The sequence below is a fragment of the Semicossyphus pulcher genome, unplaced genomic scaffold, assembly GCF_022749685.1.
Source record: "Semicossyphus pulcher isolate SPU_LCO1_2020_fin unplaced genomic scaffold, fSemPul1.0.p SCAF_22, whole genome shotgun sequence".
Lineage (NCBI taxonomy): Eukaryota > Metazoa > Chordata > Actinopteri > Labriformes > Labridae > Semicossyphus > Semicossyphus pulcher.
In genome coordinates this window covers 12,449,058-12,550,878 of record NW_027211696.1, presented here as the reverse complement: position 1 = coordinate 12,550,878, position 101,821 = coordinate 12,449,058, and the positions used below count along the sequence as shown (strand labels likewise).

Below are 101,821 nucleotides of genomic sequence, written 5' to 3'. Positions count from 1 at the left end.
TATTTTTTATATATAGCTGGAAGTAAAAAGCTCTCATAACTACTGTGGTTTTTAGTGTTGCCAGGTCAACCTGCCCACTCTACACTCAACAGCTCTGGGATGGGATGGGTTGAGCCGGGGAAGAGGTGAGAGAGGAGAAGAGGGAATGATGGAAAGGATTTTGGGAGGGGGAAATGATGGCAGGCAGGTGGTGTAAAGGAGGAGGAGAGTGGGAGAGTAAGAGGGTGGAGGGGTTGGGGGTAAGAGGAAGAGATGGGGATGTTGGGCCACATTAGAATGATGATGAGAATTTCTGCTCCTTTGGCTTTTTAACCCTGCGCTCTGACTGTCAGACGGCGCTGTCCCGGCATACCCTCTATCCACTTACGTTACATGAGATAAATTTGTTCATGCATGTGCGTGTGTGCACGTGTGCATCTGTGTGTGTGTGTGTGTTTGCAGTGCCCCGGCCTGCCAGCTGCCAGTGTGGAGCGCTCAATCCAGCAAAAAAGGCGAAGCCTAATTACAGACGCACGGCTACAGATTTAGCCGGCATGCTAACCAGAACGGAGGAGGCAGCAGGGAGGGGATCGCTTGGAAAAGTCACGGCTGGACGGGAGCTTCACAAGAGCGGACCACAGGGACAAGGGAGGGGGGGTACTCTATTTCAGGATCTCTCATTATTTATCATGGTGGAAGTCTCGGCAAAGAAGACGCAACCTATTATTGACTGCGCTTAACGACACAAATGGGAAGTTTAGGAAACCCCCACCCCTTCCACGCCCTCCCTGTTTGAGTCATGCATGTTGCAATCTGCAAATATCAAACAAAACAAGCACGCTGCAACTTTTCCCAAATTTTGTACGCACTAACATAACCACCACTGCAGTTATAAGGCACTTGTCTCCATGAATCTAACGCCAAGAACGAGCAGGTTGAGAAAGCGTACCGCTCATTACAGAGACAGATTCCTCCCGAGATGGAAAGTTTTTCCAGGTTTGTCGAGCTAAAACTCCGCATGCAACTAAGCATGTATGTATGTGTACGACTGTGTGTGTGTGTGCATGCAAGTGTTGGTGTGTGTGTGACGGACAGTTTGTGAAAGCAGGGAGGGTTGGCAGTTAAACTCTGAGCTCACCCACGACTCTACCACTTCCACCCACAGTGTCCTCTATACAGCTGCTCTCACTGAGCCAAACTCACACTTCATCCTCATCCCTCTCTCTCTTTTTTCTCTTTGTGCTTCTCTCCATCGCTCCCTACATCCATCTATCCATCCATGTCTTCTTAATTTACTTCCCTGCATCTAATATTTCCTTCTCCCTCCCTCCATCTGTCTCTATTTTTCTCCGTTCTACCCACCTCTTTTCAGCACATTCAATTTTATGCAATCGCTCACCATTGGCAAGTCTTCCGCTTACTATTTCAAACTTTTGGACTTTTGACACAGCTTCTCCTCGCGCACGGCCTCAGCGTAGGAAGAAACATCGCACATGTGGATGAGGCATCAATTTGAGGGTCTACTTGTGTCTACTTAAACACGCCAGCTTTTATTGAGACGGTCAGACACAGTTGGAAGAAGTAGAAGAAACATTCAGAACCTATTTTCTTACTCAAAAAATGATAAGCTACAGTGTCAGGAAGACAAAAACTCCCTTAAATGCATATTTAGTGTCCTCTCTCGCTTTAACACTTCTTGTTTCATTCAATTACTGTATAAATAATCCATCAGCCATTTGTACGAAACGATGACTCAGCGCTGAAAAAGAAAAAGTCATCCACAAGAACAGAGGAGTTGACTCACACAACAACAGCTCATAAGCAGCTCGGTGTTTGTGTTTATCAGGGATTAGTTAACCACCAGTCGCACGATCGTGATCAGCCGTTCATTCACGAAAAAGATGAACTTTGCTCCTACAGACGGTTCGCTGACGCGGCTTTCGACACGTCCCATCATCTTTATAATAAACGTCCGGGAAGAAGCGGCTGTCCTCCTGAAGCCGCCAAACAAAATTGACAAAATTGCCTCTTTTTTGGATATGGCAAGAACAATTGTGGTGATCGTGGTGGAGGCCAATTTTGTTGTGTGCCCTTAAAGCAATTTTCGTCATTTAAAAATAGGCTCCGCTCCCCTTCAACCTGCACACACAGGTACACACACACACACGGATCCACACACCCACAGACACACATGCAGAAACATGGAGAGCGATTAAAGGTGTACACGGTGTCTAATGGTTTTGTGCTTTGCACTCAGTGAACTGAAAATGTAGTCCCACTCAAAGTGTGGAAGGGTTGGGTGCATTTAAAACAGCACAATGTAGGTCTGCCCTTGCTTTAAAAGAATGCCTTTGTTTTCTATCTTTATGAAAGCAGAATTAAAGCTGATGGTGATCAGACAATAATCGTATATTCTCGTCATTTCTGATTCTGTCCCGCTCTGAGCCATTGCCTGCAGCATAAAAGGTAGTATTTCACTCCAGCGTCTCTTGCTGGGCCGTTCCTTTCAGAGGGAGGGGCGCAATGCACGCTGGGTGTTGTAGGAATGTAGAATGGGCAAAACCACAAGCTGTTTTCACAACTTTCTCCACAGCTACGGTGCCAATTTCAAATATTATTGCTTCTATCGATTACAGAGAACACCAGCTTTGACTGACAGTGGCCTTTTTTCCAGGGGAGAACTGCTCCTTTAAATATTCAAGTAGTAGAGGATTTAAAACTTTTAAGCAGGTCTTATATTAGTTATTTAATCATGTGGTGATACACTTAATGCCTAATACTCTAAAAAAGCTCTGCATCTATGCTTTTTTATGAGTTCATCTTAAAGTAAAAAGAACTGCAAAATATTCTGTTCAGTGTGTGCCCATAAACCCAGACAGCCACACAAGCCTTGTTCTAGACACCACTGTCTGTGGAGCTAGGTGTTGCTGACACATTAACACAGCATGAAAAATACACACTTATATCTATACGTGTATATAAAACTGAAAGTGATAAGTTGCAGATCATGAAGATATGCCTTAACCCCAAACATTACCTAGAAAATCAACGCCTACCACTGGTGTGAGCTCTACAGTGTCAGCAGTGCAGTATGGGAAATGAGGAGTGGGTGGGTGTGTGACCTGACGACCTATCAACAACTCGCTCAGGGCCGCGCCGTGCACCATCAACATCTCCCTGCGCTCGGCTCCAGCTCGATCGATCGCCCTCATTTTCACATATACAGAAGGAAGTTGCAAGACGTGTGTGAACTGGGGGAGGTGGAGAGGAAACTGCAGCGCAGATGGTTGTTGTGTTTCTTCAACGCTCAACAGTTTACTCACCTTCTGGGCTTGTTATCAGTTTTACATGGTTAATTTATGAGAGAGAGGACATGAGCTTATGGCTCGTTAGTGTACATCTTATTTAACCTTATGCTTGACGTGATTGATGGCGCCTGAATTGCACATTTATGCATTTAAATCGTGCAGCAGTTTGTTGCTTTTCTACCTAGTGGGCTTCACATTAGAATTCAGATTTAACATTCAGCAGCTTATTACTGAAAGTGTGTGTGTGTTGCCCACACATTATCCAAATTGAGTGACTCTTGAGATAAAGGATGGTAATAATAGTGTAGCTTTATGACTTACTGACTTCAAATCTATCATGTTCTCTGTCTTAATATTAGAATTAGACATTTATTATGAAGTAAAACCTCAACTGTGCATCAAGGTTAAACTAAAACTCCCCAACAGGTCAACGAAACGATCCTCCGTCTTTCTCTCTTCAAGGTCACAAGGAGCCAGACCCTGTCCCAGCATGCACTGGGCAAGAAGCAGTAAATCCCCCCTCCCCCCTGCACAGGTCATGGGTCGAGCAAGCGCGTAATCGGCAGCGTTTTGGTCCGAGATTGCCCGAGGATGTCGGTCCCACCATCGCAGACGTCATGTGCTGTCAGGTAACTCGCCGGTTGGACAGATGGTGCTGCCATTTCACTCGTGCTAATCACAAAACTCGCACTCAGCAGGGCGGCTCGGTGTCCGCAGAGATCATGCTTCAACCGGAGACGAGGCGCCTCACATTCAGTCAGATGAAAAAGTGTACGTGTACTATGAAGGAACTCTTAATTTGGAAAGCTACAGAGGTCCTGCTGAGCAGATATGTCCTCTGTGACTCATCCGTACATGTTAGCTCAGTAACAGCAAAGTAAGAGTTTTTCTTCACCTTTGACGTGATGCACACATGGATAAGAAATTCTCAGAAATGTCACCTATGAGTCATGTTGGACGGATGAGACTCTGCAGGTGTCTTTCACACCTTCTCTTAACTTATTTTAGAAGTTATTTGAAAAAAATCCAACTTTGGTTTCCACATCTGATCATTTACAACCATTTGAGATTGTGTTGTACCTAACCTTTAAGTCTTTTATGTAACGGCTGCAGTCAGAAATGGAGATATTTTTGCACAAACCGACCATTATCTGCAGAAATCTCCATACTGAGTGGAACGAGGACTTTCCCCGTAGAAGCTGAGGTCGGGCCTCGCTCATATCAGGTGTCAGCATCTTAATTAAACAGATGAGAAAAACAGAGAACGTGCAAGGGTGTGTTTTTCCTGACCTCGGACATACTGTCGTTATCACAGCGGGCGAGACCATATGAGCGCAGAGAGCATGACACAGGCGAGGGGTGACTGATGACTGACTCTGATTAGGTCTCAAGTATTGTGTTGTGCTCCTGTTTCATTGTACATTTGTTGTTTTAGATGACGAGATAAAGCCGATACACTGACATGGATTGTTTAGCTTTAATAAGTTAGTAACAAGCATCAATGCACAGTCCCACAGACACTTTAAGAATCAGGGCTCTTGTTTTTATAAGAAAAGCAACCAGCTAACGCTCCAACACAAAGGAGATACTTTGATATGTTGCCTCAGATTGCCTTTTAAATGCAGGATTTCAAGTGTAAGTACAAGTAGAAAACAATGAAGTTATTATTGACAAATTCATGGACAAAGTCATTGCAAAATTTATTGATAGAATACGGCATCTGTGAGACATTACAAAAAGTAGGGATGCACGATATTGGATTTTGAGTGCCGATTTCAATACCGATATATTAGGCACATGTTTTTTTCCACCTAATTGCAGAGAACATCACGTCTCCCCTGTAATGGAACTGATATCATGCCCACTCTTATTGTAGCGGCCCGCTGGCAGATTCTTGAGATGGACGATTACGTTTGTAGTGTTGAATGAATGAGATTCGGCCCCTCCTCGCGTGACCGATGCTGAGCACGACCTTTCTGTCCGTTTCGGAAACATCTTGCATCCTTCTTCACGCTTGACGGAAGAGGCGTGGTGCAGGCAGTTAATGTCGTAGCATTACACCGTGTCCCAAAAGTTCTTGCACCACAGAAAAAGTCAACTCAGATTGTGAATATTCAACAGAATGTCTCTTTCCCTTGGCCTTGTGGATGAGGTCCTAGGCCCTCGAACTCAGGACTGAGGGGCGACCTGCACGGCGCTTGTCTTCAAGGTAGTCACAACTCTGGAGTCTCTGCCACCACTTCTTCACCCATCGTATGCTTCTGCCAAGGTCCTGAGCTACCTCCCTGCAAGTTTTCCCTGCCCTGCGCAAGGCAATGGCTTGAGCACGGACCTGAGGCTCTGAAAGAGCAGCCTTTCCAGATTTTTGTTTGGCCATCGTGGCAGCACTACCAAAAAGGTTCTCTCAGTGACATGCTCCATGGTCAACCAAGAAATGTATAGGCCTATCACAAACAGATGACTAATTAAACAACCTTACAACACCTGGCTGACCAGGTGCAACCCATTTTGGAGACAAGCAGACAAAAATTTTGCCCATTGGGGTGCATACACTTTTGGGACACGGTGTACATCAAGCTTTTTTAGGGAATCATCGAGCATTTACGCAAAATGAAAGCGTTATTGGCGGAAAATATCAGCAGAAAAATTACACATCTGTTGATGCCGATATGTAATTTTCAAGCCATAATCTGCAGATAATAACTTGCATCCAGAACAAAAAGTATTCCTCTGGAGTTTGCAGGTACTCCAGTTTAAAGAATTATAGTGAATCATCCACAGTTGTGTTTTAAAATGTAACTTTACTTACGCTAAGAAGGGAAATTTCTTATAACTATTCCATTCTTGGTGGAAGCCTTGGTGTACATGGAGGAGCTCGGACTGATCTTTGAAAAACTGAAGGAGGAAGAACAGGAAGAATCTGAGGACAAAGGAAAGGAGGAAGGTGGATTCATAAGAAAGAAATGCGGCCACAGCTGAGCGGCTGCTTTCTGTGTCATACAAAAACAAGAACATGGGGAAAACTAGAGTCGTGGTTGAAACAATGAGCTGGAATATGAGTGCAGGCAGCACCGGTGGAGGACGGTGACTGTGGATGGAGGCTGGAGTTTGTTCAAGCTGTTTTAAATGCACCTCTGTTCCATCCTGATTAACTGAGCATTTAATCCCCTTTTTATTCACTTTAATCAGTCTTATAGTGCAGGTGGAACTGCATATAGATGACATTTATACATACAGTGCTCTGCATAATGACTTATACATGTGATGCTTTTCTCTGACAAATGTCACACCATAGGTAGCTTTATAAAAAGACCACATTCTCCCGCCTTCCCACTCAGCCAGTACTCATGAGTGACAGGTGTGAGGGGAGGTAAGGTGAGGTCAACTTAAACAGAACAAGTAAATGAGCTCTTTGCGTCACCCATTCACAATGTCAGCGAGCCACCATTAGTTTATGCTAAGTACAGTACACTAAAACTTTCCTGTGTGTTTAACCAGTAGTCCATACATTTAACTGGTAAACACATCTCTGTGCCTGCTCTGGCCATAGCTGCTGTGTGTTGTGCAGTGCAAATAGGCTCTAATCAGCTCACTTCCTTGGGCATCAGCCTCTAGCCGATGGCGCAAAAAGCCACACTGGGACCCCCAGAACCCTTCCTGGGCCTCTCGCCACCCCATTAAATACCACAAACACATCAGCAGACACACAGAAATGCATGCCCACACACACACACACACACAAACACCTTCATACAGGCAGACACATTTTGGGAAAGCATGCTGCTTCACCTTGATTTCCACTGTTTCACAGGTCAAACTGTTAGCTATACTCGTCGCTCCGTCGCACGCACACTTGAATGGAAGAGCGAGCGGCGGCAGATGAAGAAAACAAACCAGGTTTACAAAAAAAAACAGACTTCAATTCATAAAATGAATCAATGTATGATAAACACTGAATGAGCTAACAAGCCAGCTATAGTGAGTGCGCACACGGATACGTGCTAATTAGAGATAGACCGATATGTTTTTTTCAGGGCCGATACCGATACCGATTATTAGTAGTCAAGGAGGCCGATAACCGATATTTGAAGCCGATATTCATTTGCAGTAAAAGTGAAAATATTGGCATCAAAATTTTGAATAATACAAACTCCAACACTTAACTTTGTTTAAATGCCTTTAAGCATATGCATCAGAGCCAAAATAACCCAGTTTTAAATTGATCTCTTATCGGCCGTCGGATTAAAAAAAAAAAAAAAAAAAGGCCGATATGCCTCAAAATGCCAAATATCGGCGCCAATAATCGGCCCAGCCGACAATCGGTCTATCCCTAGTGCTAATTAGTGCTAATATTAGATTATTCTTATTTTCCACTCACTAATAAAAATGGGGAAAATTGTCTAGTACAATTAACCCCTTAGTCTGCCATATGAGCCATATTAGCATTAAAAAAACTCAACAAGGCACCAAAAACACAAACACGGCTATGGCACCTAGCAAACAGCTAGCAGCACAACAAAACGCCCCTAATCATTATAACTCATTGCTACAGTTGTCATGAATGGGGAAAATGAGTTATAAAGACCAAAACAGTTTTTTGTTCCAGGCTGTTTATTGCTGCTGTAAAGTTAGGGACGTTAAAGTGGGCCTCTATAGGGATTGACTCACTTTTGGAGCCAGCCTCTAGTGGCCATTAGAGGAACTGCAGAACTGCTACGTATAGCATTCGTTTTTTAAAGCCCTGGAGGTTGGCGCTTGGTAAAGAAGCGTGATAGGCATCATCACCAGACTCAAGAGTCTCCCCTTGAATTTGACATTGTAACAGATGAAGCAAAATTATTGTTGGGAACACAAATACACGGTCTAACAGGTATAGCATCTTCTTTTTCACGCTAGCTGCTGAAGCTTTCATCAGGAAGTGCATTAACCACCTGCACAAAACTGCGATAGCGTTTCTTCTCTCACTCGAAAAGATCAGAAGAATCCACAGTGAGACTTCTGTTATCTTCTGCGTTCTTCTAGACGAATAGTAAAGAGCTAAGGTTTCTGGGTCAGTACTGCGTCAGGCCCTCATGAGGTGGGCCTTTCCACTTTGTGTCACACGCTGATGGTAAAGATGAGGAGGATGTGTACATGATGACCCCTTTAGATAAGAAAAGATCCAGCATGCACTTTGCTTATTGCTTGATTCTTTAATTGTTGAAGAGGACCTGTAATGTTGGACCTGTTAGAGTGTGTATTAACTTGGAAATTGCAATTACCAAAAGGAGACATATAAATTTATTTTCAAGGAACAGGTGGGCTGCATGAGGTCAGTGCAGGCCTATGATCTAATCCAGTTAGCACACCCCAGCTAACTAGAAACACCAACTCAAATGTAAGTCAACTGCTGCGAAAGGAAATGCCCACCCAGAGGCCTGAGGCTCACAAACTGTTTCCACAATGGTGTTGATGAACTTAATATGCACAATATCTGCAGTTTTTACCCACTCAAAAACTGAGAATCAGAATCAGTTCAGCTGCAAAGCCTCTAAAAATGTAGCTTCAACTATTAATAATGTATATTTGGTATCAAAGTTGAGTCTTATTAAAGGAGAAGTTCGGTATTTTGAAACCTGGGCCCTATTTTTACAAATTTGTGTGTTGAAATGACTCATCAGAACAAATACTTTTGGAATCGGTCCAGTAGATGTCCTCCACTGTAGCCGCGATACAGCCGCAATGGCTGCAACATATTCCAGAGGCAACTGCACTCGATCAAAGTCCACTAAAAGTGCTTGTTTTTGCCACTAACAGGCTCAGATTGTTACTCCAGGTGTCAGACAACATTATTAAGATCGTCCTTTCTTTAAAGCGTAAGATCCTTTTTGTGTAACCAGAAACAGAAGTCTCGCTCTGAAATCTCGCAGGTGATGCGATTGAGTTCATGACATTTGAGCCAGAGTATACTGACGAAGAGAAGAGAGAACAAGGAGAGAGAGAGAGAGAGGGACAACAGGCAGAGGAGGATAAAACAAATACACTAACCTACGCTTTCTGGACACCAGAACAACAATCTCTACAAAATCCTCTCTCTAACTCGTTTTCACCGTCCTGTTCAGGTAACATCTCATCACCCGCGAGATTTCAGAGTGAGACTTCTGTTTCTGGTTACACAAAAAGGATCTTACTCTTTAAAAAAAGGACAATCTTTGTAGGGATCATTTCCGTAATGTTGTCGGACACCTGGACTAACAATCTGAGTCTGTCAGTTGCACTTTTAGTGGATGTACTTTGATTGTGTGCAATTGCCCCAGGGGATTATGTTGCAGTCATTGCGGCCGTTCTACTGGACTGATTCCAAATGTTTTTCTTCCGATGAGTCATTTCAACACACAAATGTGTTAAAGTCGAGCCCAGGTTTAAAAATACCGAACTTCTCCTTTAAGTGTCCCTCAAGACTGTGTGGGCGGGGCTAATCATTGTTTTGATTGACATACAACTATCAATGTAGTGCAGACAATAAACTTTAAGTTTAATTTGTCAAAGCCCTGGTCACTGAACATGCTTTGCTATCCATATCGTTGTTAGCAGTTAGCATGCCCCCATGTGTTCTCAAAGCTAGGAATGCTAAATGATGCCTGTGTAGTGTTAGCTAGTGCTATATACAGAGCTACATTCCCCTCAGTTGACGTACAACTCCCGTTTCCAGGGGCTTTAAAAGTTTTGTCTGCTGTAGCTACAACAGATATCTTACACCACTCTGAGTACCATTACACAGGCCTGCTTGCAGTAAATGATTAATAATGTCTGATTGGCTGTTGGACATTTCACCGGTTACCATGGTGCACATGAAACTAAAATTGGGGTTATCTCTATGGTGACGCTTCCCCTTGGTGTCCTGTGGGGTGAAACTTCACAGTAGCATGTGTGTACGTGCCAGTTAGTGTGTGTCTTCACCCAGGTGTATCAGACCGTGTGTGTGTGTGCACATCAGCCATCACTCTCACACACTCTCACAATTTCCCTTTCCATGTCCTCATCCCCTCCACCCCGGCCATCCACCCCTCCCCTTCCTCTGCTTTTCCTGCCCGCCTGAGAAGCAGCAGAGGCTCGGTGTTGACCTCACCCTCGGACCCCCAGGAGACGATGACCATTACTGCGCTTCCCGGCTGTCTCACAGTCCAGCCAGTTAGCCCTGCTCGGACTAAAATAGCATCGGCTACTCACCCTCACATCCGCTGCCTATTAGCAGTCACATATGCCCTCACTGTCACTGGTTTATAGGGGGCTGTAGGGTGCTAATGGTATAGCACAGGCCTTTAAAAAGCATTCAGTAAAAAGCAAACAGAAGATTAAGTGTGATGGCACAAAACTTTTTTTGGTTTTAAGCTTGTTTTAATACCCATGAAACATTTCAGGTCAAAACCTTGTGAGAGATTTTCCAAATGGACAACAAAGAACATCAACTTTTACCAGTGGGGGGAGAAGTACTCAGATCCTTACAACAACGTTGAAATACACCAGGAGAGGTAAGTGTTAAGTGCTGAGAACAAAACATACTTAAAGTATCACAAATTCTGCAGAAACATGTCCTCTGTAGTGATACACTCTGAGCTTGGAAAGTCAAAGCTCAAAAGCTTTCCTGAAATTTTACTTAAAGGAGTAGTTTGCCCCAGAAAAGGCCGCTGTCAGTCAAAGCTGGTGTTCTCTGTAATCGATAGAAGCAATAATATTTGAAATTGGCGCCATAGCTGTGGAGAAAGTTGTACAAACAGCTCGTGTTTTCGCCCATTCTACATTCCTACAACACCCAGTGTGCATTGCGCCCCTCCCTCTGAAAGGAACGGCCCAGCGAGAGACGCTGGAGTGAAATACAACCGTTTTCGCTGCAGGCAATGGCTCAGAGCGGGACAGAATCTGACATATGACGAGAATATACCGGTGGATCGCCTAAAAAAACGTCAGGTCTGCAGTCTACATTTCAAACCTGACGATTTTGAATGAGACATGACATCGGAGGCGGGCGTCCTAGATTAAGGAAGTGTAGTTTAGCAAGATGATGAGGTTTTGGAGAAGGCCCATTGGAGAAGCGGATAGCATCATCCAAAGGCACCTACCATAATGGCATTAGCTCCCCATGATAGCATGATAGGACTGAGGTTGAAAATCGGTGAACTGGCCCTTTAAGTACAGAACTTGTGCAGCAGCTTGTGCAGATCTTGTATCACTTTAGTAAGGATGCACTGGAATAAAGTTAACAGAGTCCGAGTTCAGCCGATCCATCGCCATTGGTCTATGTTTTGACATACCGGACGGTTGAGGTGATGGAGTGACATTGGAAGAGAAAGGGGAGGTGGCACAAAAGAAAGTTGGGAAACATCATGTAAGTCGTTGGTCTAATGGGTCCAAGTATTTCAGACAGATACCTTTTTGTTTTTTTACCTGCTATGTAGCGGGTAGCAGGCAACAAGAAACCCTTTGGGGGGGGAGCCTCACGCCCAATATGCAAAGGCTGAGTCCTTGCCGTGCTGGCCTCGGGTTAGACAACACTACCAACTGTCTTTCCCCTATATTTCCCTTCTATCTTCTTTGTCCTAGAGAGTGGTACGTGCTTGATGTGCAACAGCAGTGTCAGCTGGTCGTCTCCGGATTGATCCAGTTTACACTCTTAACACAAAATGACAGCATCATGCAGAGCTGGGTGTTATATGGAAGACACAGGTGGTTAAGATGCAGCTATATGAGCCTGACACGGAGGAGGGGTGTCCAGAGTGTCATTATCAATTACAGAGGAGAGTATTTATAAGGGAATCAGAGAAGCTCCACTTACTGATGGACAAGAAAAGTCCGTAAATTGAAGAAGTTAAGTGTACAAAAGGCGAGTAAAGTTCAGTAGATAGATCAAAGGAAATTGACTTTCACTTGTATGAGTAGTAGAACCCTTTGTTTCATAAGAAACAGGTGAGAGGTCATGAAAAATGAGCTAGTCTGTGTTTCATTGACCCACCTTACTTTTTACTAAATGGCACAACTTTTGTAAAACAGGTTTTTACTTCCAGATGGCCATTTTGGCAGAGAAACTCTCTGTTACCGGTTTAATAACTGACTAGACTACCTGCCTGAGCAGGCCGACCGGCTTCCCCGTGTATAAACTCTAACAAACACCTACTGAGACCATTTAAAACTGAGCCATTAAAAACTCAACGGGCCTAATGGCAAATGCAGGAGGAGAGTTTTGCTGCAGTTAACGGGCCGCCTGAATCATTCACCGAGCGCCAACACACACACCCAAAACCCTCCGAAAAAAAAAAAAGAAATTGAACCAAAACTGTTTATGCATTCACTGCGCTCTCTCTGTGGCACATTACATTCTGCATTGCAAATAGAGGGGGTGCAGGTAATGAAGCTTATGCAGTGTGAAAAGGCCAATTACTCCTGTGTGTGGTGGCTGGGACTACAGTGTGCTCGGGCTCCCTCCAGGCTAGAGACTGAACCCAGTAAACACCTCATCAGCTGATGAGACACACACACACACACACGCACGCACGCATACACACACGGAGCTGAAGATCCTCGCAGTGTGACTATTGTGAGGCACGCAAAAACACATGTCAAAAAAGTAAGGATGTTCAGGCATGCATGAATGCACATGAAGACGTGTGCATGTAAACATAAATGTGCATCAGAGAGGTGCATGCATGCACAGGTCGGCATTAAAACACTGTGTACACAAATGACAAAGAAACGACTATCTGCATATTCACAACAGTAACCTTGCCGGTGGAGGAGTCGGGAGGAGAATTAAAAAAGAGGCGGAGGAAGACATGAGCCGAAGATCCCGTCTTTGTGTCTTCTAATACTTTGAATGTTTGCTTCCCGTTTGTCGTTTTGCTTTGCCATCCTGGATTAGGACTTGTTGCGTCTTGTTTTATGTACACACTCATTAAAGTTCAGGTTTTGTTTGAGATATGATCAAATCTATAGCTGCTGAAAGTAAAGGATGGCAGACATGAGAGAAAATTGAGGAGGCAGGAACAGGGGGCAGACGGGTGAGGAGAAAAACAGGAGCGACGTGCAGCAGGAGGCCTCTTGTGTCACCCGTTGCAGAGGGTCATGGTGGGGGAGGTGAAAATTAAAGCACGCAGGCGGCGTCTTGCACCTCGACCCAGACTGAACCCCCTCCTTTGCCCTCGCAGGTGATGGTGGCCTTTTCTTTGTAAGTGTGTGTGTACGTGTGTGTGGGATGGGTGAGGGGAGGAGGGGTGAGGGATATCTCAGAGGTGAGGACGTGCACAGGTGAGTCACAGGTGCAGCCGCTGTCACACGCGCTGCATATTTGAGGAGTATGATCACGGGGGAGGAGGGGCGCCTGAGCGCAGGGGAGCGCCATGTGCCTCCCTGCCCGTCAGACAAATGATTGTGATGTCTCATTGTGTTGAGGAGGGAGTGTGGACGACTGGAATTAAGCGCAGACGTGAGACCTGTTGGTTGTGTTCAGAGACGTGTGTGCAAAAGAAATGTTTCATTATGGAGGTTTAAAAAGGAGAAGGCCGGCCTGTTCATCAGCAGGAAAACTAACATCCACATGAAAGTGATGCTAATAGGCCTTCGTTCTTACAGGCCCAGCTCGTGGGCTGCAATTAAGGTAAAGAAAAGATTACAGGTGACAAGTTTGTAGTCTGTGTATGCAGAAACAAGCCTTGCTACAGGCAAGCTAGCAGCTCTAAGCTAACTGCATCATCATAACATCATCATGCTAAAACACTCTCATTGTCACTGCCAATCCGTAGATATTTAAGGCACCATGTTTAGCATGACACCATTAACGCTATTTGCACTGGCAGTGCCAACGACCTCAATTTCAGAGCATTCTCACCAGCGCTTACCGTTGCTAGGTTACAAAATTTGTCTGGCGGCACTTCCACTTCCCTTGGTCTTTTTTAAATCGCTCTGCATGCTTAATATTTGCTTTTATTCAATTACAATGAAAACGTAAAAACAGTGTAAAGGAATCGTATCCAATACGCTTCTCCTCCGCTGAAGTCTGAAGTCCCGCCCCTTCTTGTCTTTATTGGTCAGTGAGGCAGAAGTGACATCGACGTTTGCGGTGGTGTTCCAAAAGTTGAACCATTTTCAATTGAGAGTGCAGCAACAGAAACAAGCTGACGCCGAGGGTGTTTTTGCATTTAGGACGCTGAACTGCATTGGTTTTGTATAGAAAAAAATGCTATTAGTGGACACAGGCCCTTCCCAGCTGGAATTTTTTTGTTTCAAAATTGTTCTGAGTATGTTACGTGTGATGTTTTTAATAGTAGGAGAAAGTTCTCTGAAAACATTTTCAGAAAGTTGCAGTGAGAATGTTCAAATCACATTTCAGGAATATTTCATGAATCACATTCTGATAGTTCAGGCCGTACTAACTTCCTGAAAAGATCCTCAGAATACAGTGAGCATGTTCCACCTTAGTTTTTATGTAACATTGAGCAAATGTTTTATAAAAGGCGTTCTGACGTCCCAGGCCTCAATAACATCCTGAACATATCTTCAGAATGTCGCAGTTAAAACTTTTTGTCTTACTTTAATTTTCAATGTTACAAGAACTTTATTTGAAATGATAAACATCCTTAAAACGTTCATTGAATATGAGATTTTTTTTCAAACCTAATTAGAACTCGTAGGTAATGTTAGCCAATGTTATGGGAACGTTCCCTGCTAGCTGGGTTAGCTTAGCTTGTCAGCATGCTAACATTTGCTAATTAGCACTAATCGCAAATTTAATCTAATTTCAATTCAGATTATTTTAATGAAAGAAATGTAACCTAATTATGTTTAACATAAATTGGTTGCATTACATTTTAATATCTATCATAGACTAGAAGAGTAAAGATTACTCCTATAATACGTTTCTTTATAAGGCAGTTTAGTGTAACTTAGGTAGTATGTTTCATAAGCAGGCACATCTCTAGTATATACTGTATAAAATGTGCAGCATAATGTTGTACAGTGTGATTTCTAGTTTATTTTTTATACGAGTAAGCAGGTTGTATTTGAGATGAGCTCTACAATATACATATTTATTCCTAATTAAAGCTCGACCTGAACAGGGATAAACTTTCCCAACTCCAGTCTGTCATCACAATTAGTCGACAAATTGTCTTGGCTGAAATGTTCCCGTTCCTCCCAGCAAACAGCTCAAACACAGGCTGATAAATGAAGTAAATCATGACAAAGTAACAGACTCACACGTTCATGTGATAAAATTAACACTGAGAATGTTTCCCTCTGCCCTCCAGCAGTGTGTGTGTGTTTGTTTCATTCACATCCTATGTTGACCTATGTGACTCAGTTTGGGTTTCTGCGGTCACATAATCGGGATGCCCCAGCACATAAACCATAATCATCTCCTTTTCCATCTCTCTACATTAAAGGCTGCTCATTTTTCTACCATGTAATAATAGGGAACTTCCAATTCATGTCTTACAACGGCTTGTAACTTTGTACAAATCACATGCCCATCAAAAACTGGCGCTTCCCCGCTGCTGCTTAGCTCACTGTCTGTGGAGAATACAAGAATTTGAACATAAAATTGGTGAAGGTGGTCTATAGGTTTGGTTTGTTTAGTCGTCGAGTTGGCACGAGGAAAGCGAAAAAAGAGAGAGGGATGAAGAGGCGGAGCGGGGGATGGAGGAGAGGGACAGATAAAAACAGATGATGAAGGTCAGAGTGCTGCAGACACAGAGGAGTGACAGGACACGAATCTCTGAGAAACACTCCAAATAAAGCAGCGAGAGGGGAGGGAGGAGGGAGTAATCTCTGCCTCACCCGAGGAGAGGAGGGTGGGGAGAGCTTGGACCTCACTGCACACACACACACACACACACACATACAGACGCGTTTCCATGCAAACAAGTTGGCCATGGCGGGCGGTTAGGTGGGAGGATGTAAGGCAGAGGGCTACACCCTTGTGCAGAGCTTTGTTGTGTGACACACAGACAGCCCACCCTAACATTCCCACCCCTATATTTGGCCTTGAATACAATTGCAGGTTTGCGAGTGACAAATCGGACCAGGGCAGGCGGGCACACTCGGCTGAGGACAAGGGCAGAATTACACAAGGAGGAGAGGAAGTCGCGGCTGTTCTGCAGAAATATAAAGATAAGAAAGAGACTGTGAAGCACACAGAGTGGAAACTCATTTTCAGGTGATTTATTAAAACGGATCACTCTTAACAATACGTGTGAACGGAGGAGAGGGTTCACCTGGTGACAGATTCTTTTCTTCTGTCTATTCTGTTAACCAGCTATCCACCCAGTGCATGCTGGGAAAGACGACAGATGGCTAAAAAAGAGGGGGCAAAAAGTCTTTCATGAAAAAGTAGCAGATTAAAATAGCGTGAGTTATTATGATTATTATTCAGAATATGTGTCAATACATTGAGTAGATCAGTGGTTCTCAAAATGGGGTCCTAGGACCCCTGGGGGTCCGCGAACCACAGCCTGGGGGTCCGCAAATTAATTATGATAAATTTATATTCTAAAATTGTGCTGTATCATTAAAAACTGCATGTCTACAGATGAGGACCATTTGCGCCAATGAAACAAGCTTATTGTGTCCATTCCTCCCGCCCACGTCAGCTTTGGACCAATAGAAACTGATTGTGACACATCACATCAATCTGTCATGACTCACTCCACTCACTCAGGTCGAACCGTTCCTGCAGCCGTCATGCTGCTGTTCATTTTCTGAACGTTTTTAAGATCAGTTACTTGTAAAGTAATTGTGAGTCCACAAACAGTTTGAATAAAATGAGACTCTGTGTTAAGTTTTAACATGATTTAGATTTAAATGTTTATCACTATGAAACAGGTCCAAGTCCAATGGCATCTAAGAGTGCAAATGTTAGTAAGCATATGCTTAATCGGAGTTACGATTATGAGGCGGTCCTTAGAAAATGTTCTCCCCTGTGAGGGGTCCCTGGCCCCAAAGAGTTTGAGAACCCCTGATCTATGTCGATGATAAAAAATTTTCACACCAATTATCTTTGTTGTCCTTGTTCTATGAATACATGCTTTTTTCTGCGTCCTTGGTACCCCAGGTGTTCAAGTTCATCTTAATTTTGGTATCTACATTTGACATATCCAGTACGAGACACTTATTATTTGGCCTGATTTGAATTTTACTTCTGAACACAAATGATTTTAAGAAATTTTTTATGGAAGAATGTAGAAAAAATCTAAATCAAGAATAAGGTAAAATAGTTGCACTTTCAGTATTTGCAGAAGTTTCATAAAACACAAATCAGAGGAGAAGTTTTTATTGAATCAGAGGAGGATGATACTTTTACATTTGGACTGTAGTTGAAATTTTTCCAGTTTATTTTTAAAATGCAAAAAAAGAAAACAAAATCCGCATGCTATCTCTTTTTTTGCCTATGCCAGGCCCTCATACTCAAAGTTTTAACTTGAATTCTACGTCTTTAAACACGTCCTCCGTCATATTTTTTCCCTTGAGCTGGGCCCTAATACTGGTCTGTAAGTTTCCTACGCAACCCCAAATTCCATCTATTGATTATTTATATCGCTTATCCTGTTCAGAGAATGATTATCTGGAAATTAAACATTTGGGAAGTTCATATGAATTCAGATAGCAATAAAAGTTCCTGTGCTATAAATTAAATTGTACGTTTCACCATTTCCCTCCTAAGTATTCAGTTTGATCTGAGATGATAACCTCGTGGCCTTTCTTTGCTTTAAACTTCACTGACTCATCTCATCCCATTTCCACTTACTCTTATTTTATGGGAAATTATTTTTGCATTCTAACTAAGAAATTAAATATGATGTAATTAAATTAAATGATGTATTTTTTTAGGGATCTGGCAGCCATTTACTGAATACATGGAAACATTACATCGAGCAACTTTAAACTAGATTCTTCTATTTATTGATTTTTCTCTTTTTGCATTTTTTTTGTGTTTTATTTTATTAATATTATTATTATTATTTTATCATTATTGTATCATTGACAAAGGGAATAAGTTGTACTGCTTTTTTTCCACATTAAAAAAAATTCAAAAATAAAATATTAAAAAATAAATAAATAAATAAATGAAATGTGATTTGTGTCAGTGAAGCGGCCGTGTTTGTCCACGCTGGGTGTTCTGTTTATTTTTCTCCCCATGTGTTACACGTTTAATCCATGTGTGTACATGAGTGAGCAGAATAAGTGCGTGCCTTTGCTGTGTGACGGTGTGTGTAATTACGTGTGTGTTTTTCTGTGCCTATATGTGTGTGTGTGTGTGTGTGTGCAGGGTAATTATACAGTAGTGGACTGGTGGTGGGACAGTAAATCAACTGTAGAATGACTTGGATTGGTCCGCTTTGCCGGCAGCACTCCTTACCCTAACCGGTCATCAGGGAGGGATACACTCTGAGAATAAATACTGTGCGTGTGTCGACAGTGTGTGTGTGTGTGTGTGTGCATATATGTGTGTGTTTGGGTGCGGGCATTCATGCGTGTCTGTATACATCCATGCATTGACTTCACTGTATGTTTTTGTGCACATTTACACACATGTCTTCTCAGTATGAAGTGGTGAGCTCGTGTGTATGTGTGTGTGTCTTTCTGTGTGCATATGTGCACATGCAGCATGGGCGTGTCCGTGCATGAGTGTATTTGTACGTGCATAACTGTCGGTTGTGTGTCAGCAGAGCTCCTCACCCAAACAGGTCATGAAAAAGGGACTCTTGACTGCTGCCTTGCCACCGCAGCGGCCACTCGGCCTGCAGCCGCACGGTGAACTGCGAATTAAAAACACTCTCCACAAACCCCGAGTGAAAGAAATATTTCAGTGCGTCACTCACAATCTAAAAGCATTTCTCAGGTTTTATGAGGCGGCCCTGCCTACACAAGTGTGACCAGTTACTGTAGATCTTTTTATGTTGTTTTAATCTTGAAGGATCGGTTCACCAAAATGACAAAAATAACGACACATTTCTTTACTTACCTCATATGCAGCGCTGTTTGTTGTTTGTCCAGGTTTAGGATATCTGTGTCCACGAGGGAAGAATTAAAGTCCTTCAGCATCATGTAAAAAAAATAATTACTGTATTAATAATCATAGATCATCTTCAGCACATATTTAAGGAATTAAAAATGACCCCCAAGAGTATTTTCTTATTACTGAGGGTCATGTATTTACTGTAGTCTTTGGTAGAGAGAAGTCATTTTAACAGTTTACAGTTATAGTTTGTTGATTTTTCCTGTGTAAATTTGTACTACATCATATTATACAAACAGGGTGCTGGTTTAGCTCAGTGGGTAGAGCAGGTGCACCGTCAACAGAGGCTACAGTCCTCGACGCAGCGGTAGCAGGCTCGACACCCGCCCTCGGCCCTTTGCTGCATGTCATCCCCCACTTTTCTCCCAGTATGTCTCGTCTCTTTTCAGCAGTCCTGTCAATAAAGACAAGATAAGATAATGTTATACAAAGTTACTTGTGACTAAAGCTTTGAAATATATGTAGAGGTAAAAGGTTCCATATTTCCTATATCTGAAATGTAGTAAAATGTTAGTCTAAAGTATTAGTAACTGAAATAAAGTACACGTACCCTCAAGCTTATACTAAAGTACAGACTTAATTAAATTTCATGTAGTTCATTCTACTACTGTCTGTGTAGCTGTGATTAGTTTCTCCACACTCTAGGATTTATGGACTCCTGCTTCGTGCTGTCCCACTGTTAAATCACCAAGTGCATGAGGGCTCTGATGTGGACTTTTCAGCATCAAATTGTGCACTTGAGTCCTGTGGGAATTACCCAGAGCTCATTGCAAACTTGGTGACGTGAAGAACGTGATCGTCAAAGGCCCTCACTAAAAGTAAACGCATGTTTGTATAATTTAATTAGCAATGCACGATATTGGATTTTTTACCAATATCGGATATGCCGATATTTTCCAACCCCTTTTTGCCGATTTTAATACCGATACATGAGGCACATCTCCACACATTTCCACCTAATTGCAGTGAACATCAAGTCTCCCCTGTAGTGGAACTAATAACATGCCTACTCTTGTTGTAGTGGCCCACTGGTAGATGCAGAAATAACATAATACAGAGCTTTTTGAAATGCACACATTCAGTGGTGCACGCAGTGCGCATGCACACTCGTGCCGAGTTAATGTCGTAGCATTACGTCAAGCTTTTTTATGGAATCATCGAGCATTTAGGCAGAATTAAAGCGTTTTATCGGCGGAAAATATTAGCAGAAAATTGACATATCTGCCGATGCCGATATGTCATTTTTAGGCCATAATCTGCAGATACCGATAACGTGCCGATAACATCGTGCATCCCTCGTCCATATATGAAGAAGAAGAATTTATGGACGGCGACAGGAAAAAACGCTAATAATTTTTCTGTAGGTGACAACATGTCGTTATCACTGTTGTTATTTTTAAAATGTTTGTGTCAAATATTGGCAAAGGATTTAAATTAATGGCTTGCTAGCTTGCTTAAATATATAAACACTCTCATGTAAGACACAATTACACAGTGGAAGTCAGCTTTTTTTCCTATTATTTAATTTTCTTTGCAGCCAGCATGTGAGGTCATGTTAGTGTGTCCCATTCCTCATTTTCATACCATCTCAAGCCCTCACTCGCTGCTCGCCCGATGTCAGTACAGTCCGTGAAGGTTCAGTGCTCAGGCTTTAGGTAGGAGATTGGAATCTGTCGCTGTGTGAAGTGCAGGCAAGAAGTTAGGAGCCAAGTGCAGATGGTTAGAGGCAGACTTGTTGCATTATGAACAGGTGTCTTACAGGCAGGTTTGGTTAGATAGGCAGGCAGGGGAGAGGGATTGGTTGATTAGAACTCTAGTGGAGAGGTGGAGAGCAGCAGAGGGCCTTCTTCAGGGTCAACTAAGAAAGAACAGTGACAATGTCTTTTAAAGAAAGTACTCGCAATGAAATCAGAATCTTGAATGATGTGGACGTGGAGAAATATGTACAGAATGTGGCCTAATTCAAACCTAATGACTGTGAGAGTGTGAGTGGACTCATTATGACGATGGAACGGACACTTCTGCCAATAAAAAGAACGTGACTGGCTACAAAAATCTGAAACGCGGGCAGGTTCCAGCATGAGTCACACACACAAAGACACACACACACACACACAGACTGTCCAAATGATTGGGACCAGCGATTATTGGCAATAAGCACCAATCAGCCTGCTCGCACGTCGTGTCAGTGTGCGTTTACATCTTCCTTTACAAAGCAGAAATGATAACACTATGATGTCTCTGATTCTGACTCTCCCTCTATGTTGTGTGTCTTTTTGAACCGTTTGTTCATGATGAAGAGAAACCCACACCCCGTCTCCTGCGCGCACACACGACCCACAAAGAACCACGCGTTGTTGTACGGGGGTGGAGCACACAGCCACACACACACGAGCACACAAACACTTCTTGATCACATTCTTTAGCCACAGTGCAGCCCCCAACCTCCCCTCACCGTGGCCAACCGCACTTACACACACTTACACGTGCACACTTCTCCTGTCTCACAGGGCTGTTATTAGGCTCTGGATGTGGGTTCACGCCCTGCAGGTGCTTCAGTACTTCATTCAGGCTTTAGCCAACTAATGTTTATTTAATAATTGAACACTTTGGTGCCTTATAAAATAAATGATGTCTGAAAATATTGTTTTTGAGAACGTAAATGTACCAATCATATTACTCAGCTTATCTAGTCCTGTTTCCTGCAGCTAAGTAATCTCTATGTATAATCTGTAGGCAGGGACTAAATTATAGGGATGGCAAGTGTTCTGGTTTCCGTTTGTATTATGCTTGTAGTCCGAGTAATATTGACCAATCACGTATCAGCAGGCTGCAGTGTGTGCAGGAAAAACAGTCTGTGTGGAGAGCAAAAGCAGGCGGAACATCTGGCGATGATTTAGCTTCTTATTAATCTCTGTAAACAGACATCTGCATGCTAACAGCTAACAATCCGTTCTAGATCATAAAATTCAAATTGAGATAAATTCCTTAGACGCTGTCAGGTTTCCCGACTTCCTCGAATGCATCAGAATCGATTGATCCGACCTCCATTCAACAAACCATCATTTTGAAAGTAGTTTTCTCCTCCTCTTGACGACAGGCCAGAAAAGATGAATTTTTACTTTTTTTTCTGCATCATGATGTTGAAATTTTGGCAAACTTACGATCCGTTAATTAAAGTAAATCACAAGAAAAACGGTTTCTTTTTCTGTAAACAATGCAGCACGTGGAAAAGAAGGTATCCGCAGAGGCTATATCGTCGTCAGACTATAGCCTAAATCGTCTACAGTTTGTTCAAAATGCAGCTAGCAGATAATTAAAGGGGAGTATTATGCTAATTTCAAGCTTGATATTTCACTCAGTGATACCTGTTGAGTAGCTTAGCATAATTAACAGTTAAAAAACTCCTCACTTTTCTCCCACTGGTGCTCTGTGAAGGCCCTCATACAGCCTCTGCCTGAAGCGACTCAGTCAGCTCTGTCCCTTTAAGAGACCCCGCCCCTACAAGCTCACTCTCTTCTGATTGGCCAGCTCTCTTATGCTGCATTCAGGCAGACAGTAGACGGCAAACAGGACATCAGTTTAGTGGACGAGAGCAGGACGGTAAAATGTGGTGAGGTAACGGTACAAGGCATTGCTGTCCAAAGGACCGGATGTTAAGTAACTCCCTCACACAACAAGAAAACATGGGCGATCTGGACAACGAGAGGCTTATCACTTTGGTATCATTTTGAGACATCACAATGAATGACCTTACATTTCAAGGGAAATCTAACAATAATTTCATGTTTGCAATAGAATATCAAGAGAAAGCTGCATGTATAGCTACGAATATTAGAATAATTACATACAATGGTGACACAGAACAAATGTATTGAGTATATAGTTTATTCACCATCACCATAGGAACATATCATCATGTGTGTTTCGCTTTGCCGTCCTGCCGTTCCGTTGGAGTGTTTCCAATGCCGTCCAAAAGGTGTTGTCTTTCTGCCTGAACCCATGTGAGCGCAGCATGAAGCCTGCTGTGACGACACAAAGTGAAACCTGGCGTTCACAGCAGCCTGCAGAAGCCTCAAATACCTACAGACCTGAAACTTCACCAACGTTTAGTCTGGACATCCAACATTGTAACATTATATATATGACTTAAAATGTGAAACAGCATAATACCCCCTCTTTAACTAGAACCAGGCGTTGATCCCATGTCTTCCCTGTTCTTGCGTCCCTCCATTGGCTTCCTGTAAAATTCAGAATAAACTACAAGATCCTGTTACTTACATCTAAAGCACTGCATGACCTCGCCCCCAGTTACATTTCAGACCTGCTTGTTCCATATTCTACTTTTGGTCCACGCCGATCATCTTATCTCGGCCTTCTATCAATCCCACGCTCAAATTCATAAACAAAAGGTGATCATGCCTTTGCTCTATAAATGAAGCTTTACTTACTTACTTATTTATTTACATAGGGTGGACAAGAACACCTTTTAATATAATGCAGTTATAATGTAATGAAAGTAATACAGTATAAAGTAACTTAATAAGACAACCTCAGTAATAAAGATAAAGTTAAAGTCGACTGAAAGTGTCAAATAAAAAGCTTCTTTCTTGCATTGGATCACATTACACTGCGCAGGTGTACCTGACTGTGAGCTTGTGTGTCTTACATTGACGCAGGGACCGTTGTAAAAATAACAGAAACTAAAGATAGTTGTTATACGCGAGTGAAAACCATAGCAACTCTCAGCTTTAAGAGCTCACCTGAGCGAGTTCAACGTGCGAGTGAACCTGCTGGTGGCAGCGCTTGATCTGGAACTTTGATTTGCGTTATTTAAAGTGCTCAGCCCACAATGCAATATCAAGTGTTATGAAACAGGTGACGGCTGCTGTTACAGAGAGAGGGATGGAGACAATGAAGTGCAATGTGGTCCCCCTTCTTTTCTTATGTTAAGCGGTTGTGTTTCCCTGCGGTCCTAGAGGACATGTATGTATACATGTGCGTATGTATATTAATATGTGAATGTGTTTGTTTTTTAACTCAATCCTCACTGGACAGAGGCAAGGTCATTTTATTCCTGTTGATGTCAGATGTCTGGCATGTGTACGGCATTTAAGGTTTTAAGGACTGTACAATCTGATCTGGTTGACCTGTAAACAATTACATTTTTATATTATTGCTTTGTTTTTGTTGTTTTTCTCAATATATTTGTTGTATCACAGTTTCTTTCTTGTGTAAGGGTGCCCCCCTCTTTATGGTTTGTTTTTCTTTACTTCTTTTGTGGCACTAGATGTAAAGTTTTCTGCTTGACAATTTACTATTTTTGTAAATATTTTTAAAAGTATTTAAAAAAAGATTGTGTGATATTTAATGAAAATAGCAGAATTCTGAAGACGCAAAATAAATGTAAAAAATATATTTAAAACATATTTTATGATATTTAATGAAAAATAACAGAATTCTAAAGACGCAAAATAAATGTAAAAAAAATATTTAAAACATATTTTATGATATTTAATGAAAAATAGCAAAATTCTAAAGACGCAAAATAAATGTAAAAAAAATATTTAAAACATATTTTATGATATTTAATGAAAAATAGCAAAATTCTAAAGACGCAAAATAAATGTAAAAAAAATATTTAAAACGTATTTTATGATATTTAATGAAAAATAGCAAAATTCTAAAGACGCAAAATAAATGTAAAAAAAATCATTTGTGATATGAATCTATAATTAAATATGTAAATTTATTACAATTTAATATTTCTTGTAATTTTTTGTAGAGGTCTTTCTTTATATGATATGATATATTTTTGATATATATATATATTTTTTAATAATGATCAACAAAAAATGGCAACAAACTAAGCACAGATAAAGTATTTTATAGTCTTCTATCTATTTATACTTTTATTAAAAATTAAAAGATTTTAATTTGTTACGGTAAAAGCCACACTCACATGCCTGTATAAGACTGCAAAATAAATCTATTTCTCATCCATGAGAACTGAATACATTACAATAATTACAGCCATGACACATACACACACGCATGCCAACACACGCACACACACACACACACACACACACATGGAGAAGAAAGTGAGGAGTTTTAATTAAAAAAAGGTCCAGAGGAGCCCACAGTCTCTCAGCCTTGTGTGGGATGCAGTTTGGCTGCTCCTGAACGCAGCATAACCAGACACACTTCCTTCATTTCCCCCTTCTAGACAAGACGCAAACAAGCGCGCACACACATTTACACACACAGATGTTCTGTTGGGTAATTTTAACACCCTTCTCTGACCTGAAGGCACCTCATGCTATCACTGTGTGCGCTGTACAGTTCAGACAAGGTCAGTCAGTGGGCTGAGATTTCTGTTTTAACACCCCTAGTTGGATTCCTCAACACGCACTTGCACACTTATCTGTCCTTGCATGGAAACACACACCAATACACACTAGAGGAAAGGAGTGAATGTGAAACCATGTAGCTACATCATGCAAAGAAAATATGCATGGGAAAGTAAGTTAGAGCAAAAACACCAAAAGCTACTTTTTAACAAAATAAAAGATAAAAAAATTATTTATATCAGGAAGAAAAGACAAAAAAAGAATACTGCTGAAATATTTCCCCAACATTTTGGGAACTCATTAGGTTTAAAGCAATCAAAAAATATCATAACATTCTTTCCAAAAGGAGGTCAAACACACATGTAACTTTAAGTATTGTAACATGAGGCTGTAAATGTAATTCCACACATTGTTTTAACTTTCCTTTGTCACCGAGTGGCTGAAATGACTCCAGCAATTACTCACGTCCAGACAGCATAAAGCCCACTACATCGCCCATAAATGAGTGAGACTAGACTGGATTGAGCTGCCAGCATGTTGACACGGGGGAGAGGGGATAATGAAAAACCCCCGGGACTGACGTAAACGGACAGGAAGCGTGTCATCGGCATGTGTCACAAATGTTCAGACGAACAAGTTGGTTTATTAGATTTAAACAAACACATGACACGGTGTTGGGTAGTGTCTGTTTCTGAACAGTGGTAACATGAGAAACAGATCTGGAAGGTTTTTATGGTTCAGTATTGTAAATGTGTTTGTTAATTGTTTCTTCACGTGGATTATTGAGCTTCACTCTGCAGGATGATGAATTTGTAGAGTTTAGCCTCTTTGTGTTAGCTCGACATGTTCGACATGTGTACGAACAAGTGTGATTTTGTGTTACAACAAATTTTGTAGCTATTAATGATGTCCAAAATCAGTTTACAAAAATCCTTTAACTGTGAGCAAAAACCACAGCAGCAATGACTAGAGCTAAATATGGTACAGAAGCTTCATCTTACATTCCTATGAAAAAAGCACAACACAACTCCTGCTAGCTAGCAGCTGTCTGCTACGTGTAGCTAACATTAGCTCAAGATGCACAGCACATAACAAAAGCTAGCTTACCTTAATATTAAAAATTGGTCTCACAATCATCTTCTTCATCCTGCTAATCATCCACTTTATCCTCCATCTCTTGCAACACAATGTCTCCACCATGTTAGCCATTAGCATCCTCAGCGCTGGAATTAGCAGTCTGTGATCGTCGTGACCGACATCTTCCGCTCTTCCTCGTCTCCTTGCCACAACACAAGTAATGATGTGCATTTGTAGCTGATTAGCATGAACTTATTGTATTTCACTGAAACGATTAGACTCTTGTAGTAACTTCTAGACCAGTGGTTCTCAACTGGTCAAGCCTCAGGACCAAACACCACGTCTTTAATGACGAATCGCGACCCAAATTTTTTAACCGCTAAAATGTATTTAATTAAAATCTGTGCAGTTTGCAGAAGAAGAACATATTCCCTCTACATTCAATTAACAGCCTTTTTTCAAGCACAGCTCCGCGACCCACTTTTGGGTCCCGACCCACCAGCTGAGAACCACGGTTCAAGACTGTGTTTATGTTGTACAACACATTCAATCACACGCAAAGGTCAAAGGTCATCATCACTCCGGTTGCAGAAACATCATTATGTATACAAAAAAAACATGATTATATTTTCATGAATATTACGCATATATAATCATTGATTATAGATAGAATCAGATTTTTGACTTTTCAATAAGGGAGAGGGATGATACACAGTTTTTCTTTTTTTTTTGCTGAAAAAAAACAAACAATTATTATTACAAGCAAGTGTCTATGTGCTCGTGTTCATGTGTTTTTATATTTTTATGTTTTAAAACACGACTGAAGGGAGTCTATGACTAACTTAACTGCATTTATTATAGCCTAATCCCAACTATATTATACCGACACTTTTTTCAGCAAATTTCAATAAGTCCTTTAATGGCGAGATGAATTTAACTTTAACCGATCCTGATCAAACCTTTACGCTGTTGAACTTTAAATAACAGATTACATGCTTTTAAAAATACAAGTTTATTGCATCAACTGGAGACACCACAGAATAATTCATAGACGAGTGTTGCCCATTTCTGCATAAATGTGTCTATTGTATATAATTACTTTTTCATCTCTCTCCTTACAGTATTCGGAGGCTTTGTGTTTAGCCGGGGGACATTTTTCAGCCATGAAAAGCAAAAACCTTAACAGATAATGTCAGTGATTGCTTTGTTTGTTCTCGTGTGGGATACCAAGAGTAAAAAGTGCCAATTAATTAGGACCACAAACCAACTTAATCTCATTTTAAGATGAAAAACAAACTGTTTTGTTGGGAGAATATTCCCATTAAACATTCCTGCTCACGTCCCACTATCAAACTTTAGTTGAAGGTCACAGAAGAACGTCTCCCCCTCCCTCCTGTCCTCCCACCATCCACCCATCCCAGAACCCTCCTGCACCTGATATCATTATCACCCCCCAAAGCCCGACTCCTCCACCCTCCACCCCTACCTGTCACCCTCCCTCCTCCACCCCCCTGCTGCTCCTCACCTCTCCCCTCTGGTACCTGACACATCTCTCACCTCTCCTTCTCTCTCTCCATCCTTTACTCTCCCTCATTCCCTCCACCTTTCTCCGTCCCTGTGTGCCTCCCTCTCCGTCCCTCTCCACTTTCTGACACACTATACGTGTCGCTGGTGAACTTCCTTCTGTGTTCCATCTGCCCCTTTCCCACCTCTCCCACTCCCTTCCAGCAGACCCACCTACTCAACGGGTGCTCAGCCTCCACGCAGGCGGGCGCACACACGGCCCGGAGCTGTCAACGCGCTCCTCAGACGCTCCTGAGCTGTACCGCGGATCAACAGCAGGGGGAGCAGCAGGGCGAGGGGGGAAAGGAGGAGAGCGGGCCTTCTGCTCCTGGAGGACAAAGTAAACAGCGAATATATCAAGTTACTTCTCATTTATGTTAGTTTGATAAAAAACAATTGTCTTATAAGGTGAATGAACAATGTGTTTAAGTTTAATACAGGATGAACTCACTCTTCTTTTCCTTTGTTCTTTAAAGCACCCCCTCTGCTGCGCACAAGCCTCATACTGACAACCCAAGAAAAATCTTTTAGTTCTTAAATAAGTTTTGATTACATTTAAGAAGAGCTGCAAAAAATGTGTCAATTAATTAATTTTACAAATTTTATTTGAATAGTGACAATTTTGTAGTGTGTACGCTAATGCCACACACACCACAATCTAATTTGCAAAGCCGTAATTCCCTAAATTAGGACTTAAAATACATAAAACTCTACAGAAATACACAACAGACAGTTAAAATCACAAACTTATTTGTAATTAATTAATTCAAGATAAAAAAACAAATCTATTGATGATTTTTTAAAGCAAAAATACCAAAATTTTGACAGTCGCAAGTTCAAATTCGCAAGTTTTCTGCTCTTCTTTATTAACATTAGAGTAAATTGCATATATTATATATATTATTTAGTTTTGGACTGTTGTCAGCTTGTTCTAAAGGATTTTATCGCCCTGTCCACTCTCTTCTGGCATTTTATAAACCGACTATTATTGATTAATGAGGACATTTACATACAAATTAATCAGTTATGATAACAATTGTATATTGCCATCCTGTGAAAGACTCATTCCCCCAAGATGCACCGCAGAACACTACAGGAAGTCATTCCTGCCTCCCCAGCTAGAAATTTTCTGTTCTAAAAATGTTCTGAGAATGTTACGAGCGATGTTTTTAATAGCAGGAGAACGTTGTCTGAAAACATTTTCAGAACCTTGCAGTGAGAATGTTCAAATCACATTTCAGGAATGTTTTATAAATCACGTTCTAACATCCTGAAAAGATCCTCAGAATGTTGCAGTCAGCATCTTCTTCCTTTGTTTTTATGTAACATTGAGCAAATGTTTTATAAAAGGCGTTCTGACGTCCCAGGCCTCAATAACATCCTGAACATATCTTCAGAATGTTTTGTCTTAGTTTAAGTTTTAACGTTACAAGAACTTTATTTGAAATGACAAACATCCTTAAAACGTTCTTTGAATATCAGATTAAAATGATTTCTTTCAAACGTAATTAAAACTTGTAGGTAATGTTAGACAATGTTATGATCAAAATCAAATACTGCATTTATACTTTTCATATCAGCAATGTTCTTATTTAACTCTTATTTGTACAAATCTGGCATTTATATCTAAACCGCATAATAGATCCTATTTCTCAGCATTTTTATCTGTTATTTTAATCTATCATTTATTACACCGTGGCCATATAAGTATAACACTTATATAATATATCCTTATACTGGATGCACCTTTTGTTCTTTTTGCTTAAATATTTTTTTATTCCTATTTCTCTATATATGGGCCTTTTTCACAGCGGACAGGAGGAAAAGCGCAGGTGTTTATCGTCGCATTAATGATGGCTGTGTTCCATTTAGCTGCTTTGATCTCACGGTCCTGGTCGTGTGCACCCTGACTGCCTGTCATGGCTTTCTCAGACACCTGAGTAGCACAGAACCATTGTTACAGTTATTATTAACACCTGTGCTTCTTTCTGTATTGTAGACTTATATTGTTTATATCTTACTTTTATTTGTACTTACCTTTATATATATTGATAAGATAAGATTTTTTTCATCCCCTATGTGGGGAAATTCACTTGTTACAACAGGTCAGAGTAAAGGGTAAAACAAGTGATGGATAAAAAAAAACAGTCAAGACAAAAAGACAATAAAATACAATAATAATATTATTAATAAATATATACACTATATACAGCTTTCACTTATTGTGGATGGTTGCTTTATTTCTTCATGCTTGCGTCTGTGAAAGAGCAACTGCAACACTGGAATTCACCCCCGGGACACATAAACTATTTCAGATTCAGATTCTGATACATTTATGATTGAGTCTTATTTATTCGGGGCGGCTGTGGCTCAGTGAGAGAGTCAGTCGTCTCTTAACCGGACGATTGGGGGTTCAATCCCTGACTGTCAAAGAGTCATTGGGCAAGACACCGAACCCCAAATTGCTCCTGAAGGAAGGAATGTGCGTGAATGATTAGATCCTGATAACTTTTTTTGGCTTTATTTTTGGCACTTTAAGCACAGGCTGCTGCTGTGGACATTTTATTACTGTTACTTTAATTGACAATAAAGTTTGATTTGATTGGAGATTGACACTTTGCATGGCATCAGTGTATGAATGAGTGTGTGAATGTGTAGTGTAAAAGTCCGACTAGAAAAGCACTATATAAGTACAGTCCGTTTAGTATAATACTAGAATATAACAGTGAACCAAATTTGCACAGGCGTTGCAGGAAATAAGCAACCGTCGTCACTGTGATATTAGGATCTTAAAATGATGAACACAAATAGACTTTTGAGGCGTTATGCTTTCAAATGATGTATAAATTACAAGTTAAATTAAGTATTATTTGTAAGTTTGTGTGTAAAACATGAAATAAGCTGTTAATGTTTTATTATTTCTACCACCGAATTGAACAAATCCACCTCCGACACTCTCAACAAAAATATAATCAGTTGCACAACAGCACAACTTATTCCAGTGATACTGTGTTAAAATAGCTTCAGATTGTTAAGTATTTCATGATTCTCCATCCACCCCCTGTTTATGTAGGATACATTATAATAGCGCTGCTCCGTGTACAGCGGTCCTATGATCTGTCTGCTGCCCCCACCTGCTGGTTAGAACACTGTCATGTTTTTGTTACTCAACAAATTGAACCCCGTCCAATCTCTGTGTGTTTGTTTGTCTGCGTGTTAATGTGTGTGTGAGTGTGTGTGAGTGTGTGTTTGCACAAAGAGATGTTCAGTCACTTCCACCCACTTACTTTCTCTCTATCTAGTTCACAGTGATCTCTCTCCCACACCTTTCTCCTGCACCCGTTCCACCTAACAATAAAAGAGCAGAGCGGCATCAGACCTCTGCATCACCTAATGAACTTCGCACAGTGACGCGCACAAGTAATCGGCCACCAGCAGTTTCCCTGGCCGGTGTTGTTTATATCGCACCGCAGCTCCTACAGCCGCAGGAGGGGAGAGTCTGTGACCTTAAGAGCGGCGGGGCCTGTTCTGTCTAATTCCATGTTTATGGTTTTGCCTTTTATAACGCACAGACGGAGCAGCCCAGGCCACAAGCACACGGAAATATCATCATGCGCCCTCTCCACTTCTAATTGGTGCCTTGGTACCATCCCTCTGGTGGGGACTCGGCTTTGTGAAGGGCGACCTGAGGAGCGACGCCAGTTTCTGCCTCTGCTGCTCTTTCATTTCTCTCCCTGCTGCTCAGAATTTACTGTAGCAGCGACATTAACTGCAAAGTTCACTTAAAAGAGAAGAAATGTGACAACTTGTTACATGATTTATGTTTATGTGTGAACTCAGATGTATTTATAGAGCTCTGGTGCTGCTTTAAAATTAAGTTTGTAGACTTTAAGATTGATCTGACCTTTCTTGTTGCATGCTGGAGGCCAGGCAAAGCCAATTACCTTTTTTAAAAGGGACAGATTTGAAAACAAGTGATGGGACAAAGAGCCCAACATTTACACATTTATTTTCTTCCTGTTAGACCTTCAAAGCTAGGAATTCAAATGTGTTAACGGTAGACATATTTAGACTACAAAGAGAAGCAGGCTGTTGTTTTATTAAACACAATGCTGCATTAAACCTCTCTTTATTCACTTTGTCTCTCCTAAATACCTACCTACTGCTTATTCAGGGTCGTGGGGGGCTGGAGCCTATCCCAGCTCTCATTGGGCGAGAGGCGGGGAACACCCTGGACTGACTGAATGTCAATCACAGGGCTGACACTAAAGCCGCTTTCCCACTGGTCAAAAAACCTGCTAACACTCGGCTTTTTTGCTTAGTGGGAAAGGCTACAATCGGCATTCAGACCCGGGTCAAATGACTGCAGTAGACCCGGGTAATTATTGCCTCGGCTCCGATCGGCACGCTAATCTCCGCCCCCTTTCCGGCGTGATGCTATGCTCCTCGGTAACTTCTGCGACTCCTTGTCATCTCAGCTACAAATTCTGTCTCTGTCCAAGCAGCGCTCGAACATCGTTCCAAATTTGTCGGCGCTGAGTTTGATACACAGACTGAATGAGTAATTGATACAATAAAGACCTAACCACCGTAACATCTTCACTGTTTACTAACCCTGTTTGGGGCGTGTTTGTGACGTCAGACAGTGACACAGCAGAAAAGAGACCGACAGGAGTATACTCCACTGGCAATGAGAAAAGAGACAATCAGCACCAATAAGCAGGTCTTCCCCCGCGTTAGCGCCTTAATTTCAGTGGGAAAGGGGTATAAGAGACAGACAACCTCTCACACTCACACCTACGATCATTAGAGTAACCTGTGAACCTAATGAGCATGTCTTTGGGCGTGGATGCGTGGATCCGTATGGAAACCAAGCATGCAAACGGGGAAGGCCGTGCAAACTCCACACAGAAAGGCCCTCTTTGTCCGAAACAAATAAATGGGCTAAATGGCCAACTGATAAATGAATTACTTATTTCATTATAAACAATGTACTGAGGAATGAACTGATGTTAGCTCTGTATGGCTGTGTCAAGAGTGTGAGAGGTCAAATCGGTTATGGGAAGATTTTTTATCCTTTTTTCATGTTTAAATTTTTTTAAAAATAAAAAATAAAGGGGCACAATTGGGGTAATTAAAGCGCCGCATTGGGCAAACAATCTGCCAATTAAATAGGTCTGCTTGAGGCCTAAATAGCTGTCCAAATACATTAGAAAATATAATTTCCATTACTTATTTAATCTCATTAAAAACACAATATGCTAAGAAAAGCGACAAAGTTTTACCTGCACTGAAACAACTGTTGACATTTTTAGCACATTGAAAGTATATACACAGTTTCCTTGGCAACAATGCAAATTACTTTCACTCTCAACTTTTTACACCTCAGTTTCGCACAAGTCTGAAATCATTGCAGCTCCACAGCCTCATCGATTTCAAACAGAGAAAACATGCCTGAGACAGAAGTTCATTTTACTGTGGAAGCTAACTTAAGTGCAGATTTAAAAGAACAGATACGTACCAAAAGAATAAAAACTAAAGGTGAGTTCACATGAGAAGACGTGTCGGGAATGGAAGCATGTGCACAGCAGTATGGGAGGGGAATGGAGGGACTGGCTCAGTGCTGCGGCTGATGTGGAGAGGACAACAAAGTAATTATGGGACGACTAAGGATAGACATAAAACAGGGCGGGGTGGTTGAGAGTAGAGGGAGACTGAGAATAGGATGAAGATGGGGGTGGGGGGTGTAGTAACCTGCTGGAGTCTCCATCACACCATGCTAGTTAATTAGCCTCTGACTGTGTTGGTGGACATATTCTGTAGCCATCTGGAGCCGGGAGGGATGTTTTTTTCACTCGGCTGTCTGTCACTTAGACGTATTTACCTGCCTTTTAATCCAGATTTTAGTTCATCTGTTTATATTTAACTGTTTTATGTGTGTTTAACTGACAAGGTGCCATGTTTATATGCAGGCCTATCTGTCAGTCAGTCTGTATGAGCTATATCTGCCAGCTGTCTGACATATTGAAACAAGACATTGATAAATCCCTGTAGTATGCATATTCATAATATATACACATACGCACTAACATTTGAAAAGAGAGTGTGGTACTCCAACTGCGCTTTTCTCATCATCCACAAGGGGTCAGTATGACATTTTAAAGATTCTTCAGCAGGTTTATACTGCTGTCTACAGTCGTGTGTGTTTGTTTGGGGGTGTAACAAGACTCTGTGGGCTTCATTTTAATCATAATTGTTAGTATTCCCTGGTTTAGATGTGTAAGTGTGTAATTCTGTGAGAGGCACTGGGCCAGGATTATAGGTTGAAAATTATGAATGAAACAACAAACCCTCTGCCAAGGAGGACCTATTTTAAGCACTGCAAAGAAGTTACAAATAAAGGAAAGTAGTTTTTTGCCAAATGTTGTCTTTTTTGTTACATAAGTGGCTGCCAACTTGGATATTCTCCTCAGGTTTTATATATTTAGTTTTAAAAAATATATGTCAAGACTTTAGGCTATGGCCAAAAATAAAATAAAAAATAGTCCAAAAATTTTGCAGATAAAAAAAAAGAGAAAAATATTCAGTTTTTGGTGATGCACCTTAATTAAGGCTTTTCAATTAAAACATGTTAGATTTTTGATTGAGCTAAGATTTATGATAAATAAAATCAAAAGAATTTAAATCAAGTCTTTTCCCTTTCCAAATTAAATAAAAGTAGATATAATGTTGTTTTCATGCTTTCTTTCATTTATATAGCTAATTTAAGTTCTTCACACGTGTTGCTGTATCAAAACTGTCCGCCCAGCAAGTAGTGAGGCAACGATAGTGGATGTTGTGACAAGTAAAACCAGTTATTACTCAACTGTCTTCCCATGCAATACTTACATTGATATTGAACCACGTTTCCCACAATGCTTCACTTGTGAGTGCACGTGTCAACGCGGCCAGCAAACCGGACCGAACGTCACATTCCTGCATTCCCTTTTTCCTCTGCCTGGGACGTCGGAGTTAGCCGCCACAAGATACCTAATCCTCTCCCCCACTTTTCGTGTGGAAAAACACACCCATGACACGGCGGATTTGATCCCGGGAGGTGAACCCAGGTTCCCCAGGAGTCACAAGCTCACTTCGGGTAAGGATGTATCCCATTATCAACCGGTGAAGGGGTCTGTCGGTTGTATGCTATTGCTGTGGTAACCATAACAGTTTCAGTTAGACGACGTTGGCGCTGTGAGTGACCTGGTTTTGCTTTGTCCTCAACTGGCAGACCTGTTGATACAGGCACAGTTGTCTGGGGTTGGGTTTAATTCGTAAAGTAGGGACTGTTGTTTACTGTTGTACTCAAGAGCTAGCTAACGTTAGCCGAATTGTTAGCCGCAAAGCTTGCGTCACCATTGTTACCGGTGATAAGCGGGCGGACACGCGAGGGTGTGGAGGCGCCTCCAGATGTGGCTTTGTTACTTTGACAGGGTCGGTATGGGGCGTTCATGAGGTAACCGTAAATACCTGTAAACATGCACCCATTGGCTAACGGATACATACAATGCTAGCATCCCAGACAGCATGGGCGTGGTTTTGGGAGTGCAACAGAAAGAAAAACTACAGCTGAGGTTGTGATTGAATGATAACGGGTCAGTTGTTAGGGCCTCCTTTGTGATCAGATTGGTTTCAATAATATAATGTGATACTATCAGGACAGGAAATACAGGAATAGCCATTCAAAATGTTACAGGATGTCAGTGTGCCCTGAAAAGGAGCTGAGCTTGCTGCAGATCAGCAGCTTGTCAGCTGTTGACCCAACAACAAAGACTGGATCACAGCTGCTGTTGGTCTGTGGCAGGACAGAGGGAAATCAATAACATACCTTGGACTCATATTTGACACAAGATCTGTCACCCCATTATAAGTCTGAAGCAGATACAAACAGTTGGTTTGGTAGTCTGACTACATACATACAAATCTAAGCCATGTTGAATGTGTGTTGGAATTAACTGGCCAAGGCCGCTTAAAATCAATACAATTACATAGATTTTCTAAGCTTACAAACTTCCAAAACTTAATGCTTTGTCTTGTCGGAGTCCTGACTGTTGTTTTTAACTTATATTGAAGTCAAGTTTGCTCATAACATTCCCGGGATTCTTGCTGTTCACAGTCTGATTGGATCAGAGTGACTTTACTGAGGTTAAGGAATGTTTGCGTGCCACCACAAGACACACAACAGAGACCCTCCTGACTTCTATAAGACAGGATATGCCACGCTATTGCGACTTAACTCAGACAGCTTATTTAGTGGAGAATGTGTGAGTGTGAGTGTAATCAAATTTAGCCGCCCCCTTGAGAAGTCAATGTGTTCCTGAATGAAGGATACCTTTTTTACTCTGTGTGATCCTTTCCAAAGTTGCTGATATTTCGGTGGTGCCTCATCTTGAGGCATATGCTAATTCATCAGTCTGCCTAGTTGCAAGTCAGGTTCAGCCAGTGTCTTCTTCATCCTGTACCCTGTATTCATTGTGCTATTTAACTTGGTGTGGCTGTCATATAAAGTCTGCCAAGACTGCAGAAGTCACTTTTGTGAGCATGGCACAGGAAAGCTTGTGTAGATTTATTAAAATTCTATTTTTGTTTATAAAATGTCACCACCCTTTTTTGATTTGACATGGGCCCAGAAAACCTTGGCCAAAGTCAGTTAAACGTTACATGCAATGGCATGTTTGTTGCCAATAAGGTGCAAAGATAGTCCTACGTTTGCAGGAACTTAAAGGGTAGGTCTTAAAGGGACAGTTGGCTGATTTTCAACCTCAGTCCTATCGTGCTATTATGGTAGAGAAAAAAAGCAATTTGGCTCTGTGCTTTTGGGGGATGCTATTCGCTTCTCCAATGGGCCCTGGAAAAGGTAGCCAGGTAGCTTGCTAAATTACACTTCCTCAGTCTTGGACGGCCGCCTCTGATGTCATGTCTTGTTCAAAATCGTCAAATGTAGACTGCAGACCCCAAGAAAACAGTTGTATTTCACTCCAGCGTCTCTCGCTGGGCCGTTCCTTTCAGAGGTAGGGGCGCAATGCATGCTGGGTGTTGCAGGAATGTAGAATGGGCGAAACCACGAGCTGTTTGTAGAACTTTCTCCACAGCTATGGCGCCAATTTCAAATAGTTTCGCCTCTTTCAAGAGACAGAGAACACCAGCTTTGACTGACAGTGGCTTTTTTCCAGGGGCGAACTGCTCCTTTAAAGCGTATGCAAACATGTAACTTTGTTAGAAACAACTAATCAAAATCGTATTGTGAGAGAGCTTAATAGCCATTAGCTTGTTTGTGAGACTGTAATAAATTAACTGACGGATCTATCACACTATACTTCCAGTAATTGACCCTAATGTTGCATTATGTTGCATGATATAACAGTGGCATGATGTATCGTTACAGTGAGGAAATATGCTAAGCAAAAACAATATAATCCTCTGTCTCACATTCAGAACCTTCTTTCAGAGACAGCACTTTATCCCGACTTTCTAATGATTAATATAGATTGCTCTTGGGGCTGCACGGCATATGGGACTAATACGCACATACATTTCATCCAAACCCTATAATTACTCATTGGTGTGTGCTTGATGATTGAAATCACATCATTGCAGAGGTGGCAAGCGAAATTAGAGTAGCATTTTGTGAATGCTTCTCTTCCATTAAATGGATCTAATCTGTCATCTTATCTCTGAAATGGCTAGTAGTGGTTGATCAATAAGTGCACCCTTATTATCTTGATTGCATCGCAGCAAGCGTCCAATTTTATCTTGAAAGTAACCAATCAGGCAATGGAATCCTAAAACTCTCATGGCCTTGTTACTGTTATAGAAAATGAGCATTGCTGGTGTTTAAGCTTGGCTTGAAATACAGCTTCATTTAGGAGGTGATCTGCAGGCCCAGCACATGAGTGATTGATGTGATTATAAAGTTTATTATCTCCGCCCTCAGAGGGCAAACAAGGGCAGGAAGTAAAAGAATGATCCCATATTAGCAGGAAAAGCAGGGTTCATTTCAGTAGCAGCATGTAGCTTTTACCTCTTATACATCACGTCTAAGAAATGGGTTAATTCTTTTGGTGTCGCATACCAAGTAATACGCAATGCATGCATTGTTTGAATGTGGAGGAGGCTCGTATACAGCTTCATGTTATGGAGAGAGTGGGAGTAGCCTGCAGAGAAACTGGAACAGCCTGACTCAGCCTGCACAGCAGAAATGTAGCCTCATTTCAGTGGGAACTGCTACGCATTACGGTGCCTGAAGCGTATGGATGAGTGAGTGGGAAACGAGAAAATGAGGAGAGGGAGTCGTGATTGAGAAAAACATACAGGAGCTCTGTGAGAGGAAGGATATCAGGAGGTGGCAAAAGGCAGGGGAAATAAGATATGTTCTCTAGCAAATGACATGGCCTCTATTTTGTGGAAGCAAAGCTATTCCAGGACTTTCTCTGGCCTTCCTTTTGTTCACACAACTACTTGTTTTGTCATCATCCCATGCGTTCATCCCTAACCAACAATAATGGCCACCACAGCTCTGCAGCACACTGACCTTTGGTGCCTCTCTTTTCACCTTTGTTCTGCTTTGAGGCCTCACAACTTCTACCTGCACTCCATACATGTTGAGCATGTGAGCTTTTCACACACACTCACTTTTGCGCAAGGATTTCTGTATTTGTGTGTGTGCGGACAGAAAAGCATTGTTGGGCTATTGTCCCCGACAGTTCCACAATACTGTGAATGCCCAATCCGCTCCCATTAGGTCACTACAGGGGCATAGGGGCACAATAGGGCTATTGTTTTAAGTATTCATGCACATGCTCTTGGACCCCCTCTGTGGCATGAGTAGGCTATCTTCTACTGTTCTGGGCCTCTAGATTCAGGCCATTCAGCTCACACTGTATGAGTAAACACAGTTACTCACAACAGCTTGTTACAGTGAATGAGAAGGAGGCGCTACAGCCGACTCCTTTGAAGTTGGTTTGTAAATTTAACCCTATAAAAACACATCTCCTTGTTTTAGTGCAGGGATTGACCTAGTGCTCGTTACAACTTGCTGTTGACGTCCTTTGGAGTTTATGGCTATCATTGCTCTCCCTGCAGATTAGGTTTTATGTGTGTTTTTCATGTATTTCATTGACTTTGTGGATGTGTTCAGTTTGTTATTATACATGCTGAACAGGAGAGGCTTCCAGTATCCTGTCTATCACCACATGAGTTCAACAGTTCAATTATAGTTTGGATTTCCTGAGGCTTTGTGCAGGAGTAGAGCTGGGGTGGACAATTTAAGAGAGAGAGTAGGCTACATTTTGAAACGATCAAACTCGAAAAATGTCAAAGCAACAGTCCTCAAACACATAAACATATGTACTGCTTTACTTATACCCCTTTCCAACTGAAATTACCGCGTTGACGTAGGTTTTTCAGACCCGGGAAGACCCGCTTATAGATGCCGATTGTCTCTTTTCCCATTGCCAGTGGAGTATACTCCTGTCGGTCTCTTTTCTGCTGCGTTATTGTCTGACGTCACAAACGCGCACGAAACAGGGTTAGTAAACAGTGAAGATGTTACGGTGGTTAGGTCTTTATTGTATCTTTTACTCATTCAGTCTGTTTATAAAACATGGCGCCGATAAATTTGGAACGATGTTGGAGCGCTGCTCGGACGGAGACGGGCGGAATTTGTAGCTGAGATGACAAGGAGTTGCAGAAGTAACCGATGGAGCATAGCATCGTGCTAGAAGCCGAGGCGATAATAACCCGGGTCTACTGCAGAGTCATTTGACCCGGGTCTGAATGCCGATTGTAACCTTTCTCACTAAGCAAAAAAGCCGGGTGTTAGCAGGTTTTGTGACCAGTGGAAAAGGGGCTTCATAGTACAGGACAGGTCCATAAGAGTGCATAGAGGAGAACAAAGCATTGTCACCATCGTTAACCATATCAAACTACCTTTCTCTACTATTCTTGTGCAACTTCCTTACTATATTTAGCTTGTGGAAGACTCGGCACGTGAGCACTGACTGCATGGGCACAGTGTGTGCTGGTGCGCAGGTTGGTATGCATCATTTGACCAACATATTTTAGGAGCACCTTCTGTCTAAAGTGATGCTGAAAATTGCAAGTATTTGGTCATGCTATGGAACAAAACCATCTGACCAGAGCTCACTGTGTAACCTGTCTAAATACTAAAGGACAAACAACAGTTTAGTTTGTTTGATGCTCGCACAGTATGTGCAATGAACTGAACCTAGCTGAACCTAGCATGCTAGATGGGGCAACTTTTAACACAGCAGGCCCTCATGCATCCATAACCGCTGCTCTCATATATAGATTACTCCATATTATATTTAAACCCGAGTGTGAGTTTGCTAAGCCCGCCAGTCTGTAGACCAGATTAGCAGCATTAGCAGCTCTAGCTGCATGGGGTGAGAACATTGACTTGGCCTCCAACTGGGGGGGACCGGGTCTCATGTTCTCTCTGTTTGGGTTGTCTGGATTATGCTTCTTAACTCTTTGGTTGTTGTGTAACTACATCAAAGGCAGTTTATCAGTGACAGCAGACTGTGTTGTGTTTTACTACGCCATAATTATGTGGAGACTTTTAAGTGTCTACTGTAGGGGCATTGTTTCTTTAAACACTTGGACGAAATGGTTTGAGTTGCTCTAATGTTTTGTGTTGCAGTTTCAAGTGCTGGGCTTTGCTGTACCTTGGTCTGACACTATGTGATTAGTATTTAAAACGCAGGCTACCTACTGTTTGCCATGCATATAGTGTATCTCCAAAATACAAGGGAACATAAGGACAGTATTTGTATTTTTCCTTTGCATGCATGCATCAGACTGCCTCATGAATCCTGATCATACGTATTTCTGTTAATCAATATACTCTGTGTTCTCCAATGATTTATCCCCTCATGACGTATGGATGGTATAGATTGGGGTTTGTCTCGGCCTCTCAAACAAAGACACAGTGTGCTGTCCGGTGCCACACTGTGTCTGTCTGGCCAGTTCAGTATCTGCTGCCTGGATGGTGCTGGGCTCAGACACAGTCTCCAGCTTGGTTATACTGTAGTACGTGTTGCTTTGACTTTAACAGTCAGTAGCGTCCCTGGCTGTCACATATATTCCAGCACCTAGTTGTTGTCAGTGACCTCCTCTGTATATCCTTGGGTCTTTCAAAGACGTTGGTAGCAATGTGTTACGTATTAGTAGATGGTCAAACAATGGTTGTTAAGCTTAAACAAACTGGCCCTTCAGTATGGGACTCGGGCTAACTATTTACAAGAACATACAAGTGTTTGACACTTATGTGCCAGTTCTTCAGCTACAGCACCACAGTGAAGCTAAAAGTGCAGCAGGCGGGTCTTTGTACGAACAGCTGGTAGAAGTGAGGGAGGGGCAGTAATGGGGTGGAGACAGGAAGGAGGCGGATATGTGGGATGGGGGGACTGAAAGATGTAGCTTGAGAAGGGAAGGAGAGTGGGACAGACAGACAAAGGCCAGTACTTCAACCAGCAAACGTCCCACAGGGAAATGTTCACAGTGTGATGACCACTGCAACTCGGTGCTTCATTATTAGACTCGACTTTTGTCTGTGTGATCGACTTTTTCTTTCTTCTCAACATGTTTAAAGCATTGTTTCTGACTCGTTCTTAAAGTTCTTGAAGACGTTTCAACGTCATCAAGACAACTTGCCTTTTGGATTAAGCTTAGAATTACCACGAGCTGGATCACTGAGAACCTTCACAGACTTGTATCTGACTCGTTGCAATTAGCCAATAAAATGAATAGTTGATTGACAGAAAATTAACCAGTAACTCTTCTGATAATCACTTTTTTGGTTTGGTTTTAAAGCTGACAAACATTTCAGCTGGTTCCTGCTTCTTAGTGGTGAACATTGTTGAGCAGTTTTTTTGTCTTTTGTTTTGCATTGATGGCAGAATAAAACAAGGATCTTTTTGTTAGAGATAGACCGATTATCGGCCGGGCCGATTATCGGCGCCAATATTCGGCATTTTGACGTATATCGGCATCTGCCTTTTTTTTTTTTTTTTTTATAAATCTGACGGCCGATAAGAGTTCATTTCTTTGCTAATTTTATTTAACTTTGTTTTATTTACTTAATAAAACTTCAGGAAGTTATTTATTTATTTATTTAAATTTTCAGTTAACTTTATAAGAGATGCTGCTGACCCTGGGAACTCCCTGCGCTTTTTGTTTGTTTGTTTAATAAACATATGCTTAAAGGCATTTAAACAAAGTTAAGTGTTGGAGTTTGTATTATTCAAAATTTTGATGCCAATATTTTAACTTTTATTGCAAATGAATATCGGCTCCAAATATCGGTTATCGGCCTCCTTGACTACTAATAATCGGTATTGGTATCGGCCCTGAAAAAAACATATCGGTCTATTTCTACTTTTTGTTCCAGCATTAAGAAAAAGGCTGAAGCGTCATCATCATCACTACTAAGTTAGAACAGTTGTTATCAATGCTTCTGCTTTCCCTCATCATTTGCATCAGCATCTTCTTGTCATGTGAGGAACCATATCATTGCATTGTCTTAAAGTGTATTGGCAAAACAAGACTTGAGTTTGGTGAGATGCTGTGCAGTGCTGTTTGTGCTGAGACTGTTTCTCTGTTTAGTCAAAGATCAGAGGTATCACCAGCCTGCTGTTCTTGTTTGTGTTAGTTTTTCTCATGTACACTTAATACCGCCAGCAGCCTTTTCTCTGTCTGGGTCAGATGAAATCCTTTTTTTTTTCCCCCAACCACAACATCCGCCTCTCTGTGGCGTCCTACAGGGGTGACGGTGGTTTGCGTTGTGGTCTCTCACGAGGTCATTTGTGCCTCTCTGGAACATGAAACTGAAATTTTCTGTTAATAGGAAAGCAAACTAGTTTCTCCTCCACCAGATGAAGACTGATGTTAAGTGTTAGTAAGCTGAAACAGAAACCCACCAAAGCGAAGCAAAATTGACAACCACACAGCTTATTTGAAAGAGCAGGTTTGCAGAGATGGAGACACAGAAGCAGTATTTACTGTGGATACTGATGATGTTATTTTGGGTGTGCATAATGCTGCTGCTGAATTGTTGGTTGTGCACGATCATTGATACTAAGACCAAAAGACAGAGATTTAAATGAGAGCTGTATTAATGGATGGATCAATAGCCATTGGCAGCAGTTTCCCCTCAGGCAGTAATTCTATACTACATGTCAAGGACAGGAGAAGGACATCTGACTGAGCTGCAAGCGCTTCCAATATGCACCACTGTGTTCAGATATCCAGACTGCTGTCATTGAAAGCTTCTGAATTCATTTATACTGTGTGAAAATTAAAGGAGCTCTCCTGTGTTTCATCCCTGCTCCCACAACCGCACACATGTAAATGGAGCTTGATATTAAAAACCACAATTCAAAACAGGTCGACCACTGACTGCTGCGTCTTTGACCTTTTGAGGTGAATCATCATTATGGCACTATGACGATCAAATTAAATGCTTCCTTTGTAAGGAAAGATTTTTATTATTTTCTTATTGTGCATCTCACAATACAGATAACATTTCACAATACCGACACAAAAAGAGAGAATCTGAGTTAAAGGAGCAATTCGCCGGGAAAAAGCCCACTGTCAGTCAAAGCTGGTGTTCTCTGGAATCGATAGAGGCAATAATATTTCAAATTGGCGCCATAGCTGTGGAGAAAGTTGTACAAACAGCTTGTGGTTTCGCCCATTCTACATTCCTACAACACCCAGCGTGCATTGTGCCGCTCCCACTGAAAGGAACAGCCCAGCGAGAGACGCTGGAGTGAAATACTACTGTTTTCACTGCAGGCGACGGCTCAGAGCGGTTCAGAATCCGACATACGACGAGAATATACCGGTGGATCGTCTAAAAAATCTGCAGGTCTGCAGTTCACATTTTAAATCTGACGATTTTGAACAAGACATGACATCGGAGGCGGGCGTCCTAGATTGAGGAAGTGTAGTTTAGCGAGCTCCCTGGCCTCTGCCAGACTACGTAAAATGCGTCATCAGGTGGAGGTTATCCAGGGCCCATTGGAGAGCGGATAACGTCCTCCAAAGGCACAGAGAGAAATTTCATTATAATGGCATCAGCTTCCCATAAAAGCATGATAGGACTGAGGTTGAAAATCAGCGAACTGGCCCTTTAAGAACAACAGAGACAGCAGCAACAACTAAAACATATACAAAACATGTAACAATAGAGCGTGGTGTTAGTGCTATTTTGTGCAGGGCTTTTGCTTATAATTGCATTGCATTGTATATGAATACTTGTATAAATATACTGTATGGTTACATAAAGTCTGACACTGCACACTATAACAGGACATGGTCAAGTGATAAAAGTTGATTGACTTAGTCAAGCTGTTAAGATACTGAGTGTTAGCATTTGGGGGTATGTTTTTTGGCTGCCCTGTGTAAACAGTTTTGCCAGGAGGCAGTCTGTACTGGTTGAGACTGGTGTGGAAGTAGTATTTCATTCTGGTAATCAGCCAGACAAACTGGAGAGCAGGCTGACTGAAAGTCTTTTTCAAGATGAACTGAGACGTAGCCACACTCAATTTTGCAAAGTTTAAGTTAGTGCATGTATGCCTGTGTATGTGTGTGCAGAAACATGTACAGTATGATGCTTGTACATGTGCATTATATGCAGCAGCTCACGTCACATGTGCTGTTTGTTGTTGTAGCGTTGCAGCCAGTCCGGGCGCTAAAGCCTCTGTGGCCTGCTGACAGTAACAAGGCTAATCAGCGCGGCTGCATCAATGTATGGACAGATTATACTAGTGTCACTACAGTAGGTCAGATTAGGCCATGTTGACCCTGCTTCATACTATGCAGAGATTAAAGTATTAGTCCTATTTGTAGATCAATAAACGCAGCAGGGTTTTGATTCATAAGGAGATTTTGAAGTGCTTAAATATTCAGGTTCAGGTTCCAGGTCTTTGCTCAGCAGGGGGGGCTGTCCTATAGCTGACCCTGGTGTCTGATCTTCTAACGGAGCGTTTCCCTTTTGGTAACTCAGCACTAGTTTGTAATTCTTTGATGTTATTGTTCTCAAAGGGTGTATACAGATGTTTTTCTTGTGTTAAAGAAGTAAGTTAGATTTTTCTTTTCTTAGTTGTGATGTTTTTGTTGTTTTTTGTCTATAGTCTACATAGCACACCAGTAAAAGACCTCATGTATAAAATAATAGACTAAAGAGTTTGCAGGATTTAGCCCTCCTCATGACCATGGCATTAGAAACCCCAGTGGCCCAACCCAAAACAAAGGGTTTAAACTCGTGTGCGGCCGACTTGTTGGCTGCAAACGCACCGGGCTCCCCCCGGGCGAGTCCCCAGGGCTCAGCAGATACCATTCTGCGTGCTCCAGGGCCATAAATCCTCTTTGCATGGCTGGTGATCAAGCCATGATGTAAAGGAGCTTAGTCGCAATAGACAGGCAGGCAGGAAGGAAGCTGCTCTCCTGTTGGCCAGGGGTCAGGTGATCACACACATACAGGAGAGCGAGAGAGAGATAGCAGGGAAGAGGTGGAAAAAACAAGGAATGAAATGGACATGCGGAGGTGTATGAATGGCGACACCAGAGGGAGTTTGGGGAGAGGGATTAGCAGAGATGAGTCAGAGGTTTGTCTAAAGATGGATTTGATGTAATCTGGGTGAAAGCACAAGCTGGGTCTGCCGTAGCGCCGCACCACGGCAGTCTACCTGGAAGCAAGGATTGCATATGGATGTGTGTTGACAGCAGAGAGATCATGTGCCTTATTTGAGTGTTGGGAAATTGAGGGGGACCAAGGTGAGAGAAATGCCTGTAATTATTTTTAGTATTTACGTCTGCAGCTAAATATTATTCTCACATAGAAAGTGAACCCTCTAGCATAAAAGCTCGTAGTCATGCTGATGTGTTAACTAACTCCTTCCCCTGTATCTCTTTCTTCCTTCCCACACAGGTCACTTTCCTCCCTCCCTCCCTTCCCCCCCCTCCTCCCCGTCCATCCGTCACAGCGCCGGTTGCCATGGAGAACTCCTCTGTGGCGTCTGCATCCTCCGAGGCAGGGAGCACACGCTCGCAGGAGATAGAGGAGCTGGAGCGCTTCATCGACAGCTACGTGCTGGAGTATCAGGTGCAGGGGCTTCTGGGAGACAAGGCAGACGGAGAGCTGGAGTTGGACAATAGTGGCAAGGTGCCGCAGGTCAGAGCCTCATTACTTAAAAGGATGACATGCTCTCATATATCTGTTGAAAGCATGGGCTATATTTAGAGCAGTCTGGGTTGTGCTTTTCAGCCCGCATCAAAACAGCTGCTCATGCTGCTGTAATGTTTATGTAAACCTAAACAAAGGAGGAGGTACATCCACCAACACTGCAGTTCTTTACATTTTTATAAAAGAATAAAGTGTGTTTGTTACTTTGCTCTTCTTCTTTAGTGTTTGTTTACATGTAAACAACCCCCCCTTTCAGAAATAATAGCAACCTCTCCCCCTGTTTCTCTGCAGTGGACTGATGACTGTAACAACAAGAAAGATGGCAGCTGGACGTCTTCACGGGGGAGAGGCTCATTCAAGCCAGTAAGTGTGTGTGTGTGTGTCTATTCAACAGCTTTGAAGTTTTACCTTTGATGAACGAAATGAATAATCCTTCATGGTCTAGTTATGCACAGCGGAGCTCTGATTCTACCACAGGACTGTAATGACAAAGATAACCACACCCTTCCATCAAGAGGGCTTTATCTTCTTATTAGTAGATCAGTGTTTGGACAGGGAGTAAACAAAGCGACTATTGGGGAATTTAATTGTGTGCATTAAGTGAACCATTGTTTCTCAGTTGATCACACCTCAAACTTAAATGGCTTTAATGGTTTGTTTACAAACATTGATGTGAGCGACCCTTAAACGACATAGAAAATCAGAAAACACAAATGCAAGGTTTTAGGTTTCCCTGTGTTAAAGATAAGTCACACAATGTCACTAAGGTACGGCAATATATGTTTTAAACTAGGGATGCACCGATACCGATACCGTTATCGGGCGGATACTGAGCTTAAGCTTAAGTACTCGTAAAACTACGCCGATACAACCGCACCCGATACCACTTTACGGCTTGACGATACCCTCCCGTTAGTTGAGCAGGTAGGCGGAGTAGGAGCATGTCGGCGATGATGATGAAAGGAGGGTGGACTGCAAAGTATGCGCTGCTAAACTGTCGAGAGGAGGGGTAAAAAAAAGCTCCCACAGCACAAGTATTTCAATCAAATCCTTTTAACCACAGAGCGTTAGGAGACGAGCAGATATGACACAGCTTTTATCATGTGATGTTTTCAATCGAATAATTGCTGTCAAAGCTTAATTTGAAGCCCAGAAAAATGTATTTGGGACAGCCCTGGTACTCATATCAGTACTCGGTATTAGAGATAGACCGATATGGTTTTTTCAGGGCCGATACCGATACCGATTATTAGTTGTCAAGGAGGCCGATAACCGATATTTGAAGCCGATACTCATTTGCAGTAAAAGTGAAAATATTGGCGTCAAAATTTTGAATAATACAAACTCCAACACTTAACTTTGTTTAAATGCCTTTAAGCATATGCATCAGAGCCAAAATAACCCGGTTTTTAAAAAAAAAGGCCGATGCCGATATGCGTCAAAATGCCAAATATCGGCCCGGCCGATAATCGGTCTATGCCTACTCGGTATCGGCAAGTAGCGAAATATAAGTCCTTCTACTTGTACTTGGTCTGAAAAAAAGTGTGTATGAAAACGTGTATACAAGTTATTTCAACACTATTTCAATTTATTTTCATTTGGCAAATTACAGCCTACCATCTGTGTTGAGTTTGCAATCCTGCTAGATACCAGTGCGGTAGTTGAGCTCAGCCTACGGTAGCGTTGATTGTTGTGAGGGTGGCGGCTGCGCTGGTGATCATGATGGTGCACGTCTGTGACGAAGCTTTAGCAAGATTATAGTGCCATCGTTTGGGCAAAATACTGTAACACAATAATATACCTCTCTCTGCATTACTAGTATATTGGTCACACCGGTATATAGGACGCACCCCACTTTTTAGAAGAAAAAAAAAAGGTTTAAAAACTGCGTCTTATACACTCAATCTTACGGCAAGGAAGAACCTAGATGTGCTGGACGTGTTACAAAAGCACAAATGACCCAAAAACCCCTGAAATTTGTAGGTGACACTTGAGTGCTCATAGCTAGCTCTGTTCTTCCTGGTCTTTTGAGTTGTTGATGTTTGATGCAGCACATTTCAGATATTGTCATATGTCCATCTACTGAAGTCTGATACAATCATAGGAGCCATACAGCAGCTTAGCTTTAGCACAAAGTGTTTGTTGTTTTTAATGAGCATTTTACAAGGTGGTGTTGTCCCTGGTCTGCAGACCAGGCCTTCACAGAGTACGTCCACCCTCCACTACAGCCCTGATTCTACTGCCCCGTCTCATTCTGCGCTCATGTAGATCGTCCTGTAAATGGAGCATCACAAGCGTTATATTGCTCTGCTCTGATTTCTTTATGTTCTGGTGAGTCTCTCTCCCTCTCTCTCCGTCAGCTGTTGAACTGTATGATTAGAAGAGACTGTAACAGAAGCCTTAAGCGACTCGCAGCTTGTCGGCTTGCTTGTGAGTGCTGTAGACAAAGTGTGTTGTTAATGAGAAACATGGGATGAAGTGAGGCGGTAACTGAATAATCCTTAATAAATTATCAGTCTGTTAGCTAAACATCAGTGTGTGTGTGTGTGTGTGTGTGTGTGTGTGTGTGCTACATTTCTCTGTTTGACTCTTCAGTCTGCAGTGACTATTATTGCTCCCCAGAGATTCAGTGGTATGATTCAACAGGAAGTGAGTGGTGAGGGAGAAACAGCAGGGGTGAGAGGCTCATAGAGACCAGAGGGATCCACAATCTGAGGGAGGTGAAGAGAGAGACTAGAATTGAAATGTTATTATTAATATATATACATCAAATTATTTTTCAGGGCAGGAAAATAAGCGAGTTTATTTGAACATTTATGTTCACAAAGTATACTGGCAGCCAAAGTAGAGTTATAACAACCCTTGTGTTGTGTCTTCCCTCAAAGTGTTTGGTGAAACACCAATCACAAACAAGTCAGCTATAACAGAAACAAACATGTGGTGCTACAATTTTATCTCTGGGACTAGATGTGGTGTCCCCACTGGGAGTAACTAAGACAGAAAATAAGACACTAATCAAACAGACAACTTGTTCTTGCTCTTCATTCTCTCTCTTAACTCTTCACAGGACGAGTGGGAACACAGCAGTAACGGCAGTACAGGCTCCAGACCCAGTTCAGGGTCCAGACCAGGATCCGGCTCCCGCTCCGGCAGCAGAGGAAGAAACAACCAGTTCAAAGGCCCCGCCAAGGTACAGATGCATACACGTGTGTGTCTGTGTTGGTTTGTCTGCTCACCTCTGAATGAAATGAAAGGGAACAATTATGGAGAGACTTTGAGGGGCTTATACTGTGGATACATCATGTGAGTCTCCCTGTGCTCATTGTAGTCTGCCGCCATCTTTGACCACAAACACGTCACCACTAATCAAGTCTTTACCAGCATTATTATTTGTGTATTTTTTTAAAGATTATTTGTTTGGGCCTTTTATGCCTTTATTTGCTGCTGCTGCATTGAGGACTGTGGCCTCTGTGCATGAGTCGCCGATTTAACCGCTGAGCTAAACCGACGCCCCGTTATCCGTGTATTTTTTAAGATGTGGGTATTAACTAGTCAAGGAATGTGGGACTATTTCACCCAAGACGGCGTCGACAATGTTACTTGTAAATTACACAATGCAGTACTTAAATACAGCGGAGCTAGAAGCACAATGCAATACCACATGCAAAGCAGCAACAAGTGGTGGGTCTAGCGCAAGTTTCACCTAGGGAGAGAGAAGCCCCTAAAGACAAATTTGAGGAACTCTCTGCTGCTTTGAACGATTCATGTTTTCGTTTATTTAATATGTTTTTGTTCTAATTTTTATCTTGATGGTTTACCAGTTATTAACTGTTAAAAATGTTGTTTAACCGGTCAAAAAAAAACAACTAAATGCACATCCCTATGATCCAATGTTTTTGGAGTTTGACCTCTACTATGGACAAAAAACCCAGGATATTTTTCTTCTATTTTGACCTTTCTCTTTGCATATTAGACTCTTGCAAGTCCACCCACTTTTATTTAAGTGCACTACTGTTGAAACATCTCTTTAATTGACAAAACACATCCACTGAAAGTTAATTGTAGGTGCAGAGATACAACCCAGGGTGCTTCTTATCACAATTAAAAATAATGACAAAGGCTAACTCACCTTTTTCAGATTTAAAAGAAAATAAATAAACTGATCAACCTGTTGTGCAGCAAGAGTGATTCTTGTGCCTGTTTCTAAATGTTGCATACAAGCTTAATGAGCTCGGGATGTGATACCTTGATAAAAAGTGTTTTGTACTCATGCACAAAATATCATCTTTTTTTTCTTTGCATGTAGAACGGGAACAGAGAAGGCTCCTTTGACATCCTGGGGACGGACATATGGGCTGCCAACACAATGGACTCACACGGGTAGGTGCTCAGCTATATCACAAACTTAATATGATGTACAGTCTGCTGGTTCTGTATTCCAAATATAGAGGAGGGTCACATGGCTGACTAGACGGAGCATCTTAGCATTTGCTATTTGTTGATCCTGCTGTTTCCTGTTTTCTCCTGGTGAGCTTCAGATAGTATTTCCCAGTTTTTGTTGGCATTTATTGTAGGTATTAAGATAAATAGATATTCCCATGAAATATAATAAGGGACATGATTTATAAAACATTAACCATCAGACGTTTGGCTCAGTGAGCTCTCTGTCTCTTCATCCCAAACTGACTGTAACTAAACCAAGAAGCTGCACGGCTGAACTGTAGAGTTTGTGCTGATGATGAAAAGGATTTAGTTTCAGCGTGTCTGCCAATAGCTACATTTATATTACATCTAACCCCAAGAGGACCGGGTTCTTCCTCTAAAAACATTTAAGCCCCAGTGCTGGAAATCTTGTTGTTCAATTGACGTCTGTGTCTGAAATTGTTTTCAGCTTCTGTGTGACTAAATGATTTTTCAAACAAGAGCTAGACAGGAAACTCAGAAGAGAGAGAGAGAGAGAAAAAAAAGGGGGAAGAAAGGAAACGAGCGAGACATAAATCAGTCGCACTAGAGGGAGGATCAGGTTGCTATGGTAACAGCTGCACGGCAGCTTCAGCTACCTAAGTTCCGGCCACGTTGGCACATCTGAGCGTGCAGTGAGGGAGCCGGCACGGTGGGATGATGTAAGCAGACCCCCATTCATGCAGAAGAAGATGAAGAGAGCAGTTTTGTTGTTTCACCAAGCAGGAAATGATGTTTGTAGGTTCTGTCTTAATCAGTTTCCACAACATTTTCCAAGGACCCCCTCATAATCTTAAAACCGATTAAGCATATGCTTACTAACATTTGCACTCTTAGATGCCATTAGAACTGTTTGTATTGTAAAACTAATCAACCTAAATACTTCAGACCTGTTTCATAGTGATAAACAAACATTTCACTTTGAATCATGTTAATACCACTTCTATACTTTAAAACAGAGGCTCATTTTATTCTAATTGCTTGTGGACTCAACTTGATAGCATTTATACTATTCAAGTTATTGATTATAAAAGTTTACAGAAAAAAAGACAGCTGCAGGAATAGTTCGTTACGGCCTGAGTGAGTTGAGTGATTCATGATTATTATTTTGGCCTTTGGATTTTATTTGACAGGAAGATAGACAGGAAATGTTAGGAGTAGAGAGTGGGGGATGACATGCACCAAGTGATCGGCAGATCGGGAGTCGAGCCTGCGATGAGTGCGACGAGGACTGTAGCCTCTGTACATGGGGCGCCCGCTCTACCAACTGAGCTAAGCCAGCGCCCCCTTATTCATGACAGATTGACGTGATGTGTCACAATCATGTCAGTTTCTATTGGTCCAAAGCTGACGTGGGCGGGAGTAATGGACACAGTATGCTTGTTTCATTGGCACAGATGGTCCTCATCTGTAGACATGCAGTTTTTAATGATACAGCACAATTTTATAATTCATTATAAATGTATTATAATTATTAGCCAGGACCCCCAGGCTATGGTTCGCGGACCCTCAGGGGTCCTAGGACCCTACTTTGAGAACCACTGTTCTAAGGCATTGTCAGGCAAATAATAAATGATAATAACTGAATATTTCTCCTTGTTTAAAATTCGATCGCTGCTAACTAAGATTTTCATATGAGTCTAACTAACCGGATGCCGTCTTGTACATCTTTCCCCTCACTCCTTGTGCGTATGCATGGATGCTGGATGTCTCTAATCTTTACTTTGTCTCTTGTTTGCAGAGGTGCAGGTTGGGACGTGCAGCCAGAGAAGCTGGACTTCAGCCACTTCCACAGGAAACACTTCAGAGGAACGCCAAAGCACCTGCCACACATCGACAGAGAGGGGTAAGACCTGGGCTTTAGGTCAAAGGTGTTAATGTACTGAGTGTGGTTCTAATGATGCTTCTGTATCTGTATTGTTTAAGCATCCCATGTTGCCTTAGTTCTGTCTTTAGAATTGTCTCTTACCATTTTCTTTATCCCTCGTGGTTACAATCCATTGATTCTGACTTTTTCTTTGTCTTTCTCTCTTTCAGGATGAACAAAAACAAGTTTGAAGAGGATGACGGCATAGACATGAACGACATAGAGAGGTTCCTGCCCAATCTGCGCTCTGTAAGTCACTGATCTATCTCTTGTTCTTTTTATGTTAATTGTTTTATCTCTGTGACACAGTGAACAGTAGAGCGATAACAGCCAAGATAACAGCCTTTAAATGTATTGGTTGTTAAAGAGCGCCCTCTGCTGGCATAATGGAAACAAAACAACCAGTGCAGTGGGCTGTAGTCAAGTACTTAGAAACACATGGATACTGGAAAAAATAAAATACCAAACTGAAGCAGTGATCAGCTTTCCTGCCTCAGAAGAAGAAAATAGATGTAGGTTTTTTTTCTGTTGAAGAAGAATCAATACATTTCTGTGTAGGTCACAGTAATGTTATAAATGACACTGGTGCTTTATAAATGAACCTTTGGTGACACCTGCTGGTGAGATGCGGTAATGATTTGGAACTGGCATCAAAAACGTTACCCTGACCCCTGGTGGTTAAATGTATGAACCACACTTACTGAACAGCCCAGTCATAGCAACAGAAAAGGGATGTAGGCTGTTCTGTGTCGGTTTAAAACCTCCTCAACAACACATCAACTACACTTACATAATAGTTGCACATAATTTAAAGTCTGTTATTAACAATGCTCATATTTTATTATTAGTTAAAGTAATCATTACCCCTCTCATGAACAGAACCCCTACTAAAGTGAAGTTAGGAACACTTCAGATGTAGCAGATATGAGGCCAAATCAATCACGTATTAGGTGTTTTTACTACAAAATCCCCCCCCAACACACACACACTATCTTCCTGGCTTACAAATTGTAAAACAGGAGGCAGATTTTGCAGTAAAAAGACTTAACTGTAGGGATGCACGATATTGGATGTTTGCCGACATACCGGTATTTTCCGACCCTTTTTGCCGATATACCAAATACCAATCTATTAGGCACATTTTTTTTCCCACCCAATTGCAGAGAACATCAAATCTCCCCTGTAGTGGAATTGATATCATGTCTACTCTTCTTGTAGCAGCCCACTGGCAGATGCAGAAATAACATAATACAGTACTTTTTAAAATGTACACATTCACTGGGTAATATAAGAAAACTACTTAAACTTAGCTTATGAAAAATGCCATATTTATTTTAGAGATAGACCGATTTGTTTTTTTCAGGGCCGATACCGATTCCGATTATTAGTAGTCAAGGAGGCCGATAACCGATATTTGGAGCCGATATTCATTTGCAGTAAAAGTGAAAATATTGACGTCAAAATTTTGAATAATACAAACTCCAACACTTAACTTTGTTTAAATGCCTTTAAGCATATGTTTATTAAACAAACAAACAAAAAGCGCAGGGAGTTCCCAGGGTCAGCAGCATCTCTTATAAAGTTAATTTAAATAAATAAATAAATAACTTCCTGAAGTTTTATTAATTAAATAAAACAAAGTTAAATAAAATTTGCAAAGAAATGAACTTTTTCTCCTCTCCCCCGTGTGTGTAAGCACTCTGCACTCTTATCGGCCGTCGGATAAAAAAAAAAAAAAAAATTGCCGATGCCGATATGCGTCTAAATGCCGCATATCGGCGCCGATAATTGGCCCGGCCGATAATCGGTCGATCCCTAATTTATTTGTATGTAACATTTTCTTTCTAATAAAATTGTAATATTCACACAGCTTAGACAGGCTTGGATGAAGCTCCCTGAGACAATCCTGATAATAGCCACAACTAGGGCACATTTTACCTATTGCACAGAACAAATACATGAAATGAAATCAACCTCGCTGTCATGTTTTGGAAACTTTGAAAAACTGCCATACTGCAACATCTTGCACACTTCTTAATGCTTGATGGAAGAGGCGTGGTGCAGGCTCACACAGAGTTAATGTCGTAGCATTACGCCAGTCTTTGTTCGGGAATCATCGGGCATTTAGGCATAATTAAAGCGTTTTTTTATCTACAGAAAATATCGGCAGATACTTAACTGTATCTGTAAGTATCACCTTGATTTTGTCAATGCAGACTTTTAAAATAAGCTGAAACACTGAAGTTGGAGAATGCTGCTTAATTACACATCAATACCCCAGTTTCTTTTTACTGTATTTCTATGCTTTTGGTGTCAACAAAGTGAGACAAAAAATGTGGAAATAGTCTTGCAGCTGTGGATTGCATTGCGTTGCATTGTGTTTTCAAGGTGATTTGTTTTCATTGGGGTGGCAGGGTTCACTCCAGTTCAGCACCCTCACCCTCGTCTCTTCCTTCCCTGCGTTCGGAGCCAAAATGTCTTCCATCGCTCACGGTGTTTGAGCCGCAGTGTCTTCCTCTTTCCTTCCCTTCTCGATTGATGAACGGAGCTGCGTTTCTACTCTCATAGTGCTTGAGATGGTCTAGCTGTGCGACCACGATGGCTTTCTTATTGTATAGTTTGTGAGCCAAGATTTTCCGTTTCCGTTCATTCAGCTAGGGCCAAAAGAAAGACGGGGTCAACTGGGTTTGTCTAGTGGGCTTGGGATCGGATGTGCGGTGGCACTGGGACACGGCAAGGTCAGAGACGCAGGGCTGCCGAGTGTGTGCCACAGTTTCTGTCTTTCTGTCACATTCCTGAGCTTTTCCTAACCTCAGACTTCCTCAGCTTCTCTTTCACGTTCCGTCTGTGCTATGTATCATTCCCTGGCATCTTTAAGCTTACCCCGAAACTCTGCCAGGCGAAGTCATGCAGCTGTGAAGCCAGGTCACTCACCGATACCCAGTTGTTTCTCTTTTTGATTGTCGACCTTCTACTGAAAATACTCTCCTTTTGTCCACAGCAGCTCCCTGGGCAACTGTGAGGGCACTTAAGTTTCCATTTTCCACTTCCAGGGCTAGTTTTAGAAAAACACACTGTAATATAAAAACACTCAAACCACAGTCTTTTGTAAACTTCAGCTGAACTGGAGCGCTTTGCAATCAAGAGCTCGGACCGTCTCCAGAAGTTACTCTTGGTTTCACGTCCGATGTTTTAAAGCTCTGTTAACCAGTATAAATCCTATATGGATCATTTCCATTCTAAATAAAAAAAATATTTTTAATCTTGTTTAAATCAGTGGCAATGTTTTTATTATCTGTGCAGTAGTGTTAGGTCATACAGGAAAATATTAGTGTTGCATTGCGTCTCTGTATGGGGAGATTCTCTGCGGTCAATGACTCAGATGAGGGCAAGATCACATGCAAATCACACCTCACGCTATTACAGACCATACCATGGAATTTGTGATGGCTCTGGTTTTGTGTGCGAGAGTGAATTTGTTTCCTGCCAGAAAATGTTGTTGCTGCTTTGAATTGATGTTGGGTACAATAATATAAGAAACCAAATCAGTACTACATGGCATTTCTTTAAAACACATGACTAGCTTTTATGTATCACATTCAACCCCTGTTCATGCAACTGGGGAAGCTTTTGCTATACTTATTTTTTGCTATACTCTATATAACATATGTATGTATTTTGAGGTAATTTTTATTTCGACTTTATGCTACCAAATACCCACTCCACTACATCTATGTGACAGCATTGGTTTCTTTATAGATCAGATTTAAAGGTCTTATCTCGAAGATTTCAGATATGTTTAACCAGACGTCCACGGTTGGCTCCGCTTGTAACTCTTGATTTTCCTCGCTGACGGTCGCTTTCCTTTTTAGACTGTTTGCTTTCATCTGAGCGTCCAATTTCTTTCTTTATCTTTGGGTTTTCAAGTTGTATCTGTAGTCATCGATCTTTTCTCCGCCTACCCTCTGTGGAAAACCAACCACTGCTGGGTGATGGAAAACACGTCACTAACTGGGCGCCACTTGTGTTTTTTCCACGAATGTCGCCACAGACACCCAGTCTGTAATACTGCTTTCATCAGTGGGCCATAGGCTCCCTCACTGTCATTGTCTTACATCATTCAGCGATAGATAGAAACTTAACAGACATTTATTTACATTAAAATACATATTTCAAATACCATTACAGTATTTATATATACTTAAACATTACTTCCAGTTAACAGTACTTCCTCCACCCTTGGCTCTATGTCAAGCCTTTATGGATGTTTACTGTTTGTTTCAAAGCAGATAATATTTGTTGACCGTAAAATAATCATCACACATTCATAATCCGTGTTACAAAGCAAAAACAATAACACGTCTCTCTTCCCCAGTCATCACCTCCAGCTACTGTATGTCAGGGCTACATCATCCTGAGTCCCCGTCTGCGTTCCACACTTCGTGCCAACATTCACTTCCTCTTTCCAGCAGCCAGAATAGACTTACAAATAGCCCCGGGATGCGGAAAACATCTCGTTTGTCTGTGTGCGTGTGTGAGCAGCTCTGTGGGAACAAGGCTTCCTACTTTTGCCCTCAGAATCTGCTGCACCTTCACTGGCCTCTCTGGAATGTCAACCTGCACATACAATCACGCTGCCTTCATGTTTAGTGTCAGGTTGTACCTAGAGAAGCATTCAGGGGTCAGACAGCGAGTATTTGATCTGTCCATTTATGAAGGGCATCACAAGGATTTGTAATAACATAAAACACAAACAGGCAGAGTGAACACTTTATTTAATAATGATGATGAGGCTTATTTTTTTTTCACATATTATTACATAGCTTTGTTAAATACTTTATTCTGATTGGCTAGTTTGCTTAGAATTCCGAGGTCTGTTATTTCTTGATAACAGACTGTTGCTATGAAGAACAGACCATTGCTAGGGATGCGGCTCTAATCATTCAATCCTGAGGACTAACTGTTATCATATCAATCCGCCGCAAGAAGTCCGGTTAATTTGTCTCTTTACGGAGGGAAAAAAGAAAAGAGACGAAAAACAGCAGAGAGAAAGCAATACTGTGGGCTGCGACAGAGAGATCTACAAAACTGAAGAAGGCACATGAAGTAAACATTAAACAGAACACAGTGCAGGATACGGCAGTGTTTAAAGACAATGAGTGGAAAAGAAAATGTCAACAGACTGTCAACAGACTCTGTCAACAGACTCTGACAGTGACGAGACAGAAAACATCAATCAGGTGCTGCACTGATTCCTGCGGTCCGGTTTAACTTGTCTTACTTCACCATCAGTGGAAATGTTCCCGTTTAATGTGAGTAAAAACAGCTAGCTTAGCTCATTTTAATGTGAGTGATGACAACTTTGTAACTCATACAGAGTAATCCTTATTAATTTCAGTCTTTTTCATAACCAGTGAAAAACTCCTCACAGGAGCTTTAAGGAGGCTACAGAGCTAACTGTTACTATGGACACAGCCGTCACTGTGAGTGTAACTGACACGGAAATGAAAATCTTTTGTAAATTAATAAAATTACGCAAGTAAATCGTCACGTAATAAGCGGGATAATATACAGTGAATAGGTTGTTGTAGTGGAATGGATCCCCGACCGGGTGATTAGGATCCTTTAAACAATGTCACCAAAAACTTAACACGAAATGAAGACGTATAATAAAGATACAGTAATAAAATATAATCAAAATGTATCATTTAAAAATCTAATATGTACATCATTTCAGGATTTTAAAAAATTATCTAAAAAATTTAGTTACAGGAAGTAATATTTTTTTAAACTGCCTCAGCCAGATAATTAAAAAAAGGCATTCATATTTGGAACAATAAACACTATTAAAAGACATTTTTAGTAATGAGATAGCTTCAGTGTGTCCAGCTGAAGGTATAGTTGTAGCGTGATAAACCCACAAACATTAATATTTGGAGTATTATTACATTTTTACAATAGAGAACAAACTCTAAACTCAAAATATATTTAGGGAAAAGTTTTCAAAATAGTTCATATTACAACAGGTTTCAGTTAATATACAGCTGTTTAGTCTGTAAGCTCCACTGATAGTCCAGAAACTTTCCCACTTGTGCAGAATGAAGCTGCCAGTTTCTAGTTCTGTTTCCCCTGAGACAGGAGATCTTTACATCCCCTTCACCATTTCCACCTTCATGACACATACTGTACTCCAGCACGGACACTCGATCTCCCTCACATGCTGTTTGGCTCATCAACATGATCATGTCAGCGTGATCCTCGCTGTTGTGACAGACACGACTCGTGGGCATGTGTGTGTGGGTGTGTGTGTGTGTGTGTGTGGGTGCCTTCTCAACCCTCCTACTGTATCTTAAATAATGCCAGCAATCGTTTGCTTCTCCACACATCAACTGCTTTATTGCATTCATATCTTCATCATGTCTGTGACTAATATGTTTCCGGTTAATGATTCACACACGTCTTCTCTGACCCATTCTGATAAAAATGTTGGTTGTAAGACTAAAACCTGTGGGAGGCTTCTCATCTGAAATCGAGTGGGTGCTTCTGTTTCGGTACAGCTGGTGTGACTGTTTTGACCTGATGTTCTTTCTTGTGATGTAATGAATTGGCAGCTGAGCTCATGTCATTGTTATCAGAAGTCCTGGCAGTAGCCACAGGGGTCAGCCTCTGTTTGGTGTAGCTGAAAAGAATATTATCAGATGTGTTTAAATGAATAGTTCAAATTTTCGGGAAACATACTCAGTCACAGTCTTGACAAAAATTAGATGAGAAGATCGATACCACTCATATCTGTAAGGTAAATCTGAAGCTTAAGCCAGCAGCTTGTTAGCTTAGCTTAGCATGAAGAGTGAAAGCAGGGGGACGCAGCTAGCCTTGCTCTGTCTAAAGGTAAAAAAAATGTTTATACTTTGTTTTTGTACAGGTGAAACCAACAAGAAATAACATGTTAAAGGAGCCACAGGATTTCAGAACGAGACTTCTTTTTCTGGTCACACAAAAAGGATGTCACACTTTAAAAAAATCATAATTTCCGTAATGTTGTCGGACACCTATAGTAACAATCTGAGCCTGTCAGAGGCAAAAACAAGCACTTTCAGTGGACGTACTTTGATCAGGCGCAATTTCCTTGGATTATGTTGTAGCCATATCGCGGCTACAGGACCGATTGCAAAAGTTTTTGTTAGAGATAGACCGATATGTTTTTTTCAGGGCCAATACCGACACTGATTATTAGTAGTCAAGGAGGCCGATAACCGATATTTGGAGCCGATATTCATTTGCAGTAAAAGTGAAAATATTGGCGTCAAAATATTGAATAATACAAACTCCAACACTTAACTTTGCTTAAATGCCTTTAAGCATATGTTTATTAAACAAACAAACAAAAAGCGCAGGGAGTTCCCAGGGTCAGCAGCATCTCTTATAAAGTTAACTGAAAATTTAAATAAATAAATAAATAACTTCCTGAAGTTTTATAAAGTAAATAAAACAAAGTTAAATAAAATTAGCAAAGAAATGAACTTTTTCTCCTCTCCGCCGTGTGTGTGAGCACTCTGCACTCTTATCAGCCGTCGGATTTAAAAAGGCCGATGCCGATATGCGTCAAAATGCCGAATATCGGCGCGGATATTCTGCATTTTTTTTTTTTTTTTAAGATTATTTTTTGGGCTTTTTGGCCTTTAATTGACAGGACAGCTGAAGATAGACAGGAAATGCTGGGAGGAGAGAGCAGGGGACGACATGCACCAAATGATCGGCAGACCGGGAGTCGAACCTGCGATCAGTGCAACGAGGACTGTAGCCTCTGTATATGGGGCGCCTGCTCTACCGACTGAGCCAAACCAGCGCCCCTGTTATTCGGCATTTTGACCGATAATCGGCCGATTCCTAGTTTTTGTTCCTATGAGTCATTTCAACACACAAATTTGTACAAATAGGGCCCAGATTTAAAAATACAGAACTTCTCCTTTAATAACAAGAGATTTTTAAGACTTCGATAGAGTGATGCTAGCTGTGCTCCCCTTCTTGGAGTCTTTATGCTAAGCTAAGCTAACCATCACATAGCTTTAGTTTCATAATTCTGAGGCTGGTAGCTGGAGAGGTGGCAGTTCCTTTCCTGGGCACTGTCGAGGTGCCCTTGAGCAAGGCACCGAATCCCCAGCTGCGCAGGGTGCATGTCCATGTGCATTTCGGGCCTTTGTGTGTGTGTGTGTAGCATGTTTGTATGAACAGAATTTTCCCTCTGGGATTAATAAGTATCTCTTCTTTTATTTAAAATCCCAACAAGAAACATAAATAGCCAACTAGTCCTAGTCGAACTAGTCCTTTAAATCACAGCCATAATAAATGTGTTTGTATGTAATTGTACATTGCAAGTGTGTCGCCTTATTTAGAGATTTTTTAATTCAAAATGATTCATAGCAAAGAATTGTGGTATTGTTTCCCTCCCACGTAATCTGTGACAAAATTAAAAATTTCCTCCAGAATGGAGGGCACCAGAGGAGGAAGAGAAGGGCAGGGTGAGACCACGCAGAGGGGGAGAAAGCGGCTAGTCATTTAGGAGACATCCGGTCTGTGCTCTGTGAACAAAGCAGTCCAACCAGGGAACAAAGCCGGAGCCTGGAGCTGAGATATTACAGACTGGTTGGCCCCTGTGTCTGGAAGTGTACGTGCCGCAGAGCAGGACTCCGCTTGTGAAGGGACGCTGGGGGGCGGGGTGGTTTTTTTTGGCCGCCTGTCTGTCAGCTGTCAGTCTCTCTGAGACCTACATTCCACTCATAGTTATTACTCACACACATTTACTGCTTCCGTGTGTTTTTGCTCACCTCCACCACGCTCATCTGCGTGTCTTTTCTCTCATCCTTTACCACCTCTCTCTTTCAGTCTTCCGATTTGCTGTTTCCTTTTTCCTCTCCTCTCCATCCACCTCCCTCCTCCGCACACGTCGACCTTCACTCCTCCCCTCCATCCTTCAAATGTTGGTGGGCAGCAGAACAATATCCAGGGGGTCACGGTGACCGGCAACCCCCTCCCTGCGGTCTCTTCCTGCTATTGTCCCCGGACCCACTGCTGCTTGGCTCCTACACTCTATTAACCGCACACATACTGGCTTAATCACCACCGCACACTGTTCTCCTCTGGCCTCAATCATGGGAGACACGCTGGAGACCTGAAGACACGCATGGAGGCAGGATACCTGGGGAAATTTATGACTAATTCAGCAGAGGAATTCAATAAAAGTTCCAGAGTGACTTCATATGTTAAATGTATCACATGTGAAAGACAGACAGGATATGTAAATATGTACAAACAAACAAGATTAACCAAATTTATTCCATTGCAAACGCATGATAATGAAATACACATTGTGAGCTGTTGATGATGGGAAATCGCACTGTTAAAAAAGAGGCAAATAAGATTTTATGCCCCTTTACCTCTTTATTAAGCACATTTATGTCTCTAGCATTAAAATTGGTGGTAATTTTTGGTGATAAAATGGCAGTTAAATCAGCTAAAATGTCCTTACAAGTGAGGGGTCATTAAATATCCACAAACCTAATACAATTAAAGACACACACGAAGTATCAGGCTCTGTCCTGCAGAGAAGATGAGGTGCCTGCCATTGTAATGTAACACAGAGCACATCGAATGATTGAAGTCTTTTTTTCATCATTGGGAGGGATGGCCAGAACAGAGTGTTAAACACGTGAAACCTGCTGCTGCAGCGGTGGTTGTCGCATGATTACATTTCTATAGGGTACTACAGGCCTTTTTTCCCCCATTTTTCCCCGCTGACACTTTGATCCCACAATGGCTCCATCTCCTCCTGTAGCTAGACCCCCCGAGTTCTTTGATGTACCTGTCTTTCTGTCTGTGCTCTGCTATGGCCCGAGCCTCAGATCACTTATTAAATGAGACTTGGATGTCAGGACCTCACATCTCTGCCTCTTATCACCGATCAGCCGCCGTACCTGACTGTGGCAGCTTTAAATCTCTGCTCTCGGCGCTGTTGGCAGGCATCAGCTTGCGGAGTAATCAAAGGCCCAAAGTGGGGATCATGGAACAGGGAGTTTATGCTTTACTCCCGGGATTTAACAGGAAAACCATTTGGGAAATCCGTAATGGTAACTTGGTTTCTGACATGAGAGAGTAAAACACATTCAGGAACATAACATCAACATGCCAGTGTCAATATCAAAAGTTGTAGCTTAATCCTCATAGGAGTGCATTTTTTTCATAATTTCTTGGATCAGTTGATGTTATAAGACCAGCTCCGGTCATGTTTTAAGACGTATCAAATGCTCTGCTTGAAATAATAAATTGTGTCTCATGTTTTTTCTGCAAAATACGTTTATTTACCTTGTAAAAATCCTCCCAAGGCATCTCCTCCTTCTCCCTCATTAAAAATCAATGATACTGTATAGGCCCACTATGCAAACGTCCAACCGGAATACAAAACACGTCTCTGCCGTCGTTTAGCAGTAACTTGTTGAAACTTAGCTAGCTTGAAATGTATTAATTAGTAGTAGTAACGTTAACGTTAGTCGGTAGTGAGTTTGGTTACAGCTGGCTCGCGCATCGCCGAATTGGTTGCCATAGGTTGCACATAAGGATATGCGAAGCGTCACCCCGTCCATTAACGGGATTGGCTCCTTAGGTTTGTGACGTCACAAACCTGCCAATCTGAAAACGTGTTGTTCAGCCTGTCCTTGGTACGCTGCAGTTTAAAAGCAGACAGGCCCAGCCATGGAGATGACTGCTGATGTTGTCCCTGATATGTCTTGTAGCACATGAGAAACACCACATGGAGATGTTTACAAGGTTAAACACTTGATTCTGCTTTAATGTTGATTATTACAAGCCTCTGTGGAGCTTAAAATGACACTTTTAATCATTTTAACTTTAACAATTCAGATTTGAGTTTTAAAAAAATGAGCTGAGAAGAAATTTTTAAGTTGATAGTTGCCATATTTCACAGAATCAGAGAGGGTGATTTCAAGGTAAATTTGCTATTAGCTCATTAAAAAGCAAGCAGTGCATGGTGGGAGAAAGAATCTGATCTGGCCTGAACTGAAAAGTACTAAAAAAAATAAAAGTGTTTTCAGCACGTTGAATTGATGTATTTGAGTTATATTTTTCCACAAATGTAACAATATAATGCATACAGCTTTATAAAATGAAAATCTATTTCTTCTGGCTTCAAAAACAAGTTCAAACTTTACACTTGGAACAACTTTAAATTGTCTTTTAATACTAATAGTTAATGTTAAATGTACGTAGCCGCATCTTATATTAAATGAAATATGTTTTATTTCAGTTGCAAACTCACCAACATTTAAAGAAAATCATAGCTAAGGCTAACTTGCTTATGAATAGAGCGTGACCACAGTTGGCTAATTATTTCCTGAATAAAACGTGCATGCATGTAATTTTCCCTCTCTGTATTTAACGTACTTACTATCTTGTATTTACAGCCTCTCTCGCTGTCATACTCGCTCTCTCTCTCTCCTCGCCGCTCAACAACCTGTCCTGTTATGCCACCCCTGGGGCAGTTTCAAATTTATTGCTTTTGGCCGAAGGCCCTCGCGAACATAAATAAGCGGAGAGAAAACAATGGAGCGACTGAATGAGCATCATACCAGAATTGTTACTTACTAGAAGCAGCAGGAAGACTTGGCACTTCACTTTCTATGCGATTGCAGAGAAAGTTCTATAATCGGTGTTCTCCGTTTCTATTCTTCTTCATTTCCATCCCTGTTCGCTTTCCCTACTTTCCTGCCTTGTTACTCATACCCCTTTCACACTCGAGCAGCGTCATTGTTATGAATGGATCAACAATGGAATCTGACGCAGGTCAATGACCTTTCTGGCAAAACCCTTGAAAAAAAAAAAAATCAAACCCTTTCAGATACTCAAAGGGTAGGTCATCATGACATTTGGATTTAAGGAGTTGCATTAAACCTTTAAAAGCTTCAAGGGCGTGATGTCGTCGTAGCTCGGGAGCTAAGTGGCTGCAGGAGTGTGTGTAAGAAGGACACCTCCTTTCCGTTAGCATCCCAGGTAGCCTCTCCCAGTGACCTGTGATTTTCCTGGAATGCTAACGCGGTATGTCAACTTCCTCTCGAGGCAAACGTGCACACCCAAGCACAGAACACAATGCACATGAACACACCTCAATCAGGGATGTAGCACTTGACAGGAAATCAATGTGTCATGTCTGCTGTAAGCTGCAGATTTACTTTGATTTGAGCCTGCAAAACTTGTTGCTTGTGCTTTACAGTAATGCTTTGTACCACACATGCATGCATGCATATCCTGCATAAACACATACATTCTGTATACCTAGGATCTACTAACTAAATATTCTGTGTACCCAACGCCTCCATCGTCCTCCACTGTCTCAAGAGTGTAAATGGACTGTACTTGTATAGCGCTTTTCTAGTCTTCCGACCACTCAAAGCTGCTACATGTCACACGCACACATTCTTAAGCAATGACCAAAGGCCCTGTGTCCACATAGCGCCTTTTTTCTGTCAGAAAAGCGCTGGCAGGATGCTGGGATGATGCGCTTGTGCGGTGAGAGATACATTACTACACAGCTAACAACAAGCTTACAACACTTACCAGCAACATGTAGCGTCCGGCCGATCTGCTCCCACAAATGGGCTTTACGGTTTCTATTGCGATACTGTTTGTTTGTCATATCGCACAGCTACGGGTAGACAGAACCAGCTGAAACAAGTCGCTCCTCCATGCTTGTTGGTAACCAGGGTGACGAGTGGCGCCCCATCTGATTGGTGGCCTGGAAAAAGCGGCGCCTTTCTTGTTTTTTTGGCCCTTTCATGCCTTTATTGCGAGAGGACAGTGGATAGTGAGAGTGGGGATGACAAAGGGCAGAGGGCGGGAGTTGAACCCGGGGCCGCTGCATCGAGGACTATAGCCTCCGTATATGGGCGACGATTTAACCACTGCGCTAAACCGGCACCACCAGTGCCTTTCTGAAAAGTTCTGAAATTTTCAACCCGAAGCGCTCAGAGCGGACGCACAAAAAAGTTGGAGCGCTATACATTCATACTCGATGAGTAAAAAAACAACATGTGACTGTAGCAGTCCGGGATCGAACCCCCAACCTTCCAATTCAGAGACGACCGACTCTACAGCACCACTGAGCCACAGCCGCCGCGTATAACAACCTGTATGAAAATCATTCTCTCACATTCAACTGTCCTAAATCTGAAGTCATCATTAGTCTGAAATCCCTCGATAATCGCATGCAGAACTTCTCCCACTTCCAGGCCGTTTCCTCTTCTTTCCCTCAAACCTTACAACAATCACAACTGTCCTTTTCCATCCTCAACAAACACCTTCATCCTTTCCTTTCCTGCTCCTTCCACTTTCATCTTCTCATTAATCTTTCTTCCGGACTCGTCCACAATCCCGCTCAGCGAGGGCCAATCAAATACGTGGGAGCGCACATTGATGGTAGATTACTTTGTCGCGTTAATGGGCTAATTCTAGTGTTTACCTTGTGATTGTGGAGATGGAGGATAAAATGATTGTAGCTGTGATGACTTTCTAAAAGTCCTTCCATAGTGTTACTAACTGCTTTTAAGTGTGTTGCACATTTTATATTCTCATCTCTACATCCGCCGTTTGATTTTCGGACTAAAGAGAGATCATAGGGTTAAGAGGTAGTTTCCTGTTATCCCCCGTGTTTGGATCTCTCATCCACACAAGCCACTCAAAACACACTTACAGCTGTCCCTTAAATTATCTGTATAGTTTTCACTTGCCCTTCAAACATGCAAATATAAACAAAACCGCAAACAACATCTCTGGCTCTGTGCGTGTCCATCTCCTCTCCCTCTCTCTCCCACTTACACAGCCAGCCCCGCCCCCGCTCGCCGTCCCCTGTCACGTCCACAGGGCTCGCGCTGCCTGCCACGAGGTGAGAGGTCCTCTGGCTGGGGACCAGGACAGCACACGCCTCTCTTTGATCTTCCCCGCACTCGTTGCTACCTGCAGATAGCATATTCTCACACACACACACACATGCACTCACACAGGGAACGCTCTCCCTTTCACATCTCTCGCTTCCTCCCTCCCTCTCTCTCTCTGTCGGATGCATTATAAACTGTGTGGGTCGAGAGCTCTTCTCTAATGCGCTGCTGCTGTCCCAAATATGCTTTTATTTTTTTAATCTAAATTTGAACAATTGAAAAGAGACTTTTTTTTATTTACCGCAAAAATCTGACATCTGAAAAACAAGTGGAAAAATACAACAAAGGGTACGACTTAAGGGCTTTGGTTAAAAAGAGCAGTGTGCATCGTTTTGCCCTTTCTTTCTGTGTGTGTGTGTGCGTGCTCACTGTCATCTGGTTGCCATTTGAAGGCAGAATTACAGCTAATGATATCCTAGAGGAAAACTACAGTAGCTAAACATGCAACAGCTCCTCCGTTTTCTTTCCTTTTCTTCCTCCACCTACTTCCCCTCCCCGGCAGACCGTTCTTTCTGCAAGAACTCTGGAAAAAAAGCAGAATTTCACAGACAGTCATGCTTCATAGTTTCTTTTTAATCGCTGTGGTCAAGGTAAAGTTTTGTACCGACAGTTTATGTGTCTGTTTGTCTGCCTTTTTCTGTATATTACTGTGCCCCCACACACAGTAACACACACACACTTTCTGCATCTCACATCTGGATTCAATCACAACCCAACGATCCCCCAGCAGCCTCTCTAAGAGCGAAGTGGGTTATAGCAGCGGTGTCAAATATCAAGCTCTCTCTCAGTCATTTGAATATGTACAGCATGTTTTTTCTGAATGACTGAATGTTCACTATGTTTTTGCAAAAGACGAAATACAAGACTATACACTCATGCAGGTATGGTCCATATGTACCTGTTAGTTCTGCCCTTGTGGATTGTAGAAAGCTTACAACAATTTCCTATTGCTTTCCATTAGGGATGCATTAGTATCTGCAGATAATGGCTTGAAAATGACATATCGGCATCGGGAGATGTGTCATTTTTCTGCCGATATTTCCCGCCGATAAAACTACACTTTAATTCTGCCTACATGCTCGATGATTCCCTTAAAAGCTTGACGTAATGCTACGACATTAACTCGGCCCGAGTGTGCACGCACTGCCTGCGCAAAGTTATTAACAATATACAAATAAAGACTAAAAAGTCACAGAAATTCGAGCCATTGAATACAAGTTAAACAACTTTCACAACTTTAACTAGCTAACAGTTAGCTTACATTCCCGTCATTTTACCGGACTTAACAACATCAAACACGCCGAAAATACACTCGCGGCCAAAGCCGACAAAACTTACTTACATATCCATGGATGCACACACAATAAAAAGAGTCTGTCGGTGATCACTGACGTCTCCGTAGTAGGTGCAGTAAACAAGTCCGGGCATGTCTCCCTCACTGCCGTGTTTCGGGGGGATGCTGCATTCAGGTGCGCCCAGAAACGTGAGTGATGAGACACATGACCTTTTGTACACCGCTTCTTCTATCAAGCGTGAAGAAGGGTGCAAGATGTATGGCAGTTTTTGGCCACTACAATTAGAGTATTAGATATCAATTCTACTACAGGGGAGACTTGATGTTCTCTGCAATTAAGTGGAAAAAACATGTGCCTAATATAACGGTATGTGAAAGTGTTGTAAAATATCTGCATATCGGCAAAAAACCCAAAATTGTGCATCCCTACTTTCAATAACTCACTCTCTGCTTTCTCTCCTATTTTTAAGTGTAAAACTGCTAAAACAATCAGACATTTTCTTGTTTACAAAATCCACAGCAACCTCTTGTTACTTCTCAAACAATACAAACAAAAAACGCATTCAAAATCTCCGAACACGGTCCTACTGAAGAACAAGCAAGACTGCTTCAGGTGCAATAAAATAAAAACATCCAACATCATATGGGGATAAATGATTCACTGGTTATGGGACAAGATGAAGGGGGATCAAACTCTTTGGTTTAAGAAGGGGAAACACTGTACCAAGAGCAAACCGTCCACAGGGGGAGTCCTGCCTCACTCTCACACGCTCTGCTCACCTCGTATCTTGAGAGTTTCGGGAAATGTTTTTGCTTTTTTGCCTTGCATCAGCCTGCAGCTATTTGCTGCACAGCACACACACAAGTACCTCCCTGATCTCCAGCTGACATTGACACTAACAGACTCTGCTTGTTGAGGGGGGCTCACTCAAACTCTAACAGCCACATCTCACACATTTATGCACCCATCCTTTCCCCGACACCATCTACCCTTGCATACTGCATGTACAAACATGGGTGCTGGTCCTAGGTCTACCTGTAACTATGGTAACAGCAGCACATAGTGATGCTGAGTGAAGGAGGGAGCATGTAGTTTGATTGACAGGGCTGATGTTTAATGGATGGCAGATGGACATATCCTTATTCCCTTTTCGCAGGAAGTTGGGTGTATAAGTAAGGAATCATACCTGACAAGGTGTACAGTCCATCATAATAACATACACAACAGCCACACTGAGTGAATTCTGAGTAGGTGGATGTATACATGATATAGTAGCCTCAAAAAAGACCACAATATATTAAAAAAAGTAGTGTTTATGCACAATGCAACACCCATGCATATTAAAGATGCACGTTTTCCACTCCAGCCCGTCAATGATGCTGGCCAATCAGATTTGAGAATCCTCAGTGACCCTGGGTTCTTCAGGGAACAGGATGTTTGACATCTGTAAGACATGAACATATATTCATACAGTCTGTTCTCGGGGCCTTTAAGGACAATTCAAGTCGTACACTGTAAAGCAAACAAAGTTCTGATCACTGCAGCCGTGCGGTGATGAGGGGAGCGTTCGTGCGCCTAAAGCAAACAGCAGCACAGTTTTCCATACGCGGCAGCTGGTGACCAAATACCGGACATTTCCATCTGTCACGTCACTGTCACTTTTTAGATCTTGGTCTTTTTTAACTGGCCCTTTAACTGGATGAAGGATTTCAGTCATCAGACACCTAAACTTTAAAGGGCCAGTTTGTTTGTAATGTAATGTAATCATTTGTTCAGTGAAACACTGCCTGCTCTCCTGTTTTCCCTCCCACACATTACACATTTATAACAGTCATGTCTCGTTCAAGATCGTCAGGTTTGTAGACTGCAAACCTGAACATTATTTAGACGATCCACCGGTATATTCTCGTCGTATGTCGGATTCTGCCCCGCTCTGAGCCGTTGCCTGCAACAAAAATGGTCGTATTTCACTCCAGCGTCTCTCACTGGGCCGTTCCTTTCAGAGAGAGGGGCGCAATGCACGCTGGGTGTTGTAGGAATGTAGAATGGGCGAAACCACTTGTTCTACTTTCTCCACAGCTATGGTGCTAATTTCAAATATTACTGCTTCTATCGATTACAGAGAGCACCAGCTTTGACTGACAGAGGCTTTTTTTCAGGGGAGAATTTCTCCATTAACTTATTAGAGAGACAAGCCGGGCCAGCCAAAGAAAACACAGATTTTTAATATGAAACTGCTTTATTTTCATCTGTTTTAAATGAGTTCATTCATTTATTTGGAGAGCAGACTTCTGTGGATAATTCAGCTCCTGATAAAAACCTTGTGAATGATGAACAATAAAAGAATCCTAACAAGCAGAGCTAATGGCAGCTGCCCCGTCCACCAAAAGAGCGTTGGAGAAACGCTGAATTTTAACATGAAGCTGCTTTATTCAGTGTTTTAACTGCTTTTTATTACCAACTCTGCCTTCAAATGTGTGATAAGACAACTTTAGCTCATGTTGCTGTGCACCATTGTGAAGCAGGGATCCCCAAATGTAACCATCTTACTAAAGACAAATGATTGTTTTTATAGAGTTTTCCTGTTCTTTTAGAAAAGCAGGAACTTTATACGTTCCAATAAGGGATCTATACTACTGTACGTCTCTCACTGTTTGATTTTGTCTCCTACAGGTCTTCCCACCCCTTCCTAACGAGGCTGAGATCGCACACACCAAAAAACTCTTCCGACGCAGGAGGAATGACCGACGGTAATAAAGCATGCAAGCTAACACACACACACACACACAGACACACACACGCATACCTACCTCAGTGAGCGGGAATGTTTTTACTGTTGATGTCAGATGTCAGTGCACAGCCAGTTCTATAGCCCTAACATCTCTCTCAGCCAAAGCAATGTCAGGACAGGAATGCAGGCTCCACACTTCACTGCAGACAGGAAAAAGAAAAGAAAAAACACTAAGGAGACATTCAAGGTTTTTCACCTTCAATAGGTCAGTCAACAAAATAAAAGCCAGTTATTCACCCGTGTTTGCCCACAATACCCGGGCTTTCTTTCTTTTTCTGATAATGGATTTACTCGTCATGCATTTGCAACATTTAACCTGTCACCCAGTCCCAAAGCTCCTCACTCTGCCACTCTGGCACTTCATTTTTGCACTGGCACATGTGCTCCCATTGTACACACTCTAAAATCTAATTTTGCCCAACTCTGTCTTTATTGAAACCAGGTCCTTAAGAGAGAAAAAACACACATCCCTCTCTCGTTCTCTCGCGCCCTGCCCTGATGTCACTGGAAAACTGCTCTTCAGTTGCTAAGAGACAGGCAAAGAGAAAATATTTGGGTAGTATCTTTAGTCAAAAAGAGGAAATTTTAGCAATAACAAATGGACAAAAGCACTTTCATTCTTGTTTTAAGTGCAGAGAATAATCAGTTCTGTCCTGAGCTTTTGTGTGTATTTGCCAGTCTGTCCAAAAGAGAAGAACAGAAATATAAAGTTGGACTAGCAGCGGTGTGCTTCGATTACAGCCTTTAATATTAACAAAAGACCTCCCTGCTTTATTCGAAGCGCACTCGATCAGCTCTTTAAGCTGTATTTTAAGGGCAAGTTTAACCCACGTGCGTCTATATAAGTCTTGTGTATGCGTGTTTTGAAAAGGAAGTTAAAAGTGTGGCCGAAAAGTCGAAGGCTGCAGCTCGATCTTATCGTGAAATAGTCACACAGTTCTGCAGAAATATTCAGGTGGTGCTTCACCGTAATAGTGACTTCCACAGGGTCAGCTGCACATCAACCAAAGATTTGGGCCGGGGCATGGCTTGCTTCTGAGCATACCAAATTGATTCGAAGTCCAAGGACTGCAAAAGAAAGTACTGCCCTTCATGACTTCCCCTCCTAAAACACTCCAGCCAAACCTTTTTATTAAAACTGAATAGGAAAAATGTGAAACATAATATTGCATAACAAAACACTGCCTGGCAGGACAAAGAAATATGGATTCCTAATGCTGGAAAATTTAAAGAGTTGCGCCTCATCAGACTTAAAATGTTCCATTTGATGACTTTTGACTGAAAATGTCTGCAGCAATCTTTTCCTGCAAACCTAAACTTGCTTCAGCTCTGAGTGCATGCTGTTGATTAGACCAGGCTTTCATGTGAACCCTACATTAGCATTGTAAAGTATTAGCATTCTATTGTGGTTATGTTTTTGGATACAACCAGCTTAGGAAAGCATATGAACCTTATGCCTCTTTAAGCCAAAGACAAGCATTGTACAGGCTGACCAAATGCGTTGCCACTGCAGAGATGAAGAATGCAGGATGAGGGTGGGGAGGAAAAATGTCAAAGGAGACATCAAACAGAGGAAAAGAAGATTAGACATTAAAAGAAAGTTGCAGTTCAACTCTGACAAACATGGCAAGCGTAACAACATAATATTACACATAAAAACTAGAAGAAGAATAACATATACAACAAATATGAGTGTTTCAGAATTCAGCACGCCATGTCCTGTACAATAAAAGACTTATTATTATTGTTATTATTCTCCCTATAGCAGGAGCCGCCCTGTAGAGCAGGGTACCAGAGTTTAGCAAGGTAAGGGTAGAATTAGTGGTTAGGAAGGCTTTTATGCACCTTTACAAGGACCTTGGAAAAATACACGATGTAAAGGGTCAATGTGAAAATCAAATGTGGCTGTGGCTCGGCGTGAAAGTGTGAAATGTGTGTGTTAATGCAGCAGAGAGTTGCCAAATGATAAAGACAAAGCCCGCTGCAGCTGTGCCTTATGGAGCTTTGCATGTTTGCTTATCAAATACATTAACTGCATGCGTTTGTCTAACAAACCTGCTAATCCTCTTATGCCGATATCGTCTTGAGTCTCCTGACAGAACACAACCAACAGCATGCAGCCATGAATATTCATTGTAGTGAAAACGGATAATCTTATAGTTTGTGTTTTTTGTGATCAAGTATGAAGATAAATATTGATAATTTCGCTGTATCTGCAAAGCATGAGCGTTGTTGTGTTTAATAAGAGCACGAGAATGAGAATCGGAGCGAGACTGTGAGATTGAGTAAAGGAAAAGTGTAGGCTGGCTGTGGCAGGAAGGAACAGAAAGGGGAGGTAGTGCATGTGTTTCTACTTTAGTATGCACGTCAAGCAGGGCTGAAATTAGTTGTGATTTACTGGAATGTGCTGCTTACTGCTCTCCGTTCCAAAACAGCACAGGGGCAGAGAAGGCGCTAATACGCTCCTTCTTCTTCCCTTTTTGCTGCTCTTAGAGAGAGATCTGTTCATTGTGAAGGAGCTTTTACATGTTCAGACTTTAATCTGCCTGTCCTGCTACAAGTTAGGCTTACAATGGAAGCATCTGATTGCCACATTTCAAAAGTGATGAACTGAACAAACAAGGGAATGAAAACCTGCTGAAACCTGCAAATGCTTGAAATTTCTACTTGAATATCAAAAAAGATACTCTGCGATACGATATGATACAAAACAATATGATCTGATGCGTCACAACACGATACGACACCACACGATATGATGCGATATGTCACAATGCGACACCACACGATACTACACGACATGTCACAACATGGTACGATATGATACGTCACGATACGATACGTCACAACACGATAGAATAGGTCACAACACGATACGACACGATGCAATATGATATGTCACGACACAACATGATACGTCACAACACGATTTGATACATCACAACACGATAAGATATGATACGTCACGATACGATACATCACAACACGCTACGATATGATATGTCACGATACGATACATCACAACACGCTACGATATGATATGTCACGATACGATATGATATGTCACGATACGATACATCACAACACAATATGATGCGTCACGATACGATACGTCAAATCACAATACGATATGATACGTAACAACACAATACGATACGATACAATACATCACAACACGATACGATTTTATACATCACAACACGATATGATAAGACACAACACAATATGATACGTCACAACACAATACGATACATGGCGCATACATTTAGCTGCCTCCACAGTAGTACTGATAAACTACTTGCCTAATCGTTGCAGTTAGGGTTTATACGGATATTTCTTAAGAGTTTTTGTGACTCCATTCCTACTGTCTTATGATCAAGATGTTACATGTATTTATGCATTCAAGTAAAAGCACATCGCAGGTTGGCTTGTTTCTCTGCACCTACTATAATCCGCCTGCTTCTCTGCTTCTATCCTCTGGCCATGATGACTCAGAGTTATTGACTGTGATCTCCAATTTATGCATGCATGTATGCACACACATTCAATATGTTCCTGAGTTTTGATTTTGAATATTAAAACCAAACAAACTAAGAGTGAGAGAAATGCAAATGTGCAGACAGGCAGCCAAAAACCTGTCCCCCCCAACAGTCCATTAAACCCGTGTGTTGTGTGTCTGTATGAAGCTCTGGACGGGTTATTGACCGTCGAGCCTGCAGGCTTCTCCTCCCCCGGGCTGATCGATTCGCTAGTCTGGGTCAACCAATGCTCCAACGGGTCCACGAGTTCTCCATCCACACATCCACAGCAACAGCCGTGATCGATCCTCCGCATCCTCCCTCCTCCAATGATCATATCTGCAAATTCATTTCACCTTTTTAGTTGCCACTTCTTGTAGTTCTATGCATGTTGTTTGAATGACATAGTTACCAACCTGTAGTTTTTTGTTTGTTTCCCCTTTTTGCTTCCTTGCTTTTTTTTGCCCCCTTTTATCTTCCGTTCCTGCTTTACGCTTTCTATAAAAATGACCCCGCCATTTTCCTACAAATTGTTCTGCCACTTTGCTGCACTCTTCATCCTTCCAATCGCCTGCACTGTGGCACACCTTCCTCTCCTGCTTTTAGAGCGAATGATCAATTCATCCGAGACCAGTTAACCATACTTCTGCCTACTTGCCCCGGGGGAAAGCGACGAGTCTCAGCCAGGTCAGTGACAACATACAGTAGGACAGATCCAGATGGGACCTTTCCACTTTCCAAGAATACAACTGCTTCTCTTGTTTTTTTTTAACTGTGTGAAAACCTGAAAATAAAAAGTACTTATTATAAAAGTAGAGGCATTTTAAAATGGGGGACCCAGCCAGGAAACATCAAACCCTCATTAAGATCTGATTAATATAATAACGTAACAAGATTCATCACCTTAACCACGAAAAAGCCGTTTCTCATTTGATTAGATGATTGATCGCCACACACGACCTGTTTCTAAGTAACGAGACATCGTCGGATGAAATTTCATCAGCGGCCCCATCATTTATCCTCAACGCAAACATCTCCCTGCACGGTCAATCCTGAGCAACACTCCGGCTACCGCGGATCTCGCAGTCATTAAATATGATTAACATTTTATTACTGTCTCACTTTCACCTCCCCGCATCAGCAGCGGATCAGGAGAAGAGCTTATCAGAGCTGAGCCTAAACTAACAGCGAGTGCAGAGATCAAATTAATCATCTGATGAGTGAACGTGTGCGTCTGATGGAGGGAGAGAGAGTCTCTGAGCGGGCTGCGGCTTTGCGGAAGATTATGAAATCTCACCGTCTGCAGTCGCATTAAATGAGATCTCACGATTTCTGCCAGTCAACGTTAAGCTATTATACTTTTATGATGAGGAGAAACACAGGTTACAAAATACAAACTTTGATAAGCAGCTGTGTAGAGATGAAAGGTTTGCAGAAGACATTGAAGGCTGTCGACGCCTGACAGGACAGCGGTCTCTAATCAGTGTGCGTTAGAAGAGCTTAGTTAACTTCTGTGATTCTAACTTGTGTCAGGCTGATGAGCATATGACTAAGAACGATGCTGCAAACATTTGATTGGAGTTGGAGGCAGGCTGCTTGGCGCAGCAGTAACGAGATGAACTTTCTCCAAAGCTCCCAGAGAGAGTGGAGCAGAGAGGCCGGGCGACACATCATCCAAATGAACACACACCCCCTCGCAAAAAAACGACTATAAATACAGTTGGACACGCTCACCCTCTCTGTAACATACACACACATATAGATGATGTTTAGGGGAAAACTAACGAGGGCTTCAACTAATTTTCACTGCAGATTATTTACTGCTTTTTGACGTCTTAAAGTTTTTTTTTTAAGTTTAACAGTCTGAAACCCAATGATCAGAGAATTAACAGCAAATCCTCACTTTAAGCCATTTAATTGATGCCATATTCCCTTGAAAAAAAATTGATCAGTTGAATAAAAATTATCTGAAGTTAATTTTCTATTTGTTGAATATTAGATGCATCTCCTGAAACATGTCAATATCAGAAACAGTAGCCCCTTTTTACACCGCCAGTTCAAGGTGGGATTATTACGCCTCCGTTACGTCACAACTTCTATGTAAAACGCACAGAAGTCGTTCCACCTCTGAGCCGGCATCGGAGGTAGTAACAGAGGCGAAAACGGTGTGTGTGTAAACAGCGGAGCCAGCAGGGTGGAACGGCGCCGTGTGTGTGTATTTGAAGCACGCGCTGTTTGTTTACACCTCGTGCACGTTTTGCTTGGTCCAATTCAAAATGGAAAAGGCTGCATGACGGCGGAGCTTCGTTACGGCGATGAGGCGGAACCACAATGTAGAAAGTTTTCTGTCATTACAGATCGACATTCTTCTCAATGTAGCATCTGGATGTAGCTTATTGTAGCTCTGTAACTAGAGATACTGCAAGATAATGTCCCTTCCCCGATTGTTCACTGTTTCTCCAACCGAAGGAAACACTGTCGACCAAGATGGGAACAACAAGCGTGATTTGGAGGTCTTGAACCAGGCCCATCTCTTGCATAAGACTCACAAAGGTGTTGTCTTAGGTTGAGATTCCTATGCTTGGAACACATTGTTATTCTGGACGACATCACCCCCATTTCTTTATTGATTATGCACCACTTGATTTGCAGCCGCTGAGTTAAACCAGACCGTACTAAGAAAATAGATCTGTGATGTTTCTCACTCTAATTGATGTAAGTTTTTAATTTCTTACCCGTCTGAATGTGACATTTAGAATATTATCCAGTACAACAATATCACAAAAGATGGCCTCCAAACTTTCCACTTTTTAAATATTCGATTCAACTTCTACAATAAAATCTAACACCTGCGCCCTGCATGGGTGCTGCATCTGCCTAAATTTCAGCTTGAATCTCTCTGACCTGCACCGAGCAATATTACATTTCTTTCAAGCTCAAAGAACATGTCCAAGGTTGTTCCTGTGATAGTCCCACACTTTACACTTTATATTCTTTTGTGAAACAGCCTGAAATATGTCTGGCAATTTAATTATTCTTTCATAATTTGGTCTAGAAATCAAGCTTTTGAAGGGTTGACGTATTCAAACGTTCAAGGGAAAGCTTTTGTGAGGAAGGATGAAACCCACATTTCTGTCTTGGCACTCGTGAACTCACGCAGGCTTTCACCACCGCATGGATGTTTTTCAACTCTTCATAATGAAGAAGTCATTTAAGCTTGAGTCTGGGGTCTTTTGTACCGTTGTAGTTTTCAGAGCCCTCCTCTGCATGGACACTTGTAACCTGAAAATGTTTTAGGCCAATTCTAAAGTCATGATTCAATGTCTTTGTCCTGTGCTTTTACATTTGAACTAAAAAGTAAAAGTTCATATGTTCTCTACTCTCATTTTATTAACTTAAAAGTTATTTAAAAAAATAGGGGCTGAATTTCTGTACGAGTTTTAGGGCGTTTTCCTTTGGTCTACTTCGTGAAGTACATTTTTGAGTTTGGCTGGCTAGTTTGGCTGGTTTGTCGGCCTCTTACATTCCGCTTTTGTTTATTTAACAGCTAGCATCAAAAAAGGGTACTGCAGTCCAAATTCAAAATATTGAAGAGCGTTGTCGTTGTCCCCCCCCATTCGAATGTTAGCCTTTCCTGCTTCAGCGTTCCGACCGTGGTCGGAAAGCACACGGGAGACTAACCCGTCTGCCCCAGGGCCGAAGCTGCCGCTAGCTTCGTGGCTAACTCCCGTCACTTTACACACACAGCAGCGAGCCGGAAGTGAGACACGGGGGCGCAGCTTCAGTCTTGAGGAGTGTGTGGCTTCATCACACACACAGCCTTACTGTACAGTAGTTCTGTTATTTTCAGTTACCGATAACACTCCGCTGATCCGCTCCGATCCCCGTTCACTCGTAACTCGTGCGCACACTCACTTCCTGTCTCTCTCACTTACTCCACACTCACGCACCTGGGTTGCCAGGTTGAGGACACTAAATCTACTTGAGCGCAAGACATGCGCTTTGACAATGACAAGCAACGAGTCCTGTGCGCCAGTTTGTTTCATATCTGGCAACCCGAGGTGACGAAATGGGCAGTGGGCGGGATCACGCGGGCCAAAACACACAGACGCACCGGGATGGAAATTTCAGGAGGAGAATATACTGGCAGCCGCATTGTTGTCAGAGAAGCCAGAACTTCAATTAAGCATGATTCCTTAATCTCTGATGACATTGTCCAGTAAATATATTATATATTGTTCCTTTATTGTTCCTCAAAATACATTTTACAACACCAGTAGCTTTGAACTACAATCTGTAATTGATGAGTAGTGAACCTCTCCATATAAAGAAGTCGTGTTAATTTATAGATTGCTGAAAGAGACCTTCATTTGCTCCTGATCAAATCGGACATTAATACACGTCATGCACATTTTCATGGTCCCAAAAGTGCTGAACAAGTTGTGCTAGCCGCTGCTGGTTGAGTGTTTTTTTGCGGGTTCACAGGCTCAGGCAGATAATAGGCTGCCTCCTAGGTGCCAGGGTGACTAATCCCCTGGACCATATGTCAGCGGCTTGTCAAGCCCAGAGCCAGAGCAGCAGCAGGACTGAGCTATGCGGGACAGGGAAACACAGAAACACTGTGCGGCCACATGTAAGCAGGCATCAGGCGTTTGAATTTTTAGTATTAGTATCAGTGGATTAGGTTAATGTTTGTGTCTGGATGTGAATTGTTAAAGTGATATTACAGAGGAGCATTGGTTTGTCACTGTGACTAGATAAGGAGGGGAAGATGACAAACAGGAAGGGGAACCTTTTTAAGATATAGTTAGTTTTGAGGGCTGAGGAAGGAGGCTGTAGACCATCATGGTCCCAGTGGGACATAGATAGACAGTCAGAGTGAAGCAGAGCAGTTCTAAGCTACAAGCCAGCTGCTGCAGCATCACAATGTAACTAAATGCAACCTGTTGTCATTCCAGGAGACAGCAGCGGCCTCAGGGAGGAGGAGGAGGAGGAGGAGGCGGAGGCGGAGGCGGAGGAGGAAAGAACCAAACTCAGCTCATACAGCAACAGTCCCCGCAGCACCAGAGGGATCAACCCCAACAACAGTCTCCAAACCAACAGCAGCAGAATCTACAAGAACTGGGCGATAACAGAAACAGCAGCGCTGGTCGGCCGCCTCGCCAGTATCAAGGAGGACATGGGCAGCGCCAAGGGGGAGCCCCTCATCACGGTTATAGCCAGAACCGGCGTTGGCACCACAATCAGAAAGGTCAGGGGCACGGACAGTCAAACGCTCCCGGCGACAGAGGAGTACCTCCGAGAACAACCAAAGAGACTGAGAATGTAAAACCAAGTGACGAGTTCAGGTCACCTCAAGACTGCAGGAGTAAGAGTCCCAATGAGTCACCCAAATCCGAGTCCACGCCCCGTACAAACGCTTTCCCGGATCTGACAGGTAGTAAGGAATCTCCCAACCCACCAAGAAGTGGGAAGGCGAGTGAGGGCCAGTCGGAGCGGCCCAAAATCAGCTTGCTGCAGTCGTCAAAGGAGCGGCTGAGGAGGAGACTAAAGGACAAGGTACTGGAAAGCTGCTTAGTGCCTGTCAGTCAGCATTAAGCCAATCAGGACTAATGTGTATGTGTACACACACGCTACCTTTTAGTCTTTTAATTACATTCATTATTTTCACACACACACACCTACATTGCCTTTAATATACACACACTCTTCCAACGCTGCCCGCCTTTAGTCATTCATCTGCTCAGTTGTTTAGCATTCACAGCGACACACCCAGACGGGCAGGGAGGGAGAACATGTTCTCACTAAGGAGGTGAAGAAACTAAAGCAGCATTAGCTTAACAGTTTTTGATGTTTTCCACCGTGTGCACTAAACTGGCAAGTCAGCCAACTGTGATGCTGCTCTCAGCGTCCTCTCTCTCTACAGCGAACTCATTACCACCAGGGAGGGTTTGATTTGACAGCACGGGACTCCCCAGCAGGCAGCGAGGCAGGAATTCATAAACAGATCCTCACTGACACCAGAGAATCGACAGATACAGTGTAGGAGATGATTTCATCTTGATGAAGATGAACTGAACTACAGCTAAACGTGTAATTAAAGTTATTTAAGCAGTATTGTTCCATAGTTTACAGGCAGAGCAGGGGGCTTCAGCTTAAAGTTTCAAGATATACATAATGATGAATATCTTGTGACAGGAAGTGCTTTCTCTGTCAACATGTTTCCTTTTTTTGCGCCACATAGGATCTAAAAAGTTACATGTTACAAACAAATTATTGGGTTTCATCTCAATTTGATATACATGAGAGCTAAGTGAGTGTCAAGCAACATCAGAGGTTACTAACTAGGAGTACTGCGGGGGTAACTTGTGCAGCTGCCACTGTGTATGTGTAAAGACTGTGGAGTAACTCAAATAAATTACAATGTGATTTAAAAAAATCTGCTCACAGTGAGTCAGCTGTTTCAGCTGAATGTTACATGTTGCAACTGAGGGTTCTTTAAAGGGGAAGTAGAAGCAATAAGTGTTCAATTGGTTGTGAAAGAACAAAGCCAAAGGTATTTGATAATCTGTTCCGTTAGGTAACTGAACGTCATTTGAAAAATGTTACTTAATAATGGTTGAGGTTAACGATACGTGTCTGAAACAGCAATGCTTTCTGCTTTCCCAAGTGATAATATGAGAAATGCAAACTTGTCCAAATCAACCTTAAAGGGATAGTTTGGGTCTTTTGATTTTCATTTAAATAAATGTCTGTTAAGTCTCTATCGCTGAATGAGGTAACACAAAGGTGATAGAAACTATGGCCCACTGATGAAAGCCTTTACATTTGCAGTATAACAGACTGGGTGTCTTGTGCAACTTTTGCAGAAATAAATCACAAGCAGCGCCCAGTTAGTGACGCGTTTTCCATCACCCAGCAGTGGTTGGTCTGCCAGAGGAGGTAGGCGGAGCTAAGCGAAATCTACGATGGCTGAACAAACACAGAAAAGATGGATGACTACAGATACAACTTCAAAAATAAGTGAAAATCTAAAGATAGAGAAAGAAATTCGACGCTCAGATGAAGGCAAACAGTCTAAAAAGGAAAGTCAGTGAGGAAAATCAAGAGTTACAACCGGAGCCAACCGTGGACGTCACACACGCGTCACTGTCTGGATATCTGGGACGTGTGCTCCAGCAATTACCGTTTATCACCATAGGTGCTGCCAAAGAGAACAAAACTGAGATCTTTGGGATTATAACTTTAAAGTAAAACCTGATGTAATATTGAAACAAGAATCACTTTTATATAATGAACAGTGCTTAACAGCTTGCAGTTTAAAATGTATTCAAATGAACACATTTGAAACATGACGGGCAGTGTCAATGAAATATAAAATGTAAATAGATTAAATACATCCAACAGTTTATCAATTAATTAAACCTGAACGGCCTTGAGTCTATTTTACTGCATATATACACGCTCTAGTCGGAGGAACGACTACCTGCTACACAAGAAGTCACCACACAAACAATGATAGATATACACTCTTTAAACTAACAGTTCTTCTCCTACCCTTTCTCTCCTCAGGAGGAGGCCCGCGTAGAGGCTTCAGGCTCCGGATCCCAGAACATGGACCGGCTAGTGGAGCTCCTCAACAGCATGAGGAGCAACAGCAGAGGGGTGGAGCAGCAGCTGGCGTCCTTCATGGAGGAGGCGCAGTGCTCGGCGCGCTCAGAGGAAACGCTGGCTCAGGTGGTCAGCACCATCTACTCCAAAGCCGTGTCAGACCGGAGCTTCGCCGCCACGGCCGCCAAACTGTGCGACAAGATGGCGCTGTTCATGGTGGAGGGGACCAAGTTCAGATCGCTGCTGCTCAACCAGCTGCAGGTGAGAGGTGCAGTCCTGTGGGACATCCAGTCTAAAGCCGCTTTCCCACTAGTCAAAAAGCCCATTAACACCTGCTAACACGAAGCTTTCTGCTTAGTGGGAAAGGTTACAATCGGCATTCAGACCCGGGTTACATGAGTCTGCAGAAGACCCGGGTAATTATCACCTCGGCTCCGATCGGCATTGATGGGAACATAAAACGTGTCAACACGCTAATCTCCGCCCCCTTTCCAGCGTGATGCTATGCTCCTCGGTAACTTCTGCGACTCCTTGTCACCTCGGCTGCAAATTCCGTCCAAGAAGCGCTCGAACATCGTTCCAAATTGGTCGGCACCGAGTTTGATAAACAGACGAGACAGCAGAAAAGACACCGACAGGAGTATACTCCACTGGCAATGGGAAAAGAGACAATCGGCATCTATAAGCGGGTCTTCCCGGGTTTGAAACCCCACGTCAACATGCTAATTTCGTTGGGAAAGGGGTATAACTAAAAAAGGTCTATTTCATAACGGCGTTTTAGCTTGATAAAAAGTCTTGTAAACCCAAACAGGGGTTCAAAGTTCTGCAGCTCATTAGACGTGCCTGAAAACTTTTATTTTTTGTTTGTGTTCAGTTTTAATATTGAATCACTGAAGTCATTTAAAAAGTAAAAGGTGAGTCTTCTCTATTGTTTCAACATTTAAAATGGAGGAATCTTCTGCTTTTGTGTGTTTTATAAACCAAAAATTAATAATCTCTGTATTTAGACCGACAAAAAACTCAATTTTGAAGATGTCAACCTTTTGCACTGGGTGATTGTGCAAGGTGTTTTTTACCTCTCCATGACATCTTTGAGACTTTATAGTCAATTGATTAACCAGAAAAGATGGTGTCAGACTGATGACCCTGAAGTCTTCGCAATATATATATATATTTTGGATAAACCCACCTTTCATTCTTTCAGTCTGTTGCGTCATTCTTCAATCGCTTACAGTTCCTCAAGTCTGAACTTTTTTCACTGTATGTTTGAACAAGATCTTCTGCTGTTTAATTCAACCTCAGCTTTACGAGAAAGCACTTTCAGGTGGGAGCCGGCTGCGTGTGTGATGTTGTAAATGTCAGTGGGCAAAGTAGCTAATCCAAACACCCAGGGGGAGAGAGAGACCTGCCCCCCCTCTCACCCTCCACCCCTTCACTTAACGCCACAGTTCCAGTCTTGCACCCCTGATGAAAACATCCTCCCGGCCGTTGTATATTTCTCTCCGTCCCCCTCCCTCCCCGTTCCTCATGAGCTCTCTATTACCGCGCTCCCTCGTCTTATCGCCTCCCCTCACCCAGAACGGCACGGGCCAGTGCCTCGCTACCTCTCCCTGCATACTTCCCCTCTCGCTCTCTTTCTAACCTCGCTCCCTCCTGAAAGCTGCAGACAGTGTTGAAGTAGGCAAACAAGACACGCACGCTGCCTTCAGATGGCTTTCAAAGTCTTTATGTTGACCCTGCTGCTGCGTGGCTATGTCTCCTTCTTATCCCTCCTACTTCTGTTTCCTTCTCCTACGGATGCTCTTTTTGACTGCACTCCTACACTTTTCTTTCTCCTCCCTCCTTTCTATTTGTGTTTTTCCATTGAAACACCTCTTTCTTTAGATGTTCATTTTTAAGCCGCTCTCCCACTTGTCAAAAAACCCACTAACACACGGCTTTTTTGCTTAGTGGGAAAGGTTACAATCGGCATTCGATCGGCAATGATGGAAACACAAAACGTGTCAACACGCTAATCTCCGCCCCCTTTCCGGCGTGATGCTACGCTCCGTCGGTAATGTCTGCGACTCCTTGTCTGACTCCTTGCGCGTTTGTGACGTCAGATGGTGATGCAGCAGAAAAGACACCGACAGGAGTATACTTCACTTTCAATGGGAAAAGAGACAATCAGCATCTATAAGTGGGTCTTCCCACTTACGCGTCAACATGCTAATTTTGGTGGCAAAGGGCTATTAAAGGAGCAGTTCGCCCCTGGAAAAAGCCTCTGTCAGTCAAAGCTGGTGTTCTCTGTAATCAATAGAAGCAATATTTCAAATTGGCGCCATAGCTGTGGAGAAACAGCTCGTGGTTTCCCCCATTCTACATTCCTACAACACCCAGCATGCATTGCGCCCCTCCCTCTGAAAGGAACGGCCCAGCGAGAGACGCTGGAGTGAAATACTACCGTTTCGCTGCAGACAATGTCTCAGGTCTGCAGTCTACATTTCAAACCTGACGATTTTAAACGAGACATGACATCAGAGGCGGCGTCCTAGATTGAGGAAGTGTAGTTTAGCGAGCTTCCTGGCCTCCGCCTGATGACGCGTTTCACGTAGTCTGGTGGACATTTTCCACGGCCCATTGGAGAAGCGGATAGCGTCCTCCATTGCATTTATTTCCTACCATCATAGCACCAAAGGACTGAGATTGAAAATTGGCGAACTGGCTCTTTAATCCTTTTACCCCCTTTTTACGCGCTCTCTTTGCTCCCACTCACCTTTTAACAGCCGTGTGGTCCCTCCTCCTCACTTTAATTTCCCTTTCCCGGCCAGCTCGGACCCCCTCCTTGCCTTTGACATTTTGGCTTTTAAACATTTTAAATGTCACAACTTGACTCATGAAGGCTGTCATTACTGAAGCTGCTCCCAGACCCCTGGATCTCATATGGGGGCAATTAGCCTGTGACCACCCTGCTTATTAAAAGACAGAGGCTTCGATAAAACGTACCCAGACTGTTACCTGTGAAAGATGCTGTTTATTTATCATAGCAGAGAAAAGAATGTGGCCTTGCTTATAAAACCTCCCTTATCATCTTCTTTACTTCAGTAAGCTCGTCTTTTCTGCTGCTCGTCTGTTTCCCATGCATGTGTCTCTTTGCCGGCGTGTTGTTTAGATGTCAGATACACAGCGATGTCCTCGGAGGTGTGTGAGAAGTGTTTGTTTTTGACAGTTTTCTGTTGGATGCATTCAAAGCTGCATATTCTGTGCATGTCTGCCTACCAGCGGGCCTTCAGTGTGGCTGTGCGAGTGTATAATCCGCTTGTGTTTCCAGTGCACTCCGGTCCTCGGTAACAGGCAGGAAAAAAACGAGAAGTAGAGCGTGTTAATAAAGTTTCAGTTTAACCTGCCGTATAACATCTTTACAAGTGCGCATTAAGCATTAACCCATATTAACCCCAACTCTTTTACAGCACTGACACAGTTCAGTACCTTCAGCTTCAACCCACATTAACATATTCTCATCTACTTCTGGCAGATAAAAGAAATTCATGAATTTGTTTAATGTGTTTTTTTAACTGCTTTTTAGCTTTAAGCACTTAAAGCCGGGAGGTTAATACGTGTGCCACCTACAAAAAGTCCCATCAGAGAGATAGCAGAGATGTTAATGGTGATTAGCAGCACTGCTGATGAATTTATGAAACACTCAAATATCCTCTCACACACCGCCTACCTACAGCTTGTTGTAAAAGCTTCACAGACTCGTGTTTTAGTGTAGTTTCCAGTGTTTTTTTAAGTGAATGTTTTTCTTCCCCCCCCCGCAGAGGGACTTCGCCCGTCGAGAGGAGCTCCAGCAGTCGGACGTGGAGCGGTGGTTGGGTTTCATCACCTTCTTGTGCGAGGTGTTTGGGACCATGAGGAGCAGCTCCGGGGAGCCGTTCAGGGTGCTGGTGTGTCCCATCTACACCTGCCTACGAGAGGTCTGTATCCACATCTACGCCTTTTTTTTTTTTTCCCCAATACGGTTTGTTAATAAATTGATGCGAGAGGAAAAGCCTACAGCTGCGTCTGCGGATCTTCTCCGATCAGATCGATACCACACTCAGCCGGTGTTTCCTGTTTTCGGTCAGACCGAGTCTAGACTGCAGACACCACAGCGCGGTTTAGTTATTGGTGCAACCAGTCGGGACGCCATCAGTTCCAGGAAAACGCGTGACCCCGGGTTCAGTTCTCATCAGCTGGTCATGCTCTCTTGCATGCACTCCCTCGGTCACCATGGAAACCATACAGGGTAGCAACAGCAAACGAACGGCGATGCAGAAGTGGTTAAAGACAGCTGGGATACTGAAAGGGGAAGCGAGGGTGGGAGAAAGAGGTGAGAGGAAGCGGAGGAGACTGTGGTCAGGTCGACGGTTACTGCAGAGGAAGTTTAGTCATGGCAGGTAGCAGAGAAAAGACGAAGAAGAGGGAGACTTAGGGAGACATAGGGAATGTAGTTTTTAATGTTTAGATTGAGCGCTAGAGAAGAAGTAATCGCAGGCTTCATGCACGTGCCAGGTACACTTGCAGCTCCGTCTGCACCTCTGCCGGTCTGGCACTCAACACACCCCGTGTCTCGCTAACAAGCACGACAATCAACACACCGCTAATGCCATCCACACCCTGTCTGAGCGTATGCCCCGGGCATTATCTCAGCTTGTTAGACGGCTCCACAACTTGGCCGAGGGTGTGGATGTACGGCGTCAGGAGGCGCGCAAACACACCTCCATCATGCAGCATCAGTAGGATCACATGTAGGCTGATCGAAACACACCTGAGAACGATTCCACAGCATTTGTTCGTGTGAATTTGTCTCAGAGCCTTTGCCGCTGATTTTTATCCGTCTGTTGTTTTGTCTAAACTCCTGTTGTAACATGTAGTCGTCAGCTTCCAGCTACAAGCTATGTGCGATAACATGCGCTGGCCAACGGTTTTGCATATGAAAGAATATATGCCTGCCGTCTGTGTGCGTGTGTGTGGTAGCGAATTTTGCATTTTTCTCCTCTGTAGTTGCAGCCAGCCGAACAGGATTAGGTAACAACAGAGGTGTGTGAGGAAGTGTGTACACGACAGCTGTACATATAGACAGAGCAAGTTAATGAGGAGTGATGTCATCCATTCATGACTCAAACAGCCCGACAGTGTTCCTGTAAATGCCACATAGATGAAGTTAGATAAACCTTTACTAAGAGCACGATGAGCCTCGACTTAAAATCAGTTCTAACAAACAATGCTCACTTTACAGAAATATTAATAATGCATTTACATTTTGCAACATCAGTCCTTTGAAGTTGTTCAAACATGTGAGCGACTAAAGTTACTGACTAAATGCTTCACTGTGTTCACTAGTTAGTTGCTAACCATGTAGTGAGCCGTGAGACTGAACCAAAACAGTAATGTTGCAGGCCAGACAGCTAATCAATGAACTCACTGTATGCCTGTTAGGAGACAGTGTTTCACCTGCAACTAGCTGGGCAACATAATGGCGCATCTAGCAGCTTAAAGGAGCAGTTCGCCCCTTGAAAAAGCCACCGTCAGTCAAAGCTGGTGTTCTCTGTAAGCGATAGAAGCAATGATATTTGAAGTTGGCGCCATAGCTGTGGAGAAAGTTGTACAAACAGCTCGTGGTTTCGCCCGTTCTACATTCCTACAACACCCAGCGTGCATTGCGCCCCTCACGCTGAAAGGAACGGCCCAGCGAGAGACGCAGGAGTGAAAGACTACCGTTTTCGCTGCAGGCAACGGCTCAGAGCGGTACAGAAACCGAAGTACGACGAGAATATACCGGTGGATCGTCTAAAAAATCTTCAGGTCTGCAGTCTACATTTCAAACCTGACGATTTTGGACGAGACATGACATCGGAGGCGGGCGCCCTAGATTGAGGAAGTGTAGTTTACGTCATCTGGCGGAGGTTTTCCAGGACCCATTAGAGAAGTGGATAGCGTCTTCTCCTAACAGGGGCCGTGCTGACTGTTACCTACTGCACGTAGCACACGTTTGTAGTACCTCATACAACCCCACTTCAAAAAATCGGAACTATCCCTTTAAGTAGATTGCATATTCCTCAACCACGTGCACATTGACACTTATTGGACTTTCTGCTGTTGCAGCCTGTTGCTGTGGTAACAAAGGCTGTTGAGAAACTTTGTGGCGAGACTCGTGTAATTTTAGACACTGAACGAGACAAACATCATGTGCATTAAACAGTTTGAGTGCATCTTCTCTGGTTAAGTGTGTTTAGCACAGCCTGTACTGAGCTGCACAGTCAATATGAGAAATTCTCTTTGCATTAAAGACAAAAGGAACTAAGAAATGTTTCTTTCATCATGTAAAACAGCCTAACAGTGGTATAAATTCAGAGGGCAGGGATCAGGTAGCTGGAAGGATCAGATAAAACCATCTTTTATTGAAGCTGCATGTGGCCCAAAGAGGCCTCCATCAGGATATTGGTTTGCAGACAGTGAGCACATCTACTGTGTCTGCTGGTGACCTCAGGAGCTATTTATACTGCGCTTTGGTATCACTCTGTGAGAGTCAATCATAGTCAAACACTCACAACTAACAGTCTATTAGGACTATCATCACGCGGATGTCACTTTAAATTGTAAGTGTGCTTCATTGTCTGTCGGTAAGCAGTCGGTAAAGAAACCGATGCAGTAAAAATAGGGAAATATTCTGTAACTAAGGGAAGTGCTGGTCCTGTTGCTATGCGTCTATTGGAAACCCAATTTAAAGTTGAAGTCATCATAAATTCAACTTCTGCGTGTCATTAGTATCCTGATGAGACATGTTTTCTCTCCGCTCTCGCACAGCCCGTCTCTTTGTAGCCAGCAGCATGACGACAGGTTTTCATCATATACAAATATACGTGCGTTTGAGTAATGAAGTCAAACTGAAGGAGTGATGAAGCCTCAGCAGGATATTTAAATGAATAATGCTGTTTTTCCAGCTGCCTTCATTCAGTCAGTCAAGGTGTTGTTGTCATGTTGGATGCGTTTCTTCCATTCGGCGCTGCAGGAGGATCACAGCTGCCCTACTTTTTGTTGCTTTATTTATACTTCTGATCAGATGTCTTATGAGTGAAAATACAGTAAATGGAAATCACACGGAATCTAAAGGTTTCCCTGCGCAGTGGGCTTTGTTTCGCGATGATGTAACTAACCACAGATCTCTGTTTTTAGCTTCAGAGCGAGACAGACAGTGTTTTTCTGCATGTTGTGGTGTGAGAGCGACAGAGCCGTTAGGAGGGCTGATTACGGATGAGTATACATTCGACCGTTTTAAACGTATTGAGTAAGAAAACGGCACCCAGGACTCCCCAGAGAACTCATTATGAGGAAGTCCCGCTTGTCGCGCGGCTCTCCTGCTCCGGGAACGATGAGACTTGAGTTCCCACATCAAACGGCCACGCTGTCACCACACCCGTCTAAGCTTAGTGAGGAGCTGACGTCTGCATGAGAGGAGGAATACCATTAAGCTTACAGCGTGGAAATAACAGGCCAGCTGGTAATGAAAGTGGATAGTAGCATCGGATAGTGGGGATATATGTTTCTTTTTCAGCTATGAAGATGCATTTAAGCTTTAGTTTGTCTCCATGGAGAAACAGTCAAAGTTTTCTTGCTTGTATGCATGAAGTAGTTGGGCTCCATTAGTCCCCTGGAGCACCGCTACATCTCTCGCCCTTTCTCACATAAATCCCGGCAACAGTTTAAAAAGGAGGTGACTGGGCTGTGTAGAGAATGATGTAAGTGGCTCTGGCCAGGTAGCGTGCGGCGGCGATGTCCTCCGGAGGACAGCGGGCAGCCTGCTGATTTTTCCGCAACATTTTTTTTTGTCTGCAGCAGAGCAGCCTGCATACCACACTAACATGCAGCATGTTAGGATGGTCTGGATGGTCGGCCAGGAGAAAGCCACAAGCAGCTTCCTCTCTGTGTCGTTCGTCCCGAGTACTTTCAGGAAGTGGAGTTCCCAATATGTTCATATTCACAAGGTACAGAGAACCACTATCATTCATTTCCTGCTTTGTTTCTTTCCGCCTGCTGAATTTAAGTCGATATGCATTCTCTTGTCGCTCTGTGTTTGGTCTCCACCACCTCTTGAGCGATATATATCTGGCTCTTAAAGGGCCAGTCCTATCATGCCATTATGGTAGAGAAAAAAATGCAATTCTGCTCTGTGCCTTTGGAGGACGCTATCCGCTTCTCCAATGGACCCTGGAAAACCTCCGCCAGACTACATAAAACGCGTCATCACGAGGCCAGGGAGCTTGCTAAACTACACTACCTCAATCTATGACGCCCGCCTCTGATGTCATGTCTCGTTCAAAATCATCAGGAAGATTTTTCCACAGGTATATTCTCGTCATATTTCCGATTCTGTACCGCTCTGAGCCATTGCCTGAAGGGATCAATGTCCTTGACTGGAAAGAAGTAGTATTTCACTCCAGCGTCTCTCGCTGGGCCGTTCCTTTCGGAGAGAGGCAATGCACGCTGGGTGTTGTAGGAATGTAGAACGAGCTAAACCACGAGCTGTTTGTACAACTTCCTCCACAGCTATGGCGACAATTTCAAACATTATTGCTTCTATAGATTACAGAGAACACCAGCTTTGACTGACGGTGGCTTTTTCCAGGGGCGAATTGCTCCTTTAAGCTGCTAAATGCTCCATTATGTTGCCCAAGCTAGTTGCAGGTCATGATCAGGTTTTTTTTTTTTACCTGTTACACAGAAATAAATCTGTCAAATACAATGCAATAGAGGGGCGACAGTCAGCTCTGTCCCTTTAAGAAACCCGGCCCCTACAAGCCCACTTTCCTCTGATGCCATTGCCTGCTCAGGCTGCACTTTGTGATGTCACAAAGTAGAAAACGCTGTGTGAAACATGGCTGCAGACTGAGCTGAGAAGCTTGGGGATTACTCCAACATACCTACAGATTTGAAACTTCACCCAGGTTTAGTCTGGACGTCCAACATTGTAACATTATATGTCTTAAAATGTGAAACAGCATGACGTCCCCTCTTTAAGTCCACAACTGTAGAGTTTTGGTTTGTTTTGGACGGCTAAACGATGAGCTGAAACTGGCTCTAAAGCAGAGGAGCTGCAGATTTTTTATAGGTTCATCACTGATTGAAAATATCTGCAGAAATTCAGGTTACAACCACAGCTTCAGTTCTTGTGTATTCAATAAGTGATCTCACTCCTGTGTGCGTGCACCCTGCACGTATACCTCGTTATTGCACATTGTGTACCAGGTCTACACTTCCAAGGTTTAATTAGACATGAAACTCCCCCTCCGTTCCTCCCTGCTCCCTCTCTTCCCTCCTTCGGTTTAATCAAAGCCGCACTTTACAAACAGCCTTGGAGCTGGAAAAGAAGTATTTAACCAAATTCCTCTCCGCTGTAATCTGACACTTGACACTCACAGTCCAGCAGCCTGTCGTCCCGCCTCCCCTGTCGCTGCCCTCCCTGCATTGTTTGAAATACCAGTTGTATGCCCATCTGCGCATGGGGCCACTGTCGGGGGGGAAAAGCCAGCTAGCATGTTTACCAGCTCCACGGTTTGTTTTTGGCCTCCGCTGTGTGTGTACAGTATTTGTGCGCGTGTGTATACGGGGATATACAGCGTGCATAAAGGGAGCCTTGATGTGTGATGGTTCGCTCGCTCGCCAGGATGAAAGCTCGCCGTGTTGACTTCCAAGATTTCAAATGTGTACGTAGGAAATATTTACAATCAGGATTAGGTCTTTTTCTCTTCTCCTTCTCTATGTGAACTGATTAACTCACACAAACACGTGCGCTCCCTTAATCCCCCCACACATGTGGCCTACATGCAGATACCGTACATTAATATATCTGCTAGACTTGTGTTGCCCACTCACTGCGCTCAACTTCTTTATGTCGCTACAGTTGGATTTCTCTTCATTATATATTTTGTGCCGCTTTTTGCTTTGCAGTGTTTCAGTATGTTCACACAGTGTCTGTTTGTGTCCCTCTTTAGCTGTTAGAGTCCACAGATGTCAAAGAAGACGCGGTGCTCTGCTGTTCCATGGAGGTATGGACCACGCACACACGCACACACACGCTTATTGTGTTCGTCTTTGTGTCTTTGATCAAAGCAAGTAAGGCTGATATGAACGACAGAATCAAACACAGTGAACAGTTTATACAAGACACTTATTCTAACAACATAAAAACACACCTATTAAAACATAAAAACCCCATGTTTTATTTCAGTGGAGCCGTCTTTGTTCTGTGTTTTTCTAACAGTCTCTAACACATCTTTGATATTCTAAGCAGTGTCCTGAGGGCTCTAAATCAAGCCACAATCCCACTGTTCAAAAAACCAACTAACACTCGGCTTTTTTGCTTAGTGGGAAAGGCTACAATCGGCATTCAGACCCGGGTAATTATCGCCTCGGCTCCGATCGGCATTGATGGGAACCCAAAACCCGCGAATCTCCGCCCCCTTTCCGGCGCGATGCTATGCTCCGTTGGTAACTTCTGCGACTCCTTGTCATAGCTACAAATTCACCCCGTCTGTGTCCGAGCAACGCTCAAACATCATTCCAAATTTGTCGAGTTTGATAAACAGACTGAATGAGTAATAGCTAAAAATAAAGACCTAACCACAGTAACATCTTCACTGTTTACTAACCCTGTTCCGTGCGCGTTCGTGACGTCAGACAGTGAAGCAGCAGAAAAGAGACCGACAGGAGTATACTCCACTGGCAATGGGAAAAGAGACAATTGCTATCTATGGTCTTCCCGGGTCTGAAAAACCTGCGTCAACATGCTACTTTTGTTGGGAAAGGGGTTTTAGATTGAAGCAAATAAGGCTGATTTGTACAACAAAATTAAACATGGTCAAACAACTGAACAGTTTATGCAACACACTTATTCTAACAACATAAAAACACACCTATTAAAACATAAAAACCCGTGTTTCATTTCAGCGGAGCCGTCTTTGTTCTGTGTTTTTAACAATCTCTAACAGATATCTTTGATATTCTCAGCAGTGTCCTGAGGGCTCTAAATAATAAGGTGAATTTAAGCAGAATTATGGATTAAGATCAAATCAGACTTTATGTGTTCTGTTGTGCAGCAGTTGCAGAACAAAAGTGCAAATATAAAATATCAAAAGCTCGTCCAAAATCCAAAATATAAACACCAGAAATATAAACCATCTCATTGAACAAGAGCAGAAAGCTCTCACCCACCAGACATGAAATGAAAGTAAGAGAAGAGAGAGAACAAAAACGGGTGAGCTCTGGTTGGCTACATGGTGCTCAAAAACACAACCACATCCTTTGCACACTTACCAGCAGCCTCACACGCACAGCTCTGTGGCCTTAGGCTGTGTGAACCTCTGCTGCCTAACTGTATCCACAGTAACAAGGTGCCAGACGTTGCGTTTTGCTCCCAAAAAAGGGACACACACACACGCACACTTTCCCCGCCTCCTCACACCCTCTCTCCACCTCCTTTTTCTCTCCACCAGCTGCAGAGCATGGGCCGCCTCCTGGAGGAGCAGCTCCCGGAGATGATGATCGAGCTCCTCGCCGCCGTCAGGGACAAGATGCTCTGTCCGGCCGAATCGCAGCTGACCCGCTCGCTGCTCATGGAGGTCATCGAGCTGCACGCGCACCGCTGGAGCCCACTGGAGGCTCTCACCACCCAGTACTACAACCGAACCATCCAAAAGCTCACCACCTCAACCACTGCCTAGTGCCAGCTGCTTCGGGAGGAGAGGAGACAACCCCACCCCCCGTGACGTCTGGAGAAAGCATCGTACAGTTTCACCAAAACACACAAATTAAACGTCGATTTTATACGTAAATAAAGTATAAAAGCGACGTGAGCTTTACGAGGGTGTTGAACTTAATTATAGGATTAATCATTTCTCCACTGCCGCAGTCGGCCCGTACTGGTCGGCCTGAGCCACCCAGGCAACACTACATGTGGCGTTCAAACCCTGAAAAGCATATTTGACACACATTCGAGGAACCGGTGATGTAGAAGCAGCCAGTAGGGGCGTGCTTGGCCACACAGAGTCCAGCAGCTCGTCTGGCTGAGGGATAAAGGAGCAGAGAGGGGTCACCCAATGAGGGGGAGGTGGAGAGGGCAGCAGGGATGCCCACAGGGAATACTGAGATCCCTACCCAAAGATGAATGGAGGACAGAGGGGAGGGGGTCAGGGTAGTCCGTGTCAGTCTCTTCATTGTGCTCATTTGCCCCACCACCCTCCCCTTCTCTCTGTGTCTCTCTCCTCCTCCCCCCCTTCCTCTGTCTCTCCCTCAGCCCCTGGGGTCTGCGAGGCTGATAAAAGAGGAGGCAGGGAGCAGACACGGTGCTGTCTGTCTGCGCCGTCTGCCCCCGCCGGGCCAGGGGACCAGGTCAAAGGGGAGCTCCCCAGCTCCCACAGCGCCTCCCTCCCTGCCTTTGTCTCCCCGACTCCCCCACAAACACCATCATCACCGCCACCACTACACCCCCCAGCAGGAAGCCTTTTTATGGGGATGAGACAGCGGGCCTGCTGGGCCGGGCTGGGCCGGGGATAAGGATCAGGCTGGCTGGAGCAGGGCGGCAGATGGCTGCTTGAGCCCATGTGAGACGACACACCCCCTCTGGCACCCCCCGACTCCCCGAGCTCGGGCTGGTGTCACCCACAGAGGCAGCAGCACTTGTGGGTGGGGGCAGCATTAGAAAAGCATTAAAGCAGACAGTGCTGGTAATTCTTTTGTTTTTGTCCTACAGGGGAATGTCTCTTCTCCTCTGTTAAGCCGTGCATGTCCATGCTTTGTTAACCACATTGTTGATATATTATTTTTTTAATCATTTAGTGTTTTGTTGTCGTCACCGTCTTGTTTTTACGATAAATGTACGTATGAGGTGTTAGCAGTAGGCCTTATTGCACAGGTGTGATTTGTTTTGCACTGTTTGGGGAAGATTTGCTTTAACATTTCAGAAAAAAAAAAGCAAAGGTTTGACTTTGATTCAGTGCTTGTGGAGTAAAAATAAGAAATCTCAGTAGCGAGAGAAACGGTATGCGCATAGTGAGGGATTGTAGGATGTTTCAATGGACCGTGGCCTTGTCGATTCTACATTTTTATAGGAGCTTCCTTGTTTCAGAAGGACTAAAACGTCGGACTGATTTACATCATTTTGTTGCTGAAGAAAAAAACCACACATCCGAAGAGAAAAATAATCGATGTGATGACAAAAAAAGAAGAGCATGGCACACGGAGAACCCGGAACACGTTCTCCTACTCAAGCCATTCTTTGCGGTGGACATTTTGCAAGTGTTTAATATCGACTGTACTTGATCTTGCTTTTGTTTTCTTGTTTTTGTTTCTTTGAGGAAAACAACTATTAACCTGTGTATCTGAAGACGACAATGAGGAAAAGAAGAAATCTTGTTGTGTGACCTCATTAGCTAGTCATGTGGACCCTTATCCCAAGCTAACGTGTGAACTATGATATTGACGTACCAAGCCAATCATGTACCATTTGTAAATGGGCTCTATATATTAATCTGCATTCAGTATATTTACAAGTATTTAAAATGCATCGACATAGAGGGGGATAGTGCAACAGAGATGTTACACGCGGGATGATTTAGAGGTCGGCCTTCATGCATCTTTATCAGGAACTAGCTTATCGTTTGGGAGTAATCATGCACATACGCACATGCATACACGTTCTTAGTTCCCCATCGACTCTCTGTGGGCAGTTTTTAAGTGTTTTTATATTATTTCCTGTCTTGCATCAAGAATTACGATCCTGTGTGGTAGAAACACAACCCAGAAGAGTTAGAAGAGAGAGGCTGATTTTAAATGTTTTTGGAGGTGCAAATAATCGTGTCTACGCGTGCGTCTGCTTCAACGTGATTTGTTTTACTGTTCGTCTTTATTTTATTTCTAGGTTTCTATTTAAATTATATTTAGCTCATTTATATATATATATGATTTCAAGTCTGGTGGGTTTTTAAGACATCTGAAACATTCGTGATACCTAGCTTGCTGGCAAGTGTGTGAGTGTGGTATTACTTTGTGTTTCAGCTCATGAAGTGAATTTAAAACTAAAAAACCCACCGGTGAGTTTCCATTATGCAAAGAGCGACTCGCTCTCACAGCAGATGGGGGCAGGTGGGGATCCCTCTTCTCTCCCCCTTCTCCACGTCTGTGCCCCGCGTGCCCTTAGACCCCTCCGCTCGGGTCACATGACTCACTCGACGATTGAATGAGACGCACCTTCATTTGCATATTCTCATAAATATTGAAAAAAGAAAAAAAAAAACAACGAGGCTCCGGTGGGCGCACGGGCGAGCTGTAGGTTGGTTTTTAGTGGGTCATCTGTGAGCGCTTGTTTGTTTCCTTTTTCTAAGCAACTGAAAAATAAACTAACAGGAAGAAAAAAGTGACGGAACAAAGAGTGTGTGGTGTGTTTTTTCTTTCTGTCTGTGTGGCATCATAAAGATATTCAGACGCGACAAAGGGCGCACACTGCCATTAGCGTAAAGACTGCGTAACTAATCCTTACACCACAGTGGGTCATTATACAACTATTCATACATGTGCACACTGGAACTCCTCATCTGCATGTCTTCGCCGTTACATCGTCACACATTAAACGCACCACGCTTCAGAATTTCAACAACCGCGCGTGTGTTGCAGCTCGTCCTTGGCCGGTGATTTGCCTTTGCTGAGCCCTGACACACGCCTGGGGCTCCCCGATTGTGGGGCGTCCCAACGGGGGCTCTCAGCGCCGGGGTTGCCTCCCCACTGAGGACCCCCGTCTCCGCAACGTATAGGACGTCCTTCAGCACTCGTCCACATCAATCAGCATAATCCCTTAAGTCAGAATATTTAAATACATTTGCCAATTGAAAGACACTTTAAATGTACCGTAAACACCGCGAGAAGCTCTGTTCTGTCCTTGACAGAGATGGCTTCATGATGATGGTTTTAACACAGGAAAAAAGATACGATTCAATACAGAAATAGAGCGGCTCAAGCAGCCAAACCATTGTAAGGAAGGATTAATTCAGCTGCTGTAGTGGAAGAAGAGGGGGAGAAAAGAAGTAAGCGGGAAGAAACGGCGACAGACAAAGCGGAAAAAAACTGTAGGAGGAGACGTATGGATATATATATAGAAATGGCTGGATCTCAGGACAGTATAGGGGAGCCTATGGAGGAGGGAAATGCAAATGTTGGAAGGAAGACAGAGCCAGCCCCGGCTGACAATTAGCATCACGGTTAATTTGGCTCTGTGCAGTGGAAACAGACGTGTTAGCCCTGAGGGAGGATGTCTTGCTGGCTGGCTTTGCCGCTGGAGCCCAAACTGGTGAGCTCCAGTCGCCGTGTGTCCGATATATAATCTGATCACGTTACAGCAAGATGGTGTTATTGGTCTACAAGATAAGTGACAACAATGAGGGGAAGATCAACAGACCGGGGGGGAAGAAATGTATAGACTGATGGATAAAAGGAAGGATGGATCGATGGAGGCTGTTTTTACTTCTTGAGATGTTAAATGTTTCATCTATCAGATAAAACTTTATATCTGTCGAGTTTTGGGCTGTAGAGTTAGCAAATGGCAGGAAAATTGTATATATATACAAGATTTCTCCCTACTGCCAAATAAAATATTGTAATTTAGGTCTTTTATTTGCAGAAAATGACGACGGTTAACATCAGAAAGATGGGAAAATGTTTTTAGAGCTTGAATACAGCAAAGAAAACAATTACATGTTCATCTTTAACAACAGAATAATAATGTTTTAACTCACGAGGAGCGTTCATGCATCTCGGCGTGCTCTCCACCAGTCGCTCACAGCTGCTGTTAGGTGACTTTATGCCGCTCGATGGCTGTGGCTTCGTTCGATGGCTTGTGACCTCCATCTTCCTCACGATCACATTCAGGACATTTTTCACTGGGGTTCAGATCTGGATCGTGCTGACCATGACATGAAGAGAGAAGCTGCTTCAAAGGAGCAGTTGACCCCTGGAAAAGGCCACTGTCAGTCAAAGCTGGTGTTCTCTGTAATCAATAGAAGCAATGATATTTGAAATTGGCGCCATAGCTGTGGAGAAAGTTGTACAAACAGCTCGTGTTTTCGCCCATTCTACATTCCTACAACACCCAGTGTGCATTGCGCCCCTCCCTCTGAAAGGAACGGCCCAGCGAGAGACACTGGAGTGAAATACTACGGTTTCGCTGCAGGCAACGGCACAGAGCAGAACAGAATCTGAAACACGACGAGAATATACCGGTGGATCGTCTAAAAAAATCTTCAGCAGTCTACATTTCAAACCGGTCGATTCTAAACATGACGTGACATCGGAAGCGGGCGTCATAGATTGAGAAAGTATAGTTTAGCGAGCTCCCTGGCCTCTGCCAGATGACGTGTTTTACGAAGTCTGGAGGAGGTTTTCCAGGGCCCATTGGAGAAGCTGATAGCGTTCTTCAAAGGCACTTTTTTCTTTCCTACCATAATTGCATTAGCTCCCCATAATAGCACGACAGGACTGAGGTTGAAAATCTGCGAACTATTTGGAGTTGTCTCTTTTTTTTCCAGAGCTGTATGTGGGTTTATGTTCTGGCCAACAGCTGTAATCACTTCAACTTCAGACATCAGATTTAATCCGTCATTTTGGCATGTTTGACACCAAATACTACATTTCCCATGAGCCTCTCCTGCAGTTAAAGTAGACAGTCAGAGGAGTAAAGCCAACTGTGTCATCCCTTACTTTGTGAATAAAGAAATTACCGATTTCACCAAGAATCTAACACATGATAACGCTGTACTCACTGATGGAGCCACACATATCAGTATTTCAAGGCCTGTGATTGGATGTTTCCTGCCAAAATGCATCATGGGAGTCAAAGTTAACCAGATTTTTGTGAAAGGACCAGATAGTGATGGACCTTGACGATTCTTGGACTCTACAATATTAAGGTTATTAATCGATAGCGGAAATAATCAGTTGTATTAGTCTTAGGAACCACAGAATCACGTGCGCTTCACGGCGCCGGATCATGACTTGATCTTTGCCTGTTCTCTCTGCTGGCATTGATGGATGAATGGATTTCTCTGTGTGTGTGCGCGTGTGTGTGTGTGTGCGTGCAGGGTGACTCACACCAGTGCCGTCCATTGTTGGAGCCAGACAAAAGCAGGCTGCATCTCAGCTGGCCTTGATGACGAACCAGAGACGAGGAGGGAGGACACTCATGTTAAGATAGCCGCTCTCACACACACTCTCTCCCACAAACTTAAACAACACAAACATCGAGTGCTGAAGCATCTCCTCGTGGATGTGTCTCGCATCCTCAGCCGTCTGATGGCTCACGCGGTGTGTGTGTGTTTTTATCGTGCGCGTCCTCTCGTCTGCACAGTGCGTCTCTCCGTGTTTGATCAGCACACAAGCAAAGCAGAGGAGAGTGCTGCAGCATCTCTTCTGTTTGGTCCGAGGGGTACAGAGGCCACATATTGTGTAAAACAAAGTGGAGTTAAAACACACAGAAGCATCCCCAGATGTTTTCCTGCAGTACGCTCTGCTGTGGGAGAAATCAATAACTGTGGGCTACGAAGTGGTTTTAGCTCGCTCTCTTGACCTTTCCATCTCAGCAGCAGCTACCGCGCTCCGCTTTATTCCGCTGCCCAAAAAACAGACTCGCTCTCCACTATATTTGGATGCAGACGTTTCATTTGGACACGGCGTTCTCATCCTGCAGTCTAATGTGGATCTCTGGGCTACGTTTATTTCTTTTAAGTACTTATAATAGAACATTCAGCTCCACTTTTTCTCTATGGCTGCTTCCAAAATGTCAGGGCTAAACAATTATTCAAAGATTAGGAGACAGGAAGATGAAATCTAGAGAGTGAAGCTGTGTTGCTTGTGGGCTGTTTATTGCCCCAGCCCTCAAACAATGTCACTGTCAGGGAGCAGCAGTGGTGGGTAGAGTAACCAAAAAGGGTCCTCAAGTAAAAGTACTGTTACTTTATAATTATATTTACTCAAGTAGGAGTTAAAGTAGCTATAGAAATAACTACTTGAGTAAGAAAGTATCACATAAACGTGTAGATGCAATTTATAACATCAATGTATTGTAACACAAGTAGGGCTGGGTTTAAAAAATGTATTTTTCTGATTCAAATCGATTCTCATTTGAATGACCAAATATTGATTCATAAACCTCGAGGTCGGTCTTTAAAAATATGTGTAATAACGTGTCTGATCGCTCATGTTTCTGAGCGCTCCTGAACGCAACACGACTGTTGAGGGAGACATGCCCGGACTCGTTTACTGCACCTACTACGGAGAACATCATCCGAGCGAGTCTCCCTCCGTGAAGTAACCTCGCGACCTGTCCGCAGCAGCAGAGACGTCGCAGGCAAATTTACTCGAGTAACCCTTCGATTCCACAGGATCTGTCTCCGGCGCGTTCCGTGTGCGCCGCGACCTCCAGGGTCGATCGCGCCCATGCAAGTCAATGCTTGTGATTCCACAGCCAGCGCCGCGGTTCGTCTCCCGCGCGTCCCAGAAGCGTGTCTCCGCTCTGCTCCGCTAATGATACGCAACGCGTCTGTTTTTGACGGAGGCCGCTTCAAACACGCGTCAAGCTCAACAGAGCTGATCGTTCCAAACAGGAAGTCACACACGAAAGCAGCATACAGGATCTGGTCATTTCAACACCATGTTCAGACCGGTAAAGACTCCCGTTTTTTTTCATTTATTTTAAGATCAACACACTGAGATCTCAAAAAAAAGAACACTTTTAATTAAGTAGTGTACTCCTCAAAGCACAAAAATCACGGAATGATTTCCAAATGAGCCGATAATCAACCTCGGATGTGCAAACTGAACTGTAGTTTGTGAGTTGCTCTGCGTAATTTCTCAATTCTCGCGTGATAATGTAGTTCTCCCGCGATCTTGTGATCTCGCGAATCCAGCTGCTCGGGCCAGCAAGAGTAAAAAGTAATCTACAAAACAAGTACTCAATTTTTTTGAAAAAAGTACTCAAGTACATGTAACGGAGTAAGTGTTACGTGTTACTACCCACCACTGAGGAGCAGGGTGTAATAAACTGTAGGTAATGGGACAGAAAATATTCAGCTACGGCTCCATATGACAGCAGAACATTAAGAAGTATTAAACTCAGTGACTCGCATGAACCTAAAAATATTCCTGCACGGATACAGCAGCCTATCCACGCACACGCACGCACACACACACACACACACACACACACACACACACACACACACACACACACACACACACACACACACACACACACACACACACACACACACACACACACACACACACACACACACTCACACACGCTCATTGTATGTAAATGTTTGGATTTCTAGGAAAAGTAAAACTGGAAGCTGGAAAGCTGTGTTCCTGCTTCCTGGACTGGCAAGAGAGGAAATGATGTCATGACCTGCCCACTTCCTGAATTAACTGTTTCAATGGCCAAGAAAAAAAACCCAGCAGTGTTTCAGTGGCCTTTGGACAGTAAACGTACCAAACGATTGGTTTATTGAGCTGTAAATGGATTGAATCACCATGATGTCACAAAGCGACTCAAGAAGGTGCTCTTGTTCACGCCTCTGTAATAAAATGAATACATTATATCAACAGAATCTGAGTTCAACACGAGCCCGATGAGTGCGTCACACACA

The 101,821-nt window shown here is 42.8% G+C and overlaps 1 protein-coding gene across 1 annotated transcript; it reads left to right on the top strand.

Annotated features, from left to right (window-relative positions):
- The first annotated feature begins 35,327 nt into the window (after positions 1 to 35,327).
- ctif (CBP80/20-dependent translation initiation factor) lies at positions 35,328 to 95,690 on the top strand. Its single transcript, XM_069673723.1, has 14 exons — positions 35,328 to 35,457; positions 46,315 to 46,557; positions 46,861 to 46,932; positions 49,637 to 49,759; positions 50,876 to 50,949; positions 52,772 to 52,876; positions 53,068 to 53,146; positions 70,866 to 70,942; positions 75,108 to 75,188; positions 79,460 to 80,060; positions 82,074 to 82,373; positions 85,913 to 86,068; positions 92,126 to 92,179; positions 93,626 to 95,690. The coding sequence occupies exons 2-14, from the start codon at positions 46,381 to 46,383 to the stop codon at positions 93,851 to 93,853; spliced, it is 2,127 nt and encodes a 708-aa protein (XP_069529824.1). The 5' UTR covers positions 35,328 to 35,457; positions 46,315 to 46,380; the 3' UTR covers positions 93,854 to 95,690.
- Positions 95,691 to 101,821: the final 6,131 nt, after the last annotated feature.

Bases quoted from the DNA above. Each gene is read 5' to 3' on its own strand.
- ctif (XM_069673723.1), top strand. From the start codon at position 46,381: ATGGAGAACTCCTCTGTGGCGTCTGCATCCTCCGAGGCAGGGAGCACA. The intron at 52,877-53,067 runs GTAAGACCTGGG...TCTCTCTTTCAG, and splicing joins CCACACATCGACAGAGAGGG to GATGAACAAAAACAAGTTTG. The intron at 53,147-70,865 runs GTAAGTCACTGA...TGTCTCCTACAG, and splicing joins TCCTGCCCAATCTGCGCTCT to GTCTTCCCACCCCTTCCTAA.